Here is a 142,604-nt window from a genome sequence, read left to right on the forward strand (position 1 = left end):
CTGTCACCAGGCTGGAGTGCAGTGGTGTGATCTTGACTCACTGCAACCTCCACCTCCCAGATTCAAGCAGTTCTCCCACCTCAGCCTCCTGAGTAGCTGGGACTACAGGCGCCCATCACCACGCTCGGCTAATTTTTGTATTTTTAATAAAGATGGAGTTTCACCATGTTGGCCAGGATGGTCTCGATCTCTTGACCTCATGATCCGCCCGCCTCAGCCTCCCAAAGTGCTGGGATTACAGGCGTGAGCCACCATGCCCAGTCTACTTTTGGTTATTTTTTTAAAAGAGGAAGCATTTAATCAGTTATTAAAAGCAGCCCAGAATTTCAGTCAGATGCTAAAGCAATCCTTCGCAGAAAAAAGAGAAATATCTGTCTTACACATTTGAGTGATTCAATTATATTTTTATACACTGTCTCTGGAATGCCACAGGAAGGTGCTAAAGATATCACTTTGATGATTTAATTTTGCTAAATACATTTAATAAACTAGATATATATATGCTGTTTGGCATTCTTTTGAATTGGTATATACATTTCTTGAATAAATACTGCATTATGTTTAAGGTTTTTTTGTTTTGGAGTGCAGTGGCCCGATCATGGCTCACTGTAGCCTTGAGCTCTCCGGGCTGAGGTGATCCTTCCACCTCAGCCTCCTGAGTAGCTGGGACTACAGACACGTGCCACCACACCTGGCTAATTTTTGTATTTTTTGTAGAGATATGGTTTCACCATGTTGCCCAGACTGGTCTCAACTCCTGGACTCAAGCGATCCTCCCAAAGGGCTAGGAGTACAGGTGTGAGCCACTGCGCCTGGCCATGTCTAAGTAGTTTGACATCTACTTCTGAATTGTACAGAGATTAAGTGTCAAAGGTGCAGCCAACATCCCTGGGCTTGGGTACCTCCTAAATAAGCCCATTCAGAATGGACAGGCTTTCCTAAATCTTAGGGTCTCCAGGTCATTTTGTAGCATTACAGTGGATTTGCTTTGTTTTCCCCTTTAAGATGTCTAAATTATTTTACTTAATTTTTGTGAAAGATTTTTGTCTTTAAAAAAGTTCTTAGGCCTGGCGTGGTGGCTCATGCCTGTAATCCCAGCTCTTTGGGAGGCTGAGGTGGGAGGATCACTTGAGGTCAGGAGTTTGTGACTAGCCTGATCAGCATAGTGAGACCCCTCGCTACAAAAAATAATGATAATAAAAGTTATTAAGTGTTCATTTGTCCCCTTTATCACAATACAGCAGACAGAAGTTATGTGGCAACCTTGTGAGATGCAGCTAAAACAAAAAAGGTGAAGCCAGTGTTGACAGAGTCTGGGATAGAGAGAATTCAGGGACAGTGATCTCACAGATCCCTATGCTCCTTTGAAACACCCACATTAGTGGTGTTGAGACGGCGCTTCCCAAATTTCCATCCAACTCATCTGCTTGTGTCGGGACATTTGTTAAAAATATTTATTCCTGGCTGGGAGTGGTGGCTCATGCCTGTAATCCCAACTACTCAGGACTCAAGAGGCTGAAGCAGGTGGATCACTTGAACCCAGGAGTTTGAGACCAGTCTGGGCGACGCCTGGGAGGGAGACCCGGGCGACGGAGGGAAACCTCGTCTCTACAAAAAAATACAAAAATTAGCTGGGTATGGTGGCGCGCGCATGAGTTCCCAGCTACTCAGGAGGTTGAAGTGGGAGGATTGCTTGAGCCCCAGAGGTCGAGGCTGCAATGAGCCGAGATCGAACCACTGCACTCCAGCCTGGGCGACATGTCGAGTGAGACCCTGTCTCAAAAAAATCCCCCAAAAACTGATTCCTGGGTCCTGTCCTAGCCTTACTGACTCAGGATCTCCTGAGGTGGTACCTGGAAATCCGTCTTTTTTTTTTTTTTTTTTTTTTTTTTTTGGTTGAGACAGAGTCTCGCACTGTCGCCCAGGCTGGAGTGCAGTGGCACGCTCACGGCTCACTGTAGCCTCCACCTCCTGGGTTCAAGCGATTCTCCTGCCTCAGTCTCCCGAGTAGCTGGAACTACAGAAAATCCACATTTTTTAAGTAAGCGCCGCAGACCGGTTGGGAACCACAGCTGGGATTTACACGCCTCTCGTTTATGCCAGCTTCACAGCCGCTCACTAGTGCTCGCCCTAGTGCTTGCCATCGCTGCCTCACCCAGGCTCCGCCCTCTGGCCTCATCCAGGATCCGCCCCCTGCCTCATCCAGGCTTCGCCCCCGTCAGTCTCCGGCAGCTTCTCGCGGCTTAGCAAGCCGCTTCCCGTGATGCCTCGCGCCTGGGTGTAGCGGTTGCCGGGCAACGCGCGGTCCCTGGCGCGGGCGTAGCTGGGACCCGCTGGAAGATGAGGCCGCGAGGCCTCCCGCCGCTCTTGGTGGTACTCCTGAGCTGCTGGGCCTCCGTGAGCGCCCAGACCGAGGCCACCCCGGCGGTGACGACAGAGGGCCTCAACTCCACCGAGGCAGCCCTGGCGACTTTCGGACCTTTCCCGTCGACCAGGCCCCCTGGTACTCCTAGAGCACCAGGGTCCTCCTCCGGCCCCAGGCCTACCCCAGTCACGGACGGTGGGTACTATGTGCCAGCTCCTGTGGTCCACAGGGATCCAACCTCAAGGGGGCAGCCCGGTTGAGGACGTAATAATGATAGCTAACGCTTATTGAGCACTTACTGTGTGCAGACACTAAGTGTTCCATAAACGTCCGTTCTTTAAACAATAACCCTGAGAGGTAGCTCTTACTATCACTGTCATGTAAATGAGAAAACCGGGTCTCAGAGAGTTTAAGTGGTACGGTATCAGACCTTTGAAAATACTTGAAGTGATCCCAGACAACAGTAATGCAAAGAGCAATAATGAATGAATCCTTGCAGCCCAAGACGAAATTAAGTCGAGACAATGGTGGAAATTGGTGCCTAGGCTGCATGGAACTTTCACTTAAAGAGAGGCCAAAGGTCTATCTTACTAAATGTGACTAGGTTAAGACGCTTGTCTGTTGACCTGAATTCTAAAAACCCAGGATTCCTCCTGTGTTGAATTGGAGGTGGGAAGCCATGGAGGGAGGGGTTATGCTCACTTCTTAGGAGTCATATTTAGGGATAATTAACATTTTTTTTTTCAGAAAATGATTGTCTAATTCTAGAATTACACATTTAGTGGAAATATTTTATAATCTAATTTGACGTTTGGCTGGCGCCGTGGCTCACGCCTGTAATCCCAGCACTTTGGGAGGCCAAGTCGGGTGGATTGCTTGAGGTAGGAGTTCAAGATCTGCCTGGTCAACATGGCGAAACCCAGTCTCTACTAAAAATAGAAAAATTAGCCGGGCATGGTGGTGCATGCCTGTAATCCCAGTTACTCGGGAGGCTGAGGCAGGAGAATAGCTTGAACCCAGGAGGCAGAGGTTGCCGTAATTACTACTGCACTCCAGACTGGGCGACAGAGCAAGACTGTCTCAAAAAAAAAAAAAAAAAAAAAAAATTGACGTGGATGACTTCAGAGAATGACTGTGACCCTCTAAGATTGAGTGCAAAACTTTGTGAATATGCCTTTTCCTGAGATGAGAGTTCATAGCAGCCGATTCTTAAAGTGGTTCATGATCTCAAAGTTTTTAAAATTTTCCAGTTGTGTGGATTGAGAGTAACCCCAATAGGTATGCAGTACTTTAAATCTTTTTTTCAGTCTTTTTTTTTTTTTTTTTTTTTTTTTTTGAGGCGAGGTCTCACTCTGTTACCTAGGCTGGAGTGCAGTGGCATGATTATATCTCACTTAAGTCTCAATCTACTGGGCTCAAGGGATCCTTTTGCCTCAGCCTTCAGAGTAGCTGGATCCACAGGTGTGCTCCCCCAGCTTGCTTTTTAATTTTTTTAATTTTTAGTAGAGATGAGATCTCGCTAAGTTGTTCAGGCTGATCTCAAACTCCTGGGCTCAAGTGATCCACCTTGGCCTTCCAAAGTGCTGGGATTACAGGTGTAAACAACTGTGCCTGGACTATCCCTTCTTAAGAAGATCTTTTCTCAGATTGATTAAGACTCAGTATTAGTAGGTAAAAAAGTCATCAGCTGGTATCTTGAACTCTAGAACTTAACTTCAGTTACTGAACCTTGATTTCTCCAAAAAGCTCTTTCTGAATTATGAGTAATCTGAAAGAAAAACTACAGAGAAATATATTTGCTATTTTAATATATAAACAGAGCTCTGTTTTATATTTAAATTGTTGATTTGATGAATTAGTAGGGAAGTTAAATCAGTGACAAACTGGGACAGAATGAAGCCAAGTATTCAATGTCTGAAACTCTAAGTAGTTTTTGGACTGGATTGTCTTTTATTCATGTAAGTACTCCATCTGTTAATGCATTTTCTCTCCAAAATAAAGCTATGCTTGAAACATCATTATTATAGCATGTGTTCAAGGCTGTTTTTCCATTATCGGGGATGAATTTGTACTTGTCCCCACATTTTATTTTTTTTTTGGATACAGGGTCTCACTCTGTCACTCAGGCTGGAGTGTAGTAGCATGATCACAGCTCACTGCAGCCTCGACCTCCTAGGCTCAGGTGATCTTCCCACCTCAGACTCCTGGGTAGCTGGAACTACAGGTGCATGCCACCACGCCTGGCTAATTTTTTGTAGAGATGGGGTTTTGCCATGTTGCTCAGGCTGGTCTCGAACTCCTGGCCTCAAGTGATTGCCCACCTAGGCCTCCCATAGTGCCTCCATACAGGCATGAGCCACCGCACTCTGCCTGTCGCCTGTCTTCACTTTTTTAAAGGACCTCTCTTAAGACTTGTGACAGTAATAACTCATTTGTTAACTGTTCACTTAGCACTGTGCTAAGCATTTCACCTATGATGTATCTCATTTAATCCTTACAACCTCATGAGGGTACTGTTATCCCCATTTTTCAGGTGGGTAAATTATTTGCCTAATTTTAGAACACACAACTTATAGATATTAGAGCAGGAGGCTGACTCTGAGTGGAGAACTGGATGGAACATTGCAGGTGGCTTGCAGGCAGTGTTGGTGGAGAAGAGTGATAACCCTTCATCTTGAATCTGGGCTCTGTTCATTAGTACCCTGCTCTACAAGCCAGGTGTGCAGATGCTATAGGAGGCAAGAGCAGCTGAGTGCTTCTTGGACCTGATGGGGCTCAACAGCTACTTGTTGGATGATTAAGTGCACTTGCATCCTGGGTAGAAACCTTTTTCCTAAGTGGAGTTATTAAACACTATTGCTTCGTCCTTAGTAGTCTTATAGCTACCTACAAGGGCTTTAAGTTTTGAAAACAAAGCAAGATTGTAATTTTAAACATACAGGGAACCTAAAGCACTTTTTATTTTTTACATTAGCATGCATAAGTTGTATCATTTTACTAAGCACATAGAAGAGTTCTCAATTAGAAGCACTCTAAACTTTAGGGGGAAAGCTTTTGTGTCTTAGACTAAGAAATTATCATGTATTAACAAAACCTTCCCCTTCACCTCACACATTTTTTTCCAGAGTGCATTATACCTTTTATGGGGTACTTTTTCTTTTCTTTTTTTTTTATCACCCAGGCTGGAGTGCAGTGGCGCAGTCTCAGCTCACTGCAACCTCCACCTCCCAGGTTCAAGCAATTCTCCTGTCTCAGCCTCCCAAGTAGTTGGGATTACAGCTGTGCGCCACCATGCCTAATTTTTTTGGTATTTTTAGTAGAGATGGAGTTTTACCATGTTGGCCAGGCTGGTCTCGAACTCCTAACCTCAGGGGATCCACCCTTTTCAGCCTTCCAGAATGCTAGGATTACAGGCGTGAGCTATGGGATATATTTTTCTTTTGTTTTCTTTTTTCTTTCTTTCTTTTTTTTTGGGGAGGGGATGGAGTCTTGCTCTGTCGCCCAGGCTGGAGTGCAGTGGCACGATCTCGGCTCACTGCAACCTCTGCCTCCTGAGTTCAGGTGATTCTTCTGCCTCAGCCTCCTGAGTAGCTGGGACTACAGGTGTATGCCACCATGCCTGGCTAATTTTTGTATTTTCAGTAGAGATGGGGTTTTACCATATTGGCCAGGCTGGTCTCAACCTCCTGAGGTTGAGACTATGTCTGGCTGCTCTGGGGTACATTTTTCTAAAGCTCCTTTTTATCGTGAAATAATTCATATGTACAAAAAAGAATGTTGGGTGGACACTAGCAGCATTTGCTTCAGATTCCTTTTTCGTTATTTTTGTTTTTTGGCTTGAGTTTCTTTTCTTTTTTTTTTTTTTAAGATGGAGTCTCACTCTGTCATCCAGGCTGGAGTGCAGTGGTGTGATCTCAGTTTACTGTAACCTCTGCCTTTTGGGTTCAAGTGATTCTCCTGCCTCAGCCTCCCTGAGTAGCTGGGATTACAGGTGCCCACCACCATGCCTGGCTAATTTTTGTATTTTTAAGACAGACAGGGTTTAACCATGTTGGCCAGGGTAGTCTCAAACTCCTGACCTCAAGTGATCTGCCCGCCTCCCAGAGTGCTGGAATTACAGGTGTAAGCCACCATGCCTGGCCTTGAAATCTTCTTTTGAAAAAGAAAACATTACAGATATGATTGAAGGTTGATCTTACTTCTTCCCTTCCAGCAATAATTGCAACCATAAATTCATTCTCTATTTTTTTAAAAGGGTTTTCTCTTCCTTATTTGACAGAATAAAATAGAGAATTGAAAATCCAGATAATCATTTTTGTTACAAAGCGGCAAAGAAAAATCATCCTTATTAATAATTAAAAGTTGGCCAGGAGCGGTGGCTCACGCCTGTAATCCCAGCACTTTGGGCAGCTGAGGCCAGTGGATCACTTGAGGTCAGGAGTTCGAGACCAGCCTGGCCAACATGGTGAAACCCCATCTCTACTAAAAATACAAAAAAAAAAAAAAAAAAAGCCGGGCATGGTAGTGCATGCCTGTAATCCCAGCTACTCAGGAGGCTGAGGCAGGAGAATAGCTTGAACCCAGGAGGCGGAGGTTGTAGTGAGCCAAGACTGCACCATTGCACTCCAGCCTGGGCAACAAGAGCTGAAACTCCTTTAAAAATAAAATAAAATAAAAGTTGTGACGTGGGGGAGATTCCTACCCTGCCCTCAAACCTTATTGTCTAAATCACCAAAGACATTCTGAGCACCTGAGCCGTTATGATTCTTGGCCAAGAATCTGTGAATATGAGTTCAGCTTTAAAGCAGCAGGTTATACATGAAGAGAGGGGCAAGGTTGAAAAACCTCTTTCCTGAAGGTTTAAGTGGGCCCTTCCTCTGACTGGTAATCTCCAGAGAAGGGGCTTAAGCACTTTGGAGTTTTAAACTGGTGGTTCTATGGTCAGGCAAATGGTTTAGGCGTGCTGGTTCTTAAACTTGTCTAATTATAAGTATCACCTGGAAAGTTTCTGAAAGCTGCAAATGCCTGGGTTTCGTATTCAGCTTATCAAATCAGCATCTCTGTAGGCAAAGCACTAACAGAACTTTCCAAGCGAGTCAGATCATTAGCAACTTTGGGGAAACCTCTAATTGTGGAATGCTCAAACTGACTCATTTCCACTTCACAAATTTCCCCCAAAATGCAATAGGAAAAATAAAATGGACCCTTTGTATGAAATTGACTTATGGTACACTGTGGTGGCAGGGGGCAGTCACCACCTGCTGATGGTGATGCTCTGGATCCTACCCCTCTTTTTTGTGCAGTTGCTGCTCTGTGTGTCTGTGACTTGTCCCCAGCACAGTGTGACGTCAACTGCTGCTGTGATCCTGACTGCAGCTCTGTGGATTTCAGTGTCTTTTCTGCCTGCTCAGTTCCAGTTGTCACGTAAGTTTACGTATGACACATGCAATTTTGATAAAATTTGACCAGGATAATACAATTTGGGGAAAGGGAAAACTTTCCCAGGCTTAAAAACCCAAACCTGATTTCCGGTGTTTTGCATCGTTCTGAAGCCATACTATCCAAACAAATATGTAAAAAAGTAGCTGTCCCTGGCCAGGTGCGGTGGCTCACACTGTAATCCCAGCACTTTTGGGAGGCTGAGGTGGGTGGATCACCAGATCAGGAGATTGAGACCATTCTGGCTATCACAGTGAAACCCCGTCTCTACTAAAAATCCAAACAAATTAGCCAGGCGTGGTGGCGGGCACCTGTCCCAGCTACTGGGGAGGCTGAGGCAGGAGAATGGTGTGAACCCGGGAGGCGGAGCTTGCAGTGAGCGGAGATCTCGCCACTGCACTCCAGCCTGGGCGACAGAGTGAGACTCGTCTCAAAAAAAAAAAGTAGCTGTCCCTTATCTGCATTCAACCAGGTGACTGTGCGGGCAAAAGAGAAGAGAGAATGTACATTAAAAGAATGTAATGAAACCTCTTTGTTTAGAGATTGAATCACATTTCAATTTGAGTTGTAAACAGACAGTGGTCACATTTTTTGTATCAGTGAATTAGTATAGCCTAGGGTGAAAAGTGCAGTTTAATTTCACAGCTTTTGTTGTGGACATAGTACTTGTAACAAAAAATTAGATAAGAAATCTTTTGTACTTTTCTGATATGTAAATCTACCAGGAATTCTCACAGTTCGCATTGTATAGAACAATGAAAAATGACATTCCCAGCTGATTATAAGGTAAAGAAATAATCTGTTCTGAATGATCTCTTATAATTGAGATTTCAAGCCTTTTTTTTTTTTTTTTAATGAGGTGGAGTCTCGCTCTGTCGCCCAGAGTGGAGTGCAGTGGTGCGATAGTGGCTCACTGCAACCTCTGCCTCCTGGCTTCAAGCAGTTCTCCTTTCTCAGCCTCCCGAGCAGCTGGGACCATAGGTGCACGCCACAATACCTGGCATATTTTTAGTGGAGCCGGGGTTTCACCATATTGGTCAGTCTGGTCTCGAACTGCTGACCTCAGGTGATCCGCCCGCCTTGGCCTCCCAAAGTGCTGGGATTTCAGACGTAAGCCAACGCACCTAGCTTCAAGGCTTTTTGAAAAACTAGCAACACTTAGAAGAGGCTCATTAATTCAGGATGGGACCAACTTAGTATTCAGAGATAGCTAATTTAAATTTAGCCTTATAGCAAGTTTTAGCAATTGATATTTGATAGGTGAACCTTTTAAGAGGTACATTGGGTTTTTCCTGTGGGAAACTATTTTATTGACTAATGGGATTTTGAGCCTATTTCTAGTATTGTAAAAATGCTCAGAGAACAGGGCAATGTAGTCAGATTAATTTTCTGGCTACCTGGCCTGTAGCATGTTTCAGTATTTGTTGAAAATCATTCTGTTTTCCTCCCTTAGTAAATACAGGATCCTGAAAGTGAGATTTTTGCTCCAACTTGGGGCTATTTTTTTTTTTTTTTTTTGAGACAAGCTGCTTTGTTGCCCAGGCTGGAGGGCAGGGGCTCCATCTTGGCTCACTGCAACCTCCACCTCCCGGGTTCAAGCAATTTTCCTGCCTCAGCCTCCTGAGGAGCTGGGACTACAGGCGTGTGCCACCACGCCCAGCTAATTTTTTGTATTTTTAGTTGAGACAGGATTTCACCGTGTTAGGATGTTCTCGAACTCCTGACCTCGTGATCCGCCCACCTCGGCCTCCCAAAGTGCTGGGATTACAGGTGTGAGCCACCGCGCCCCGCCTGGAGGATCTCTTTACTTCTGAACCATTAGTGCCTAGTAGAGCTCCTGCCACGTAGTGGGCCCTCATTAAGAATGAGTTGAATTGGCTGGGCACGGTGTTTCATGCCTGTAATCCCAGCTCTTTGGGAGACGGAGGTGTGTGGATCACTTGAGGTCAGGAGTTCGAGACCAGCCTGGCCAAGGCGGTGAAACCCCGTCTTTACTAAAAATACAAAAATTAGCTGGGTGTGGTGATGGGTGCCTGTAATCCCAGCTACTCAGAGGCTGAGGTGGGAGAATCGCTTGAACCTGGGAGGCAGAGGTTGCAGGAGCCAAGATTGCGCCATTGCACTCTAGCCTGGGCAACAAAAACGAAACTCTGTCAAAATAATAATAATAATAATAATAATAATAATAATAATGAGTTGAATGGATGAATGAATTTCTCCTCTCCATCTCTAACTGATTTCCTAGTGTCCCTTTTTGACTTCCTCTACCATTAGTCTTTTAGGCAGACACCAGGCCAGAAACCTGGAGGCTCCCCTGACCCCTGCCTCTTCCTTTCACTTTTCATGTCTCAGCAGTCTTTTCTTTCTCCCAACCTTTCTTGAGCACCTCCTGATGCCAGCACCAGGGACGTAAAGATGAGTTAGGCACTCTCCTGCCTTCAAAGAACTTACCATTGAGTAAGGGAGATAGAAGAGTGGATGGCAGTTTCTACATCAAGCACGATGAGAAGGCAGAGGAATGGCATCTAACTCAGCCTCACTAAGAAATGCTCCCCAGAAGACAGGAGCTGAGCTGGGTCCTGAAGGACACGTGGAAGATGGTCAGCATGGACCGAGGAGAAGGGCATTCCAGGCAGAGGGAGCTGCATGGGCAGAGATGGGGGATGCAGGATGGCCTGCTTAACTGCAGGTAACTCAGTGTGGCCAGAGAGGGGTGGGGTGAGAGGAGTACAGCAAAGAGATCAGGGGTCAGGTCCCCAGGGGCCTTGTGTGTATGCTGAGGGGTTTGGACTCTGTCCTGAAGTCCACAGGGCCTGGGTTGTTAAGAGGATCAGATTCACATCTTCTGTAATTCTGCAGCAGCATGTGCAGTGGATCACAAGGCCAAGCCTGATGGCAGAGAACCAAGTAAAAAGCTATAGCAGATGTGGATTAACGGTTTCCCTCCCCACCTTCCCCAAAAGCTGTGACAGTGGGGCTAGAGAGAAGTATCTAGATCTGATGATGATACTGAAATACTGCGCAGGACTGGGGAGGTGGTTGACTGGAGGGGAGTAAGGAGTCCCATTCTGTGGAGCCTTCCATCACTCTAGCCCTTATGGTCGTCCATCCCTGCTCCTACTTTATGAGCTCACACCTCATCCTGTCAGGCGCTCACTAAAAGACCTTCAGAAGTTATCATTATCTATAGGCTTCTTAACCTGGATTCAGATTGATTCCCACCTTCTTTCAGAGCCTGTTGCCTGCTACCAGCCATCTTGAATCCACTCCAGTCCAACCTCGGTACTCAGAGTTTCCCAAAGACCATGAGTCATTACCCAGCCTTGGCCATTGCTGTTCTTGCACTTGGATTTGCTTCCCATTCCTACTGTCTGTCTGATTTCTACTTATCCTTTAAGGCCCAGTAAAAACTGAATGATAATATCCAGTCTTGGCAAGAGTACAGGGAAATAGGCACTCTTACTACAGTGTTCGTGAGAATGTATATTGTGCACTTCTAGAGGGCAATCTGGGAGTGTGTCTCAGAAGCCTTAAATAATGTTACCTGCCTTTTGGCTTAGCAGTTCCACTTCAGGAAACATATCCTAAGGAAACACCTGGAGATACTCATAAAGATATATGTATAAGGATGTCATTATAGCATTACATATAATTGGGGAAAATTAGAAACCTAAACCAACAGTAGAGAATTGGTTGAACAAATTGGGGTATTAATAGGCTGGTATACAATGAAGCCACTTAGTATAATATTGCAAGTGCATATTAGGCATTATATATTAAGTGAGAAAAGCCTTAAAACAGTATGTAGAATATGGTCCCATTTTTGTTATGACTTTGTCTCTATACCATTATCTATCTGTCCAGCTAACTATTTTTTTTTTTTTTTGTAGAGACAAGGTCTCACTTTGTTGCCCAGGCTGGTCTTGAGCTCCTGGCTTCAAGTGATCCTCCTGCCGTGGCCTTCTCAAAGTACTGGCATGGTAGGCGTAAGTCACTGTGCCCAGCCTCTATATTTTTTTGAGACAGGTCTTGCTCTGTCACCCAGGCTGGAGTGCAGTGACACGATCATAGTTCACTGTAACCTTCCTCCTGGGCTCAAGTCCTCCTACCTCAGGCTCCCAAGTAGTTAGAACTATGGGCATCTGCCAGCATGCTGGGCTAATTTTTTCTTTGATTTTGTAGAGATAGGGGTCTGTGTTGCCCAGGCTGGTCTTGAATTCCTGGCCTCAAGTGATCCTCCTCAGCCTCCCAAAATGCTGGGATTAGAGGCATGAGCCATGGTGCTTGGCCTGTACCATATCCATATCTATAGCAAATTGATTGGGGTTTGTCAAATCTGGGATTGGTTGAAGACTTACAACTTCCTTTTTTTTTTTTTTTTTTTTTTTTGAGACAGAGTCTCACTGTGTCGCCCAGGCTGGAGTGTAGTGGCATGATCTTGGCTCACTGCAACCTCCCAGGCTCAAGCAATACTCCTGCCTCAGTCTCTGCATGCCACCACGCCTGGCTAATTTTTGTATTTTTAGTAGAGGCAGGGTTTCGCCATGTTGGCCAGGCCAGACCTGAGGTGATCCGCTGGCCTCAGCCTCCCAAAGTTCCGGGATTATAGGCATGATCCACTGTGCCTGGCCCTGTACCATAACTTGTAAGCATTAAACCTTCCAGATGACTGATCTCAGGTGGTCCACCCGCCTCGGCCTCCCAAAGTGCTGGGATTACAGGCATGAGCCACACTGTGCCTGCCCCTGTACCATAACTTCTAAGCATTAAACCTTCCAGATGACTCCACATTTTCTTATTCTCACAGTCCTTTGAAGACAGCTTTATTCTAAAGACAAGGAATTTGGATCTGTTCTGGGTACTTTTAAACAATCTGAAGGTCTGCAAAATTTTATCTAATTGATGCTATCAGAGTTTATAAGGTTCATTGACATAAAAATTATACCCTGATCTACATTTCTTGACAAGATTTCCTTAAAAGCTATTCTACTTGTCTCAATTTTTTTTTTTTTTTTCTGTTAGAGGAAAAAGTTTTAAATGCCAAACTTTTTTTTTTTTTTTAAAAGAGATCAGGGTCTCAGTGTGTTGCCAGACTGGCCTCGAACTCCTGACCTCAAGTGATCCTCCCATCTTAACCTCCTGAGTAGTTGGTAATATAGGTGCATGCTACTGTGCTTGGCCCAAATGCAAAATTTTTTTTTTTTTTTTGAGATGGAGTCTTGCTCTGTCACCCAGGCTAGAGTACAGTGGCACGATCTTGGCTCACTGCAAGCTCCACCTCCCGGATTCATGCCATTCTCCTGCCTCAGCCTCCTGAGTAGCTGGGACTACAGGCGCCCACCACCATGCCCAGCTAATGTTTTGTATTTTTAATGGAGACGGGGTTTCACTGTGTTTGCCAGGCTGGTCTCGATCCCTTGACCTCGTGATCCACCTGCCTCGGCCTCCCAAAGTGCTGGGATTACAGATGTGAGCCACCGTGCCCGGCCAATGCAAAATATTTTAACACAGAATAAACTAAATAAAAATGGATTCAGCCGGGTGTGGTGACTAATCCCTGTAATCCCAGCACTTCGGGAGGCCGAGGCAGGTGGATCATCTGAGGTAAGGAGTTTGAGACCAGCCTGGCCAACATGGTGAAACCCTGTCTCTAATGAAAATACAAAAATCAGCCAGGCGTGGTAGTGCACACCTGTAGTCCCAACTACTTGGGAGGCTGAGGCAGGAGAATCACTTGAACCTGGGATGCAGAGTTTGCAGTGAGCTGAGATCATGCCACTGCACTCCAGCCTGGGAGAGTGAGACTACATCTCAAAAAAAAGATCCAATTTTTTTTTTTTTTTGAGATGAAGTATCACTGTGTTGCCAGGCCGGAGTGCAGTGGCGTGATCTCGGCTCACTGCAACCTCCGCCCTTTTGGTTCAAACGATGTTCGTGCCTCAGCCTCCGTAGTAGCTGGGATTACAGGCACACGCCACCATGCCTGGCTAATTTTTGTATTTTTAGTAGAGATGGGGTTTTACCATCTTGGTCAGGCTTGTCTCAATCTCCTGATCTTGTGATCCGCCCACCTCGGCCCCCCAAAGTGCTGGGATTACAGGTGTGAGCCACCGTGCCCTGCCGGATTCAATTCTAATGTCATGCTTTCATAAATATCCTCCACATAACTGTTAACATAGTATAGTACAAGCATCTGACAGTTTTTAAATAATCTTGCTGAGATTGTGTGCTTATGTCTTGTAACTTCGTATTATTATTTTTTTAATTTTCAGGGGTGACAGCCAGTTTTGTAGTCAAAAAGCAGTCATGTATTCATTGAATTTTACAGCAAACCCACCTCAAAGAGTATTTAAACTTGTTGAACAGATTAGTCCATCTATTTTCTGCATTCATATTACAAACTGTAAGTATTTGACATTGATATGTTTTGTGAAACTCTGGAAATTTTTTCTCAAAGTTATGGAAAAATGTCAGATTTATTGTATGATTATGATTATTATTTTTTTGAGACAAAGTCTTGCTCTGTCATCTAGGCTAGAGTGCAGTAGCACAATCTCAGCTCACTGCAACCTCTACCTCCCAGATTCAAGTGATTCTCCTGCCTCAGCCTACTGAGTAGCTGGGATTACAGGTGCCTGCCACCACGCCTGGCTAATTTTTGTGGTTTCTTTTGTTTGTTTGTTTGTTTTGAGACGGAGTTTCACTCTTGTTGCCCAGGCTGGAGTGCAATGGCTCGATCTCAGCTCACCACAACCCCAGCCTCTTGGGTTCAAGCAAGTCTCTTGCCTCAGCCTCCCAAGTAGCTGGGATTACAGGCATGGACCACCATGCCCAGCCAGTTTTGTATTTTTAGTAGAGTTGGAGTTTCTCCATGTTGGTCAGGCTGGTCTCGAACTCCCGACCTCAGGTGATCTGCCCGCCTCGGCCTCCCAAAGTGCTGGGATTACAGGCGTGAACCACCGCATCCAGCCCCCTTTTTTTTTTTCTTTTTTTTTTTTTTTGAGACAGAGTCTTACTCTGTCACTCAGGCTGGAATGCAGTGGCACGATCTCAGCTCACTGCAACCTCTGCCTCCCGGGTTCAAGTGATTCTCCTGCCTCAGCCTCCCGAGTAGCTGAGATTACAGGCACCTGCCACCACACCCAGCTAATTTTTTATTTTCACTAGAGATAGGGTTTCACCATGTTGGCCAGGCTAGTCTCAAACTCCTGTCGTTAAATGATTCTCCTGCCTCAACCTCTCAAAATGCTGAGATTACAGGTGTGAACTGCCTCGTCCAACCCTCAGTTAGATTTAAAGCAATTATTCTATGTTTTGCTATATGTATAGTGTATCTCTTTAGAGACCATTTCACAGGTAATAGGAAGTAACTTTATAGACCTGTGGGCATGCACATTTTCTTTAAAAGTAATTATGTTTGTGTAGTTGTCTTTTGAAACCTTATACTTATCTCAAAGGTGTTTATAATATGCAGACATACATAGGAATCTAGGTTTCTATATATACATGTTTTTTTTTTTTTTTTGAGACGGAGTCTTGCTCTGTTGCCCAGGCTGGACTGCAGTGGCCGGATCTCAGCTCACTGCAAGCTCCGCCTCCCGGGTTTACGCCATTCTCCTGCCTCAGCCTCCCGAGCAGCTGGGACTACAGGCGCCCGCCACCTCGCCCGGCTAGATTTTTGTATTTTTTAGTAGAGACGGGGTTTCACCGTGTTAGCCAGGATGGTCTCAATCTCGTGACCTCGTGATCCGCCCGTCTCGGCCTCCCAAAGTGCTGGGATTACAGGCTTGAGCCACCGCGCCCGGCCTACATGTGTTTTTTTAACTTTATTTCCTCCTGGTTTAATGGTTGAAAATCAGGCTCAGCTTTGAACATTACCTGTGGTTTCTATTTCCTTTTTTTCTTTTATTTTTACTAAGAATATTTGCATGAAAACAGGATCTTTATTTTTATCTGAGCATTTAGCTCAAATATATTTCTAGATCCAAAGTACAAGTGCATGTAAAATGTTATCAGGATATCAAAGATCAGAGACACATTTATGCTTTTATTTGTCAATTAAACTCTGTCATATTTTCAGAATATCTTTACAGATTTTGGTTTTATTCTCTTGTGATTGAACAGACAGATGCTCTGTGTGGTTTGTAGTCTGAAGTGATAACTGGCCAGTGACTCAGGTTCTCTGTTGTAACACCAGCCCAGTGAACATGCCAGCCTGCTCCCTTCTCTCTCTTCTGTACACAGCACATTTTTCTCCAGGACTTTCACAGTGGCTGTGTGAGAGTAGAAATCGGATTCTTTCATTCCCACAGGCATCCGGAGAGAGCTTCTCCTTACAGGTTGATACAGCAGACTCATCAGTCCATGGGCTAGAGAAATAGACAGATTATTATCGGCTTCTGTTGTGCTGTTCACTTGTAGATGCTATCAACTATTACTTCCCCATTATTAGAAGAAGCAGGCTGAGTCTGGAGGTCCTGTTTATTGAATAAGCTTTAAAAATTCCTGGGAGAAGTGAATATGGAAAAAGACACTTTTTTTTTTTTTTTGAGATGGAGTCCTGCTCTGTCGCCCAGGCTGGAGTACAGTGGCGCCATCTCAGCTCACTGCAACCTCTGCCTCCTGGGTTTCAGTGATTCTCCTGCCTCAGCCTCCTGAGTAGCTGGGATTACAGTTGTGCACCACCATGCCTGGCTAATCTTTGTATTTTTAGTAGAGACAAGGTTTCACCATTTGGCCAGGCTGGTCTCAAAACTCCTGACCTCAGGCGATCCGCCCACCTTGGCCTCCCAAAGTGCTGAGATTACAGGTGTGAGCCAATGTGCCCAGCCAAGACACTATTTGTTTTTTACATCAGCCTTAATGCTATTAAAAACTGTTTCCAAAACCTTTATATATATCATACATACTATACATATATTTTATACCGATTTAAAATACTGTTTTTTTTTTTAAAAAAAAACAGATAAGCCTGCATTATCCTTTATTAATCCAGAAGTACCTGATGAAAATAATTTTGATACATTGATGAAAACATCTGATGGTTTTACATTGAATGCTGAATCAGATATTTCCTTCACAACCAAACTGGATATTCCTACTACTGCTAAATATAAGGTGAGCCTGAACTTGATTGATTCTTTTCATCCCATCACAAATGTCTTGTCCTTGTAAGTTAATTTTCAGGTTACCAGCAAAACTGTCTTCGCTGAGACAGAGTTGATATTACAGACTAAATAACTTAATGTTCATGCCTACAAATCAAAGATCATGAAAATTAAAACTGAATATTTGAAGATGGATTAAAGACTTAAATGTAAGACCTAAAACCATACAAACCCTAGAAGAAAACCCAGGCAATACCATTCAGGACATAGGCATGGGCAAAGACTTCATGAGTAAAACAACCAAAAGCAATGGCAACAAAAGCCAAAATTGACAAATGGGATCTAATTAAACTAAAGAGCTTCTGCACAGCAAAAGAAACTATCATCAGAGTGAACAGGTGACCTACAGAATGGGAAAAAATTTTTGCAGTCTACCCATATGACAAAGGGCTAATATCCAGAATCTACAAGGAACTTAAATAAATTTACAAGGAAAAAACAACCCAATCAAAAAGTGGGTGAAGGATATGAACAGACACTTTTCAAAAGAAGACATTTATGCGGCCAACAAACCTATGAAAAAAAGCTCATCACTGGTCATTAGAGAAATGCAAATCAAAACCACAATGAGATACCATCTCACGCCAGTTAGAATGACGATTGTTAAAAAGTCGGGAAACAATAGGTGCTGGAGAGGATGTGGAGAAATAGGAACACTTTTACAGTTGGTGGGAGTGTAAATTAGTTCAACCATTGTGGAAGACAGTGTGGCGATTCCTCAAGGATCTCAAACCAGAAATACCATTTGACCAAGCAATTCCATTACTGAGTATGTACTGAAAGGATTAAAAATCATTCTGTAAAGACACATGCCCTTGTATGTTTATTGCAGCACTATTCACAATAGCAAAGACTTGGAACCAACCCAAATGCCCATCAATGATAGACTGGATGTAGAAAATGTGGCACATATACAACATGTAATACTAAACAGCCATAAAAAAGGATGAGTTCATGTCCTTTGCAGGGACATGGATGAAGCTGGAAACCATCATTCTCAGCAGACTAACACAGGAACAGAAAACAAAACACCGCATGTTCTCACTCATAAGTGGGAGTTGAACAATGAGAACACATGGACACAGGGAGGGGAACATCACACACCGGGGTCTGTTGGGGGGTGGGGGGCTTGGGGAGGGGATAGCATTAGGAGAAATACCTAATGTAGATGATGGGTTGATGGGTGCAGCAAACCACCATGGCATGTGTATATCTATGTAACAAACCTGCACGTTCTGCACATGTATCCCAGAACTTAAAGTATAATAATAAAAATAAAACAAAACTGAGTATTTGAATTCTGAATAGAGGATTTAAGGTTGTTTATTCTATGATAAACTTGTATTTTGTCTCTTCAGAGTTCTTTGTTCTCCTCAACCTTAAAAGATGTAGCAAAATGCTTGAGGCACGTTGCTGAGACCATGGAGTAGATTAGTTGGATACCTGGTCATCTTCTCAAAATTGTATTTAGTTTTACGGATTTTGGAAGATGTGTGCTGTTTTATGTCTATTCAGTAGTACATCTTTAAATGCAACACATATTAACTTTGAATGAACCTTAACTTTTTTGGAACCTTAACTTTTTTTAAAAGGAAAGTATGAAAAAAGTCGGGAAACAATAGGTGCTGGAGAGGATGTGGAGAAATAGTTCTAAAAGTTCAAAGTATAGAGGCATATAAGTAAAAGTTGAAAGATCCCTGTATCCATTAAAATTCATACTGCAAATCACTTTGAAAAGATTGGTGTGTATTCTTGCTGATTTTTAAATATGTCTATTATAATGTATATATGGTGTTGTACAGAAGTGGGATTTATAGCTATCCATGTTGTTCTAGAAAATTCCTTTTTCAGTGGTAAGTCATGTGCATCTTCCCATGTCAATATAAAATTTACCATTGAGCATTTTTCATGTTCTGGCACTGTGAAGAGCTTTTCAGGCATTACTTCATGCACCCCTCTGGGAAGGATACACCATTGTCTCCATTTACCTGATGAGAAAAACTTAGGCACGGGAAAGTAACTTGTCAGAACTAGTGATAGAGCTGCTGCTGCGGCCTTTTTTTTTTTTTTTTTTTTGAGACAGAGTCTTGCTCTGTTGCCCAGGCTGGAGTGCAGTGGTGTGATCTCGGCTCACTGCAACCTCCGCCTCTCAGGTTCAAGCGATTCTCCCACCTCAGCCTCCCAAGTAGCTGGGATTGCAGGCACCCACCATCATGATCAGCTAATTTTTGTATTTTTGTAGAGACAGGGTTTCACCATGTTGGCCAGGCTGGTCTTCAGCTAACTTTTGTGTTTTTGTAGAGACGGGGTTTCACCATGTTGGCCAGGCTGGTCTTGAACTCCTGACCTCAGGTGATCTGCTCACCTCGGCCTCCCAAAGTGCTGGGATTACACGCGTGAGCCACCGCACCCAGCCAAGAGCTGCAGTTTACAAAATATTCTTGGCGCGGTGGCTCACGCCTATAATCCCAGCACTTTGGGAGGCTGAGGCGGGCAAATCACTTGAGGTCAGGAGTTCCACACCAGCCTGGATGATATAGTGAAACCCCATGTCTACTAAAATACAAAAATTAGCAGAGCATGGTGGCGTGTTCCTGTAGTTCCAGCGACTTGGAAGGCTGAGGCATGAGGATCACTTGAACCCAGGAAGCGGAGGTTGCAGTGAGCTGAGATCATGCCACTGCACTCCAGCCTGGGCAACAGAGCGAGACTCTATCTCAGGGAAAACAAAAACAAAAATATTCTTTTCTGTGTATGTATCTGAGCTGTTCCACTCTTAACAGTTTCCCATTTTTGCTTTTATCCACAATGAACATTCTCATATATACATACATTTTTGTACACTTCACTGATTAAATCCTTAGGATACATTCCTATAAATGAGTTAGTTTGGTAAAATGAATGGAAAATTTAAATATTGATACCAGATTGCTCTCCAGAAAAACTGCAGTGCTTTACACTCCCAGCTCCAGTGAGTGGAAGGACTTGTTTCCCATACTCCTGCTGGCACTGAAGCATTTGGATAAACTTGCAAGTTCGAGAAAATTGGCTATAAACCTAATAGCTATTAATCTGAGTTTTGAAGATTGGGAAATAATTTTGTGGGGTTTGGTTTTGGGAAAGAAGGCATTCTTTATAAAATTTATTCATAAAAAATTGATTTTTATTTTAATGTATACTGTATATGTTATTTAAATAATTAATGCTAGTGAAAAATAATTCTCTCACCCCTGTGTCCAGCCACCTAGTTCCTGTCTGCAGAGGCAAACTGTTATGTCAGTGTCTCGTGTACCCTTCCAGAGGAATTCCATGACTAAGAAGCCTACAAATACAGTAACATGCACACACACAAACACACATCCTTTAAAAAATGGCGACACAACTAAATGTGAGCTTCTTGAGGGCAAGGACCACATCTGTTTTTTGCTCATCACTGTGTCCCTGATGCCTGCAGTGCTGCTTGGCATGTTGTAGGTGCCCAGTAAAGTGTTGAATGAATACCTTAATTACACCATAATTACTGTTGGTTGTTGTGTTTGCAGTATGGGGTTCCTCTGCAGACTTCAGATTCGTTTCTGAGATTTCCTTCATCCCTGACATCATCTCTGTGCACTGATAATAACCCTGCAGGTAAGAAAGTGGCCATTCTTCTTTCCTTAGACATTTGCTGTTATTATTAGGTTAGTGGAAAAGTAGTTGTGGTTTTTGCCATTAAAAGTAATGACCAAAATCGCAATTATTTTTGCACCAACTTAATACCTTACATTTGTAGTAGTCATAATTAAACAGGCCTTGTGACTAGAAACAGAATCTTTGGGTTAAAGAGGCCTCAAAGGTCATGTAGTTCAATTTCCCACTCAGGGCCAGTCTTTTCTACCACGTGCAGCCACTGCTTGAGCACTTGTAGTGATGGGGAACTGACTACCTGAAAACAGCTCACTCAATTGTTTACTTCCAGTTATTGGAAAGTTCTAAAGCATATCAACAGCTAACAATTATTAAGCACTTATTTGTGCTGGGTATTATGTTAAGTGCTTGCATGTGTTTTCCCTTTAATTCTCTCTGTAATCCCTTGAGGTTAGTATCTCTGGTTTTGTTTGTTTGTTTATTTTTCTTTTTTTTTTTTTTTTTGAGACAGTCTCGCTCTCGCCCAGGCTGGAGTGCAGTGACACCATCTCGGTTCACTGCAAACTCCGCCTCCCGGGTTCATGCCATTCTCCTGCCTCAGCCTCCCGAGTACCTGGGACTACAGGTGCCCGCCACCACGCCCGGCTAATTTTTTGTATTTTTGGTAGAGACAGGGTTTCACCATGTTAGCCGGGATGGTCTCGATCTCCTGACCTTGTGATCTGCCCACCTCAGCCTCCCAAAGTGCTGGGATTACAGGTGTGAGCCACCGCACCCGGCCAGTATCTCCCTTTTTTAGAGCAGGAAACGGAGATGTGCAGTTTCTTATTCAGGCTCACTCAGGTGGTGGTAGAGCAGGGATGCAGTTGGCCTGCAGCCTGTGCTCCCCTATGCTCCTCTCCATTCAGGGGCCTCCAGGAGTTTGCAGAGTGGCCCCCTAGGCAGTGGAAGGCAGCAGGCTTGGCTCTGCCATCCCCAAGGGACCTCACAATGAAAAAGCTAAGTAATGGACGATAGGAAAATGTATTCTTCTGAAAAGACAATCTTGTACACACCAAGAACAGTGTAAATTAAAACCAAACCAAAGGCTGGGTGCAGCTGTTAATGCCTCTAATCGCAGCACTTTGGGAGGCTGAGGTGGGCAGATTGCTTGAGATTAGAAGTTTGAGCCTGGGCAACATAGCGAAACCCTGTCTTTATAAAAATTACAAAAATCAGGCCAGACATAGTGATGCACATCTGTAGTTCCAGCTACTCAGGAGGCTGAGGTAGGAAGATTGCTTGAGCTAGGGAGGTGGAGGTTGCAGTGAGCTGAAATTGCACCACTGCACTCCATCCTGGGTGACAGAACGAGACCCTGACTCAAAGAAAAAGAAAAAGAAAACAAAATTAAAAACAACTCCCCCACTGCGACAAAACCTAAAAACCAAACTGAGATACCATTTTCCCCTGTCAGATTGGCAAAACTCAAAAAAACTGAAGCTGTGGGGAAATAGGCACTCACCTACATAGCTGATAAGACTAAATTGGTACAACCTTGGTGAAGGGCAACTTAGCAATTTGTATCCAGATTACCAATAAATGTGCTCTTCAACCCAGCTCTTCTACTTCCAGGAGTTGATCCTACAGAAATGCTGGCCAACATGCAAAATAATAGATTGCAGCATTGTTGGTGATAGCAAAGATGGAGACAACTTAAATGTTCATTAATAGGGAACTGGTACAATAATTATGCCACATCTATAATATAATACTAATTATCTCCAAGAAAGGAAGAGCTGCTTCATGTAAAGACAGGCCAATCTCTAAGATATATTGTTCAGTGAACAAAATGAGGGGCAGAATAGTGTATATATTGTACATTTGTTTCCAAAAGGGGAAAGAATAATAACTATATATATATGTTTTTTACACACATATTTGCTTTTTTTCCATAGAATATTTCTCGAAAGATACACAAGAAGCCTCTTGCCAGTTGCCTCTGGAGAAGGGGACTGGTGGTAGGTGGGGGGCAAGAGAGGAATGGGAAGGGGCTTTACTTATTATCTTTTTGTGCTTTTTGAATTTTGAATACAATCTCATGAATGTATTACCTATTTGAAAAATAATTTAAAACCCTGTTTAAAATATCGTAGGCCAGGCGCACTGGTTCACACCTATAATCCCAGCACTCTGGGAGGCTGAGGCGAGAGGATCACTTGAGGTCAGGAGTTTGAGACTAGCCTGGGCCACATGGTGAAACCCTGTCTCTACTAAAAAAATAAAAAAATAAAAATTGTATATCTGTGTTGTAACTTATTTTACAGTTTTACCTAGATTGCAATTTTTTAGTTGCCATTGGGAAATTGAAAAATTTCTTCTCTTTTGTATTTTTTTCCCTTGGGAATGTTAATGATTTCCAGCGTTTCTAGTGAACCAGGCTGTTAGGTGCACCAGAAAAATAAATTTAGAACAGTGTGAAGAAATTGAAGCCCTCAGCATGGCTTTTTACAGCAGCCCGGAAATTCTGAGGGTAAGAATTGTTTTGAAGTGGAACTTACTCATTAGGTATGTTTCTGTTCTTTCTGCCCTTTTAAAATATGACAAGTATAGAATAATTTCAGTACATGATTGACACTCAAGTTTAAATTTCTCCAGTACTTTTGTATCAGTGATTATTGAAATAATCCTTTAAATAATTTATTTTTATATAATTAGCTCATATTTTGCTTTTGTTGATTTTTTTCTTTCATTCATTTTGATGGTAACCAATACCTGTCTCCTGAATAAAAACAAATCTTTACTAATAACTAAAAACTTTAGAAGTCATAAAAACATCTTCATGTCTGTGACAGAAATAATCTTTTTTTTTTTTTTTTTTTGAGACGGAGTCTCGCTCTGTCGCCCAGGCTGGAGTGCAGTGGCCAGATCTCAGCTCACCGCAAGCTCTGCCTCCCGGGTTCACGCCATTCTCCTGCCTCAACCTCCCAAGTAGCTGGGACTACAGGCGCCCGCCACCTCGCCCGGCTAGTTTTTTTGTATTTCTTAGTAGAGATGGGGTTTCACTGTGTTAGCCAGGATGGTCTCGATCTCCTGACCTCGTGATCCACCCATCTCGGCCTCCCAAAGTGCTGGGATTACAGGCTTGAGCCATCGCGCCCGGCCCCAGAAATAATCTTATTAGCCCCAAAAAGGGCTCTCTCTCAGAAACAGGCCAGAAAATAAGAGGAAATCCACTTTTTGGTTGGCAGATGACACAGGCAGTCAGGAAAGAACAGGAAATGGGAGAAGAGGGCACGGTGGTGAAAGGGCCCCTTCCCTCTGGTTGCAGTGTCTGAACCCTAAACTGAAGAAATGAGTGAGGCCACTGGCCCACATGACAGATGAGATGGAGGGTGGCAAGGCAAGAAGACTTTTTCAATGATTAAAAAACCATATGATAGGCTGAGGCAGGAAGATCACTTGAGGCTAAGAGTTCAAGAACCAGCCTGGGCAACATAGTGAGACCCTGCCTTACAAAGAATAAAAAAACTAGTGTGGCATGGTTGTGCACACCTGTCGTCCCAGCTACTCAAGAGGCTAAGACGGGAGGATCACTGGAGCCCAAGAGGCTGAGGTTGCAGTGAGCTAAGGTTGCAGTGAGCTATGATCACACTCCAGCCTGGGTGACAGAGTGAGACCTGGTCTCTAACAAAACAAAATAACCCCCCCGCCAGAAACATATGATTATTGTCAAAGGGGTCCCTTCTCAATTTCCTTTTTATGAGGGGTACAGGGGTAGGGTGGTTCATGGCACCGTTATTTGTCTGGACTTCAGTTTTTAGGATCAAGCTTAACCTTTCCCTCTCCTCTCATTTTCTCTCTCCCTCTCTTGTGTAAGTCAGCCATCCAGGCTTGTGAATTCTTCTAGTTAGCTTGAGCTCACAGTTGTCTTGAAGTAATTCCTTGGGCATCCAGGTATAGTTCTCTTTCAGCACAGTCTCTCCAAACAGGTGTATTTGTCTCCCTCCCCACATTTCCCAGTGGGCCTTTCAGAAACAGAGCTGGGGCTCTACTGGGGAGGCAAGGGCTTGTCATTGAGGAGGCTTGGGCCAGAGGCAGGAAGACCAGTTAGGATGTGGAAATCGCCTTGGCAAGGAATGGTGGCCTTCCAGCAAGGACAGGTGCAGTGAGAGTGACCAGGAGTGCAAGAACTGTGCTTCTCACAGTGCTTACGGCCGTGAGACCATGTGGAAATACACAATAATGACCCTGGAGCATGGAACCTTCCTGAGACTAGCTCAGTGTGCTTCCACCTGGAGGAAATGAAGATAGAAGGAAAATGCAACGTGACCTCTTTGATTAGGACGTAGATTCAAACAGATGGATATGGGAAGTTTTGATCAAGGAAATTCTGTTTTCTTCTTTGTGAAACCTTTAATAAGATGAATATACTCTTCAACTCAAGATCTGAAAAAGCAATGAAAATGCTTCTTTTTGTTGTGCTTAACACAATTTTTTGTGGTTTCTTTTTATCTAGGCACCTGATTCAAGAACAAAGGTAAGAGTATTTTTTTTTTTGTAAGGGAAAGTAGAATAGTTTATAATACTCTGTCTTATTTCTGAGCCCTTTTAAAGGAATACAGTTACAGTTAGAAGGGGACCTTGTTGTCAATAGCAAATACATTTGCCAAAAAGCAAGCAGAAGAGCAATAGGGAAACTCCTTAGCGGGAGTAACACTTCTGGGCTTTCCAGCTGCCTCCGTTGTTGTGGTTTTGTACTCTTCTACGGTTCAGTGACACCACTGTCGTGACCAGCAGTGGGTGTGATTGACAGATTCTGGACATTCAGGCTGTCCCTTGTTCTCTTCTTGGTCTCTTGTTGAGAAAGCTGTCCAGCTCCCAGGATGCTGCCTGTCCAGGACAGAAGCTGTAAGCACTTTGGCCAGTAGGTGTCCACACCATGTGGGAGGCGTGCCCCACAGTGTACCTTCAGGGCTTTATTTGAGGGTGGGTTCTTTTCAAAACCTTATCGCCCCAGCCCAGGGTTCTGCTTGGTTGTGGTCAGGATGCCAGGGTCTCTTCATGGCTATGTCAAAGGAATGTGGATCCCTCACCCCTTATTCTAGGGTCTGTAGCCTAGGCCTGCCTGTGAACACAGTCCCCATGGAGGCCTGAGTTGGTGGCTTTGTCCTAGTTTCCCAGCCTATGGAACTGGCCAGCCTAGGTTCAAACCTCAGCTTTGCCATTATTTTCTTGTCTTAGTAACACTGAGTTCTCCCTTTGTTGAGTGGATGGTAAGTATCTGTGCAGAGGCGTGATGCAGGGTCAAGTGGGAGAAGCACATGAGGTGCTGGTGTGGCATCTGTGCATGGGACGCACTTGGGATGGGGATGCGCTGGCTGTGATTGACTTCACTGATGCTCTGCACACAAACGTGTTTGAAGGAGATGTTTGAAAGGAAATAGCCACGTGACTTTGGGTCTCACACAATGGTGTGTGGGGCTGGATCCCGTCTTCTGTGAAGGATGGAAAGACCTATTATGAGGAATGATGGATGTTACTGGATGTTACTTGTGTTTTCAAACTTGTTTTAGTTATAGATATCCTTTCTTAAATGCAGTCTGAAGCGGAACCCTCCCTAGAGTATAACACAGACTGAATGTGGAGCTGTGCTGGTTGGAGCAGGGATGGGGCCTGAAGCCCTCCACCTGCCCAGTCTCCTTCTCTTTCCTCTTTGGTCCCAGTAAAGAACGCTAGGGCTCGCAGGAATGCAGTGTGAAAGTCATGCAATGGGCTAGCTCTCACCTCCCTCCAATCCCTAGAGAGTGCTTGGATTCTACCACTTAAAACTGGAACTGTCTGTGGGGGCAGCAGCCCTATCAGCCTTGTTCATGATATATCGGTATTTCTAATGCAGCGTCCGGTATGTTCTGGGCACTCAGTGAGTTATGTTTTTAGTGATTAATGACTAGGAAGGAGGTGGGTCCAGTAAGTGTGGAAAGACCTATTATGAGGAATGTGATGGATGTTACTGGGAGGCTTGGAGCAGATGCCAGGCACCATTCTAAGTGCTGTACGTGTCCACCATCTTTGAATCCTCTTGGCTGTCCTAGGAGGTAGGTTCAGTTACTGTCACTCTCTGGCAGATGAGTTACAGGGAGATGAATGAGCTTGCCCACGGCTGCACAGCTGGGAAGTGGCAGAGCTGGGACAGGAATCTAGGCGGTCTGGCCCCAGGGACCTTATACTTTACCACCACACTGGGCCAGCTCTCTCTGTGAGCCCACATGACAGGCTACACACACCCAGTGGACTGGGACTTCCAGCTTAGGTCTGTGTGACACCAAAGGTTGTGCTCTAAAGGACGAGCATGTAAACTAATAGCAGGAATTTGTTTAAAATTTTCTTAAGCAGATTTTAAGGTTAGAGGATCAGGAGTATAGAAATTGGGTCTAATCTCCTCACTAAGTGAAGACTGTTATGATTGCCTGGAATCATTGACAGTATCTGTGAAGCCATCAGTAAATGATTCCAGGGTAGCCCTGTAGTTTCATTGAGTATGCTGGAGTTCTTTACCAGTGTGTGGTTTGGGAATGGTATGTGGTGAAAGAGGAATCAAGGAAATCAGCACGGCCCTACCGTTTCCTTCTCGTGACTGTTGAGTGAGCTGCTGAGATGAGGGCAGCTACTGCCATTGACACCAGGACTCTCCAAAGCTCATTGATATTGAATCCTTTGGTTTTTGCCAATTCCACGGACACACCATGGAAGTGGCTTCAGCAGAGGCTGGTATGGCAGGCTATGCTCTTTCTTGGAACCCGGTGTCATTGCTGAATCAGGGGCCACTGTGCTCAGAGTAAGGAACCCAGGTTGTCCTTATGTTAAACAAGAGCTAATTGAATCGCAGCCTAGGATCCCCTCCATGCTGAAACTCTTTGGTGCGGTGTGTTATGCAGAGGGCTTCGCAGTGACTGGCGTTGCACTTCTGCCATTCTCGTCACATGACAGCTCACAACCTTGTTACTGAGTCATGTCACTTTCTTCTGTGAGAGGTTTTGACTCGCAGGTCTTCTTGGTCATGGGGGCAGACACATAAGGACTGCTTATTTATCTCTAAAATGACTGCTTAAATACTTGGTCATTTTGAATTATAAACAGCATGGTGCATGATTAAGTTCAAAGTGGTATAAACAACTATTAATAGATACATGAGGCTCCTTCCTCAACAGTGGTTTCCAAGAATTGAAGTTTAGAGCAAATGACAGATTCATCCTATAGTGTGAGGAGGCCCAGCTACCTTTAGAGGATGGGTTGATGCCTTGCTAGTCTGCTGGCGGTGGCCATGAATGCAAAATGTCCTTTAATAGCACTGGGATAAGCAGGGCTTCCTGGTGTTGCTGAAAACGTTTGTCTGTGTCTGTTTTCTATTGCTCATAATCCTACCACCCAGAGAAACCACTGTGTGTGTGTGTGTGTTTATGTATGTGTGCACTTGCATTTGTGTAGAAGTTGTGTATAAATTGGGTCAAATGAATATTCGGGGGTGTGTGGGGGCTTAAGCATATGTATCCTGGGACTGTGTGTGAATGTGCATGTGTGGGTATGGAGTGTGTAGGAGTTGTGTTTTGGAGGTGAGGATATATATGTGCGCTTGACAGTGTGATGGAGTTTTGTGTGTATGTATTTGAGATATAATTCACATACCATAAAACTCACCATTTTAAAGTATACAATTCTGTGGCTTTTAGTATAGTCACAGGTTGTGCAACCATTACCACTAATTCCAGAACATTTCCATCACCCCAAAAAGGAGCCCTGTGTTAGCAGTCACTCCTCATTCTTCTCCAGCTCTGTCCCCCAGCCCCTGGCAACCACTGATCTAGTTTTCATCTCTATGGGTTTGCCAATTGGACATTCCGTATAAATGGAATTAGAAGTGTGGCCTTTCGTGTCTGGCTTTTATGACTTAGCATGTTTTCAAGATTCATCTGTACTGTGGCATGTATTAGTACTATTTTTAAGGATAAGTCATATTCCTTTGTAAGGCTAGACTTTGTATTTATCCATTTATCAGTTGATGGACATTTCGGTGGTTTTTGGTTTTAGCTATTATGATAGTGCAGCTGTGAACATTTGTGTACAAGTTTTTGTGTAAACTTTGTTATTAGAGGTAACTACTTTTAAAGTTTTGGTTATATCTTCAAGTATTTTCTTTGTGAATGTATATATGTTTATTACTTTTGCAAATGTGGATCATAGTATACACATGTTGTGTAGCATGCTTCCCCCTACTTGGCCATATATCAGGGGAGGTTTCTTTCCAGTTGGTTGTTATTTTAGCCCATCCTCCCTGGGTAGAGCATCTTCAACACTCCTGGTCTTCACTCTGCAGGTCCCTATCACTGTTCAGTCAGTCCTCATTCAGTCTCTAAATAAAACGCTCACCCGACGGGAAGACACTGATGTGCTACAGCCGGCTCTCGTCAATGCTGGACACTTTCACCTTTGCATGAATGTTGTTCTTGAGGTAGGTGCCGAATTTGGCTTTGAGAGCTTGTCTGTGGCAGACTTAAGCCTCCTGTCGCGCTGGGGTAACTGGATGCCGTCCGAGGACACTCTGTCCTAGCCTGTGGTGTGGCTTTACCTGGCTTGGCTGCCTGCTTGCCTTTCTGCTGTCTCATCAAAGGACACCTCTTGTCTCCACAAACCTAGTGACTTGCCGGAATACATCAAAATATTTTTGTTGTTGCTGTTTTTGTTTTAACATGTTTCCTCTGCAGAGATAGGCTTATTACATTCTGCTTGGACCAGCTTATGTGGAACTTCTGTAATTGGGCAGAGTGGCTCAGATGACCTTGTCTGCTAGGGGTGGTGCTGAGGGAACACCTCTCGTAATCCAACTGGACAGCAGAGCAAGGCTTTAACACATGGAGAAATGGGGAAAGATTTGCTATCTGTGGGTATTTTCAGTTATTCATACAGCTTCTGAAATGTAATGGAACAGGTATATTAGGAGTATCATTTTTTTTTAGGTAAAATACAGCCTCACATACACAGATAGAGGTGAAGTCACCAAAGCTGATCTGTCATTCCTTCTGGGGACAGTTAGCAGTGTAGTGGTCCCACTGCAGCAAAAGTTTGAAATTCATTTTCTTCAGGTAAGGTTGATCAATTTGGCATAAGTATTTAATTGCCAAGTTAAAAAGAAATAATGACTTCTTAGTGGATAAAACTGAATTTCTAAGTATTACATCCAAGCCTTTGTAGTGAACAGAGGGCTTTGTGTAGCCTGTGGCATCTGTAATGAAACCAAGCATTCTCCTTGTATTTTTTTTCCTTTTGGGAAAAGATTCCCTTCCACGTTAGCTTGTTCTTTTACAGTATGATGTACTCCTACACCTGGCAGATGTATTTATAGTTCTGAGTAGGGAGGGAGAAATTATTTTGTTGGTTGTTAATTCCAGATTTTATTATGAAAGAAGCATTTTTCTCCCTGCCATTTCCTTATTAAAATGAGAATTATTTGGGGGCATTTCTACACTGTCTTTCAGGAAAATACCAAGCCAGTCCCTCTCAGTGGAAACCCTGGTTATGTCGTGGGGCTCCCGTTAGCTGCTGGATTCCAGCCTCATAAGGGATATCCTTTTTGGTTCTGTAGAGGGTGGATTTATTCCTGTCTCCGTGTGCGTGGGCTGCACTGCTTTTTATCACCGAGGCTCCCCTGGGCTGCTTGTGGGAAGAAGAGAGCAGTCCAGGCCGAGCTTCCTGCAGGTGGCTCTGGTGGGCGGCCAGTCTGGCTACACAGCAGGTGGGCTGGGGGGAGACTGGCAGTTGGGGGTGAGACAGCACATCCTGGGAAAATGTCAGGTTTTTTTTTTAAAAATCTCCTTTTTTTTTTTCCCAGCCTGCCATTAAGCCACAAAATATGTCAGTGTTTTACAACGAAAATCTTAAGAGAGAAAAGTTGACATTTAAACGTTTTTAATTTCACATTTAAACAATTTTGAAGGGCCAGTTTCTGATAATTTTTCTTCTGAGAATCCACTTACTAAGGAAAATAGAACTACTTTTTTGCCCACTCCTGGGAAATAGCTGTTAAAATCACAGAGGCCCAGAAAAAGTGTATTTGGGTCTCCCTCATGTCACACAGTGACACTGTCTTCTTACCTGAGAATCAGGCTGCTCTACCACTAGGCAGTTGTGTCCCTTAACTGTCTGTGAATGTCTGGGATTATTCAGACCACGAACAGATACAGACAGTTTACTATTCTTCATAGCACAGCTGAGCAAGACTGCTTAGCACTGGAGGGGGTCCGGACCCCAGTATTATTTGGTTACACTATGCAATCTGGCTGTAAACTAAGGTAAAAGAGTCACTTGTTTCTATTTGAACTTGTGTTGATCAGAAAACAAAGCATTCTCACTTTTCCCCATTTTAATCAAATCTCTGCATCAGCTGATGAGCTCATATGAAAGCCACATACAGTATATCATCATGCATGAATAGTAGCAAAACTGTTACAATCATTTTTGTTATTAAATGTGGCAAAGCAAAAATTTCAAGGCTTTGTGTGTTTCTTTTTTTAAGAGATGGGGTCTCGCTCTGTCTCCTAGGCTGGAGTACAGTGGCGCCATTATAGCTCACTGCAGCCCTGACCTCCTGGGCTCAAGGGATCCCACCTCAGTCTCCCAAGTAGTTGGGACTACAGGCACGCACCACCACACCTGGCTTTTTTTTTTTTTTTTTTTTTTGAGACAGAGTCTCGCTCTGTCACCCAGTGGTGCAATCTCAACTCACTGCAACCTCTGCCTCCAGGTTCAAGCAATTCTCCTGCCTCAGCCTCCTGAGTAGCTGGGACTACAGGTACGTGCCAACATGCCCAGCTAAATTTTGTATTTTTAGTAGAGACAGGGTTTCACCATGTTGGCCAGGCTGGTCTAGAACTCCTGACCTCAGGTGATCTGCCTGCCTTGGCCTCCCAAAGTGCTGGGATTACAGGTCTGAGCCACTGTGCCTGGCCTGTATGTTTCATTTTTAAGGTTGTTTAGAATTTGAGTTCACAGTAAAAATATTTCCCCTGAAAATATTTCCTATGTTTCTGCATTTTAATATACACAGCACATCAAAACCAGGGAGAGGAAATCTGAATATAATCTGCTTACATCTTACCAAATATGTACATAATGTAAAATATCAAACAGCGCTGCATGGCTTGTTATAAAAACAGTTCTTACCCTCATTTGCCCCACCTTGGAGGCAACCACTTTCAAATCTTGTTGCTGTTTTTTTCAAAATCTACCCCCAAATCTTGAAATATCCTGCATATAATGCTACTTCTTGATATTTTGGTTTTATGAATTTTTTATTGAGTTTCCATTAAGGAAGACAAAGGTTGGCTCTTTCCCCTTCATCCCCTACCTCATGACCCACACACTTCCCACATCTTCCCAGGGTCATTGGATCATTATTTTGTTTAGACCAATATTTACCATTTACTTATTATTTTTTGAGACAGGGTCTCACCCTGTTGCCCAGGCTGGAGTGCAGTGGCGTGATCAGGGTCACTGCAGCCTCGGCCTGCAGGCTCAAGCTATCCTCCTGCCTCAGCCTCCTAATAGCTGGGCCCACATGCGAGTGCCATCACACCTGGCTAATTTTTAAAATTTTAGTAGAGACGGCGTCTCCCTATGTTTCCCGGGCTGGTCTCGAACTCCTGGGCTCAAGTGCTCTTCTTGCTTCAGCCTCCCAATATGTTGGGATTACAGATGTGAGCCACTACATCCAGCCACCATTTACATTATTATTATTATTATTATTATTATTATTTTTTTTTTGAGGCGGAGTCTTGCTGTGTCTCCCAGGCTGGAGTGCAGTGCAGTGGCCGGATCTCAGCTCACTGCAAGCTCCGCCTCCCGGGTTCACGCCATTCTCCTGCCTCAGCCTCCCGAGTAGCTGGGACTACAGGCGCCCGCCACCTCGCCCGACTAATTTTTTGTATTTTTAGTAGAGACGGGGTTTCACCGTGTTAGCCAGGATAGTCTCGATCTCCTGACCTCGTGATCCACCCGTCTCGGCCTCCCAAAGTGCTGGGATTACAGGCTCGAGCCACCGTGCCCGGCCCACCATTTACATTATTAATTCTGATCCATTTAGACCAGCATTTCTCAAAGGGAGAGGGTTCCATGGAATACATTTCCACAAGACATCAGTAGGGGTAGGTCTACGGTCCAATACGTTTGGGAAACACCAAATTAAAGTTAAAACGATGGTTCCTTCCTATATTACTCATCAGAACCTTTAATAGACACATGTGCCTCAGGAGGGACATGGGGACATGGAGGTTCAATGCTTCCCCAACTTTGGCCATGAAACCCTTCTTGTACAGAGCTTCAGTGGAACACATTTTGGGAAACATTGTTTTAGACTCATCATCTCGCAGGTCAAGATATTGCAAAGTTAGAGACGCTTTAGCTTCTGTCAGATAATCCCCCATTTGGAGAGTGAGGAGATAATGAAACTGGGAAGGAATGAAACTGCTGGTGGGGCTGGGAGCGGTGGCTCACACCTGTAATCCCAGCACTTCGGGATGCCAATGTGGGCAGACCACCTGTGGTCAGGAGTTCGAGACCAGCTTGGCCAACATGGTGAAACCCCGTCTCTACTAAAAATACAAAAAAATTAGCCGGACATGGTGGTGGGCGCCTGTAGTCCCAGCTACTCAGGAGGCTGAGGCAGGAGAATCACTTGAACCCGGGAGGTGGAGGTCGCAGTGAGCTGAGATTGCCTCACTGTACTCCAGCCTGGGTGACAGAGCAAATTCCATCTCAAACAAAACAAAACAAAAAACAAAAATCGAAAATCAAAAAACAAAAAACTGCTGGTGGGCTGGGTGTGGTGGCTCACTCCTGTAGTCCCAGCACTCTGGGAGGATCGCATGAACCCAGGAGTTTGAGGCTGCAGTGAGCTATGATGGCGCCACTGCACTCCAGCTTGGGCATCAGAGTGAGACCTTGTCATAAATAAATAAATAAATAAACAAAGGGAAGGAAAGGAATAAGAAAATAAAGAAAAACTGCTGGTGGATGAACAACAGCCTCATTCAGTTGACTTCTTTTTCCTTCACCAAGACTGATTGGAGCTCTCCCGTGTCGGCTTGTAGCCCAGAAGGTGAAGAACCTGCTGTGGGGCCAGGGCTTCCCAGATTATGTGGCCCCTTTTGGAAATTCGCAGGCCCAGGATGTGCTGGACTGGGTGCCCATCCACTTCATCACCCAGTCATTCAACAGGAAGGTAAAGGGGAGAAGGTGCAGGTTCCATGCTAGCAGTCTCTCTCTTCCAGGTGGTGTGATGAAGGCAGCCGGGGAAGCCAGCTGTTAAGGAGGCAGGATGGTTCTGAGTGGGAGCATGTGCTGAATCTTGGATACTGATTTTTGCCCCTTGTTAGCAATGTTGTCTCTGGCTGGCAGTTTTATGGCTTTGAGCCTCTGTTTTCATCTGTGAAATGGGAACGCTAGTCATAGTGGGTGAGTGGCCTCATGGGGCACTGAGAGGGTTAAGTGAGGTAACATTTATGTGGCCCTGGGCATGGTGCCTAGTGGTCCATAAATGGGAACCACTGTGATCCTCATCCTGTTGCTACCATCATTGTGATTGTTGGTGTCCCTTGAGCCCTCTCCAGGCATCTCATGACACGATAGACGAATGTTGAGTCCTGTATCAAAGACTGAGACTTCCTTCCATGCACGTGGCTATCCCACCCATTGTCCTCTGGTCTACCCAGGCAGCCTACACCTCAGAGTTTTCACTGCCACAGTTCCTCACAGAGTTGAATGGAAGTTGACAATCCTACAGATAGGTTCCTGGTCACATGTGATGCTTCTGCCCACCTTTTTCTTTTGTCTTAGCAGTCAGTGTGTGGGCCAGCCCTGGCCCGGAGGCGTGCTCTCCATCTTAGCCTGTAATTGCCCAGCTTGTTCTTGTCACGCTTTCTTCAGACCTCTCATTATCTGCTCCGAGTATTTCTAGCATGGGCATAGCAGGGATGAGGACTGCTCGCTTTTCTGATCCGCCCTCCCACCGAGGCCAGCAGAGACCCAGGATTACTCCATTCCACTGCGAAGTCTTGGCTCAACTCTCCCGCCAGAACCAGGCACATTGCTTCTGGCTTCTTGGCCATGGCTGAAGACATGCAGTTATTACTCCTCAGAAGGGAAGATACGGGTCGGGAGGAGAGGCAGCAGTGCGCACACAGCATTGTCAGGGTCTGTGCTGATCCTGAATGCTCAGAGGGCCTGCAGCAGTGGGTTTTGTACCAACTCTGCCGGCAACCCAGGTAGAGGCAGGCACGAGCACCTGCTAAACTCAGTTTCCACCAGCTGCATGCTGCATTGTCTCCTAAGAACTGGATATTCGAGAGGATTGTTCAGCCTGCACGGTTTTTAAAGGCAGTTCCAAGCTAAGGAATTCCATCAATGCTTTTTTTGCAGCCACCAAATTTAGCAGGCCTGTGAGGTTTTCATGTCCTGAAGAGATGTATTTTAAAGCTTTTTTTTTTTTTAATGAAAACATGTCATACATACACAAAAGTAGAATAGTACCATGGAGTCCCCACGTACCCAGCCTGCAGCTTCAACAGTTACCACATTTGCCAACTGGAGAGACTGCAAAGGCAGGAAAAAGTCCTGGAAGTCCCACGGCCCCTTTTTCCCTTGGGTCAGAGGCCTTAGAGTTGGCTCCCAAAGCAGCCAACCAAATGGGCAGCTCAGCTCCTTCATGGCACCAGCAGCGTTCCTGGTGCAGATGAAGAGTTGATGTCTTTGACAACATACTGACACTGCCTGGTTACCCAAATGTCACATCTTAAGTGCCAGTTGATGAAATTAGATAAATGAGAAGGCACTTAAATTTCCCCTCAGAGCATTTTAACATGATATGCAATCAGGTTTTATTTGTCTGCTAATAATTATTTCTTCCCCTCCATCCCTCCCACCAGTTTCTTTCCTGAAGTCTGTGAGGCAGGTGTAAACAGGTAGATGAAGTTAGAGCAGTTATGGCCCTAAAGGGTCCACAGTTGAATATCGGCACTACCGCAGTTTCAGGTGATGTCGACTTTTTTAGAAATAGAAGGGGATGGAAAAATTATGCTTCAGTTGTTAAAAATATTTTTGGGGCATTGAGTTACTTTAAAATACGTACTTTCTCTAAGCTGTTTTTATCTGAACTACTAGAGTCTATTCATTTTCTTGTTCAGAACATTTTGTAATATATGAAACCTTTTCTAATTAACACTCTGAACTGCAGATTAAGTCTGACTTGTGGTTGTGTAAGATTCCAATGGATTAACAGCATTCTGTTTTGCAGGATTCCTGCCAGCTCCCAGGGGCTTTGGTTATAGAAGTGAAGTGGACCAAATACGGATCCCTACTGAATCCACAGGCCAAAATAGTCAATGTAACTGCAAATCTAATTTCATCCTCCTTTCCTGAGGTAGGTCTAACCTAGTTTAAAGGCATATGTTAAGACAGAAGTCTAGACACAACTCAAGTGTGGTAGGTGACAGGTATTACTTTGTGTAAAAGATTATAATTTAAACCATGGGGGTTCATAAAATACTTCAGCATTCTTTTACTTAGAAGGAAACACTGATGATGGTACTATTTATATTAGCATTCTGGTTTCGATTGGATCTTTAAAATTCTCATGAAAATTATGACTGATATTCATGTGTTAATCAGACACCCTGGTAAAATTGTTTCCCTCATCCAAGTTAATGGCTGATTAGTGCTCCAGGATCTATCAGATTCATGAACTGACAGTGGTTGAGTGAGGAAGAGAATGAAAAGTGTCTCATTGTTGTCATTCTGGGAGCACACTGGAGGGTGGGCCTTGCTCTCTCTGTTTATTACAGGTCAGCTCAGGAAATGAAAGGACGATTCTTATTTCTACTGCGGTTACTTTTGTGGATGTCTCTGCACCTGCAGAGGCAGGCTTCAGAGCTCCGCCAGCCATCAATGCCAGGCTGCCCTTTAACTTCTTCTTCCCGTTTGTTTGACGTAAGTCATCACTTGAGGAAACTACGCCCCTCCTCTGAGGTCATCCCCTGTGGAAAGTGCATGTGGGGCTAGAAGTCCCTAGAGGACACTGCATTTTATACTTTTTGAGGGTCTTGCTTTGTCACTGAGGCTGGAGTGCAGTAGTGTGATCATGGCTCACTGCGGCCTTGACCTTCTGGGCTTGAGTGATCCTCCCACCTCAGCCTCCTAATAGCTGGGACTACAGGTACACACCACAACACCTGGCTAATTTTAATATATTTTGTAGAGATGGGGTCTTGCTGTGTTGACCAGGCTGGTCTCAAACTCCTGGGCTCAGGTGCTCCTCCTGCCTCAGCCTCTGAAAGTGCTGAGATTACAGGTGTGAGCCACCATGCCTGGCCTTATTATACTTCTAACCTTTGAGGTTGCCTCCAAACCAGCACACTGCCCTTCTCCACTCCCTTCCCACCTTTTTTCCTTTTGGAAATGTTATTCTGTCTGACTTTTGAATGGGGAATACACTTAACACATAGGTCATAGATAGAACCCAAAAAGTCTTTGGAGAGATGGTAAAGAAAATGAACAGGCCTTGAAGCAGCAGAGGCATGGGGGATTTGGCCAGTCCATTCATCCCCTGCTTTGAGTTATTTTAAAAATATTCAGTTCAGGTTTTTTCCTTTTTAGGTCTGGTTGCAGTGAGTACAAAAAATAGCAATATATTAGATAAAATCGTGCGAGAAGAGTACACAGCCTTGCAAGGGATCTTCCCCTAAGTACCATGTTAATTATAGTGGAGTCTTGGGTCTTATTGCCATTTCTGCACCAGGCACTATAGCTAGCTTGCTCTCTGACTGGCAGGCTGGTATGGGTGCCACAGAGGAAAGAATACAGTAGGAGGATCCAGGGGAAAGAGAGAGTTTATTTTATACAGTAATTGTACAGTAATTGAGGAAAAATATCAGGTGGCAGAACGCAATGGAGCCACCTAGAAAGCTGGCTGATGCAGCTGGGGCACACAAAGGAGGGGCCTGGGTACCCCTTTTGGGGAAACTGAGACAAGGGAAGCTATTTAGAACAGCTTGAAAATAAGAGACTTTTCTAGAATGGGGTGGCAGCTAAAGTAGCTTCTTTTTCTTTCTTTCAGAATGCTCACATGAAAGGATACATCAATTCCTTAATATACATGTGAAATTTGAAAACTGTACATTCGATGCGACTAAATTTTATATACAACTAGAAATTGTCCAGCTTTGTTGCTCATTTTCAAGCAAGGCTAAAGTGTTCAACATGAGAAAATGTGATACCTTTGACACAGTGTGGGGTGGGAATGGATGGGCAGCTCTTGGTGGTACTGGACCTTCCACAAGGCTGTGTCCACCCAGAATCCATGCTGGCAGGAGGGAGGCAGAGGCATCAAACCAAACCTCTCACCAGGTGGCCCAGGAGGGGCAGCTGTTCCTCACATGACAGCACAGGCCCATGAGGCAGTGTCTTCTCTGCGGGGAGCTGGTCTGGGTCTAGTTCACTTCACCAAGAAGTCCATGCTGTCGCAATAGCTTGTTAAGTCTTTCAATTTCTTGTTCCTATTGCAAAAGCAGACAAACACTGGAATTTACTTTGAGCCTCGCCAGGGATGTGACAATCATTCAGTAAGCCCCAGGCACAGAGCCACAGAGATGAATGAAAGCTACACTCTGTGGCATTCAGTCTGCTGAGGAGACTGCTACAATTATAGGCTCCACTGAGCAGCAGTGACAGCAGTGAGAAGACAAAGGTGGGGGACCTGGCAGAGCCCCAGGGTGTGGGAGTGGGCACAGCTTCAGGGAGGATATGATGCCTGGGCTGGATCTGAAAGGACAAGGCAGGCTCAGCCCAGGGAAGGGCGCTCTAGGTGCATGAGCAGCGCTGTGCTGCAGGCGGCTGCTGCAGCAGAGGCCAGCTTCTCAGACGTCTTTTTGTTGTTGTTGTTGAGACAGAGTTTTGCTCTTGTTCAGGCTGGAGTGCAATGGCGCAATCTTGGCTCACTGCAACCTCTGCCTCCCAGGTTCAAGCAATTCTGCTGCCTCAGCCTCCTGAGTAGCTAGGATTACAGGCATGCGCCACCACGCCCGGCTAATTTTGTATTTTTAGTAGAGACAGGGTTTCTCCATGTTGGTCAGGCTGGTCTCGAACTCCGGACCTCAGGTGATCCACCTGCCTCAGCCTCCCAAAGTGCTGGGATTCCAAGCATGAGCCACCATGCCTGGTCCCCAGATGTGTCTTACCTTCTCAGAGCAGCTGAACTCAAGGTGTTGAATCTTGGCGGCCAATTGTACATTCATCTGTTTTAACCTTAAGAGTTGCCGTTCTGAACGTGTCTTAACTGAGATGATAATCCCTGAAATAAAATTGGGGGTCTCAGTGATACTGGTTTCTAACTTAACCACTGAGGAAAAAAATCTGTATTCTTACACCCGTATAGTGTTGGGAGGAGTGGTGACAGACACACGAGACAGTCATCACTTTAGGGCATCAGAGCTGGGAAGTCAGGGTTTCATGCCTGAGCTACTTAGTCCCCAGTTATGCAATATCTCTCTATAGCTGTTATGGCTGAGAAATCCTTAAAAATAATTGCTGACAAGATGAACATTAGGCTTCTTAACCTAGAACCTGTTCACAATCATATGGGTGCATAGCAGCAGTGTGCACAGATACCACGAAAGCACAGGCTGGGAAATGCCCCCTTTCTCCATAACAGGCATCTTCCGTAGGAACTCAAAGGCTTTTTTTCTTTCCTTTGACAGAGGCCAGTTTTTTTTTTTTGTTGTTGTTGTTTTGAGATGGGGTCTTGCTCTGTCACCCAGGCTGGAGTGTGGTGGCACAATCTTGGCTTACTGCAGTCTCCAAATCCTGGGCTCAAGCGATCCTCCCACCTCCGCCCCCCCCAGTGGCTGGGACTACATGTGTGCACCACCACACCCAACTGATGTTTCTATTTTTTTTTTTTTTTTGTAGAGACAGGGTTTCACCTTTGTTGCCCAGGCTGGTCTTGAACTCCTGGGCTCAAGTTATCCTCCTGCCTCAGCCTCCCAAATTGCTGGGATTACAGGCATGACCACTGTACCCAACCGTTTCATTTTATTTGCTTGACATAAACCTGCTCATAACCAGCTCCTAAAAGGGCTGAAGAGGAAGAAGGGAGGAGAGGGAGGTGAGGGGTCAGTGGGGAGGCCTCCGTAATGGGAGCCACTGTGAGCTCAGGCGCCCAGAGTGACTGTGCTGCCAGGCCTCGGATGTATGCCTGAGCCCCCACTCTCCATCCACAGCCTGGGAGTGCACGAGACGTACCGTTGATGATCCGGGCCACCCGCCACAGCCGAAGCAGAATCAGCAGGCCCAGAGCCTCAAACTCGTGCTCCTGGAACAGGAGGACAACGTCGAGGACGAATGAGACCACCACCACGACGGCATCCAGGATCTCAAACTTGTGGTGAAAGAACTCCAGGCGGAAGACAAATAATTTAAAGGTAATCTCCATCATAAAAAGGGCCAAGATGGTGATGCTCATGTAGTGGAATATCTGAAGGGGACAAGGAACCACAGTCAGGGGAGATCGGGCCTCTGGGAGGTCAAGCTGCCTTCGCATGCACCTGCCTGGTCACCAGCAAGATAATTCATCTGTTGGACAAATCCAGATGCCCGGTGCTGGATACACGGCTGTGAACACCACAGATGAGGCACCTGCTGTCTAAAGGGCAATTAGGCAATGTCGGAATTAAAGCGTCCTCCAGACCCTTTGGACCAGCAATTCCGTGGCTAAGAACTTATCCTACAGCTGAACTCCCGTGTGCACAGGGACTAAGGATATTTACTGCAGCACTGTTTGCAGAGCAAATATTTTCTGCATTGTTTGTAAGACAACGGAAATGTCCGTTAGACAGAAATGTCCATTAGAAGGTACTCTTAAAATGAATGGTGGCACCTCCATATGGGGCCCTAAGGACACAATTGTTAAAAAGATTAAGCTGGGTGTGGTGGCTCGAGCCTATAGTCCCAGTTACTCAGGAGGCTAGGTGGGGCCTCCTGCCCAGAGCCCAGTTTGAGGCCAGCCTGGGCAACATAGCAAGACCCCATCTCTAAAATAACTGAGTGAATGAATGAATGAATGAATGAATGAATGGAGGCAGATCCATATGTTCCAATTAGGAGTGATCACCAAGGTAAGTGAAAAGGGTTCCGAGATCTTGATCTAGTCCTGGCTGGGCACAGTGGCTCATGCCTGTAATCCCAGCACTTTGGGAGGCTGAGGCAGGTAGATCACTTGAGGTCAGGAGTTTGAGACCATCTTGGCTAACATGGTGAAAACCTGTCTCTACTAAAAAAAATACAAAAAGTGAGCCAGGTGTGTTGGTGCACGCCTGTAGTCCCAGCTACTTGGGAGGCTGAGGCAGGAGAATTGCTTGAACCCAGAGGACAGGTTGCAGTGAGCCGAGATTGCACCACTGCACTCCAGCCTGGGTGACAAGTCAGACTCTGTCTCAAAAAATAAAAATAGGCCGGGCGCGGTGGCTCAAGCCTGTAATCCCAGCACTTTGGGAGGCCGAGACAGGTGGATCACAAGGTCAGGAGATCGAGACCATCCTGGGTGAAACCCTGTCTCTACTAAAAAAATACAAAAAACTAGGCGGGCATGGTGGCGGGCACCTGTAGTCCCAGCTACTTGGGAGGCTGAGGCAGGAGAATGGCGTAAACCTGGGAGGTGGAGCTTGCAGTGAGCTGAGATCAGGCCACTGCACTTCAGCCTGGGCGACAGAGTGAGACTCCATCTCAAAAACATAAAAATAAAAATAAAAATATAAAATAACCAGTCCTCACACCAAGATAACCATTTCCAGATCTGGGGCAGGGAAGGTACAATGTGGGCAAGGATGTCTTGTGCCAGAAAGCAAGGAAGTCTTCAAAGACATCACAGAGTCATGTCAACAGGACCCAGCAGTCAGCTTGAAGAGGTTCACAGTGACAACATTTGGGGCAATCTGAACATTGAAAAGAATGACTAAGATTGATTGTAACACAGTGAATAAAAAAAAATTCACAGTGCAGCACATACACCCATGCAAACGCACACACATGGGAAAACAGGGAAGTGCCTTTTTATAGAAGAGTACCGACTACTAAATGTAGAAGGAAAGACAGAATTAGAAAATCACCATTCTGCATCCCCTAGTGTAGTCACTGACTCAGGCAAGGATCACCAACAGATGCCAACTGGGGAAGAGGATATTTGCATGCTACCAAAGGAGTACCGGACAGATCATTTACCACTGCAACAGGAAAAATGCCCCTGGCCAGTGGAGCCATCCAGCATTTACTACCTAAATCAAGTGACCCAACTGAGTGGGACCCCTGGCGTGTGCCTCCTGAAAATGCCACCTCCAGCCGGGCGCGGTGGCTCAAGCCTGTAATCCCAGCACTTTGGGAGGCCGAGACGGGTGGATCATGAGGTCAGGAGATCGAGACCATCCTGGCTAACACGGTGAAACCCCGTCTCTACTAAAAAATACAAAAAACTAGCCGGCCGAGGTGGCGGGCACCTGTAGTCCCAGCTACTCGCAAGGCTGAGGCAGGAGAATGGCGTGAACCCGGGAGGCGGAGCTTGCAGTGAGCTGAGATCCGGCCACTGCACTCCAGCCTGGGTGACAGAGCGAGACTCCGTCTCAAAAAAAAAAAAAAAAAAAAAAAAAAAAAAAGAAAATGCCACCTCCAGAACATCGCCCGCCAATGAGGACTCCCTGCTGATCAAGCCCTGGACCTAACCGTGGTGTGCAGGAAATAAGGCAGGAGACCTCAAACTCATCAGACAAATCCAGAACATGGGACATTCTATTGGCTGGGCTCTTCCAAGAGTCATGGTCATGAAGGAAAAAGAAAAGCAGGAGGATTTATCTAGATTAAGAAAGCCCAGGGAGGCTGCGTGTGGTGGCTCACACCTGTAATCCCAGCATTTTGGGAGGCCAAGACAGGATTGCTTGAGCCTGGGAGTTCAAGACCAGCCTGGGCAACACAGGGAAACTCTTTCTCTATAAAAAAGTTTAAAAATTAGCTAGGTGTGGTGGTGTATGGCTGTGGTTCTAGTTACTCAGGAGGCTGAGGCGGGAGGAAGGCTTGAGCCCATGAGGTCAAGGCTGCAGTGAGCTGTTAGTGCTACTGCACTCCAGGCTGGGTGACAGAGCAAGACTCTGTCTCAAGGAAAAAAAAAAAAAAAAAAAATTCCAAGGAGACACAACCAAATAGAATATTGGAATTCCCTATCCTAGTTTGAAAAAAAGTGCCATTAAAGACATTCTTGGGCTGGGCATGGTGGCTCGTGCCTGTAATCCCAGCACTTTGGGAGGCTGAGGTGGGCAGATCACTTGAGGTCAGGAGTTTGATACCAGCCTGGCCAACATGGTGAAGTCTCGTCTCTACTAAAAATACAAAAATTAGCTGGGTGTGGTGGCGAGCACCTGTAATCCCAGTTACTCTGGATCCTGAGGCAGGAGAATCGCTTGAACTCAGGAGGCGGACGTTGCAGTGTGATGAGATCGTGCCACTGCACTCCAGCCTGGGCGATAGAGACTCTGTCCCCCAAAAATAAAAAGAGACATTTGGGATGAGTGAGTGAATAAAAGTGGTTGTTAGGTGGGACTATTGATCTTATTTTAGGTCTGATGATGCTCTCATGGCTCCACGGGAGAAAAACCTTATTAGGCATGTTGAAGTATTTAGGAGTGAAGGTTTGTGACGTCAAATGGTCAGATGGAAATGTGTGTGCATCTGTGGGGATATATAGTGACAAAGCAAACAGCAAAATGTGTCTTTGCCATTTTTCATAATAAAAAGTTGAGAGAAAAAAGACAATATGGCAGGTATGTTAATGGATTCTATTAAAAATAGAGGAAGAGAGCCAAGTGCAGTGTCGCACGCCTGTAATCCCAGCACTTTGGGAGGCAGAGGTGGGTGGATCGCTTGAGCCCAGGGGTTCAAGACCTCAGTCTCTGAGAAACATGAAAGCAATTATTTAGGAGAAATTAGATGGACAGGGAAGATTCTCCTTTCATGCCGGCATAGGAGATGTCACTGGGCTGCCTCTGGGAAAGGTACCAGGAAGAAGGAGGTTTAACATTTCCTTCTGCCTTTTTCACTACTTGCAAAGACATATATTTGCATATCAATTCCATTTTGTTTTTCCAAAAAAGGGCATGGCGGGGGTTGGGGACGGGAAATGCTTTTTTTTTTCTGGAGACAGAGTTTTGCTCTTGTTGCCCGGGCTGAAGTGCAGAGGCGCTATCTCGGCTCACTGCAACCTCCGCCTCTGGGGTTCAAATGATTCTCCTGCCTTGGCCTCCTGAGTAGCTGGGATTACAGGCCTGCGCCACCACGTCCAGCTAATTTTTTGTATTTTCAGTAGAGACGGGGTTTTATTATGTTGGCCAGGCTGGTCTTGAACTCCTGACCTCAGGTGATCCACCCACGACCTCAGGTGATCCACCCACCTTGTCCTCCCAAAGTGCAGAGATTACAGGTGTGAGCCACTGCGCCCAGCCAGGGATGATTTTAACTCTCCTGATCTCCTCCCTTGGCACCGAGACAGGGTGTGTCCACCACCCTTTGCCTGAACGTCTGGGATGGGCTCAGTAACTGAATCAGTGAATAAACAGCACATCCCCTGACGGCCCAGCATGGGGACCATGCAGACCATCAACAGAAGACAGGAGAAATGCCCCTCCTGAGCCAGAGATGGCAGAGTGGATCCACCCCACATGCTCACTAGCCTAGCATCACCCAGGATTCCAGCCATCATGTGAAACAAGGTTTCCTGCTTGTAGTAAATGCTAATCCATAATCTGGAAAGGAAGATGAAAACACCTATTAAACTACCACAGACCTTGCTACTCCAAGTGGGGTGTCAGCTGCTCCACTCCGCACCCCTACTGTGCGGATAACACAAGCAAAACATACCAGTAAGACCCCAGAAGAGCTGTCAACCCCTACCATGGCAGCATAGTTTTTCTTGTCGGGCTGGATGATCCTCAGGTCCAGGATGAGCTCAGCAAGCACCAGGAGGGTGTCCAGAACCACCAAGCAGATGATGATGACCTGCGGGCCGAGGGAAGGCACCAGAGACCATGAGACCCATATGGAGGCCCTCCCTCTTCCCATGATTAAGAGCTGGCTTGGAAGCACGTGGGTGAAACCACTGGGCAAAGCCATTAAGGGTGGGAGGCTATTGCTATAGTTCGCCAGAGGCCCCACCGGGATGGTGGCTGCGCAGGGCCAGCTCCTCTCTGATAGAAGCCACCAGCCTCCTTCCCACCACCCTCCTGGCCTGCTCTGCCTCTAGGTGGTACCCACCTTCCCTGCCCTCCCAGAACATGTCTGGCTCATTTTCTGACCCTTCGTCACTGTTTCTCAAATACCACCTCTCAAACCAAACTGCCCATACCTAGATGGCAACAAATAATCAGTTTGTGTGTGTGTGTGTGTATATATATATATATATATATATATATATATATATATATTTTTTTTTTTTTTTTTTTTTTTTTTTTTTTTGAGACAGTCTCGTTTTGTCGCCCAGGCTGGAGTACCATGGCATCATCTCGGCTCACTGCAACCCCCACCTCCTGAGTTCAAGCAATTCTCCTGCCTCAGCCTCCCGAGTATCTGGGATAACAGGCACACACCACCATGCCTGGCTAATTTTTGTATTTTTAGTAGAGATGGTGTTTCACCATGTTGGCCAGGCTGGTCTCAAGCTCCTAACCCCAAGTGATCCACCCACCTTGGCCTCCCAAAGTGCTGGGATTACAGGCGTGAGCCACCGCGCCCAGGCAAGTTTGTATTTTTCTATTCCTGGGGCCTGCTGTTGCTGGGGTGCTCACAGAACAGATGCTCAATAAATAACTCAACACAGCCCTGCCTCAGCAGTCTGAGTCCTGGAAGGGACCTTGGGGACTGCCGCCTGCAGGCTCCTCAGCTATAGGGATGGCTGCTGTGCTTACAAACCAGCTTCTGCCTGGAGATGTGAGGTGCCTGCCCCAGCTCACGTGTGCCCACAGTGGGTGAAGAGGGTGAAGGGGAGAGGAGTCCCGGTGTCCTGGAGAATTGAGGAGAGCTGCTATGGGAAACAACCTCGTGGGCTTTGTGATGGGCTGACAGAGGACAGGTGGGCAACAGTGTGGAGTGGGTGGGTGGTCTCACTGATGGCAGCTGTGGGAAGCAGCTGGTAGTGATGGCAGTCATGGTGACAGCTGGTGATGTTGGCGAGGGCACTGATGGCAGGGTGAAGGTGACAGCGTTGGGGATACCATAATGGCAGTGGAAATGTAGCAGTGGGAGGAGCCCCACAGGACTTTGAGTGACCCTTCTGTTCCCTAGGAAATTCTGGACCATCGCCATCCCCTGCCATTCGCACTCTCAGATCAGTTGATTCTGGCCTCTGAAAATTAATCTGCCACTATCTTGGCAATTTCTGCAGTTTCAGTTTAAAATTAAACAAGTTCAGGCCTCTGCAAGAACAGACTATTAATTCTTTGATCCTTTCAACCTGTAGGTAATTATTTCAGTAATTAAAGTATTCTATGATATGGTTTGTTGTGAAAATTGCATGGCAAATTGCCTTATAATGAAGTTTTCACACATTCCAAATTCAGCAAGCTTAATAAAGGTGCAAGCCTCTAGTGGGGTTTTTGTTGTTGTTTTTCCTTGGTTTTATTTTGGAACTAAAGGGATCTGAGAGCTCATATGAGGTAAAACCAAGCCACAGAGCTACAAGGAACAGACCTAATATTCAGCCATGAAAAGGATGAGGTTCTGACCCACACTACTATGAAATCGTCATACTAAGTGAAAGAAGGCAGACAGAAAAGATCACACATTATATGATCCCATCTATACGAAATGTCCAGAAATGGCAAATCCAGAGACAGAATGCAGGTTCACAGTTGCCTGGGGCTGGGGGAGGGGGAATGGGGAGTGACTGCTAATGGGTACCAGGTTTCCATTTGAAAATGCTCTGGGGTCAGGCACGGTGGCTCATGCCTGTAATCCCAGCACTTTGGGAGGCCGAGGCGGGCAGATCACCTGAGGTCAGGAGTTCGAGACCAGCCTGGCTAACATAGTGAAACCTTGTTTCTACTAAAAGTACAGAAAATTAGCTGGGCATGGTGGCATGTGCCTATAATCCCAGCCACTTGGGAGGCTGAGGTAGGAGAATGCTTGAACCCGGGAGGCGGAGGTTGCAGTGAGCCGAGATCACATCATTGCAGTCCAGCTTGGGCAACAAGAGCAAAACTCCGTCTCAAAAAGAAAAAAGAAAAAAAAGAAAATGCTCTGGAAGTAGATAGTGGTGACTTGTACAACACTGTGAATGTATTAAATAAATGCCACAGAATCATTTACTTAAAAATGATTGTTACGTGAATCTCACCTCAATTTAAAAAACAATGCAAAAGAAAAATGAGAGACAGACCAACCCAAGGTCACAAAACTACGATGCCTGGATAATAACCCTGGCCTCTATGAAAATTCATCCCCGGGGCCCTGAATCTGCCAGTTCACAGGGAGTGTTGCTTCTGAGGGGAACCAGGTCACAAGGAAAACTGCTGAGAATTCAGAGAAGCTGCTTCATTCCAAATCCTCACCCTGGCAAAGACTGCAGAGTCCGCGCTGTGGGGCGGCCAGTCCTGGGCTCAGCTCCCAGCTCCCCCATCTGCCTGGACCTTGGGCACATCTCTCATCGCTGGAACCTTCACTGTCCTCACGGGGAAAATGGAGTGGGCCACATTTTCTACCCCAGAGCAACAATGGGAGCATGATGTGAGTGAAGTATGAAGAGCGCTTAGCACAGGGCTGGCCTGCGGTACATGGGAATAAAAAAGCTCCCTGACTCCTGGGACCACCTTCCCTTGGCTCAACTCTGTCCTGTCATTCATGGCTTCCTTGGGCCCTGAATCACCCCCTGTATTCTCTCCCTTGGTGGTGCCATCCCATGTAAGAAGGGACCGCAGTTAACAATATATCAAGCACCTTGGCCATCTCAAACCACTCAAGAAAGGGATCCCAGGAGCTTCCTGGATGCCGATGCTACCTGCAGAAACCACAACCTCTGAGCCTCCCCACCTACTCCAGTGTGGCCTCACTGCTGCCACTGAGTCCCTCTACAAATCTGATCCCCCACCCACACACTTAGAGCTTTCAAAGTTACCCCACAACCCGTGGATGACCTTCCCTGGCCTCTTCTCTTGCCAATTGCCTGCTGGCAGCACCCACACCCAATCCACGTGCACCCTTCTCAATTCCTCCAATGCTGCAAGTCCTTGGCAAAGGAAGCCCCTCTACCTGGAAGCCTCCCACGCCATCCATCCACGGGGTTCACTCCTGCTCAGCATGCAGGTGTCACCTCCTCCAACTCCAGTCCCTGATCAGTCCCCCACCCCCAGGACCTCTCAAAGCCTCCCTCCTCCCTGAGGAGGGCTTCTCTCCATCTGTAACCAATGTGTGTCTCAGTGACGGCTCCCATCATTCCTGCCTCTCTGCAGCCTGCCAAATCCTCAATGAGGGCAAAGATGTGTCTGCCACATTTGTCACTGTACACAGCAGGTGCTCAATAAGTGACTGTTGGGTAGGTGAATAAACACCTCCACTCACTTTATGACAGGCATTTGTCTTTTTCCCCAGCAGGAGTGTCTCTGGGGGTCCCAGCTCAGGGGCCAGTCCCCAGCCCTAAGCCCAGGGAGGAGGGGAACATCCTGAGGGGGCGGCCCAGGGCTCCCCTTGCAGCTGCAAGGAAGCTGGTTCCTTCCTTCTGCTCCTGAAATTGAGGGTTTGGGATTTCAACCCCCAACAACTTAATAGCATGTTTCCTTTCCCATCACAGCCACAGAGGAGCTGGGCCGCCAGGCGCTCTGGCATGTCAGCTCTCTTGCTTCGCTGCTTTCAGCCACACAAGAGTGGGGGAAAAAAAAGACCAAAATAATTTTTTTTAATCTTTTACCCTGGAATAAAGTCAGTGATAGAAGATGCAAGGGCTGCATTTCTCTGCTTCCAGAAGAGGGACAGGCTCTAAGGAGGGACAGGTCTATTTTGTTTGGGGACACCTGCAGTAGCATCCTCCAAATGCCCACCTTTGAGAACTGTGTGCTTCCCTGTGGTCCCCAGGCCTGTGCCCTCCCAGGACTTGAATGGACTTCTAGGAACCCAGACATAGGCTCTGCCATGTTGGGGTTGGGGATGGGGTCTAGAGAGAGCTGACCAGACTCCACTTGCATTTGTCCTTCAAAATCAGAAATGTCTTTCTAGACCATGTATGGTGGCTCACACCTGTAATCACAGCACTTTGGGAGGCCAAGATGGGAGGATCACTTGAGACCAGGAATTCGAGACCAGCCTGGGCAACAGAGCAAGATCCTATCTCTTAAAAAAAAAATAATAAAAGCCCTTCTAAATGGCAGGACATGGCCAGGCAGAGTGGCTCATGCCTGTAATCCCAGCACTTTGGGAGGCTGAGATGGGTGGATCACTTGAGGTCAGGAGTTTGAGACCAGCCTGCCCAATATGGTGAAACCCATTCTCTACCAAAAATACAAAAATTAGCCAGGTGTGGTGGTGGGTGCCTGTAATCCCAGCTACTTGGGAGGCTGAGGCAGGAGGATAGCTTGAACCCAGGAAGCAGAGGTTGCAGTGAGCTGAGATCATGCCACTGCACTCCAGCCTGGGTGACAGAGCAAGACTCTGTCTCAAACCAATCAATCAATCAGTCAATGGCAGGACAGTTGGCCGGGCACGGTGGCTAAGACCTGTAATCCTGGCACTTTGGGAGGCTGAGGTGGGTGAATCACCTGAGGTCAGGGGTTCAAGACCAGCCTGACCAACATAGTGAAACCCTGTCTCTACTAAAAATGCAAAATTAGCCAGGTGTGGTGGCAGGCGCCTGTAATCCCAGCTACTTGGGAGGCTGAGGCAGGAGAATTGCTTGAACTCCATAGAAAGTTCAGTTCCCTTCGCTCGTCTGTGAGGACCACCCCAGCTCTGCTTTCTCCCTGCAACCACACCTGGAGGCTATCAGCAGTGGGCTAAGGCCAGGACAGCCAGGTATTTTGGGCATCACTCCACAAGAGAGACTGAGGCCCCCAGCAGGATGGGTCTCCATGAGGCAGGGGAGCCTCTGGCACTGAGTGTTCGCAGAGTGAACGGATGAGTGTTCTTTCTGTCTCTGTTATTTACCCTTTATTTACTTTGTGTGTGGTAAAATTTGCATAACGTAAAATATACCATTTTAAAGTTGGCATAAAATTTAGTGGCATTAAGTCCATTCACGAGGTTGTGTAACCATCACCACTATAATTCCAGAACATTTTCATCTCCTCAAATGGAAACACTCCCACCTGTGGCAGCCGTCAATCTGCTTCCTGTCTCTATGGATTTGCCTGTCCTTAGATGTTTTGTATCAATGGAATCTTACACTCTGGCCTTTTGTGTCTGGCTTCTTTTCCTCAGCACCATGTTTTCAAGGTTCATTCACATTGTGGCATGGATCAGCACCTTCTTTGCTTTTGATGTTGGAATCATATTCCACTGTACGGATAGAACACATTCGATTTCACACTCATCCATTGGTGGACCCTTTCCTTTTGGATCATGACTCTTTTCTCCCTGACAACTTGAGATCTGCCTGCCACATGCCCAGTGCAGTACAGGGTCCCCGGCACGTGGTAGGTGCTGGGCAAACACTCATAGAATGAATGAGGCAGTGGCCAAATGGGCTCAGCCTGGCCGCCTGCCTCACATTCCCTGATGGCTCTCCTGCCAGCTCTGGGCATCCCGGCCTCCTGTCCCACTTACCTGAAACCTGTGGGAGCTGAACAGTTTCCTCAACGTGCCCCTGAAGTCAAGGGGGGCCCTGGGCGCGGGGCCAGGGGCAGGGGCAGCGTCAGGGCCTGCAACTCTGCCTTCCTCGCCCGAGGCTGGTGTGGGTGGCGGCTGTTCCTCCTCCTCCTCGTCCTCTTCATTCTCCCATTTCTTGTAGTTGATGTTCCAGGCATGGTAGTCGTCCCCTACGACCGTGAAGTGCTTTAAGAACTTGCTCATCCTCTCAGCGGGAGCCACCTTGGCCCTGCGGGTGACTGCCTAGAGGGCGGGGACAGAGAGCAAGAGCTTCAGGCAGGTGGCTCTGGGGCCCTCTGGGCCACTCAGAGCCCACATGGCCCAGGCCGGGCCAGGCCACTGCAGGTGAAGATGGTCCCGGGTGCTCAGAAACCCCTGCGAGCAGAGACCATGAGGTCACGGTGGTTTCTCGTGCTTTTATTTTTGGAATCCAGGGTCTCGGTGTCTATGAGGCAACAGGAAACTCCTGCCCCCAGCAGGCCTGTCGCTGTGGTCTGGTTGGTGGTAACCAACGGAATCAGTACTGCAGCCTGGTCCCAAAACACCCGCTACAGGCCCACGTGTGAATACCGGAAGGGCCGCCCCAAGGTTCAGAGACATCACAACCTGGAAACTGGAGGGGCCAGTGGGCAGGGCGTGGGGAGGGGAAGCCAAAAGTAAAAGTACCCAGAGTTTCACAGAGAAGTCATGAGATCCCCACCCATCACGCCACACATCATGACAGGCGCGTGGCAGATGGACATTTTCCAAGTTCAGCCAGCGTTATTCACACAGACAGTTATTTAAAGCAAAAGCAAATATCCCTGTGCCCTTTCTCCACTTTACCCACTTGCCCTACCAGGTATCAAATTTTACGTAAAGTTAAATAATTGAAATGTATAGGTATGAGTGCAAGAGCAGGCTACATGACTACTCATTGGGACTACTCCTACCTCATTGGGAAGAGAGAGCCCAATGTCCCTGAGGGAGCCTAGAGGAGATGGGGTGGCAGTCCAGACTCATGAGAAAGAAAGGCTGGAGAGGCTGGGACACCTGGCTTTCTCAATAGGAAAAAAAATCCATTCCCCACCTTGCCCCCGACACAGAATACATCTGAGATGCACTTTCATCAATGTGTAAAATGTATTTAAAAAGAAACAACTTAAAAAGTCTTAGGCCAGTAACTTCATGAGCTTAGGATAGGGAAGATTGCTTAAATAACACAAAACACCACAAAAAGTTTTTTTTTAAAAACACTATTTTTTTTTTTTTTTTTGAAACACCGCTGGGTGCGGTGGCTCATGCCTGTAATCCCAGCACTCATCCCATGGGCTAAGGCAAGTGGATTGCCTGAGGTCAGGAGTTTGAGACCAGCCCGGCCAACACGGCGAGACCCTATCTCTACAAAAAATACAAAAATTAGCTGGGTATGGTGGCACATGCCTGTAATCCCAGCTACTCAGAAGGCTGAGGCCCCAGAATCGCTTGAAGCTGGGAGGCAGAGGTTGCAGTGAGCTGAGATCATGCCACTGCACTCCAGCCTGGGCGACAGGTTGAGACCTATCTCAAAACACAAACGAACAACACAAAAGCAAACACAAAATCCATAGATTTGACCGCATCAAAACTATAAACTTTACTATGACACACACACACACACACACACACACACACACACACACACACACACACATACACACACAACCTATGAGGTTAAAAGACATACCTCAGACTGGGACACCACAGACTGGGATAAATATTTGCCATGTATTTGATAGACAAAGACTTAGTAACCAGAATATATAAAGAAATCTTATAAACCAAAAAGATAAAGAAGAACTCCATGGGAAACTGGGCAGTGGACGTTAACAGGCAGGTCATGTAAGAGAAAACTCAAATAGCCAAGATGCTTATCTCCAATAATACTCAGAAAAACGCAGAGTGAAGTAACAACAGCACATCTTTTCACTCCTCAGGTTGGCAAGAGTCTTAAAATCTATATCAAATATTGGTGAGGGCGTGAAGCAATGGCGTCTCTTGACTACTGAAGTTCTATAGGCACCAGCACCATCGTTTTGAGGAGAAATTTGGCATGATCTTGTCAAGCTGAAATTGTGCGTATCTTTCTGAATGATCTAGTGATTCTATCCCTACATAGGGTCCAAAGAGAAACTTGGGCACATGTGCGCAAATTGGTGACATGTTCAAAAACGTTTATTGCACATATTCACCTAGTTGGGCAGGTGTGGTAGCTCACACCTGTAATCCCCACACTTTGGAAGGCTGAGGTGGGAGGACTGCTTGAGCCCAGGAGCTGAGACCAGCCTGGGCAATATGGCAAGACCCTGTCTCTAGAAAAATAATAAAAAAAAATTATCCAGGCAGGTAGCACACCTGTAGTCCCAGTTACTTGGGAGGCTGAGGCAGGAGGATTACTTGAGCTTGGGAGGACGAGGCTGCAGTAAGCCATGTTCTCCAGCCTGGGCAACAGAGCAAGACTCTGTCTCAAAAAAGAAAAAGAAAATTCACCTAAATGTGGGAGATAGAGGAATGAATATTCTCTGTTCATGTGATGGGACACTATACAGCAGTTAAAATGAATTAACTGCATCTCAGTATGTCACTGGTGATGCCCATGTGTACCCACTCGGCAGCACTGAACACGGTAGACCAATCACTTCTTTCTTCAAACACTTCCTTCAGTGGCTTCTAGGATGCCACAGTCTCCTGGTTTTCCTCCTACCTCAGTGGTTGTTTCCTGCTAGTTTCTTTTGGTCAGTGGATACTTTAGAGGAAGACCTTACATTTAATTTTCTTTTCTTTTCTTTTTTTAAAGAGGATCTCACTCTATCACCCAGGTTAGATGCAGGGGTGCAATCATAGCTCACTGCAGTCTTGAATTCCTGGGCTCAAGCAATTCTCCTGCCTCAACCTCCCAGGTAGTTCAGACTATGGCACACTATACTGTATCTGGCTAATTAAAACAATTTTTTTTTTAGAGATGGGGTCTTGCTATGTTGCCCAGGCTGGTCTTAAATTCCTGGGCTAAAGCAACCTTCCAGCCTCAGCTTCTTGAGTAGTTGGGATTACAGGTACATGCCACTGTGCCTGGCTTACATTTAAGTATCAAGTACAACTGTATACCCAGCACCTAGAACAATGCCTCGCACTTAGCAGACACTCAATAATATTGAAATGTTTGTTAAGCAACAATGAATCTAGCAATGTGGATAGCTCCTAAAAAATGTTGATTATAAAAGAAAGATATGGAAGAATAAGAACAATGTCATAACACTTAAGCAAAAATGTTAAATATATGGAAAATATTATATACTGTTTTAGAATGTATAAAAGCATGAGTGTAAACATACACAAGAATGAGATTTCTGCTTCTGGCCTTATTACACTATAGAGTCACTAAACAGATTATCCCTCCTGCCATAACCAATTATAAAACTGGATAAAATATGTGAAATTTACTGTGATCCCTTAGAGAAGAAAAATGAATGAGGCACACCCCACAATCACCCTGCCTTTGTGCCTGGAGGTACTTTCTGGACTGTGAAGGCAAAGACTAGAGTTCAAAGCTATTGAGGCTCCCTCCCTCGGGAATCTGCATGGCAATGTACCAGAAATAGGAAAGCTATGCAAAGGAGGAGATCCAAAAATATGGACTTTGGCTGAGTCCTAAACATCGTGTATATGGACCAAGATTTCATGAGGCAGGGAAAAATATAACTTTCAGGAAAAAAAAACCCAAAAAACCTTGGGGTGCTGTGAGCTGAACAACTACCAGAGATTACATAGGACTGGGTTGGGAGATATGTGAGTTCCCAACAGCCAGAGTAGAGAGACCTTATTGAACACCCTAAGCATTCAGCAGAAATCCCAGAAAAATCATGGCCTTATAAGTAGACCTAATCTAGCTTTATAGGAAGGGCCACATTACACTCATCCCAACAAAGCTTAAAAATAAGCCTTGAAATGAACAAGCTGATACCCAGGTAAATTAACTGCCTGTTGGAACAAAACTCAATACTCTATTAGGAAGACAACAACATAAACTCAACCTCATAGATGCATACTGTCTGGCATACAATAAAAATTACTAGACAGATAAAGCTGAAAAATGTGGCCCACAACTAATAGAAAAATCAGCTAATAGAAGACTCAGAATAGTTGGGCGCGGTGGCTCACGCCTGTAATCCCAGCACTTTGGGAGGCTGAGGTGGGCAGATCACCTAAGGTCGGGAGTTCGAGACCAACCTGACCAACATGGAGAAACCTCATCTCTACCAAAAATACAAAATTAGCTGGGCATGGTGGCACATGTCTCTAATCCCAGCTACTCGGGAGGCTGTGGCAAGAGAATTGCTTGAACCCAGGAAGCAGAGGTTGCGGTAAGCCGAGATTGCGCCATTGCACTCCAGCCTGGGCAACAAGAGTGAAACTCCATCTCAAAAAAAAAAAAAAAAAAAAAGACTAAAAGTGGATAGAAATGATAGAACTGGCCAACAAAGACTTGAAAACAGATATTACAAAAATATATTCAAGAATTTCAAAGAAAACATAAACTTAATGAGGGAACAAATAAAAATCTTAATAGAGAAATGGAATCTACAAAAAAGATCCAGATGGCTGAGCATGGTGGCTCACTCCTGTAATCCCAGCAGTTTGGGAGGCCGAGGTGGGCGGATCACCTGAGGTCAGGAGTTTGAGACCAGCCTGACCAACATGGAGAAACCCCATCTCTACTAAAAATACAAAATTAACCAGGCATCGTGGCACATGCCTGTAATCCCAGCTACTCAGGAGGCTGAGGCAGGAGAATCGCTTGAACCCGAGAGAAGGAGGTTGCGGTGAGCAGAGATTGCACCATTGCACGCCAGCCTAGGCAACAAAAGTGAAACTCCATCCCACAAAAAAAGAAGGGGGAAAAAAAAACCCAACCCTGATCCAGATGGATATTTTAGAACTGAAAAGTATATATATGAAATGAAAAATCAATGGATGGGCTTAACGACTTATAACATATTACCAAAGAAAAGATCAACGAACTTAAAGACATGGCAATAGAAAACATCAACTGGAAACACAGGGAGAAAAAAAAGCTGAAAGGAAAAATAAACAGAGCCCCAGGGACCATATCTACTAGTTTAACATATGTGTACCTGTAGTTCATGGCCCTCCAGGAATCGGCATCTCTCCTTCCCCACAGCTTCCTCGCCACACTCCAGCAACTCTTCTACCCCTCTGATGCTCCACACTGAACCATCATGCAGGCTGTTCCCTCAACCTGGAATGCTCTTCTCCCCACTCCGAGCTTCGCTTACTCTTACTTCTGCTTGAAACTTCAGCTAAAATGTTAGTTCCTCAGAAAGACCCTCCCTGACCCTAAAATCTAAATCAGTTCCCCTTCCATTTATAACTTCTCTTCCCACTTTTCCTTTGAGAGCCCTTATGCTAGTTTCTAACTAGAAACTGTTTTGTGCAGTCATATATTTATTCCTTCTCCCTCCTCACTAGCATTTACCCTCCATGAAGTCAGGGTCTGTGTCCCCCAATTCTTGTGTGACATATGACCTTGAGCAGAAGCCCATCATGCACCTGTTGGCTGAGGGCACTGATACCTCATCTCCCACGCTGGGCTCATCTCAGCCAGACCAAATGTCTCTGAACTCCCAGGGCTGGCCACGGCCAGGGCCAGGGTATACTTAAGCTCTCCAGGCAGCCACCGGCCATAACTCCTTCTTTTTTTTTTTTTTTTTTTTTTTGAGATGAAGTCTTGTTCTCATCCCCCAGGCTGGAGTGCAGTAGCACGATCTCAGCTCACTGCAACCTCCGCCTCCCAGGTTCAAGCGATTCTCCTGCCTCAGCCTCCCAAGTAGCTGGGATTACAGGTGCCTGCCACCATGCCTAGCTAATTTTTGTAATTTTAGTAGAGATGGGGTTTCACCATGTTGGCCAAGCTGGTCTCGAACTCCTGGCCTCAGGTGATCCACCCGCCTCGGCCTCCCAAAGTGCTGGGATTACAGGTGTGAGCCACCGTGCCTGGCCATAATTCCCTTTTTTGAGACAAGGTCTCACTCTGTCACCCAGGCTGGAGTGTAGTGTGCAATCACGGTTCACCACAGCCTTGACCTCCCGGGATCAAGCGATCCTCCCACAAAAGCCTCTGAGTAGCTGGAACTACAGGCACATACCATCACACTTGGCTAATTTTTTATTTTTTGGTTTTTTTTGTAGAGGCAGGGTTTTGCTATGTTGCCCAGGCTGGTCTCAAACTCCTGGGCTCAAGTGATCCACCCGCCTCGGCCTCCCAAAGCACTGGGATTACAGGCATGGGCCACCGCGCCTGACTCCATACTTTCCTTTGGAAACACCTTACCTGGCAGACAAGAGCAGCCTGTCCTATTTCTCAGTAGGGTGGGAACCTCAAGGTACTTTGCAAAAACCGCATTTATATTTTACAGAAGAGGAAATTTTTCTTTCTGAAACCTTGCAACCAGTGAAGAAGCAACTTTTAGTAATTTGGGATGAAAATATCTAGGGCACTCAGCAGAGCAGAAAACATTTCTGGTTTTCAGTCAAGAGTCTGTCATTCCAGAAGCAGAAAAGTTCCAGAAAAGGGCAAAGATAGGGCTAATCAAGAGAATGTGGTGGGCCTCAGCAGCTTCACCATGCACCCCGGACTCCTGGCATTCATGGACAGACTGATCCAGTGTGGCGCACAGAGCACCTACCTTGGTGCCTGGCTCGGAGCAGCCCCCAGCTCTGGAAGTGCCAGCTATGATTATCCCTTAACAACAAAAATTCGCCTGGGCGCGGTGGCTCACACCTGCAATTCCAGCACTTTGGGAGGCCGAGATGGGCGGATCACTTGAGGTCAAAAGTTTGAGACCAGCCTGACCAATGTGGCAAAACCCCATCTCTATTAAAAACACAAAAAACAGCCAGGCGTGGTGGTGGGCGCCTGTAATCCCAGCTACTTGGGAGACTGAGGCACGAGAATTACTTGAATCCAGGAGGCAGAGGTTGCAGTGAGCCAAGATCACGCCACTGCACCCCAGCCTGGACGACAGAGTGAGACTGTCTCAAAAAAAGAAAACAAAAAATCCTCAAACTCCTCTCCTCCAGCTTCATCACATCCTTGGATATTTCACTTCTCTGCCCACTGCCTGCCTCTGCATCCCTCAGGCGTTAAGTTACATGAGCGGATACAGCCGCTTTGTGGCTTAAGTGACACTGAGCTATGTTTCTGTCACTTATAACCCCAAAAGTCTACAGGTGGAGTTGCTGATGTGGGACACCCTCACAGCTCCATCTCCTGTGCAAGACTCCTTGCTGTCCCCACTGTACTCTGATGCTCCTCTGAGGTCACCTTTCCATATCAAAGCCTGTGACCGTGACTCCAGCCTGCCTGACTGTCCCATACTCTTTGACGCTGTTGAATCTGCTCTGCTTGGCAGTCTCGCCCCCTGCTTCTCCTCCTATCTCTGGCTGCCCTCCTCAGCCTCCTGTACCATGTCCCTGCCCCGCACCAGGAGTCCTGGTGACCTCAGTCCTGACCCTGTCCTCGGGCCGGTGACTCTCTCTCTTTGGGGGTCTTAGCACACCTGTGTTTTCGATGCAGTTCACATTCAAATCAAAGACTCCAATCTGATGTTCAAGATCCTGCTGGGTCATTGGTTTGCTGTGACCCACTTGAACTGATTTCTTACCTTTCTCTCCCAGTCCACTCCTCCTTCCACATCCCCTAGGGCATGCTGTCACTTCCACCTGTCTGCCCAGGCCAAGAACAGAAAATCGTCCTTGGCTCCTCCCTCTCCCTCACACCCTATCGGTTTCACTTCCTGAACCCGGCTGGCACTCCATCGTCCCCTCTCCCTCCCCAGAGCCTGCCCTGACCCTCCCTCCACCTCCCTGTGGCCAGGGTCCTCCTTCTCCAATGCCAACCTGACTGTGTCCTTGCTGTGCAGCAATCCCCACGCCCACAACTGCCTTTGGGATCAAGTCCCAGCTCTCTTGGCTTCCCCAGACCCTGGTCTCCCTGCCAGCCTTATTCCTTCCTAGCACCCTGCCTCTGCCACCCTCCAGCCACATGGAACTTGTAGTTCTAGAGCGGACCATGCTGTCTTGCTTCCAGGACTCCGCATGGCCTGTCCCCATCCCATCTATCTTCCAGGTCTTATACCTAGATTTTACCTTCCCTGGGAGGCCTTCCTTAATTTTCCCTCATCCCGGTTAGGGTGTACGTCACACCATCTTCACAACTACTGGGACACTGTCCCCACCACACTGGGCTGCGAACGCTGGGAGGGCAGAGACTCTTCCTCAGTCACAGGGAGAGGCTCAAGAAATGGTTAAGAGGCTGGACATGGTGGCGCATGCCTGTAATCCTAGCACTTTGGGAGGCCGAGGCGGGCAGATCACCTGATGTCAGGAGCTGGAGACCAGCCTGACCAACAGGGTGAAACCCCATCTCTACTAAAAATACAAAAATTAGCCGGGCGTGGTGGCGCATGCCTTTAGTCCCAGCTACTTGGGAGGCTGAGGCTGCAGTGAGCCAAGATCGCGCCACTGCACTCCAGTGGGTGACAGAGCGAGACTCCATCTCAAAAAAAAAAAAAAAGAAGAAAGAAATGGTTAATAAATGAATGAATGAACAAAATCTTAGGCACTGCTCCTTCAGGGTAAACATATTGCTGACCTCTCTTACAGGTATTAGACCAGAAAAACTACCACCAGGGAGAGAAGGGGAAAGTGAAGAAGACAGACCTAGAAGTGAAGGAGAGAAAAGCATTTTGTGGATGCCTATTTTTACAGGCTCGGAAGCTGCCATCTGTGGGAGGGGGAAAGTCCCTCATTCATTATTATCCAACAATTGGAGAAAAAGGTACTTTTTAAGAAAGTCAGCCAACTCCCAATTCCCATGGCCTGATGTCCCTTCAGTTTCTATTTCCCTGTTCCCTCCCAGAGCTATTTTTGGGGACTTGATTTGCATATTAACTACCACCCTCACCCCAAAACTCCAACACACAATGGCAGCAACGTGTATTAGTATGGTTGCTTATTTTATCACATCTCATATCATCTCCGCATGCTGCTAACTTCCTTCCACGCACTATTTCATTTCAACTCCTAACAACCCTGAGGTTGAGGCCATCCTCTAGGGTCCTGGTGATGGGGGGCCTTGTCCAAGCTCACACACCGTGGGGAACTGGAAAAGCAGGATCTGCCCCTGGGCTCCATGACTTGGAGACTATGTTCTAGAAAACACAGCTGACAGAAAGCCAGGCAGCCAGTGACCGGAGAGCCACCTGCTCAGAGGGTAGAGTAGGTGGAATCGTGCACACCCCCCCAACAATTCCTGTCCCCCTGGGACCTTAGAATGTGACCTTATTTGGAATGTAGGTCTTTGCAGATGTAACTAAAGATGTTAAGATGAAATCATACTGGATTTAGGGTAGGCCCTAAATCCGGTGACTGGTGTCCTTATAAAAAGAGAAAAGGGGCTAGGCACGTTAGCTCACACCTGTAATCCCAGCACTTTGGGAGGCCGAGGTGGGTGGACCACTTGAGGTCACAAGTTCAAGACCAGCATGGCTAACATGGCGAAACCCCGTCTCTACTAAAAGTACAAAAATTGGCCGGGCGCGGTAGCTCACGCCTGTAATCCCAGCACTTTGGGAGGCCAGGGTGGGCAGATCGCCTGAGGTCAGGAGTTCGAGACCAGCCTGGCCAACACAGTGAAAACCTGTCTCTACTAAAAATACAAAAATTAGCTGGGCGTGGTGGTGGGCACCTGTAATCCTAGCTACTCAGGAGGCTGAAGCAGGAGAATCGCTTGAACTCAAGAGGCTGCAGTGAGCCGAGATCATGCCACTGCACTCCAGCCGGGGCATTAGAGCAAGACTCTGTGTCAAAAATAATCATAATAATAAAATAATAAATAATAATTAAAAATAAATAAAATAATTAACCAGGCGTGGTGGCAGGCGCCTGTAATCCTAGCTACTAAGGAGGTTGCAGCGAGCCGAGATCATGCTATTGCATTCCAGCCTGGGAGACTGAATGAGACTTGGTCTCCAAAAAAAAAAAAAAAAAAAAGAGAGAAAAGGACACGTAGAGGGTAAGGTCACGTGAAGTCACAGAGGTCAGAGTGATATGCCTACAAGCCAAAGACTGCCAGCAACACCAGAGGCTGGGACGGAGGCCTGGGACAGATCTTCCCATCCCAAAGCCTCCAGGAGCCAGTCCTGCCAACGCCTTGAGTTTGGGCTTCTGGTTTTTGGAACTGGTGAGAATGAGTTCCTGTTGTTGAAGCCCCCAGTTTGTAGCAGTTTGTTACAGTAGTCACAGGAAACCAGGACAGAGGACGTGTGCCCGAGTTAGCCAGGGTAGTCTGTAGACCAAGTACTGTTTTTCCCTTTATGTTTCTGGGCCACACGTTTGTCCTGGACTCCAAGAAGAAAGCCGTCTTCAGGGCCCAAAACCACTTGGAGAAAGCCTGATTCTGCAGCCAACAACAGCGACAGCTGCTCCTTTTACTCAGAGCTCACTGATCACACCACCTGCTGTTGCTTGATACTTTTAACGTGCCTAAGCACTAGGCAGGGCGGGTAGGTGCAGTCTCTCCATTTTGCAGAAGGGGAAACTGAGGCCTGGGGAGGCAAGACCGCTTGCCTGAAGTCACACCGTGCCACACATTGTGGCAGGGTGACAGAAGCAGAGGGAAGTGGACACTCCTGTATGCCAGCTGTTGGGCATGTAAATGGGTATACCCTTCCTAGGAGGGTAACAGGGCAGTTCCTTTCATCTTTTGAAAAAAATATTTGAGTCTCTCTGATGTGTCAGCCTTGGGGACAAAGGAGGGGATTGGCCCTAAACAAATTTATATCAAAATTTTATTTCCTTTTTATTGAGATGGGATCTCATTTTGTTGTTCAGGCTGGAGTGCAGCCTCAAACTCCTGGGCTCAAGCAATCCTCCCGCCTCAGCCTCCCAAGTAGCTAGGACTACAGGTGCGTGCCACCATGGCTACCTTATTTTCTATCAACATTTAAAATGCCCTTATCGCCTGACTTGACAGGAGACCCCACGTGCACACGGGTGCTCGCTCCAGTCCTGCTTCAATAGCCCAAAACTAGAAACCACCTCAAAGTCTGTTGCCCAGGACGCCATGGAAGACCCACACCACAGAGCACCTCGCCACCGTGTGGCCGGCCTGCAGACCTCATGCACCGACAGGGAAAGGGGTCCTCAATCTACATTTATGGGAAAACTGACAAAATCAGCCCCAACTCCCAGGAGGAGAGAGGGACTGGGTTGGAGGGTGAAACTTTGCATTTTTTTCTAATAGGTTTGGCTGATACCAAACCTATTAGATATGATTTGGTTTGGCTGTGTCCCCTCCCAAATCTCAACTTGAATGATATCTCCCAGAATTCCCATGAGTTGTGGGAGGGACCCAGGGGGAGGTAATTGAATCACAGGGGCCAATCTTTCCCATGTGATTCTCGTGATAGTGAACCAGTTTCACAAGATCTGATGGGTTTATCAGGGGTTTCTGCTTTTGCTTCTAATTTTCTCTTGCTGCCACCACGTAAGAAGTGCCTTTCACCTCTGCCATGATTCTGAGGCCTCCCCAGCCATGTGGAACTGTAAGTCCAATTAAACCTCTTTCTTCCTAGTCTCAGGTATGTCTTTATCAGCGTTGTGAAAACTAATACAGTAAATTGGTACCAGTAGAGTGGGACATTGCTGAAAAGATATCCGAAAATGTGGAACCAACTTTGGAACTGGGTATCAGGCAGAGGTTGGAATAGTTTGGAGGGCTCAGAAGACGACAGGAAAATGTGGGAAAGTGTGGAACTTCCTGGAGACTCGTAAATGACTTTGCCCAAAACGCTGATAGTGATCTGGACAATAAGGTCCAGGCTGAGGTGGTCTCAGATGGAGATGAGGAACTTTTTGGCAACTGGAGTAAAGGTGACTTTTGGTATGTTTTAGCAAAGAGCTGGCAGCATTTTGCCCCTGCCATAGAGATTTGTGGAGCTTTGAACTTGAGAAAGATGATTTCGGGTATCTGGCAGAAGAAATTTCTAAGCAGCAAAGCATTCAATGCCTGCTATTAAAGGCATTCAGTTGCATAAGGGAAGCAAAGCATAAAAGTTTGGAAAATTTGCAGCCTGATGATGTGATAGAAAAGAAAAACCCATTTTCTGAGGAGAAATTCAAGCCAGCTACAGAAATTTGCATAAGTAGCAGGGAGCCTAATGTTAACCACCAGGACCTTGGGAAAAAGTCTCCAGGCCATGTCAGAGACCTTCACAGTGGCCCCTCCCATCACAGGCCCGGAGGCCCAGGAGAAAAAATGGTTTCATGGGCCTAGGGACTTGGTGCCCTGTGTCCAGCTGCTCCAGCTATAGCTGAAAGGGGTCAACGTACAGCTCAGGCTGTGGCTTCAGAGGGTGGAAGCCCCAAGCTTTGGCAGCTTCCACATGGTGGTGAGCCTGCAGATGCACAGAAGTCAAGAATTGAGGTTTGGGAACCTCCGCCTAGATTTCAGAAGATGTTTGGAAATGCCTGGATGCCCAGCCAAAAATTTACTGCAGGGGCAGGGCCCTCATGGAGAGCCTCTGCTAGGGCAGCGCGGAAGGGAAATGTGGGGTGGGAGCACCTTCTGGGGCATCACCTAGTAGAGTTGTGAGAGAAGAGGGCCATAGTCCTCCAGACCCCAGAATTGTAGATCCACCAATAGCTTGCACCATATAGCTGGAAAAGTCGCAGACACTCAACCTCAGCCCATGAAAGCAGCCAGAAGGTGGGTTATAACCTGCAAAACCACAGGGGCGGGGCTGCCCAAGACTATGGGAACCTACCTCTTGCATCGGCCTGACCTGGATGTGAGACATGGAGTCAAAGGAGATCATTTTGAAGTCTTAGAATTTGACTGCCCTGCTGGATTTCAAACTTGCATGGACCTTGTACCTCCTTTGTTTTGGCCAATTTCTCCCATTAGGAACAGCTGTATTTACTCAATTCCTGTACCCCCATTGCATCTAGGAAGTAACTAGCTTGCTTTTGATTTTTACAGGCTCATAGGCAAAAGGACTTGCCTTGTCTCAGATGAGACTTTGGACTGTGGACTTTTGGGTTAATGCTGAGATGAGTTAAGACTTTGGGGGACTGTTAGGAAGGCGTGATTGGTTTCAAAATGTGAGGACATGAGATTTGGAGGGGTCAGGGGCAGAATGATGTAGTTTGGCTATGTCCCCACCCAAATCTCAACTTGAATTGTATCTTCCAGAATTCCCATGTGTTGTGGGAGGGACCCAGGGGGAGGTAATAGAATCATGGGGGCCAATCTTTTCCACGCTATTCTTTTGATAGAGAATAAGTCTCACAAGATCTGATGGGTTTATCAGGGTTTCTGCTTTTGCTTCTCTCTCATCATTGCTGCCACCATGTAAGTGCCTTTTGTCTCCCGCCATGATTCTGAGACCTTGCCAGCCATGTGGAACTATAAGTCCAATTAAACCTCTTTTTCTTTCCAGTCTCAGGTATGTTTTTATCAGCAGCATGAAAACAAATACAACGTTTATCCCTAAGAAACTGCCATTTTTGGAGTGAGATCCAGCCTGCGGGGAGTTAAGTGGTGAATGAAGTATTTAGTGGGGGTGGGAAGAGAAGGAACCAATATACTCATAACTGGAATCCCTGAATAAGGAAATTAGATTAATAGGCTAGAACAAAGATATAATTCAAGAAAACTTTTCTGATATAAAAGAGGACTTAAAAATGCCATCGTTGTAGATAAAAACTAGAAGAAATGGACAATTTCATATGATTCAACCTAATATATACCTGTTTGCTGTTTTATTATGCTATACATATGTTCATGTAGAGTTGTTAAAAAACAAACACAAGGCTGGGTGCAGTAGCTCATACCTGTAATCCCAGCACTTTGGGAGGCCAAGGCTGGTGGATCAACTGAGGTCAGGAGTTCAGGCCCAGCCTGGCCAACATGGGGAAACCCCATCTCTACTAAAAATACAAAAATTAGCCAGGCGTGGTGGCACGTGCCTGTAGTCCCAGCTACTTGGGAGTCTGAGGCAGGGGAATCACTCAAACCCGGGAGGCAGAGGTTGCAGTGAGCCAAGATTGTGCCACTGCACTCCAGCCTGGGTGACAGGGCAAGACTCCACCTCAAAATAAACAAAAAAACATAAAATCATGAGTAAGTGATGAAGCCCGCACAGGAACTCAAGTCCACCAGCTTTGTTCTTTCCTCTGCCAATACGGAGAAAAAAATGGCAGAAAAGTAGATTTTTTTTTTTTTTTAAGTAACAAAAATGATATTTTAAGAGATGGAACTGGGAGTGGTGACTCATGCCTGTAATCCCAGCACTTTGGGAGGCTGAGGCAGGTGGCTGGCTTGAGCCCAGGAGTTCAAGACCAGCCTGGCCAACATGGTGAAACTCTATCTCTACTAAAAATACAAAAATTAGGTGGGGGTGGGGGTGGTGCATGCCTATAATCCCAGCTACTTGGGAGGCTGAGGCATGAGAATCGCTTGAACCTGGGAGATGGAGGTTGCAGTGAGCCAAGATCAAGCCATTGCACTCCAGCCAGGACAATAGAGCAAGATTCTGTCTCAATAATAATAATAATAAAATAAGAGATGGGATCAAGGTTCTGAGATACAGTCTTACCTCCCTTAGCAGAGGAGCAAACTGAGGCCTGCAACACGGTAACCACCACCTGTCAGTGGACAGTCCATAGACTTGCAGCCAGGTGTGCTGCTTCCTGGTCCAGGGTCTTAACGCCACCCAGGCAGGGCCAGGGCAGTTGTCCCCTGTCCTAGCTTCACTCACCCTCCTCTATAGCCCTATCCAGCACTACGCCTGGTGCATTTCGGCAACTAAGTGACCCCTGATCTGCCACCTACTTCCCCCACCCTCTGCCACTGCCCTGGCCAACTCCCCACCTCACTTGGAGGCTGTCGCAGCTCCTCTCTGCTCTCTCCTTCCCTGCTGCATTCTCTATCAGCTGCAGGAGAGCATCCCTCCAAGCATGACTACATCACTCCCCATGCAGAAAAGGGCCAGCCCAGCAGGCCTGAGGCTGCCTTCCTCAGACAGGCCTGCCTAGCCTCCACTGGCATCTGGGAACGTGGACTTCTGGAAAATTCCCACCATTCCCTGATAAGAGCAGCTCACTGTGCCTAGACTGCTTGTGGAAACAGCATGGTTTATGCTGAACTCCTACTTTCCTTTGGAGAGTCTGGAACTTTTCTAAGTGCCAGGCAGAGGGTGCCTCTGTGCCCAGCTCCAGTGAAAACTCTGGGCATTGGGTCTCTAATGAACTGCTCTGCTAGCAAACACTTCACACATCTTGTCACGACTCCCTGCTGGAGGAATTGTGACCCCTAGGACCTCTGCCTCCAACCCAGGAGAGGGCTCTGGAAGCTTGCGCCAGGTTTCTTCTGAACTTCACCCCACGTGCCTTTTCCCTTTACTGATTTTAATTTCAATCCTTTCATGGTAATTAATCTGCACCAGGAGCGCATCTGCATGCGAGTCCCACAGGTCCTCCTAGTGAGTCACTGATGCTGGGCACAGGGTCTCGGGGACCCTGACACACTCCCTTATTTAAAACTTTTGGCTGGGAGCAGTCACTCACACCTGTAATCCTTGCACTTTGGGAGGCAGAGGAGGGAGGATCCATGAGTTCAGGAGTTCAAGACCAGTCTGGGCAACAGAGTGAGACCCCCGTCTCTACAAAAAAATCTAAAAGTTAACTAGGTGTGGTGGTGCTCGCCTGCAGTCCCAGTTACTTGGGAGACTAAGAGAGGGGGATCACTTGAGCCCAGAATGTCGAGGCTGCAGTGAGCTATGATCGCGTCACTGCACTCCAGCCTGGGTGATAGAGCGAGACCTTGTCTCTTTAAAAAAAAAAAAAAAAAAAAAGAGACACCAATGCCTTCCAGAAGTTCACTCCTGTTTGCACGCTGTAGCCTCTATCTGCCCAGCTGACCTTCCCTCTCACCTCTCTCCCCACTCTGGCCACACTGTCTCCTTTGAGCCTTTCATACTTGGCTGGTTTCTCCAACCACAGGGCCTTTGCACACGTGACTTCTTTTGCGTAGAATGTGCAACCCCCTCTCACCCTGTCCTCTATCTTCTTTGTCCCAGCTCTCAGGAGCCAGCCAGGCCTTTCCCATCACACTCTCATGTGGCCCAACTGTTCACAGCATGACCTCTGTGCCTGGCAGACCGCAGGCTCCTGCTAAACATACCTCCTGGATGGTGGAAGCTGGAATGAAACCCCTGAACAAATCTCTTCTCTGTGGGGAGGCCAGAGGACTCCAAGCAGCAGGCTCAGCTGCCCCAGCACTTCTCCCCTCCTGCCCCAGGGGATCTGTGTTCTGAGGAAGGCCTATTTTTAAAATCAGGGAAGTCTTTAAATAAGTGTAGAAACTTTTCCTTCTCTAGGGTGGGGAGGAAGTCTGAGGTTCATGAAAACAGCCACCGTGACAGCTGATCAGCTCTGGCAGGACGGGCTGCTTACAGGCTGAGGGGTTTAGCTGGTGGCCCAGGTCCTCCTAAAGCCATGGTCCCCAGCTCTCTCCTTTTTCTATAGGGTTAGGAACCCTCCTGTCTTGATAGGTGAGCCGCTCAGCCTGGTGAGATGATGGCAGGGCTGCATGCAGACTAATGGGACATATTTACAGGAGTGGGAACTGTAATCATTGCAACTATCCCTAGAATACCTGCTGTTTAATATTTTCTGAGCTCTGTGCAAAGACCTTCATTAACATACTGTAACAAGCCCATGGGGCAGGGACTGCAATGTCTCTGTTTATGGATGAGGAGACTGAGAACAGAGAGGCCAGTGACTTGCCCCAGGTCACACAGCCAGTGAGAAGCAAGGCTAGGATTCCAACCCAGGCTGCCCAGCCCAGCGCCCCCTCCTCCTGCAGGACCCCTCATGAACACTGCCCAGCCCTGCACCTTCCTCACAGCCGGCGAAGCCCCGTGCTGGGAAGGGAGTTTGGAGCAGTGTTTCTCAATAAGAAATCACGTTTCATACCCTGCCTCTCAGTACACACTGACTTGTGTACACACATTCTATAACTAGCCCTAAAGTTACTATGTGAGGAGATCTTATTTTCCATTTTATTCTATTTACTTTTCTTTTCTTTTTTTGAGACAAGGTCTCACTCTGCCACCCAGGCTTGAGGGCAGTGGCATGATTAGGACTCACTGCAGCCTCAACCACCTGGGCTGAAGAGATCCTCCCACCTCAGCCCCAGAAGTAGCTGAAACTACAGACGTGCACCACCACACCTAGCTAATTTTTTGTATTTTTAGTAGAGATGGGGTTTCTCCATGTTACCCAGGCTGGTCTCAAACTCCTGACCTCAAGTGATCCACCTGCCTCGGCCTCCCAAAGTGCTGGGATTACAGGTGTGAGCCAATGCACCCGGCCCTATTTCATTCCTTAAAAGGTTGATTGTAGCCCACTCAATGGATTTCAGGACCCGCCAATGGGTTGAGTTTAAAGACAGTTCTAGGGGGACACACTCTGCCTATTTCCCTGGGAATAACTGAGAGGGGAGTCTGCTCCAAGCCTGTGACATCAGTCATGTCAACCAGGAGCAGGGACTGTGCAATTTGTTTTACGAAAGTGTAGAAAGAAAAAGGAAAAAGTTACCCAGGTAGAAATGTAGAGCTGCCACCCGTGTGACTAGGTTGCCTGAGCCAATGTCTAGTGATGCTTTGGCCATGGAAACCACAGGACACACAGCTCAGCTATTTCTCTTTCCTCCTTCTGCAGAGGGAGGGGCTACCCAGGCAAGGCTGCATGTTGGAATCACCCGGCAGCTTTAAGGCACCCCAAAACCTGAGTCCTGGGCTCAGAGCTTCCAATTCAACCCATCTGGGTGTGGTCTGGGTACTGGCGTGGTCGATGTGCAGCCGAAGTGAGTAAGGAACCCCAGATGCACCGGGCGTTTCTGCATGCCTCACACGAAATGAGCCCAGCAGTTGCAGGGATTTCTACACACACCTGGCTCTTAAGTTCCCCAGAGGTGGCTGCTGAGTGCAGTCACCTGTGCTGAGGAACAAGGTCAGCTGATGGCTGAAAAGCGGTTCATCCTCATGACAGAGCCAGCAGCTCCCATGTCTTAAATGCAGGCTGGAGCCAGGCACCCAGCTAAGTGCTTTCCACATGCAATCTTGTTTAACCCTCACCTCAACTCTGTGAGGTAGTGTGATCATTCCCATTTTACAAAAGAGGAAAACTGAGGCTCTGGGAGATGGAAGCAGGCAGAGAGGGGCTCTGAGGAGGGCTGGTGAGCCTATCTCAGCAGAACTGCAAGCCAGGTCTGCACTATGGCTACAAAACCCCACCAGTCTCTCTCCCAACACAGCTGTTCTCTCAGAAACTAGGAGAGCTAACACTCAAAAAATTCTAAAAGCAATCTCATTAAGACAACTTTTTTCCAAAACACAATTAATTCCATAAGGGCAGATCATGAAAAGGAACATGTTCTTCAAACCAGTAAGAGGCTTATTTGCCACAAGTGGTCCTGGCCCTTTCCCCAGCCCCCCAACAACGCCCTCCTGACAACGCCCTCCCAGGCTAGCCTCTGTGTGACCACAAACAGGCTCCAGGCTCCAGGCTGCAGGCCCTGGGAGTTCCCTAAGGTGTGTCCCTGGTCCTGTATTTCAATCTCTACTTCCCTTGCTGTCCCTATACCCTGGTATGGGCTTCTGACAAGGCCCTCACCCCACCAACTCGTTCCTGCAACCCCCAGCCTCATTTGGAACGCCCAGACTCAAATGCATACCCCCAGTTTGACCTGCTACCTTTTACCCCATGAACAGATCTTTAGCCTTGATCTATTTCTTTTAGTATTACTATTGTGAAAAGAGGAAAAGAAAGGGAAATAAATTCATAACAATCCCAGCACACCAAACTTATGTGTCATCTACCTGTCTACCTCTTTCTCTCCCACCTGTCTATATCTTTTACAATTATAATCAAAGACAGTGGCCCAGGTGCGGTGGCTCATGCCTGTAATTCTAGCACTTCGGGAGGCTGAGGCAGGTGGATTACTTCAGGCCAGGAGTTCGAGACTAGCCTGGCCAACATGGAGAAACCCTGTCTCTACCAAAAATACAAAAAAATTAGCTGGGGATGGTGGTGCACGCCTGTAATTCCAGCTACTAGGGTGGCTGAGGCCCAAGAACCATTTGAACCCAGGAGGCAGAGGTTGCAGTGAGCCAAGATCATGCCACTGCACTCCAGCCTGGAAGACAGAACCAGGCCCTATCTCAAAAAACAAAACAAAAAAAGACAGCAGACAATTTCCTATCTTATTTTTTACCACTATATGCATCAGATTCACACCTGTTCAGAGACCAGGAAACTTACCAAGGAGCCAAATGGTCTTCATTATTGCATTTTGCATGTTTTTTAACCATTTTGGATGGTTTTTAATCCAATCCTAAGACCACGTTTTCTCACATTTTAACGTCTCTGAAATCCAGCTGGGCCTGACAATTGACCGGTTTCAGGCTTGTGTTACTTTTAATCACAGTAAATGGCAGCACATGCTTGTTTCACTTTTTTTCTTCATAGTACATAAAATAAGGTGCATCTACAGTGTTGTCTCATGTGCTAAGAACATGGTGCCATAAATTGTACTTTTTATTTTTTCTGGGTTCTTTTCCCATAAGTGAGATGACCAGGCTTGAATATGGGAATTTTCAAGATTCTTGATATACATGGTCAAATTTTGTGTCTAGAACAGTGGCATGGGTTAACCCAGTTCCCCGTGCTATGTATGAGTGAGCTGGTTTCATCACAGTCTAATCGGCATTAAGCATTTCTGAATGTTCTTTTTGGTTTGCCTAATTTAATAGGGAACTACAAATGAAGGAAAAGCATGAACAGTTCCCACTTAACCTTTCTTCCATGCTGACTCTCTTATGGATACCTGGAGCTCCAGGGGCTCCTAACTCTTACAGTTACCGGGGTCATCAATTTGATGAAACACACAATCACCATCATCACCATCCTGTGGTCATTCTGACCCTCACATTTGCTTCTCAGACTCTGCCCCACTCACCCCTGCTGCTGCCCTGAGCTTCCTGCTCTGCCCTTGCCAGCTTGGCCTGGCCAGGCTCCCAGAACCTCAAGATGAACAGCTGATGTGAAAGTCAACACTTCCTTTCTACCTCACCCCCAATCTTCACAACCAATGCCCCCCAAATCCAACAAACCTGCGCCTCAGATATCAAAAACAGTCTATTTCCTACTCGAGATGGCCACAAGATACAGGAGGAAAGCATTTCCTCTGGAGTCAGGCCAGGTTGAAATCTCAATTTCTGTTTTTTTTGGAGATGGAGTTTTGCTCTTGTCACCCAGGATGGAGTGCAATGGCGCGATCTTGGCTCACTGCAGCCTCCACCTCCCAGGTTCAAGCGATTCTCCTGCCTCAGCCCCCTAAGCAGCTGGGATTAGAGGTGTGCGTCATGATGCCTGGCTAATTTTTGTATTATCAGTAGAGATGGGGTTTCACCATGTTGGCCAGGCTGGTCTCAAATTCCTGACCTCAGGTGATCCACCTGCCTTGGCCTCCCAAAGTGCTGGAATTACAGGCATGAGCCACCGCGCCTCTGCCTCCTAAGCTCAAGCGATTCTCCTGCCTCAGCCTCTCCAGTAGCTGGGATTACAGGTGCATGCCACCATGCCTGGCTAATTTTTGTATTTTTGTAGAGATGGGGTTTTGCCATGTTGACCAGGCTCATCTTGAACTCCTGACCTCAAGTGATTTGCCCACCTTGGCCTCCCACAGTGCTGGGATTACAGACATGAGCCACCACGCCTGGTGTGAAATCCCATTTCTGCCACTTTCTAGCTGTGTGATCTTGGAGAAGTGACTTTACTTTGCTGTGCCCAAGCCCTGTCATGGGCTCAGTACTTGCCTAACATTCTGAGACCATTGTATTATCAAATCTTCCCGACAATCCTTCAAGGGCAGGGCTGGTAAATAATCTTTTCACTATTTTCCAGATAAGGAAACTGAGGCTTAGGGAATTGAAGGGCACAGTTATTTTGTGCCTAAGGACACATAGTTATTAACATGCACAGTTCGAGACCAGCCTGACCCACATGGAGAAACCCCATCTCTACGAAAAATACAAAGTTAGCCAGGTGTGGTGGTGCATGCCTGTAATCCCAGCAACTCGGGAGGCTGAGGCAGGAGAATCACTTGAACCTGGGGGACAGAGGTTGCGGTGAGCTGAGATCACACCATTGCACTCCAGCCTGGGCAACAAGGGTGAAACTCCATCTCAAAAAAAAAAACCAAAAAAAACCCAAAAAACAAAAAACGCACATAGTTATTAACATGTAGGACTGGGATTCAAATGGTCTGATGTGGAATATCAGGCTACTTGGAGGTTTTGTGAAGTCCTTTTATAGCTTTTGATCATTGTGATTTTAAATATTTCAGTATAGTGGAAGCATCTAAATAGGTGGTTCTCCCTCTCCTGTTTGAAACACCAAACAGAATTATCCTCTCAAGGTTAGGATATCCTCTAATGCTGCAAGACCACAGAATTCATTTACCTTCTCGTCCCAGGTGGCCATGTCCCTGTTGCCTCTGGATCTGAAAAATAAGAAGACATTTGTCCAGATCTATCATCCTGCTGCCATCTACCTTGGTATTTGCTCTGCAATTCTTTCTGACAAATTAGTTTTAAGTTAGTTTAGTTTTAACTGTGCCTGAAATTAGTGTAAAGTACAAAGTGTATGTAGGAGGGCATACATCCTGGATATAGAGCCAAATGAGCTGAAACAGGGACTTTGAGTCCTGTGTACAAACACTTATTTGTACACAAAAGTTCATAGCTTTCCACAGCATTATTCTCAAAAGCCAAAAGGTAGAAACAACCCACTTGTCCATCAACGGATGAATGGATCAACAAAATGGGTCTATCCACACAATGGAACTTTATTCAGCCCTACAAAGAAATGAAGGGGGCCAGGTGTGGTGGCTCACACTTGTAATCCCAGCACTTTGGGAGGCCGAGGTGGGTGGATCACCTGAGGTCAGGAGTTTGAGACCAGCCTGGCCAACATGGTGAAACCTCAATTGTACTAAAAATACAAAAATTAGCTGGGCATGGTGGTGGGGACCTGTAATCCCAGCTACTTGGGAGGCTGAGGCAGGAGAATCACTTGAACCTAGGAGGTAGAGGTTGCAGTGAGCTGAGATCATGCCACTGCACTCCAGCCTGGGTGACAGAACAAGACTCCATTTAAAAAAAAAAAAAAAGAGAGAGCCAGAGAAAGTACTGATACATATTACAATGTAGATGAAACTCAAAGATACCATGCTAAGTGAAAAAAGCCAGACATAAAATGTCACATATTGTATGATTCCATTGATATGAAATGTCCAGAACAGGATATGAAATGTCCAGAACAGAACAAGCAGATTGGTAGTTGCCAGGGGCTGGAAGAAGGGAAGAATGGGGAGTGACTGCTTAATGGCTTAGGGGGCTCCCTTTTGGGGTGACAAAAATGTTCCATGCAGCTAACAAGGTATTTTTAAAAAAGAAAAATGATTTAATTTTAATACAAAGAAAAACAATGAAAATATTCTGATAGAGGGTGAAGGCTGCACACTGTGAAACGTACTAAATGCCACTGAATTATTCACTTCAAAATGGTTAACTTTACATCATGTGAATTTCACTCCAATTAAAAAAAGACAGACATTACAGTGTTGGGGTTGCTCTGAAAAGCAGTAAAACCTTCTGAACATCCACCACCAGCTACATCAGTGAATGCACCTCTGAGCAGCAGGAGCTGCTAGTGCTGTTTGAGTATTCACATAAGGACGTGGAAAGACGCCAGCCACAGAGCAAGCAGAGGAGTCACATTACGGCAGAGTCTACAGGATGACCCCATCTAACTCAAAAGAAATACAGATGCTTTTTTTTTTTGGTCTGTAAGGATCACTCTTCGCAGTGGTTATTTTTGGAAGAAAAGGGTGTAGGGCTTTTCTCTGCTTCTGGGAGGCGTGAACTTTTACAATGAGTAGGTGTTGCTTTAAAACATTATTTTTAACATAGGTGATCTATGCATGTAGTAAAAAATTTAAATTATATAAAAAGATATTCTATGACGAGTCAATCTCCCCTCTACCCATTCTCCTTCCCAGAAGCGGTTGCTCTGACCGGTTTCCTACGTCGCCTTCTGGAGTATTCTATGCCCTCATAAGCACATGAGTATACACTCTCCCCCAACCTTCTATTTTTTTTTCGTAAACAAATGTGAACCCACATACTGCTCTGAACCTTATTTCCCTTTAGGGTGTGGTAGGCAAAATAATGCTCCCCCTCAAAGATGCACATGCCCTAATCTCTGAACTTGTATATTACTTTACATAGCAAAAAGAATTTTGCAGATATGATTAAGTTGCAGCTCTCAAGATGGCGGGAATGATTCTGGATTATCCTAGTGGACCCAATGTCATCAGAGGAGTCTTTGATAAGTGGAGGCAGGAGAAAGAAGAGATTGTGAGGACAGAAGCAGAGGCTGGAGTCAGAAAGATCTGAAGATTCAATGCTTTAAAAGATGGAGGATGGGGCCTCAATCCAAGGCATGTGGGCCCTTCTAGAAGTTGGGAAGGCAAGCAAACAGATTCTCCCCCAGAGCCTGCAGCAGCAACACAGCCATGCCCATACCTTGACTTGAGCCCACTGAGACGGATTGCGGACTTTTGACCTCCAGAACTGCAGCATAATAAATGTGTTATCTTAAGCTACCAAGCTTGTGGCCATTTGTTACAGCAGCCACAGAAGACTAACACAGTATCTCAGAGGTGGTTCTATACCAGTGCATCCTGCATGAAGTGCACGCCTTGCCATGGCTGCACAGGAGCCCCCTGCAGGAATGTGTTTAATCTCACTAGTGATGGACACCTACGGTTGTTTCCAATCTCCTCCCACCTCAGTGCTTCAATGAATAACCCTGCAAGGTTATTCGTTGCACCCTTTGTTTTTTTGTTTTTTTTTTGTTTTTTGTTGTTGTTGTTTTGCTTTTTTGGAGTTGGGGTCTCACTCTGTCACCCTGGCTAGAATGCAGTGGTGCGATCAGTGCTCACTGCAGCCTCAAACTCCTGGACCCAAGGGATCCTCCCACCTTAGCCTCCTGAGTAACTGGGACTATAGGCACACACTACCAGGTCCAGCTAATTTTTGTAGACAGGGTGGGTCTCACTATGTTGTCCAGGCTGGCCTCAAACTCCTGAGTTCAAGCGATCCTCCTGCCTCAGCCTCCCATGGTGTTGGGATTATAGGCGTGAGCCATTGCACCTTCTCTCTCTATGTAACTTCTATACATTTTTTTTTTTCCTCTGAGACGGCATCTCGTTCTGTTGCCTAGGCTGGAATGCAGTGGTATGATCTCGGCTCACTGCAACCTCTGTCTCCCAGGTTCAAGTGAATCTCTTGCTTCAGTCTCCTGAGTAGCTGGGATTATAGGTGCCCACCACCATGCTCAGCTAAATTTTGTTTTGTATTTTTAGTAGAGACAGGGTTTTGCCATTGTTAGCCAGGCTGGTCTCAAATTCCTGACCTCAAGCGATCCATTGCCTCAGCCTCCTAAAGTGCTGGAATTACAGGCATTAGCCACCGTGCCTGGCCTAATTCTAAAAAATTATTTTGAAATAAACTTTCAAGAAAACTTTAAAAAGGTTCTTTCTCTCCCCACAGTTACATGCTGAGGGTGCAAGGGACTCTTAGAGTTTCTCGCTGGTTGACTGGGCAGCTTCTGGACCTAGCAGAGCTCAGCTTTGTATGTCCCCATACCAGCCCCCTGGGATCCTCAACCTGCTCTCACGAGAGGGGCTCAAGTGGAACCATCACCACAAGAGGAGGTGAAGGGAAGAATTAAGGTACCCCGGAGATTTCCTTCCTTTGCAAGACAGGAACTAGAACTAGCACACATGCAGAGAAACACTCAGCTTCAGCAATTCAAGCAACAGAAAATGTAAAACTACCATGCCCTTCTCCATTAAACTAGCCAAAACAAATAAAAAGGGTAAAACCCAATGCTTGCAGAGCTGCAGGGAAATGTGCACGCATTCCTGGAGATGATTTTTCTAAATAGATACCCGGTCACAAGAGGTAAGTGCCTTCAAAATGATCCCATCCTTGACTTGCACGCCTCAGTTAGGAAACTGTATCTCCAAGAAGTCATTTGATAGCCAAAAACATGCACAATATGGACAATGATATTTATAGCTAAGTTGAATAGTACGGTTAAAACCTGGAAGTGGCCCTCAACCCTCAAGCCCTACTTTAGGGAAAAGCTGAGGAAGGCAGTGGGCTCTTGGGAGGAATGATAATTCTGAGGTCTATGTAGAAACAGGAGAAAAAAATGCTGTCAAGCAATGAGAAGAAAAATAGGCTGATGGCTGACACATTGCATGCAACTGTACAAAAGTATCTGCGTCTTTCCTAGGTGCCAGGCACTGATTTCCCAGGTTCTGGGAAATCCAAGGTGAAGAGGCAAGGGCAAGGGCAAGGTCAGGATGCTGGTAGACTGACATGTTACCTGGGAGACAAACAAAGAAGCAAGGAAATATACAAGACAGACCACATCCCCAGCTAAGCACTGGAAAGCCAACCAGCCACAGTAAGGGGCCAGGGAGCAGGCGGGGTCTCCTTAGGTGGGGTGGTCGGGGACAACGTGACATTTAAGGTGTCCCCTGAATTACAAGGGAGTATGTCACAGATTGCAGAGAAGAGCATTCCTGGGAAAAGGAAGAGCATGTGCACTGTGTACAACCCCTGAGAGAGTGGAGAACTTAGGAGGAGGAGGCTGGGGACAGCAGTGTACAGGACAGTGGCCGGAGAGAAGAATCGAGAATAATCACATAGAGCCTTATCATGGAGAGGGCTTGGCAGGCGATGCTAGGGATTTGGATAGGAGTGAGGGGTCAAGCGTGATGAGGAGGCAAGAGATGCTGGCAGCCTGGACTCAGGGTGGAAGTAGGGGATGGAGGAGTGGCCGGATTCAGGATATACTTTGGGTTAGAACTTGTCGCTGGCCTAGACTGTGGGGAAGGGAGGAGGAGGAGGGTGGTGGATGACAGCTCCCAGGGCCCAAGCCCCAGTGACTAGCAAAGGATCAAGTTTGGGGACAAGAACACTCTGGCTTCCTCCTTCTTGCTAAACCAGTGGCGGGGAGGGCTGGGGGCCACGGAGCAGCTCTGGACCTTGTGCAAACCTCAGCCCAGAGATTTTCAAAACCCTGCCCTTATCAGCCTTTCTCTCTGGGGAGTCAGAGCCAGAGAAGTTGCCGCCCCCTCGCCTTGGTCTTACCCAAGCAGCTCCTAGTTGTTGGTGGGGCTGTCCGGAAATCCTGCAGATCTCAGATAGCCCTGAACAACCTGAAGTTAAAGGCACCCAGGACAGAGAATTACCCTCAGAGGGGCGCGACGGAGGGTGGAGCAGGCACTGGAACCATGAACTTTTGGTAGTAACCTGGTGCCAGGGGGCTAAGCCTGTACACCAAACATCTTATGTCATCTTCTCGGCAATCCTGAGAGGTAGGTACATGCTTAACCTCATGGCACAGATGCGGAAACTGAGGCACAGACAGGCTAAGTCACGTAGCTGAGCCTGCAAGATCCCCCACACCTAGCACTGGTGAGAGTGGTGGGGGCAATGTTCCTGGAGGAAGTTGCAGTGAGGAACCGCTCTCCCCTCTCTGTCTTGGTGTTTCCCTTGGCCCCAACCATGCTCGTTCCTCAGCATCTCTGTCTCCAACAGGTCGGTGTTTTTAAACTGTTTCCAGGGAAGGGTTTGCTGCCCCGGGGCTCCTCCTTCAGGGATGCCTGGGTCTGCTCACTGCAGCCTTCTCCCGGGACACCCAGCACTGCCTGTACCCCTACTTCTCTCCCACAATCTCCCAGGAGGGCAGCGGGGCAGGGACGATGCATCCGAGGACTTAGGGGACACAGACCTGGTTGTGAGTTCTGGCTCTGCCTCCTTTGGCTGTGTGACCCAAGGCAAGGGGCTTGGCCTCTCTGCGTCTTGGCTCCTTCACCTGTTAAGAGACGACGATGGTCACCTGCGGCTGCTGCACGGAGTGTGAAGAACTGAAGGCACCTGGCCCAGGGCGGCGCGCACCACCAATTTTCCGAGATGGGCGGGGGGGGGGGGTCACTGGGGCCGGCGTCTCCCGCGTCCCCCTCCCCTGGACTCCAGTGCTCGCCGAGGGAACCACTGCCCGGCTGCGCCGCCCCCGCTGGGACACGCCAGAGCCGAGGGCAACCGAGGGTTGGGGTCCTGCTGGGGCTCAGCGGCGAGGCCTGGACAGCGGGGATGCGAGGGGGTCCCCTCTTCTCAAAGGGATCGGGCACTGGGGGTCTTGGAGAAAGGACTGCACGCCAAGCGGGGTACGCCCCCCGCCCGGCCCGAGAACTTACCCGGCGCCCCACCCGCCCGCGGTCACCGCTGCGACTGGGAGCCTCGGAGCAGGTCTGGCCCGGCCCGCCCCGCCCCGTACCAGGCCCCGCCCCGGCCCGGGCCGTCTCCGCCCCCACTGCCCGCAGCCCCCCAACCGTCGGCGGGCGTCTAGGCCTCTCCCCGGGTCTCAGCCCCCTTGTCCCTGCCTGTGGTCAGTCCACCCGTTCGTCCCTACCTCCCTCACCCCGACTGCCTCCCGCCCCGCAGGCTGGGCCTGTCCTGGGCCTCCCGCAGTTACAAAGGTCCCGCCCGTGGGAGCGAATCGCGGATCACGAGAATCCTGCCCCGGACCAGCCTAAGGAAAGGGTGGGCGGAGGGAACTACTTCCTTCCTCCTCAGGCTGGAGCGGGGCGAATTCATCCCGCCAACCCCTCTCGGGGGGCTTCTGCTCCATTCCACCGTCTCCGGGCCGTCCCTGCCTCCGGATGTCCTGATTCCTTGGGCTCGTCCCCTGCACAGTTTCTGCATGCAGGGGTGGAGGCTGGGCAGCATGCTGTAAGGAGTGAGCAACCTCGCAGCCCTCAGGACTCCTCTTGGTCGGGGGCGCTGAGGCTGCTCATGGGATGGTACTGGCAAGAGCGAACCTTCCTGCGGGCAGCCCCTGCCTGTCCTGGGCTGCCTTGCTCCTGGCTAACTCTGGCGCAGGCCCAGCTCTGAAGTCCCTCCCCTGTGGGCCCTCCCAGTACCCTGTTCACACAGTGGAATCAGTTCTGTTAGCTTCTGTCTTTCCCCAGAGACCATTTGTCCCAAACATCCTGCAGAGCCCTCTTCTGCACCCCTCTCCCTTCCGGTTGGGTCGGGGCTGTGGGGAGAGGCTCACCTCCTTGGGGTTGTGTTAGTTTCCTCATGCGGCTGTAACAGATCACCACAAACCTAGTGGCTTAACACAAAAGTGTTATCTTACAGCCCTGGAGGCCAGAAGTCTCAGATGGGTCCTACAGGGCCAGAATCAAGGTGTGGATGGGGCTGTGCCTTCTGGAGGCGCCAGGGTAGTGTGTTCCTTGCCCTTCCCGGCTGGAGAGGTGCCTGTGATCCTTGGCTGCCTCAATCCACCTCTGCCTCCACGGTTACAGCGCCTTCTCCTTTCTGAGGAGCCCTGTGATTATATGGGATCCACCTGGATCATCCAGGCTAATCTCTCCAGCTCAGGATCCTTCTGGTAGTCACATGTGCAAATTCCCCTTTGCCACTTAAGGCAACATACAGGTTTTAGGGGGTTAGGATGTGGATATCTTGGTAGGGGGGTGCATTCTTCTGCCTCCCATAGGGGTATTGTTTCCACGGCTTCAACTGACTCGGCTTTCCTCAATTCTGCTGGGCTTTCTTTTCTTTTTTTTTTTGAGACGGAGTCTCACTGTGTCGCCCAGCCTGGAGTGCAGTGATGGGATCTTGGCTCACTGCAACTTCCGCCTCCCAGGTTCAAGCAGTTCTCCTGCCTCAAGCCTCCTGAGTAGCTGTGATTACAGGCCAGCATCACCATGCCCGACTAATTTTTGTATTTTTAGTAGAGATGGGGTTTCACTATGTGGGTCAGACTGGTCTTGAACTCCTGACCTCAAGTGATCTGCCTGCCTTGGCTTCCTAAGGTGCTGGGATTACAGGCATGAGCCACTGCACCTGACAACATTCTCATTCTGTGACCCAGGCTGGAGTGCAATGGCATGATCTTGGCTCACTGCAACCTCTGCCTCCTGAGTTCAAGCAATTCTCCTGCCTCAGCCTCCCGAGTAGCTGAGATTACAGGTGCCCACCACCATGCCTGGCTAATTTTTGTATTTTTAGTAGAGATGGGGTTTCTCCATGTTGGTCAGTCTGGTCTTGAACTTCTGACCTCAAGTGATCCGCCTGCCTCGGCCTCCCAAAGTGCTGGGATTACAGGCATGAGAAAGCCGGCCTGCAGCAGGCTTTCTTAAAAATATTTTGGTCGGATCTCCTGACTTCTCAGTCATGTATGATTACAACAGTCCTATGCTAGTTCCTAAGGCATAGTCTGGTCCATTTTCAACTTCAACTTCCTTATATTTTATTAAAAATTCTCCTCCTCCTCCAGGGCCAGCTACACAGACTAGAGAGGATGTGGGGACTGCTCCCGACAGCCCCTCCTCTGTGTTCACTCCCCTCTGGTTGAGGAAGGGAAAAGGGAACAAGTACCCCGTCCCCTAGTTGCACACCTGGAAGTTGCAGTCCTCTGTCTTTACATCTGGTCTTGCCTGTAGTTAGACCCTTAGTGTAGACAGGTGGTGACCTCAGCAGACCCTGCTAAGGCAAGGCAAGGCTCAACCCCTGGCCTGGCTCAATCCTCTGGCTGCCTTCCCCCATCCCTTCCCCTACAGAGGCATCTCTCAGTCTTCTCCCCGGGTACTTGCCTCTGCTCCGCATTGCAGTGGCCCTGGGAAAGTCTGCAGCTCCCAGCCTTACTGATGGCCTGGAACCTGGGGCCACCAGCAGGGACCTATGTCCGTACTTTTTGGGAACCGGGATCCCAAAGGAGCACTTCAGCAAGTCTGGAGAATTTGGTGATGTTCTCAGCATTGTTGTGTTCACTGAAATCCTGCTACTGCTCAGACATTTCAGTGGACAGGAAAAGATCTCAAATGTGTTACATTGTTATCCCCAGGCACAGGATTTGGATTGGGGTGCCCTCCACCATTGCTACTATTCAACATTTCATTAATGATCTCAGTCAATGCAACAAGACAAGAAAAAAGAAATACAAACATTGAAAAGAGAAAGACTATCATTTGCAATCGATGTGATTGTCTACCTAGAAAATCCAAAAGACCTAACAGACTAACACATGACCACTTACTGTGTGGTAGGCACTTTCAAGCTACCAAGTGTAAGGTGAAGGAACAGCCTTTGTTCTTAGTGAGCTCCCATTTTAGTTGGGAAAGTGAGGCCAACAATACTTAGGGCAGAAGTCCGGGCACGGTGGCTCACACCTGTCGTCTGAGCACTTTGGGAAGCTAAGGTGGGAGGATTGCTTGAGCCCAGGAGTTCAAGATGAGCCTTGGTGACAGAACAAGACCCCATTTCTAAAAAAAAAAGTTTTAAAAAATTAACTGGGCATGGTGGTGTCCCTGTAGTCCCAGCTACTCAAGAGGCTGAGGTGGGAGAATCCCTTGAGCCCAGGAGTTCGAGGCTGCAGTGAGCTATGGTTGCACCACAGCACTCCAGCCTTGGTGACAGAGCAAGACCCTGTCTCTAAAAGAAAAAAAAAAAAAACTTAGGGAAGAGTAACCCAAGGTCCACAGAAAGAATCCAGGAGGTCTATGAACTTGGGTGGGAAAAAAATTGGTTTTATTTTCATTAACCTCTAACTGAAATGTATTATTACTTTGTTTGTTTAGAGACAGGGTCTCACTTTGTTGCTCAGGCTGGAATGCAGTGGCTCGAGCACAACTCACTGCAGCCTCAAACTCCCAGGCTCAAGTGATACCCCTGCCTCAGGCTCCCAAGTAGCTGGGACTACAGGCACATGCTACTGTACCCAGCTAATTTATTATTTATTTATTTTTATTTTTTGTAGAGATGGGACCTTGCTTTGTTTCCCAGGCTGTTCTCAAACTCCTGGCTTCAAGCAATCCTCCCGCCTCAGCATCCCCACATTTTTTTTTTAATTGAGATAATAGATGTGAGCCACTGGCCTTTAACTGAAATTTAATATTTCCTTCAATTATGAATGTATGTAACAAATTGCAGTTGCATTAAAAATATCACTAACTGGCCGGGCATGGTGGCTCACGCCTGTAATCCCAGCACTTTGGGAGGCTGAGGTGGGTGGATCACCTGAGGTCAGGAGTTTTGAGACCAGCCTGGCCAACATGGTGAAACCCCGTCTCTACTAAAAAAATACAAAATTAACTGGGTATGGTGGTGCGTGCCTGGAATCCCAGCTACTTGGGAGGCTGAGGCAGGAGAATAGCTTGAACTTAGGAGGTGGAGGTTGCAGTGAACTGAGATCACGCCACTGCACTCCAGCCTGGGCAACAAGAGCAAAACTCCATCTCAAAAAAAAAAACACACAAAAAACAACAACAAAAAAAACCCCACTAACTTTGTCATCAGTCGAAATCACAGATGTTTTTAAACCACAGTATAGTTATTGCAGATATCTCAAAATATAACTTATATGTATCATTACTTCAAAATTATAGTAGTTACTGAGCCAGCTGTTCTTATAGTTTCATGTGTACTATAGGAGCCTCATCTATTTATTACAAGTGAAAAAAAATTCAAAACTTCAATGCAAGATAGCTGGCGTCATTTGTAATACAATGCATTCGTTCTGTTTTATGCATTGAAAAACATGACTCTCAGAAGAGGTCCGGAAGCTTCCCCAGATGTCAAAGGCCCCAGATTACAAAAAGATTAGGAACTGCGTTAGATGAAGGACTTGTTCTGGTTTGGTCAGAACTTACACAGTTTTCTTACACAAGGCAGTCCTCTTACACAAGCCCCACCCCCGGTCCCTGCCCCACCCCCGCTCCTCCGCATTTCTTACCAAGCGGTGAGCCCAGCTTGCTTGAGTTTTCTGGGTGTCCTGCCTTTTGATGTTCATGGAGCATGTACTTACTTACTTATTTAGGGATGGGATCTTGCTCTGTCGCCCAGGCTGGAGTGCCGTGTGGCAATCACTGTCCACTGCAGCCTTGACCACCTGGACTCAAAGTATCCTCCCATCTTAGCCTCCTGGGTACCTGGGACCACAGGCATGCATAACCATGCCTGGCTAATTTTTATTTTTTTGTGGAGACAGGGTCTTGCTATGTTGCCTAGGCTAGTCTCAAGCTCCTAGGCTCAAGGGGTCCTCCCGCCTCAGTCTCTCAAAGTGCTGGGATTCTAGGCATGAGCCACCGCACCCGGCCACATGGAGCATTTTGAGGAAGATCTGAGTACAGCCCTAGGGGACTGGGCCTTCCCTGGGCTCCAGGACAGCTGGGGCTGGGCCAGGGCAGTGGCCAGCTCTGGCTTTGCCCAGCAGGAAGAGAGAGGGCTGCCTCTGCTGGTTTTGGTTCCTCCAAGGCAGTTTTCAACGGCTGCAGTTGGCCACTTCGTTTCCTAGAGCAAAAGCCCTGTCCTGGCTCTGGTAGAGTGTGAGAAAACGGACAGAGGGAGAGCAAAGTAGATGAGTTCTCAGTCAGGGACAGGGTGGGGGTTCTGTTGGGATTTCTCAGAGTGACATCTGTTGTTTAGGCCCAGAGGCGCCTTTCCCAGCAGATATGATTTATCTACAGCAGTGACGGCCACATGACGGGATCTGCACAAGGCCTGGGCAACGATGCCTGACGACGTAGCTATGGGAAAAGGGCATGGTCACCTCCGACTCTCTTCTCTGGCACTTGACTCAGCCTTCTGCCTCATAGTTCAGAGTCACACAGAGGAGTAGGAAGAACACAGGAGTTGCATCAAAGAGGCCTGTGTGTAAATCCTGCCTCCATTCTTTCTCTTGCCCACTGGGTGATCTGTCATCAATTCAGCAAAGAGTTTCTGAGTGCCAACAATGTGCTAGGCAGAGAATACAGAGTGGAGTAAGACAGGCAGGTCCTGCCTGCCCTCATTAAACTTAGTCTATGTAGGGAGGCACACAAATACTAAACAACAAATTAAAAAGCAATAAGTATTGAAAAGGGGCTGGGTGCGGGGGCTCACGCCTGCAATCCCAGCACCTTGGGAGGATGAAGCAGGCAGATCACTTGAGGCCAGGAGTTCAAAACCAGCCTGGGCAACATAGTGAGACCCTGTCTCTAAAATATATGTGTGTGTATATATATATTTCTATAATTATAATTGTGTAATTACATATATTTTATTTTTTGTGTGTGTATACACACACACACACACACACACACACACACACACAAAACCTAGCCAGGTATGGTGGTGCATGCCTGTAGTCCTAGCTACTCAGGAGGCTGAGGCCAGAGGATTGCTTGAGTCTGGGAGGTCAAGGCTGCAGTGAGATGTGATCACGCCACTGCACTCCAGCCTGGGTGACAGAGTGAGACCCTGTCTTGAAAAAAATTAAGTATTGCAAAGGAATGAGCTGGGGGTTGTGGTGGAGGTAACAAAAGGTGGAGACTGAGATGAGGAGCCACTGAGGCAGGATGGCAGGGAAGGGGTCTCTGAGGAGGTGATATTTAAACGGACACTGAAAGTTGAAGGAGAATCAGCTATGAAGACAGAGGGAAAATCTTTTCAGAAGAGGGAACAGCATGTGCGAAGGGCCTGAGGTGGGAAGAGCTTGGCCTGATGAGGCCAAAAGGAGGCCAGGATTATGGATACACAGAGGAGAGGGAAGAGAGTCATGAGAAGTAAGGCTGGGGAGGAGGCCAGAGGCCCACAGAAGGGGCTGGAGTCCATACAGAGCACAGGAAGCCATGGGAGTTCTAAGCAGGGGAGGGACCGTTTGATTTTTTTTTTTTTTTTTTTTTTTTTAGCTGGAGTTTTACTCCTGTAGCCCAGGCTGGAGTGCAATGGCGCCATCTCGGCTCACTGCAACCTCTGCCTCCCAGGTTCAAGCAATTCTCCTGCCTCAGCCTCCTGAGTAGCTGGGATTACAAGGGCCCGCCACCATGCTCAGCTAATTTTTGTATTTTTTTAGTTGAGATGAGGTTTTGCCATGTTGCCCAGGGCAGGTCTCAAACTCCTGACCTCAGGTGATCTACCCACCTCAGCCTCTCAAAGTGCTGGGATTATAGGCATGAGCCACTGTACCCGGCTGGGACCATTTGATTTTTTTACAAAAAATATGGTAAAATACACATAACATAAATGTTCTCATGTTAACCATGATCAAGTATACAGCTGATGGCATTTAGTACATTCACAATGTTGTGCAACCTGCAGTACTATCTAGTTCCAGAACATTTTCATTATCTCAGAAGGAAACACTGTCAAAATCCCCATCCATGGTGGCATGCACCTGGAATCCCAATCACTTTGGAGGCTGAGGCAGGAGGATTGCTTGAGCCCAGAAGGTCGAGACCAGCCTGGGCAACATAGAAAGACCCCATCTTTAAGAAAAAAAAAAAAGGAAACTCTGTACCCGTGAAGCAATTACTCCCATTCCCGTCTTCCTCCAGCCCTAAGAACCTGCTAGTCTACTTTCTATCTTTATGGATTTGCCTGCTTTAAGTGGAATATCATCATATATGGTCTTTTGCGTCTGGTGTCATTCATTTAGCACAATGTTTTCAAGCATCATCCGTGTTGTAGCATGGTCCTTCATTCCTTTTATGGCCAAAGAATATTCCACTATATGGGTATACCACATGTTGCTTATCCTTCCATCCACTGATGTGGTTTGATTAAAAAAGATAACTCTGGTTGTTGGGTGGGGATTAGATTATAGGGAAGATAAAAATTGAAGTGTAGAGAGATAAGGATGGCTTGGACAAGTCTTTTGAGAGTAGGGAAGGAAAAAGGGGCATGATTCCAGATCCATGTGGGAGACAGAATGGACAGGTGGGAACTGTGGGTGGCCTGGACATCGAGGGGAGAGGAAGGGCAGAGTAGCAGGGTGAACCATGGTGCCCTCTATCGAGCAGAGAAGCCTGCGAGGGGGCCAGGTGGAGGATGTCCCTGTTTTTGATAATGTTTCGTTTGAATTGTCGAAGTGGAGGTGTCACCTGGGCAGTAGGATCTGAGTCAGGAATTTGGCAAAGAGACTTGGGCGTCATCAGTGCACAGCTGGAATTGACAACAAGGCCTGGGCTGGGATCCCCTTCCAGAGTGTTGACAAAGGGGTTCAGGACCAAGCTAGGGCCTGGGCAGGTGAGGAAGAGGCTGCAGAGGGAGACAGAAAGAGTAGCCAAGAGGTAGAAGGAAAAACCAAGGGCGTATGGGATCCTGGAAACCAAGAGAAGAGTGTTTTGAGGAAGAGGAAGGAATAAGTGGTGTCAGATGGAAACTGATAGGGTGAACAGCGCAGAGAGGGAGGGAGTGGAGAGGAGATATGAAAGCACTTGAAGGGAGCGAGAAAGGGGAGGACGGGGGGGGGGCCACACTGGAGTCCCCCCAAGACTAGCACAGCGCCTGGAATGCAAGAACACCCATTGATTCAGTTCTTACTATATACCAGGCACTGTGCTAAGCATCTTTTTTTTTTTTTTTTTTTTTTTTTTTTTTTTTTTTTTTTTGAGACGGAGTCTTGCTATGTCGCCCAGGCTGGAGTGTGGTGGCATGATCTCAGCTCACTGCAACCTCTGCCTCCCAGGTTCAAGCGATTCTCCTACCTCAGCCCTGCCTAATAGCTGGGATTACAGGTGCCCACCACCACACCTGGCTAATTTTTGTATTTTTAGTTCAGATGGGGTTTCACCATATTGGCTAGACTGGTCTCGAACTCCTGACCTCGTGATCTGCCCACCTTGGCCTACCAAAGTGCTGGGATTACAGGCATGAGACACCGCACCTGGCTGTTAAGCATCTTGTCTCCATTTCACAGCTAAGGCTGAGACTCAGAGAATTATTCACACGGCCACACAGCTGGTAAGAGGCAGAGCTAGAACATGAACCTGGCTCCCGATACAGGATTCTCAGTGGGCTCCTTCCCTGCCTGCAGAGAGAGAGAGTGGGTGCGGCTAGTGTTCATGGGCCAAGTTCTCCAGTCCTTTAGGATCTTTCTTGTCTGCTTTTTATTATTATTTTTTTGTTGAGACAGGGTCTCACTATGTTGCCCAGGCTGGTCTTGAACTCCTAGCTTCAAGCGATTCTCCTGCCTTGGCCTCCTAAAGTGTTGGGATTACAGGCGTGAGCCTCTATGCCCAACCTTTCCTGTCTGTTGAAGTGGGTGAGACTTAACATTGGGAAGATGGAGGCAGAAGACACTGGAAATATGTTCTAACTCACTTTAGTGAGCAGAACCTCACACTCAAGGGTTTAGCAGCATCCCCTTGTTCCACCTGCTGGTTGCTGGTGGAAAGTGCTCTCCACACCTTGGTTCCACCCTCCAGGCCAACTAGAGGCTCCCACAGCGGCTGCAGCACTGGAGGAGAGCCGACCTGGGAGGACTCCCAGCCGTCTCCACCACAGGAGTCTACATTGAACTCCCGCGCACCCCTTGCAGTTACCTATTGCAGCAGAGGTCATGTGATCATCAACTGCTCTGGCCAGGGGGACCCGAGTGCTGTCTGCAGGACTTCCAGGAGTTTCCTCCTCCTGCCTCTGCTTCCTCTGGACAAGGCCTGGTGCTTAGTCACTCCATCCACTGGCCCTGGGCAGCCCCCACCTCCTTCCTTCGGTTTTTGAGAGGAGAGGACCCATTTACCCTTTGTTGGGTCAGGGTGTCTGGTGCTTACTGTCAAGAACACACAGCCAGCCAGGAACGGTGGCTCACGCCTGTAATCCCAACAGTTTGGGAGGCCAAGGCAGGCAGATCATTTGAGGCCAAGAGTTCGAGACCAGCCTGGTCAACATGGCAAAACCCCATCTCTACTAAAAATACAAAAGTTAGCTGGGTGTGGTGGCGGGCATCTGTAATCCCAGCCAGTTGGGAGGCTGAGGCAGAAGAATCACATGAACCCGGGAGGCGGAGGTTGCAGTGGGCTGAGATTGCTCCACCGCACTCCAGCCTGAGCAACAGAGTGAGACTCCATCTCAAACCAAACAAACAAAACACAGCCCCTGGCCAGACTTGACCTTTGCTGGGCTTTGCTGAGTCTTCAGCCCAGGGCACATTTCATGTTCTCGGCACTCTCGCTGGGTCCCTGATGGAACTGCTCATCCAGGCATCCCCCTCTTCCTGCCAAAGGGTTGGCCTGGGATGGGAGTCAATGGGAGAGAGACAGAATCATGGTGAATGGCCACATGCACTCCTGTTGGGGTGGACTCCTGCAGCAGAGAAGCTCCTAGGCCCCCTACTCAAGCCAGGGTTTCCAGGCCTCCGTCGTTCTGTGGGGCCCCCTCTGCCTTCGCCGTCTCCGGTTTGCTGCAGTCAGCCTGAACTGGTTTTGTCGTTTGCAGAATAGGAGCCCAGGCCAGGAACTGAGGGAGAGACAGAGAAGATGAGGTCCTTGCTGGTAAGGGACACACTCGAAGTGCGGGAGGCAGAACCGAGAACAGCCAGATCGAATGTGATGCTGAAGAGTGAAATGGCCAGTGATGATAATAACGGGGAGATAATAACAGCACCGCCGCCCCTACCCTCCCGGCCGTGTGCCACGCGCTGCGCCAGGCACGTGACACACATCTCCTCTTCTAGTCTTCACAATAGCCATGAGGTAGGCCCTCTGACGAGTTAGAATTAGGTTCTGCGCGGTAGAAAGTCCAAAATATCAGTGATTTAAACAAGCCAGCGCTATTTCTCATGCCACAGGCTGGAGGCAGGAAGTCCAGGGCTGTGAGGTGCCTCTGTTCCACAAGGTGACAGGGACTCCCTGCTCTGCCAGGCCTAAGCGCCTTCTTCCTCATGGCCCAAGAGGGCAGCATCTGCATTTCAGGCAGGAGGACCCAGGATGGGGCGAACAAGATTGGGACCACAGTCACGTGCCGGTCGCCTCTCTGAGGAATTGCCCAAAGTGGCCACATGCTCCCAGCCCATGGGCAGCACTTAGTCTCATGAACAAGGGAGACAGGCAGTGTGGCCTTTATTTAGGGCACCACATGCTAAGCTAAAAAGTCTGTGATTGTTGAAGAAGTGGAGAAGAGGTCTTTGGGAACCTGCCGGTTATGGTACAGATAAGAAAAACAAGGCTCAGAGAAGTGAAGCTGTTTGTCCTCGTCGCCCAGCCATGAAGGGGCAGGACAGGACTTAAACTCCAATGGGACTTAAACTCCAACTCACAGAGAGGACAGCAAAATCACAGGGAGCCAGAGGAGGCCTTTGGGGCAGTGGTGTTTAAGCTGGGTCTCCTGGTCTAGGAAAAGGGTAGAAAGGACGTCGTAACAGCCAAGTTCTAGAAGAGTGAGTATCTTTTGAAGAAAACCGCTTTTCTTGGGGTGGCATTTCTGGGCCACTGCTTGACTATCTCCAGCAGTGGGGAGTTCACTTCCTATGAGGCAACTCATTGTGCTTGGGAATATTTCGATCTCTCTCTTTGTTTTGTTTGACAGGGTCTCACTCTGTTGCCCAGGCTGGAGTGCAGTGATGCAATCATGGCTCACTGCAGCCTTGACCTCCTGGGCTCAAGTGATCGTCCTGCCTCAGTCTCCCAAAGTGCTAGGATTACAGGCGTGAGCCACCACACCTGGCCTACTTGGAGATAGTTATAATTGGAGTTTTCCCTTAGAGAGTGTGACTGCTGTCTTCTGTTTTTCCCTGTTAGGCATTTCTTTCCCTTCTTCTGGTACCATCGACTGTCCCATAATTTCATTTCGGGTGATTTGAGAGGCTGACCTAACCAGGCCAGTGGGGCTCAAGAGTGGAACTCCAGCTGGAACTCTTGTGGAGAAGTCTCAGCTGCAACTACTATTTGCAAAGATGGATGGGCCCAGCCCCGTGGGGCATTGCATGGGGAAGGCCTGCCTGGAAGTTAGACCAACACAGAGCAGAGAGCAGGGCCACAGGATGGAGAAACAGAGGCTGCATCTGGTCTCACTGAGGCCTTGTATCCAGCTGTGCCCAGAGCTACCCTGGACCTGTTAGTTGTACAAACCAACAGATTCCCTCTGCGCTACGGCCAGTTCGTTTCTGTCACTTTCACCTGAAGGGCACTGACTAATGGAGGTAGAGCTCTCAGGTCTGTTTTTATCACCATCTAGGGGGAGCTGGGGAACACCTATGTGTTTTATAAAAGTACTATGGCCTAGAGCAGTGTTTTTCCAAGTGCAGGCCACAAAAAAATACCAGCATCACTCTGATACTAAACTTGATGGAAATGCACATTCCTGGGCCCCAACTTCCAAACCAGTGGCTGAATTAGGTGACCTGGAATCCGATCTAGCTCAGAGCCTGACACCAACTTGGATATTAAAACAGGTCCCTGGGCTGGGCGAGGCAGCTTATGCCTGTAATCCCAGTACTTTGGGGGACTGAGGTGGGCAGATTATCTGGGGTCAGGAGTTCAAGACCAGCCTGGTCAACATGGTGAAACCCCGTCTCTACTAAAAATACAAAAAGTAGCTGGGCATGGTGGCGCACGCTTGTAGCCCCAGTTACTGGGGAGGCTGAGGCAGAAGAATCACTTGAACCTGGGAGGCGAGGGTTGCAGTGAGCTGAGATCATGCCATTGCACTCCAGCCTGGGCGACAGAATGAGACTCTGTCTCAAAAAAACAAATAAAAACCAACAAAAACAAACAAAAAAACACAGGTCCCTGTAGCTTTTCTTTTTACTTTTTTTTTTGAGATGGAGTTTCACTCTTGTTGCCCAGGCTGAAGTGCAATGGCACGATCTTGGCTCACTGCAACCTCTGCCTCCTGGGTTCAAGTGATTCTCTTGCCTCAACCTCCCCAGTAGCTGGGACTACAAGTGACTAAAACTTGGTCTAACATATCACAGGCACACATATATGCTTGCAAATACAAAGTAATGATCTAGAAGAAGACAGAAGAAACGAAGACTGAGGAAGTCTTGGCATCAAAATGGCCCTGGTTTCTGGTTCTAGTTTCCAGGTAAACACTATCAGCTGTGCTGGCATCAAATAGGCCCCATGTCTGATCACATGAGTTTTTCCCCCCCGACACGGTTTTTTTCCTATTGTACTTTTGGCTTCATGCTTCTCTATTTTCAACAAAGGGAAGTAGAACCTTATTTCAATAAGCTTTTTGAAAAATTAGAATCAGGGGCTGAGTTGAAAGAATAGAACGAAATAGAGCTCTACAATGTATTAATATGGGAAATCTACAAGATACAGTAAGTAATGAAAACAATGATTCGATGTCATTTGTTAGGAAGATAGGTACTCATACACGCTGGTACAAAAAACAAACAGGGACAGTTTTCTCTGGGGAGGGATCGGGGCAAAGGGACAATTTAATTTCGCATTTTTTTGTTTTAAAAGACTGTTTTCAGCCTGGGCAACATGGAGAGACCTCACCTCAGGCTCGGGAGGCTGAGGTGGGGGGATTGCTTGAGCCTGGGAGGTTGAGGCTGCAGTGAGTCGTGATTGCACCACTGCACTCCAGCCTGCCCAACATACCAAGACACTGTCTCAAAAAAAAAAAAAAAAAAAAAAAAAAAGTTTAGTTTTATGTTCACGGCAAAATTAAAAGGAAGGTACAGAGATTTCTCATATACCCTTTCCTCCCACTCCATGCTTAGGAGTATTTGGATCTTTAAAAAGTGATTTACAGCTGGGCACAGTGGCTCACGCCTGTAATCCCAACACTTTGGGAGGCCAAGGCTGGCGGATCACGAGGTCAGGAGACCGAGACCATCCTGGCTAACATGGTGAAACCCTGTCTCTACTAAAAATACAAAAAATTAGCTAGGCATGGTGGCGGGCACCTGCCATCCCAGCTGCTCGGTAGGCTGAGGCAGGAAAATGGCCTGAACCCGGGAGGTGGAGTTTGCAGTGAGCCGAGATGGTGCCACTGCACTCCAGCCTGGGCGACAGAACCAGACTCTGTCTCAAAAAAAAAAAAAAAAAAAAAAAAAAAAAGATTTACATGCTATCACATTTATTAAAAAATTAAAAATGTTAAAATATGCTAAAAGAAAAGAATCTGGGAGGCTGAGGTGGGAGGGTGGGAGGATCGCTTGATGTCAAGGCTACCGTGAGCTGTGAGTACACCACGGCATTCCAGCCTGGAAGACAGGGTGAGACTCCGTTTTCAAAAAGAACCAGTAATTGATTTGTTGACTGTATGAAATTACTTTTCCTGGCTGGGCACGGTGGCTCACGCCTGTAATCCCAGCATTTTGGGAGGCCGAGGCAGGCGGATCATGAGGTCAGGAGATCAAGACCATTCTGGCTAACACAGTGAAACCCCGTCTCTACCAAAAACACAAAAAATTAGCTGGGCGTGGTGGCGGGCACCTGTAGTCCCAGCTACTCGGGAGGCTGAAGCAGGAGAATGGTGTGAACTTGGGAGGCGGGGCTTGCAGTGAGTCGAGATCGCACCACTGCACTCCAGACTGGACAACAGTGAGACTCCGCCTCAAAAAAAAAAAAAAAAAAAAAAAAAAAATTTACTTTTCCTTCAGTTTCCTGGTTGGCTCTGTGTTAATTGTGGAAAGCTTGTGGATTTTTGTGGAACAGAGTTTCCTAACAGTGCTTTTAGCAAACTATCAACTACATGATGGTAGGCGGATGGAGTTCTTGTTTTGTTTTTTGTTACTGTGTTTTACACCTTTCATCAATGCTACCCGGATTTGGTGGCAGGAAATAGTCAAACAATAAAAATAATACCTAATATTTGCTGCCTATTATGTGTCTGGGTACTTTCCATGTATTAATTTATTTAGTCTCAGAGCAACCATTGATATAGATGCTGCTATCCCTGTTTTTTTATTATTATTATACTTTAAGTTATAGGTACATGTGCACAATGTGCAGGTTTGTTACATAGGTATATACATGTGCCATGCTGGCTTGCTGCACCCATCAATTCGTCATTTACATTAGGTATTTCTCCTAATGCTATCCCTCCCCCAGCCCCCACCTGCTGAGAGGCCCCTGTGTGTGATGTTCCCTGCCCTGTGTCCATGTGTTCTCATTGTTCAACTCCCACTTATGAGTGAAAACATGCGGTGTTTGGTTTTCTGTCCTTGTGATAGTTTGCTGAGAATGATAGTTTCCAGATTCATCCATGTCCCTGCAAAGAACATGAACTCATCCTTTTTTATGGCTGCATAGTATTCTATGGTGTATATGTGCCACATTTTCTTAATCCAGTCTATCATTGATGGACATTTGGTTGGTTCCAAGTCTTTGCTATTGTGAATAGTGCCACAATAAACGTACGTGTACATGTGTCTTTATAGTAGAATGATTTATAATCCTTTGGGTATATACCTAGTAATGGGATTGCTGGGTCAAATGGTATTTCTAGTTCTAGATACTTGAGGAATCGCCACATTGTCTTCCACAATGGTTGAACTAATTTACACTCCCACCAACAGTGTAAAAGCATTCCTATTTCTCCACATCCTCTCCAGCATCTATTGTTTCTTTCTTTTTTTTTTTTTGAGACGGAGTCTTGCTCTGTCGCCCAGGCTGGAGTGCAGTGGCCGGATCTCAGCTCACTGCAAGCTCCGCCTCCCGGGTTTACGCCATTCTCCTGCCTCAGTCTCCCAAGTAGCTGGGACTACAGGCACCCGCCACCACGCCCGGCTAGTTTTTTGTATTTTTTAGTAGAGATGGGGTTTCACCGTGTTAGCCAGGATGGTTTCGATCTCCTGACCTCATGATCCACCCGTCTCGGCCTCCCAAAGTGCTGGGATTACAGGCTTGAGCCACCGCGCCCGGCCTATTGTTTCTTGACTGTTTAATGATTGCCATTCTAACTGGTGTGAGATGGTATCTCATTGTGGTTTTGATTTGCATTTCTGATGACCAGTGACGATTAGCATTTTTTCATGTGTCTGTTGGCTGCACAAATGTCTTCTTTTGAGACGTGTCTGTTCATATCCTTTGCCCACTTTTTGATAGGGTTGTTTTGTTCTTGCAAATTTGTTTAAGTTCTTTGTAGATTCTGGATGTTAGCCCTTTGTCAGACGGGTAGATTGCAAAAATTTTCTCCCATTCTGTACCTTGCCTGTTCACACTGATATTTTATTTTGCTGTGCAGATCTTTAGTTTAATTAGATCCCATTTGTCTATTTTGGCTTTTGTTGTCATTGCTTTTGGTGTTTTAGTCATGAAGTCTTTGCCCATGCCTATGTCCTGAATGGTATTGCCTAGGTTTTCTTCTAGGGTTTTTATGGTTTTAGGTCTTACATTTAAGTCTTTAATCCATCTTGAGTTAATTTTTGTATAAGATGTAAGGAAGGGATCCAGTTTCAGCTTTCTGCATATGGCTAGTCAGTTTTCCCAGCACCATGTATTAAATAGGGAATCCCTTCCCCATTTCTTGTTTTTGTCAGGTTTGTCAAAGATCAGATGGTTGTAGATGTGTGGTATTATTTCTGAGGCCTCTGTTCTGTTCCATTGGTCTATATATCTGTTTTGGTACCAGTACCATGCTGTTTTGGTTACTATAGCCTTGTAGTATAGCTTGAAGTCAGGTGCTGCTATCCCTGTTTTAACCAAGGGAAGCACTGAGGCACAGGGAGGTTAAGGATTTGTCCAAGGTCACACACAACAAGAATGCAAGAGTCAGGATTCCCACCTGGGCCACTGGCTGCAAACCCCAGGCTTTAACCACTGCCTGCAAAGCCCAGGCTTTAACCACTGCCCAGCATGACCTCTCAAGAGAAGCAACAGCTTTCAGAAGTTGCCCCTGTGGGCTTCTGTAGACTGAGGTGCCAGTGTAACTAGCTACATGAATCCACCAACTCACTATAGAAAGGAGTACCCTGCTTCTGTAAGAGCTAGGTTGAGCCTCATAGTTTGCAGAAAACCTTATTATAGTTTTGAGTTAGTTTCCTACTTCTTTATAACAACTGACTTTTAAAGCAATAGAAAGCTTAAATGGAATCTCACCCATCTATCTATATTGTTTAGAAACTATTAGCAACTCAGAAAGTTCTCTCATGGCTGGAAGATATATGTGTCTCCAATGTTTATTCATCAAAACAAACACATGCACAATGAAAATATTACAGTTATTACCAATGGGATCTCATTACTCTTGGAAAAACAACTTTCTGCTGAGAATTCACAACTAGGACCTGCAGGTTTGTGGCCTAATTTCATGAGACTTATATGATCTGAAAAATGTCAAGTGGGTCTGGGCGCGGTGGCTCACGCCTGTAATCCCAGCACTTTGGGAGGCTCAGGTGGGCAGATTACTTTAGGTCAGGAGCTCGAGAACAGCCTGGCCAACATGGTGAAACCCTGCCTCTACTAAAAATAGAAAAATTAGCCGGGCGTGGTGGCAGACGCCTGTAAATCCAGTTACTTCGGAGGCTGAGACAGGAGAATCGCTTGAATCTAGGGTGGAGGTTGCAGTGAGCTGAGATCACACCACTGCACTCCAGCTTGGGTGACAGAGCGAGAGTCCATCTCAAAAAAAAAAAAAAAAGAAATATGTCAAGTGAGGATTTAAACAGTCTAGGTTGATACTGCCCCAGTCTACCAGCAGAGGCAAACTCTAATCTTCTCTGGAGGAGCTCAACTTCAATTCAGGCCGCAGAGAATCCCATGGATAAAGATGTGAAGAAAATGGGCAACTCTGTCAAAAAATCACAACACACACAGAGAAACAACTATGAGGAATAATAGAAACAACAGATGATAGAAACATTCAGAAGAATGGCAAAACCCCCCACAAAAACCGACAAATGATAGATACAAACCCACAAAGACTTCAGATATTGGAATAATCAGATAGAACATGAAATAATCATTTATTTTATTTTATTTTTTTGAGACAGTCTCTCTCTGTTGCCCAGGCTGGAGTGCAGTGTCACGATCTCGGCTGACTACAACCTTCACCTTCCGGGTTCAAGCAATTCTCTGCCTCAGCCTCCCGACTAGCTGGGATTACAGGTACATGCCACCATGCCTGGCTAATTTTTTGTATTTTTAGTAGAGACGGGGTTTCACCATTTTGGCCAGGCTGGTCTTGAACACCTGATCTCGTAATCCACCTGCCTCGAGCTCCCAAAGTGCTGAGATTACAGGCGTGAGCCATGGTGCTTGGCCAAAAAGCGACAGACCAGAAGGCCATGGGGTCTTGAGTCTCACTCTGTTGTCCAGGCTGGAGTACAGTGAGTGGCGTGATCTCGGCTCACTACAACCTTCACCTCCCAGGTTCAAGCAATTTTCCTGCCTCAGCCTCCCCAGTAGCTGGAATTACAGGCGCCTGGCTAACTTTTGTATTTTTAATAGAGATGGGGTTTCACTATGTTGGCTAGGCTGGTCTCGAACTCCTGACCTCAAGTGATCCACCAGACTCAGCCTCCCAAAGTTCTGGGATTACAGGCGTGAGCTACCGTGCCTGGCCACATTTTAAAAGTTTTACAAAGATTAGCAAGGTATAATAGACAACAAAAAATGACCAAGTGGATTGTGAAAAACAAAAAACTCCAAAAAAAAAAAAAAAAAAAAAAAAAAAAGGGAAAACAAAAAACCCAATAGAACTTGAGATAAAAGTGTAGTAATTAAAATTTTAAAACTCGGTGGATGGATTAAACACAGCTGAAGAAAAAAAATAGTAAACTGGAAGATAGAGCTGAGGACATTATCAAGAATGCAAACCATAGGGAAAGAGATGGAAAAAAACAAGATGTTAAAGTGAAATGAAAGACAGAATGAGGTCTAACACATATCTCATTATATTTCCCAAAGAGAATAGGATAAAGAGCAAAGATAACTTCTAATATTAATAATGCAAATTAAGGCCAGGTGTGGTGGCTCAGGCCTGTAATCCCAGCACTTTGGGAGACTGAGGTGGGCAGATCACCTGAGGTCAGGAGTTTGAGCCCAGCCTGGCCAACATGGTGAAACCCCGTCTCTATTAAAAATTTCAAAAATTTTTTTGTTTTGAAAAACAAAAATTAGGCTGGGCGCAGTGGCTCACGCCTGTAATCCTAGCACTTTGGAAGGCCGAGGTGGGCGGATCACGAGGTCAGGAAATTGAGACCATCCTGGCTAATACGGTGAAACCCCGTCTCTACTAAAAATACAAAAAAAAAAAAAAAAATTAGCCGGGTGTGGTGGCGGGCACCTGTAGTCCCAGCTACTTGGGAGGCTGAGGCAGGAGAACGGCATGAACACAGGTGGCAGAGCTTGCAATGAGCCGAGATTGTGCCACCGCACTCCAGCCTGGGTGACCGAACGAAACTCCATCTCAAAAAAAAAAAAAAAAAAAAAAAAAAAAAAAAAAAAAAAAAAAAAATTAGCCGGCACATGCCTGTAATCCCAGCTACCTGTGAGGCTGAGGCTGGAGAATTGCTTGAATCCAGGAGGTGGAGGTTGCAGTGAGCTGAGATTGCACCACTGCACTCCAGCCTGGGCAACAGAGAGTCCACCTCCATCAATCAATCAATCAATAAAAGAAAAAGAAAAATACAAAAATTAGCCGGGCATGATGGCACGCATCTGTAGTCCTGTAGTCCCAACTACTTGGGAGGCTGAGGTAGGTGGATTGCTCAGCTCAGCGTCACTGCAGTCCAGGAATCTGAGACTGCAGTGAGCAAAAAATCAGCAAGAAAGGAGGGGGGACCCTATCTCTTACCTGCAAAAGCCATAAAATGGGAATTTAGCAAGATAACATGGATACATTTCTTTATTAAAAAAATGCAGGCCGGGCGCGGTGGCTCACGCCTGTAATCCCAGCACTTTGGGAGGCCGAGGCGGGCGGATCACAAGGTCAGGAGATCGAGACCACGGTGAAACCCCGTCTCTACTAAAAATACAAAAAAATTAGCCGGGCGCGGTGGCGGGCGCCTGTAGTCCCAGCTACTTGGGAGGCTGAGGCAGGAGAATGGCGTAAACCCAGGAGGCGGAGCTTGCAGTGAGCCGAGATCGCGCCACTGCACTCCAGCCTGGGCGACAGAGCGAGACTCCGTCTCAAAAAAAAAACAAAAAAAACAAAATAAAAAAATGCTTGCTGGGCGATTACATGCCAGTAATCCCAGCACTTTGGGAGGCTAAGGTGGGCAGATCACTTGAGCTCAGGAATTCAAGACCAGCCTGGGCAACAAGGCAAGACCCTGACTCTCTAAAAAATAAATAAAAAGTTTTAGGCTGGGCATGGTGGCTCACATCTGTAATCCCAGCACTTTAGGAGGCTGAGGTAGGGGGATCATTTGAGGCCAGGAGTTTGAGACCAGTCTGGCCAACATGGTGAAACCCCATCTCTACTAAAAATACAAAAATTAGCCAGGCATGGTGGCATGTGCCTATAATCCCAGCTGCTCAGGAGGCTGAGGCAGGAGAATCGCTTGAACCCCGGAGGCGGAGGTTGCAGTGAGTGATGGCGCCACTGCATTCCAGCCTGGGCGATAGAGTGAGACTCTGTCTCAAAATAAAATAAATAAATAAATAAATAAAAAATTTTAAATGCTGAAGGAAACCATTTACAGAAATACATATATTTCTCTTTCTATGAAGCTCAAAAATTGCCAGACACTGTAGTTTGCACCTATAATCCCAGCTACTTGGGAGCCCAAGGCAGGAAGATCTCTTGAGGCTGGGAGTTCCAGACCAGCCTAAGCAATATAGCATGACCCTGTTTCTACAAAAATAAATAAATTGGCAAAATTTAACAGGGATACACACACAATGAAGAAAAGTAAGGAAGTGATTACTTTCAAATTCAAGATCATGGTTAACTCTGGAGAAGTGGGTAAGTATGTAACTGGGGAGGTAAGCACACAGGCTCTTAAGCTATTGTAATATTCTACCTCTTAATCCAGGTGATAGGTATGTGGGTGTTTTATGTATTCTTTTGTATTAAGACATTTCATTTAAAAAATACACTAGCCAGGCACGGTGGCTCACGCCTGTAATCCTAGCACTTTGGGAGGCCAAGGCAGGCAGATCACCTGAGGCTGGGAGTTCGAGACCAGCCTGACCGACATGGAGAAATCCCGTCTCTACTAAAAATACAAAATTAGCTGGGCGTGGTGGTGCATGCCTGTGGTCCCAGCTACTCAGGAGGCTGAGGCAGGAGAATCGCTTGAACCTAGGGGACGGAGGTTGCAGTGAGCCGAGATCATGCCATTGCACTCCAGCCTGGGCAACAAGAATGAAACTCTGTCTCAAACAACAACAACAAAACAACAACAACAACAAACCATTAAAAATACAGTCACATGCCACCTAACGAGTTTTCAGTCAATGATGGACCACGTATGTGATGGTGGTCCCATAAGACTATAATACCATATTTTTACTGTACCTTTTCTATATATTTATATGTTTAGATACAGAAATACTTACCATTGTGTTATAATTGCCTACAGGGTCCAGTGCAGGTTTGTAGCCTGGGAGCAATAGGCTCTACCGTATAGCTTATGTCATCTAGGTTTGTGTGGGGACACTATGATGATTTGCACAGTGATGAAATTGCCTAATGACACACTTCTCAGAATGTATTCCCATCATTAAGTGAAAATGGGACCGTATATACTATATAAAATAGTTAATATATAAAATGACAATATACCTCATAGATACACACCACATTGAAAAACAGATACACAGGCTGGGCGTGGTGGTTCACGCATGTAATCTCAGCACTGTGGGAGGCCAAGGCGGGTGGATGGCTTGAGGTCAGGAGTTTGAGACTAGCCTGGCCAACACGGTGAAAACCTGTCTCAACTAAAAATACAAAAATTAGCCACACGTGGTGGTGGGTGCCTGTAATTCCAGGTACTTGGGAGGCTGAGGCAGGACAGTCACTTGAATCCGGGAGGTGGAGGTTGCAGTGAGCCGAGTTAGCGCTAGTGCACTCCGGCCTGGGCGACAGAGAGACTCTGTCTCAAACAAACGAACAAACAAACAAAAAGAAAGAAAAAAGAAAAGAAAAACAGACACACAGAGAAAACAAAACAAAACAAAAAAACCGTGGCACTGAAATCTACTTGATGAAAAACCCTGGTCTCCTAAAGGATGCTTTGTTCAAATCTGCAAAATGCTTTTCTGATCTCCTGTGCCTGTTACTGCAGTGCAAAGAAATGAAAACCAGGCCAGGTGTGGTGGCTCATGCCTATAATCCCAGCACTTTGGGAGGCTGAGGCAGGCAGATCACCTAAGGTCGGGAGTTCCAGACCAGCCTTGCCAACATGGTGAAACCCCGTCTCTACTACAAAAATACAAAGTTAGCTGGGCGTGGTGGCATATGCCTGTAATCCCAGCTACTCAGGAGGCTGAAGCAAGAGAATCGCTTGAACTTGGAAGGTGGAGGTTGTGGTGAGCCGAGATTGTGCCATTGCACTCCAGCCTGGGCAACAAGAACAAAACTCCATCTAAAAAGAAAAAAAAGAAAAGAAAACCAGCTAAATAACTTGGAAAATAGTGGTTACATGTTGACTTTCTTTTTTTCTGGAGATGTAGTCTCACTCTGTCGCCCAGGCTGGTAAGCAGTGGCACAATCTTGGCTCACTGCAACCTCCACCTCCCGGGTTCGAGCAATTCTCCTGCCTCAGCCTCCTGAGTAGCTGGGACTACAGGCGCACGCTACCAAGCCCTGCTAATTTTTTTGTATTTTAGTAGAGATGGGTTTCACCGTGTTGCCCAGGCTGGTTTCGAACTCCTGACCTCAGGCAAGCCCACCTCGGCCTCACAAAGTGCTGGGATTACAGGCATGAGCCACCGTGCCCGGCCACATGTTGACTTTCTACTCAGAGAATACTTGGATTGAACCTCTTAGCTATTTGGATCTCAGACAAGGCATCACAAAGTCAGGGAAGGCTCTACCTCGTAAGTTGTACTGACATCTTACCAGTGCTGGTCTACAAACACAGGCCTGTATGTAGCAGCCAATGTTTCTCCTAGACTGTGGTTTCCATCTTTGGAGGTGGAAGCCGTTGGGGGACAAGCAGTCCCCAGCTCCTGCTTTTAACAGAGCTGTTCTGATTTTATTCATTTTACATGAGGCCTCCGATATGACTTTGTTTGATGGGTTCCACCTGTCAAAAAAGTTCAAACAGCATTGTCTTAGAGGAATTCTAGTTTTCTGGAGTTGAAAATGCAGACCACTTTCTCAAAACTTTCATTCTTGTGCCAGGCACACTGGCTCACACTTTGGGAGGCCGAGGCAGGCGTATCACCTGAGGTCCAGGGGTTCGAGACCAGCCTGGCCAACATGATGAAATCCTGTTTCTACTAAAAATACAAAAATTAGCTGGGCGTGGTGGTGGGCACCTATAGTTCCAGCTACTCTGGAGGCTGAGGCAGGAGAATCGCTTAAACTTGGGAGGTGGAGGTTGCAGTGAGCCAAGATTGTGCCACTGCACTCCAGCCTGGGTGCCAGAGCAAGACTCCAACTCAAAAACAAACAAACAAACAAAAAAACTTTCATTCTAGCAAGATTATATTGACCTCAGCAAGATATGGCTTCTAAAAATAAACATATAAAAACACAGCATTCATGGTGACCAAAATGTGCACCCAATGAGTAATTTGCACTGCAGCAAATCTTAAGATTGCCTGCTTGCTCTCCTCTCCTCAGTCCACCCTCCTAAGTAATACTCAATGGCCCTAGAACAGTGAGAGGAACATGGGGCAGATCTGAAACCAATCTAAGCCAAGCTGGTGAGTAAAATCCAGCTAACCCTCTGATCCACGCTGAATCTGTGTCCTTCACTTACTCTGGACAGCCTCCTGAGTGGGGGACTATGTGAGTCTACATCTGTCCATTCCACTTCTCAATCTGAAGGGCAAGCACTAGAGAAGATATGTGGTGTTTGTGGGTCAGTAATCAAAACTTGGGAAGGCCTGGAATCCCAGCACTTTGGGAGACTGAGGCAGGCGAATCACTTGAGGTCAGGAGTTTGAGACCAGCCTGGCCAACACAGTGAAACCCCGTCTCTTCTAAAAATATAAAAATTAGCTGGGTGTGTAGCATGCACCTATAATCCCAGCTACTTGGGAGGCTAAGGCAGGAGAATGGCGTGAACCCAGGAGGCAGAGCTTGCAGTGAGCTGAGATTGTGCTACTGCACTCCAGCCTGGGCAACAGAGCAAGACTCTGTCTCAAAAAAAACAAAAACACAAAAACAAAAATTGGGAAGTGATTTCATTATGGTAACTAGCAGGTATGGAACTGGGCTCCTTAAGGGGTTCATGGAGCTGGTGAATGAGCAAAGCTCCATCAGATGGTAAACGAACTTCTGCCAACCTCAGCAAAAACACCCTTATCCCACCCGCTCCCTCTGCCACACCTACCTAACTTGCCATGGAAAGGTCAAGCAGCCAGTCTGTCCAAGAATATAATGACTAGTTTACTGTTCTCTTGTTCACCAGCCCTGAACAACTGGTGTTGGGCTGGTCCTCTTTGGGAGACATGGTATGTGATACTGTGCTAATTGGGTGGCTAGAAGAAAAAAGGAATATGCATTTTTAAGTGGCATTTTAGAATTGTTTCAAGAGTTGCACCAAATATGCATTTTGGCTGAATGAATATTAAAATCAGCATTTGGTGATCATAGCCAAATATTGCTATTGAGGAACTGGTTGGAACACAATAATGAATTTGAAATTCTATCAAAAATTATTTTTTGAGACAGGGTCTCACTCTGTCACCCAGGCTGGAGTGCAGTGACGCGATCTCAGGTCAGTGCAACCTCCGCCTCCCAGGTTCAAGCGATCCTCCCACCTTAGTCTCCCAAGTAGCTGGGACCACAGGTGTGCACCACCATGTCTGGCTAATTTTTTGTATTATTATATTAATAGAGACGGGGTGTCACCATGTTGCCCATACTGGAAAAAAATTTAATTGATACCATTTAATCATTACAATCATCAGAATTCTCCTAAATTTGACGCTGGGCTGGTATGCTACTTTTTTTTTTTTTTTTTTTTTTTGAGACGGAGTTTTGCTCTTGTTGCCCAGACTGTAGTGCAATGGTGCGATCTCAGCTCACCACAACCTCTGCCACCCGGGTTCAAGCAATTCTCCTGCCTCAGCCTCCTGAGTAGCTGGGATTACAAGCACCTGCCACCACCATGCCAGGCTAATTTTATATTTTTATTAGAGATGGAGGTTTCTCCATGTTGCCCAATCTGGTCTTGAACTCCTGACCTCAGGTGATCTGCCTGCCTTGGCCTCCCAAAGTTTTGGGATTACAGGTGTGAGCCACCGTGCCCAGCCGATATGCTACCTTCTTAGCACCACCCATTGCTTTATTGCTCCTGAAGTATCTGCACGTTTGTAATACTAAATAGATGCTCACTTTTATCTGAGGTTGGTGGAAGGGCAAGTTGCTTTCTGGCTGGTCCTACCACCAAATTGGTTGTTCCATGCCAATAGCAAGGTAAGGACTTATGTCTTCCTTCTCAATTCCTAGACTTTGGGCAGTGCCTCACGATGCCTTCTGAGATGCACTTACAAGACTTGCCATACTGATTTATTCCCAATATTTTGCCTGCCTTATATTTTAAAATTCTTACAAACTTTTGTTAGTTCAAGAGTATAAAGTTCTTGAACTTATGCAACATTCTATTTCCCTATTTTATTACTGCAAACTTTCCAAGTTTTAATTTTTTTTTTGAGAGTCTTGCTCTGTTGCCCAGTCTGGAGTACAGTGGCACAATCTTGTCTCACTGCAACCTCCGCCTCCCGGGTTCAAGCAATTCTCCTGCCTCAACCTCCCGAGTAGCTGGGATTACAGGCATGTGCCACCACACCCAGCTGATTTTTGTATTTTCAGTAGAGATGGGGTTTCACCATGTTGGCCAGGCTGGTCTCAAACTCGTGACCTCAAGTGATCCAACCTCGGCCTCCCAATCACACTAGGATTACAGGCATGAGACACTGCACCCAGCCTAGTTTTAACTTTTTGATTACAAAATTGTTTACATGATTAACTGAGGTGCTTTAATCCTCTAACATATTTATCTTTCAAATAACTGACAAAATTTCTACATAATTCTCACAACTAAAATATTTACCTGTGTTTGAAATTATTGGGATACTTGTAATACATCTGGATGTCAAGCCCATTGGAGCTACAGCAGCTGCTGCGCTGATCAGGTAAGACGGCAGTCATCTCCGTGATCACACAACTATGAACCATGCGCTAATTCAGGGATGCACTAATGCACGTACTCATTCTATTTGAGTCGTAGGCTGAAGGTGTTGATAGTCCATCATTTCCACTCTTCTGAAGCTCATACATCAGCAAGCATGAATGAAAATGACTTCTGCCTGTGCCTGGATCAAGATTTCCTAATAAACGTTCCTGTGTGTTGCCATTGGTTTAAATCTTAGGACTATTCATCGGTCTTATATGAGGGCTGTTTCTGGAACGCTTGTAAGGCAAGTTGTAGATGTTTTGGTGGGCTAATCCAATCCCATCGGTAAGTATTCTAGTTATCCCTATTCTGTGGGTGAGAGAAGGAAACCAAAGCCTGGGGCAGAGGGTGCCATGTTCTTCTAGTGTAGGCTGATGTATACATCTGATTTGCAGGACTGAAAAAGTTCTTATTCATCAAAACCACCCCTGCAGATTCAAGTTAGCCGGTACATGAGGTTGAGTTTTGGGTCTTTTCCTCAAGATAGGAAAATGGAGACATGGCACTTCAAACCTATACTAACCCACTTCCTGGAAGCTTTCTTTAATGTTCTACAGACCCAAACATAAGGAAGACATTCCTTCTTTGTTCTGATGCGGATCCTCAGCTTTGTCCCCTCTACTACTAATTCCAGGCGATACTTGGATTACGTGGCCCTTGTCTCCGTGTCTCAATTCACATGGCAAGTCTGCAAACTGCCAAATAAACCTAAGGTCTTTCATGCAGCACTTCCCTGCAAGGTTCCCTTGTGTTTTCTGGCATCATGATGCCTTAACTTCATAGCTTTTATCTTCACTTCCCAGCAAACTGAATTCCCTTGCAAACTCTCATCACAGTCCCACATTGAGAAACGTGACTGATATTCCTTTCCATCAGTTTAAATTCTGTGCCTTCTTCATGGCTCAGCACTCAGTAATTTTTTCCTAGTCCCTGTGCTCCATATCCCATTTATGCATGTTACTTGATAACTCTGGCCTTAAATCAAGGTACTTCAAGAACAAGGGTTGTATGTGAGCATCTGTGCCGTCCACTGCAGCTAGACGTGGGCAGGCCTAATTTGTGTACCAAATCAGCGATTTCAATGGGAGGGTATTACATAGATGACTGAGCGACTAAGGATGCCTATCACCTGCCTTTCTGTATGCTGTCATCTTGTGATCAGGAATACTTGACAAAAATAAAACAACCATTTACTAGAATAGTATTCACACTAATAATGACAACTTCCTCTTTCCTAGTTCTTTCTTTTGCATATGCTGGAAACATCTATGATGCTATTCCCTTACGCAGTAAATGCTCAGACATACTTAGCTATCCATGGCTTGGTATCAGGTCATAAGAGGGCCGCAAAGCAAAGGCAGGTGACACTTCAAACTCAGCCAACCAAGATGTGCAAAGACACGAAAGAACTGGGATCGATAAGGCAACAAAAAGCAAACATTTAAGCAAATACCACCGAGTTGAGCATTCTAAAGACACCACACAATTTCACTCAACATTCACAAATGTGAGACAGCTACTGCTATGGACGTTTCATAGCTAGGAACAGTGGCTCAGCATTCAGGTCACTCACTCAAATTAGGTAGGAGGGGCCAGAACTTGGGTTATCACACACACCTCAAGTTCTACTGTCACACAGATTTCAAATTGAGTCTCTCCTAAGGATCTCAGGTCCAAAGACTAATCTTGTCTTCTACTTGACCAATCAATGTTCCTTAAGAAAATTTTGAGCCAGATACCACACTCCAATAATGATATAATCCAAGTACAGCAGCTCAATTTTACAACTTCATAGCATTTTGAAATCCTAGTGTCAATTCATTAACGTTCAGGATATAAAGATGGGCAGAATTTGCCTTTGACACAATTATTGTTCATTTTTTTCTCCTATGGTCAAAGAAGTCTGGGAGAGTATTACATAAAAGTGAAACAGCACAAGTTTGGATATTGTCAATGTGGAGCAGGAAGGTCATGAGGTCCCCCTTCCCGCTTTGATGGGAGCAGGGCAGGGTGCAGATGCCTCAGGACCGGAGCCTGTTAGCAGAGGGGGGTCCACGGCCCTGTGCTCTTCTGTGTCCTTCAAACAGTTCCTCACTAGGTCCTCTGCCAATGCCCTCAGGGAGACCACTTTGTAACAGAAAAAAAAAGCTTTCCAAATGACATGCTCTTCACTCATTTTTAGCGTACCTCTGAGAAATTAAGATATATACTTATGACAAAATATGACGTGATACTGTGTTCCATATAAACCAGGGAAGGGGGAAGAGATCAAAGAACTGTGCATGAAAATATAGGTGGCTGACTCAGAATAATGAAGTGAGCTGCTTTCAATTTCGCCACTAGGTTCAAGTGAACCAGACAGTAAGAAAACTATGGACACAGACAGATTAATCCCCATCTCCCCAAACGGTAGAGGAGGAGGATCATTCCACCTCATCACTCTGTTACATGAATAGCTGTCTCCAGGTTACAACTCGAAGAGTATTAGTATCTGTATTATAATCCATCTTTGGAAAACAGACTATATGAAAGAAGACAAAACCAAAATGCAACCATGTGGTTTCCAGAGCAATTTATTCAGGAAAATCTATTCAATATGCCATCAACAGTTCTCCTGTGTGTATTGTGCTGATAAATAGACACTGAGAGGATTTAACAAGTTCATCATTTAATAAGTCTGAATTCATTTTCACCACATGGTATTGTACACGGTCATCTGCTGAAACAGATTTCTTTTTTAACAGATCTTAGTTTAAAAAAAGTCATAGATACTGTGAGTTCTGTATAAACTGGTGGACAGTAAGTTAGTTCCTTTGTTTTAACTTATAAGCCTCAACTTCACCGCAGAATAAAGAATGTAGGCCAAAGAAAGCATAATCGGTCACTCGTATAGAACAGTATTGTTTCTATAATTTGAAGCTTTCTGAATGGACGGGTTCAGGCCTGATGCAACTGTAAAAAGATTACTTAATGAATAGACTATATGGAAATTGTACAAAATGTTATTACCTTTAATCATTAGTAGCTTAAACAGCACTATATCACTAATTGCTATTCAAAATCAAAAACCTGTTTTTGAATCCCCGAGAAGGCAGCATGTGTACACAACCATACCACCTTGTACTTAGGGGTGTGCCAAAACGTAATTCAACAGAAACTTTGGCTTTAGGAAAGAGTCACAAATATTTAAAAGAATGGCTTTAATCGTCATTTTAAGTATACGGTAGGGGAAAAGTGTGCTTTAATTAAATATACATCATACCAGTGATGCTGGCAAGGTTGAAAGTTACTCCTAATGTTGATAGCTATAAAAACTAGTTTGTACATAACAAGACAATGAGAGGAAAAAGCAATCCCTTTGAAACAAAATTATCAAATAAAAAATGTTCACAGTGGTTTGTATCAACAGTATGCATTTTATGACAAGAACATGTACAGACTTGGAGCACCCTAGGGCTCTTTATGTCCTAAAGAAAACGAGCATTTACATGATTATGGGTTGTACTGAATTTAAAAAGATCAACTGTACACTTACTCCTTAGACAGGATAAACTGTCCTGGGGTGTACAGCTTTAACACCATCATTAAAATTGTTTGCAAAAGGAAGAGAGAATTAAAAAACAAAACACTTTTCTTTTTGGAGTGAAGAGTCTCTCATTTGCTGTTATAACCAGCAAATGCCATTCACTAAATCAAAAACGGAAGGAAGGGCCCCCACAAACACAGATCTATCTGAGCAAGCTGACCAGTACACATTACAGTCTTAAAAATGAAGGTTATATACTCTATGTTACAAGTCCCAACTAGGCAGTGTCAAAATGACATCTATTTCTTTGCTTGCTTTGTGATCATACCCCTTGGAGGCGTTACAGGTCTCGTGGCATTTGGCTTCTTTTTCTCTGCAGGCTTTAAAATCTGGAGAGATTCAAAAGACAGTTCATTTAGGAAATATACTCAACCCCAAATCTTAAAGAGTCCTTACATTTCATTCAGATCTTTTGTTCAGATGGCGTTTACAACGCCCCAACAACTGTAAAAGCCTCCCTAGCATATTAACACAAGCTAAGTTGACATGTAAACATTTAGTAATTAAGGCTATGATGAAGAGATAAAAATCTATGATCTGGACAAATTATTTTGTCTCTGAGTACTGGTAATATCTTTAGCTATTCCTTCTGTATAGGGGAGAAAGTTCTTTACAAAAGTGTTTCTCCAAACTGCAGGGGATTCTTGCACAATCTTTGGAATTTTGAAAGCTGCAAGTTCTCTGACAATTGGTAAAAAACAACAACAACAACAACAAAAAAAACTTGCAAATGAGAAAAAGGCTGAGGCAGATTCTAAATAATGCTTTTGTGCCAACTGAAGGCCAAATGATGTCGTGGTACATTAGCAGAAGTTTTGTGGAAATTAGACTAGAGGGCAGAACTAAGTAAACACATAGCACGAGGCACTCAGTACTTTTCACATGCAAGTGGTGATTTAATTTTAGCTGAACATTACATTGTCATTATGGTTTTAGATCTACAGTAAAACAGCCATAAAAGCATAAGGAGCCAATATGCAATGCAAAAAAATCATAATTAAACACTGGGAAAAGGTGCCATAATTAATTTTTTCTTTTACAAGGGATCTACACATTATTCAACTATAACACACACTGGTTAAGGGAAAATAGAAACAGCCTACTTAGCATAAATGAACACTAGGCAAAAAGTGGCAATTATATTTTTCAACCAGCAAAGTGCAAACATAGTAAAAGGAAATAATGTTGAAAGCATGCTCTACCTGAAAAGAACACATTAGTGTTTCATCCACACTCATCATGGCACCTGCATTGTCAAACTCTCCACAATAATTGGGCGCAGAAAACAGAGTGACCAACTGCCTCTTTGCAAAAAATTCATATCCATCTTCAACCACCTTCGAGAGAAAATTTTTTCAGTATAAATAGGTGCAAATATTAGGTAAGTAAAACCACGTTTCAGTTTCCCATTGAGCCTGATATCTTGTGTTCCAGAAACACTTTGTATAAATAAGCAATACCTACCCACCAAAATCAACAAGGAGAATCTGTGCTCACACACATGCTCTTAAGTGTACATGTAAAATTCAAAATCAATACCTGATGGGCTCTACATATAAGATCCAAATCATGCTTATGGAGAAATTTTGCAACCACTTCTGCACCAAATGTGAAGGACACTCCTCTGTCATTTTCACCCCAGCCTAAGACATCTTTATCGGGGTCAGACCACAAAAGATCACAAAGAAGACCTTGATCTGGTACATCAGTTGGTCGCATAATTCGCCGAATCTGCTCCATAGATTGAAGATCTGGTGATAAACCTATTCAATGAGGAAAAGAAAAACGAAGAAAGCAAAACTTTTAAAAGGATATTACCCCTTCAAAAGTTCCATTTGTCTACAGAGAAATTCAATAATCCTGACACAAAAACTGAAATCGGATTATATTTTATTTACTTTTGGTTAAAAGAAAAAAAACACACACACACACAGAAAAAGGACAACTGGATACACACTAGAATTATATGCAGTAATGCATGGGGTGCTGCAGGTTTAAACAGTACATGGAGGCAGTTATATTATACAGAACACTGTAAAACAAAATCCAGTGATTTAAAAAACTCTTCTATGGGCTTCCCCAGTTGATGACAATAATGAGCAATGTTACGATTGATGGCTTATAATGACTGAGCTGAGAAGATAAGGATGCTCAGTGAGAGGTAGTTCTCTAGGAAATCTGCACTATTCATAGACCATTAAAATCTACAAGAGCTCATTGTATCGAGTTACAATATGGGATGCATATTATAAGAGTTAAAAACCATGTATCCAACTCTACCAAAACCTGTGTAAGTATAGAAGCACAGAGATAAAAGACATTATGTTGGCTTTTTGATGGCTGATTAATTTCACACCATACATGAAAAGAAATTCTCTTTGCAATTACTATTTTAATTACATTATAGAAAGCACAACCACTGAGCAAAGAAAAATAGCTTATAAAATATGTATGTATATATTTTTAGAGATAGGGTCTTCCTCTGTTGCCTAGGCTGGAGTGCAGTGGTGCGATCATAGCTCACTGCAGCCTTAAACCCCTGGGCTCAAGTGATCCTCCCGCCTCAGCCTCCCAAATAGCTATGGCTACAGGTGTGCACCATTACACCTGGCTAATTTTTAACACTTTTTCTAATGACAGGGGTCTCGATATGTTACAGGCTGTTCTCATATTCATGGCATCAAGCAATCCTTCCACCTTGGCCTCTCAAAAGTGCTGGAATTACAGATGCGAATTACTATGCCTGGACAAAATAACTTTTAAAATCCAAGTCAGAGAAAGTTCTGAGAGGATAAAAAACAAACAAGGGAAAATCTATTCACATCTTCAGTGTTCTAGAGGATCCCTGGCACAGCAAATTACATATTGTTCATTTTATAGTTAAAAATACTTTTCCGAGCCGGGCACGGTGGCTCACGCCTGTAATCCCAGCACTTTGGAAGTCCAAGGCAGGAGGATTGTTTGAGCCCAGGAATTTGTGACCAGCCTGGGCAACATGGTGAGAACTCATCCTTACAAAAAATAAAATAAAAATAAACATTTTCTGCTCTATTTTCAATCCTAATTTACAGAGTCTAGAATTCCCTGTAATAAATCAGTTCCTTAAGATTTTTATCCAAGTAATCCTGGCTGTATCGGAGTGACAGTGCAATGCAACACATCAACAAAGGAGAGTGTTCTGTCAGAGGAAGTCATCCCAATGGTAACTCACAAATGTTAAAGTGTTCATCCTTTGGAAGGGATCAAAACCTATTTGGAACAAAAATCAGCCCAACTACCTCCATGACAGCAGAATATCTTCTCATCCACGATGGCTGCTATCGGTAAACAGTTAAAACAGTCTGTGAAAGTTTTCCATAGTTTAATGTTGTATCTTCTTTTACCTGTGATTAAAAAGAGAGTATTACTGTTCCGTAGGCTCATTCTCTCAGGATTAACTTCCCCCAAAGCAAGATTCTGGGTGCTTTTTAAGCAAACGAAACTATGTTTTTATTAAGAATCTTAATAAAACTGTCTTATTTTAACACTCTTTTAAAATAAGAGCTGGGCGTGGTGGGTCAGACCTGTAACCCCAGCACTTCGGGAGGCTGAGGTAGGAGGATCGCTTGAGCCCAGGAGTTCAAGAACAGCTTGGGCAACATAGTGACAACCCATCTCTTTAAAGAAAGACTCTCCTGGAGGGAAGGGGTTTAGGAGAGACACATCTGATCTAAAAGCAATGACTTACATTTTCACATGAAATCTTTTTAAATTCCACAGAAGTATGAAACCAGAATTCCAGATTTGATAATGATTAAGGATTGCCATCAAATCCCAGGAATTATCTGGTAGCATCAATTCTGTCTGAAATCCAGTATGCTTTGTTCAATCTCACCGCAGCTAGTTCCCTAATTCTTAAGGCGATTACGAACTTACACCATGTGGCATTACGACCTTCCTTCTGAGGAATCCTGAGTTAGCACCCATCCCCCATGTACTCCCCTCAACAACCTACAGATACCAGAGGATCCCCAGGCCTCAGTGCTCTAGCAGGAGGCACAATGATCACACGGCAGTGGTGCCTCTCACAGGCACTACAGGGCATTTGTTTCCAACACTGCACAGACTCCACATGCTCCCACAGGCCTGATGTCACAGGGTGGTCACGTTCTCTCACCAGCACAGGCATCCACACATTCTGGAGTCAGAGTGCAGTTCTGACAGAAATATGCCACTATGCACTGTTTCTACAGGAAACTGATGTTCTGAGTTTAAAACCTACTCACATACCTTGCAAGAACAAATTTCTCTGGATTGGTTGAGGACTGTCCAATTGTCCAGATGCCTTTGTTTCCTGTACCTTACTAAGCACAATCTTTAAAAACCAACAGTTTGGCCAGGCGGGGTAGCTCACATCTGTAATCCCAGCTCTTTGGGAGGTCAAGGCGGGCAGATCATCTGAGGTTGGGAGTTTGAGACCAGCCTGACCAAGATGGAGAAATCCCTTCTTTACTAAAAATACAAAAATTAGCTGGGTGTGGTGGTGCATGCCTGTAATCCCAACTACTTGGGAGGCTGAGGCAGGAGAATCGCTTGAACCCAGGAGGCGGAGATTGTGGTGAGCCTTGATTGTGCCATTGCACTCCGGCCTGGGCAACAAGAGCGAAACTCCATCTCAAAAAACAAACCAAACCAAACCAAACCAAACCAAACCAAGAGTTTGTCCTTAGTCTCTTCCCGGGGACTACAGGGACATCGAAAGGTTTAAACCTGTACCTCTCCTTTGAGAGTTAGGGCCAGCCCAAACAACTGACCTGAACCACACTTCCCACCCTGTAATGCAAATCAAGCAGTCTAGGGAGTTTAGCACAGGGCTTGAAATGTAATGTAAATTCAACAAATGTTTGCCTTCTCTCTGCAGAGAAGAGTGTTATCTTTTCTCCTAGTAATTTCTGGTTTCTCAATGACTGGGTCTAACTCTGTGGGTCACCCTGTTGCGCATTTCTTTAGAGGCTACTAACTCCTTCACTGGAGGGGTTCTGAAAGTTCAACAAACTCCTCCCGCCAGGCTGAGGAGGCTGAGGCAGGAAAACTGCTTGAACCTGGGAGGCAGAGGTTGCAGTAAGCCAAGATCGCACCATTGCACTCCAGCCTGGGCAACAAGAGTGAATGAAACTCCATCTAAAAAAAAAAAAAAAAAAAAAAAACCAACAAACTCCTCCTTACGAAAGGCTGATGGGCAATCTGCAAAAACACCACCTCCCATGTCCAACAGCAATACTACTACTAACCACCACCACCACCACAAGATGAGTATCCTTAATCCAAGATGCTCCAAAATTTGAAACTTTTTGAGCACTCACATGATGCTCAAAGGAAATGCTCACTGGAGCATTCCGGATTTCAGATTTTTGGATTAGGGATGTTTAACCAGTAATTATAACACAAATATTCCAAAATTAAAACAAAACAAAACAAAACAAAACACAAAACTCTGAAACCTGCAACACTTCTAGTCCCAAGCATTCCAGGTAAGGAATACTTAACCTGTATTATAAGAACAGGGCTGCTGCCTTAGCCCCCCAGTGATAGTGACTTCCTCTTTCCCCAAGGTCAGCTTCACTTCTGGATATTTTTTTTTTTTGAGGTGGGGTCTCACTCCGTCACCCAGGTGGAGTAAAGCAATGTGATCTCGGCTCACTGCAACCACAGCCTCCCGAGTTCCAGGGATTCTTCTGCCTCAATCTCCTGAGTAGCTGGGACTACAGGTGTGCACCACCACACCTAATTTTTGTATTTTTAGTAGAGATGGGTTTTCACCATGTTGGTCAGACTGGTCTTGAACTCCTGACCTCAAGTGATCCACCCACCTTGGCCTCCCAAAGTACTGGGATTACAGGCATGAGCTACCATGCCCGGCCTTTGATTCTTTAGTTATGCCACAAACTCCAGTTTCTTCTCTTGCCGATTTCTGCTGGCCTCTCCATGAAAAATCAGTTTGCTTCCTCCTTTTGCCTCTCAGCACTTGAAGCGTGGGGCTGTCTCTTTCTCTTCTCTCTTCATATCCTCCCTAAGGCCACCTCAAACCACTAGGAACATCTGGGTCCTAAAAGGTTTAACCAGGGAAATCGTCTAGCTTCCAAATCCTAAGATTCTGAGCCATAACCTGTAATGCAGTTTCCCATTACTGTACATCAGACAGCTCCGATAGCAGAAATGGATCAACAAACACTCCTGTTTTACCCAACAACATATACCTCAGCCTTTTCATCACATTTGCAAAATTTAAACAAACAAACAAAAAAGAAATGGTAGTATAAAGTACTTATGTACCTGGAAAACAGGCAGTGGTTTTAAAATTGTCCCATGAAAATCAACATTTGAATACAACTTTTCATTTTAATAAAATTAATATATATAATATATATACTAAATGTCTGCAAGCCTTCAACCAGAAGCCACCTATGTCAAGGGCACTTTTATGCCCACAAGTAGACTGGATGGCAAATTGTATCTGCCTGATGGGAGAGAGGATGCTTGATCTATAAACTGTGTTGATGATCAAACAGGAGTCGAAACTGATACCAACCGACACTGATCTTCTAAGTCATTTTAAAGGCCTCTGCATTGAGTAGAAACTGAAACTGATGCAGCTAGTATCATTACGTTAGGATAGAAGTCACAACAATGAGGTCAAATGGATTTGAATTCATCAGTGCAAACATGAAAAGTATTTACTGGGCTAACAGTTATGTAAAAGGAACCCTTTCTTAACTCAAGAGTAACACTTGGAATAAGTATCCAAAACACAATGTTGCCTGGGTGTGGTGGCCCATGCCTGTAATGCCAGCACTTAGGGAGGCTGAGGTGAAAGGATTGCTTGAGCCCAGAAATTACAGGTTGTAGTAAGCTATGATCCTACCTCTGCACTCCAGCTTAAGGCTCTGTCTCAAAAACAAAAAACAACAACAAAAAAAACCCACCACATCTGCCTTGTATTTCACTACCTAAGGAGTAGTAACTGGCTTACTGGTACTTCTTTGACACAGAATCCCTGTTAATATCGAATATCTTTCCTGTACAGGTTCAATGGTATCAGTCAGTCCAGAACCCACAGAATTTTTGTCCCTGATCATTCCTGCCACCTCATCTTACCAGCTGGATCTCAAGGACACAGACCAAGCAAACATCCAGTAGTGGGAAAGGGTGGTAGTAGAAGGGCTCAGTCTGTGAATATAATCTTTCTAGGATGCACTTCTAACAAATGTGCTAGCTCACTGCATCTATGTGAACTGAGATGGAAAAACACACATCTGGAGACTCTAAGTTAGGATGTGGTCTAGGGGAGGGCCACAGGGACAACACTTTGCTGATCTCCCTATAATCATATTAGCAAATGCCAACTACCTGAAGTTCCTTAACCACCCCACCCCTTCACTCCAAACCTGAAACCCCTCCTGGCAGAAATAAGCACAAAAGGAAGGTGAAGGTAAAGATTCAAAACCTTTTCTGACGTAAAACCCTTTATCAAACTGATTATTTTCAAAGTTTTTTTTTTTTGATACGGAGTCTCACTCTGCCACCCAGGCTGGAGTACAGTGGTGTGATCTCGACTCACTGAACCCGACTCCCGGGTTCAAGCGATTCTCCTGCCTCAGTCTCCCAAGTAGCTGGGACTACAGGCATCTGACACCACGCCTGGCTAATTTTTGTATTTTTAGTAGAGACAGGGTTTCGTCATGTTGGCCAGGATGGTCTCGATCTCTTGACCTCATGATCCACCTGCCGTGGCCTCCCAAAGTGTTGGGATTACAGGCGTGAGCCACTGCGCCCAGCCTATTTGCAAAGCTTTAAGAACTGTGTTTTGTCAATAGTCAAATCAAAGTGCACCTTTAAATAAACAATCCAAAATGAGTCACAAAATGCGTAAAATACTGTAAAAATAATCTTTGTTCAGCACATTTTAGTTTTAGGAAAGTTATTGCCATTCTTCCTGGGTGCGGTTATGCCAGAGGAGAAAAACCATAATAATTTCAAAAACTAATTATTTACACATTGCCAAGATTCCATTTGCATGCAATGTTCTCTAGCAGACAAAAAGTAGATTAGTGGTTGCCTGGGGGCTACGGTGAGATGGTCGCGTTAACTATAAATTTACTACAAATCACTGAATTGTATACTTTCAACAGATTAATTTTATGGAATGAAATTACATAATAAAGTTGCTTAAAACTATTTAGAATGGTTCTCAGATTTCTACCAAGAATTAAGTTATCTGTGAATACAACAATTTACATCTTAAAGAAACCACTACCATGATCATTATTTCCTAATCTGATCATCACATCATAAAAGAATCCAAGACCTTATTTTATTATAGCGGCAGTGTTCTTTTTCTACCCAAGAGAGAAAAAACTGGCTGGGCGCCATGGCTCACACGAGTAATCCCAGGACTTTTGAGTGGCCTAGGTGGGCAGATTCCTTGAGTCCACGAGTTTCAGATCAGCTTGGGCAACAAGGTGAAACCCCATCTCTTCAAAAAAATACATGAATTAGCTGAGCGTGGTGATGCATGTCTGCAGTCCTAGCTACCTGGGAGGCTGAGGCAGGAGGATCGCTTGAGCCTGGGAGGCAGAGGTTACAATGAGGTTAAGATGGTGCTACTGCACTCCAGCCTGGGCTGTTAACAGAGTGAGACTCTGTTCCCCCACCTCCCCTAAAAAGCTAAGTTAAAAACAAGTTGATGAAATAGAAAACATGAGAGATGATACCACTGCATCTAAACTCTCACAATTCCTAACAGAAGTACGTGATAATTGTTTATGATAAATATCTTAATTTCAATAACTTCCTGAGATATAGAAAAGTACTTACATTCATCATAAAATCCATAAATTCTGTTGATGCTGGCACATTCATGGTTCCCTCTGAGAAGAAAAAAATTCTCAGGATATTTGATTTTGTAGGCCAGTAAGAGGCAGATCGTCTCCAATGACTGCTTTCCCCTGTCCACATAGTCCCCAAGAAACAGGTAGTTGCTTTCTGGCGGGAAACCACCGTACTCAAAAAGTCGCAGCAAATCATAGTATTGCCCATGGATGTCACCTAGAAGCAAGAATTTTGTTACACAGTGTTCCCATACTTACAGCTCAATCCACTAACAAAGCTTTAGAAAGAAATTCTTTAAAAATTCATTGTACAATGGCATTGACCTCTAGTAATGAGAGTTTAATTGGACAGCCAACACTAAGTAATTTCCAAACTGGCATCATATTTAGTTCAATTGAACTTAATAAAATTTTTAAGTATATGTGTATGTCCAGAACCTCACACAAAATTCAACTAATTAAGAATTTATTCTGTGGAAAGGGTTATTATGTCCAGGCATGCCTTCTTGCCAAGTAACATGGTATTCCTTTCAGGATGACTGATCAATATCAGATCCCTGATAGCTCAGTCTCTAGGTACTGTGTCAGCAGAACTGCTGCACTTTTAGCGAGCCTTGGCCCAGTCTGAGCAAAGCACATACACACATACACACGACCCCCACCCCCCACCCATCAATGCATTTAGCTTTCAATTTCTCCCTGCTAGATAATGCCAAAGAACATTTTACTTTTAAAAACATGAACACAGGCCGGGCGCGGTGGCTCAAGCCCGTAATCCCAGCACTTTGGGAGGCCGAGACGGGCGGATCACGAGGTCAGGAGATTGAGACCATCTACACGGTGAAACCCCATCTCTACTAAAAAAATACAAAAAAATGGACGGGCGCGGTGGCTCAAGCCTATAATCCCAGCACTTTGGGAGGCCGAGACAGGCGGATCACGAGGTCAGGAGATCGAGACCATCCTGGTTAATACGGTGAAACCCCGTCTCTACTAAAAAGTACAAAAAACTAGCCGGGCGAGGTGGCGGGCGCCTGTAGTCCCAGCTACTTGGGAGGCTGAGGCAGGAGAATGGCGTGAACCCGGGAGGTGGAGCTTGCAGTGAGCTGAGATCTGGCCACTGCACTCCAGCCTGGGCGACAGAGCAAGACTCCGTCTCAAAAAAAAAAAAAAAAGAATACAAAGTTTTATCAATGCAAATATGCTATAAGAATATATTACGCAAATGAAAACAGTTTAGTTTTACATTGAGTTAAAACACAAATTATCTGCTTCCATTATGCAGAAAACAGAACCACAAAATCAACATCAAGGAAGTTCTACTTTTAGTTATAAACAGTGTTGCTTTAAACTTAAAACATATTCCTATACATCTATGTAGTTCAGACCTTTCCTTGGCTCTCCATTCTTAGTTTCATTTTTTCTTCTGCAATGTTTATTCCTTCAGCAAAATATTTTTTTAAAAAATCTGAAGTATCTCTAAGTAAACTAAGTCCATTAGAGGTATTTATTCTAAAGCTACTATTTAACTTAATTTTTAGTAGTTCCAAGCTATTCACAAACAGGAGAATGATTCTGCTAGCTAATACAAGGTCATCAACATATTCTTGACTCAGTTAATCAATCACGTAACCAAAGATAACTTGTGTGCCCCAAACTTACCACATATTTTGAGTGGTGCTTCAAGTTCTAGTAGGATAGGCTGACTGAGAAAGATTTCACGAGATTTTAAACACAGTCCTCTGATTTCATTCTCCTGGAGCTGGACGTTCTTACCAGGCTTGGACCCTCTCACTGCAGAGGAGAAAAACCACAATTAGTCTAATGAAGCCAAAATACAAAATACAATACAAGATTTAGATAAATGGGCAAAAACATGGTTTAACTAGCTTTCTCTGAGTGGCTTCATTTTCAGGACACTTATAATAAACATGGTTTTATTTATTTTTATTATTATTATTTTTTGAGACGGAGTCTCGCTCTGTCGCCCAGGCTGGAGTGCAGTGGCTGGATCTCAGCTCACTGCAAGCTCCGCCTCCCAGGTTTACGCCATTCTCCTGCCTCAGCCTCCCAAGTAGCTGGGACTACAGGCGCCCGCCACCTCGCCCGGCTAGTTTTTTGTATTTTTAGTAGAGATGGGGTTTCACCGTGTTAGCCAGGATGGTCTCTATCTCCTGACCTCGTGATCCGCCTGTCTCGGCCTCCCAAAGTGCTGGGATTACAGGCTTGAGCCACCGCGCCCGGCCTAAACATGGTTTTAATGTCTAATTAGAATCTTAAAATATTAGACAAGATTTAATTGTATCTTCGATATCAAGTAAGACTTCTTTTTTTTTTTTTTTTTTGAGACGGAGTCTCACTCTGTCGCCCAGGCTGGAGTGCAGTGGCCGGATCTCAGCTCACTGCAAGCTCCGCCTCCCGGGTTCACGCCATTCTCCTGCCTCAGCCTCCCCAGTAGCTGGGACTACAGGCGCCCGCCACCTCGCCCGGCTAGTTTTTTGTATTTCTTAGTAGAGACGGGGTTTCATCGTGTCAGCCAGGATGGTCTCGATCTCCTGACCTCGTGATCCGCCCGCCTCGGCCTCCCAAAGTGCTGGGATTACAGGCTTGAGCCACCGCGCCCGGCCAAGACTTCTTTTATAGTATTCCAAAAAAAGGGGCCATCCTGTCTCTGCGAATGCTATTAGAAACAGGACTGGAGGCCGGGCACAGTGGCTCACACCTGTAATCCCAGCACATTGGGAGGCCGAGGCGGGCGGATAATGAGGTCAAGAGATCGAGACCATACTGGCCAACACGGCGTGCACCTGTAATCCCAGCTACTCGGGAGGCTGAGGCAGGAGAATTGCTTCAACTGGGAGGCGGAGGTTGCAGTGAGCCAAGATTGCGCCACTGCACTCCAGTCTGGTGACACAGAGAGACTCTGTCTCAAAAAAAAAAAAAAAAAAAAAAAAAAAAAAAAAAAAAAAAAGAAAAGAAACAGGATTGGAAATCCTCAGAACCTTCCCCATCAGTGTTTTTCAGAGGACCATGGGACCATGGGTATTTCCTCCTGAGAATCTCTGATTTAATTTACCTATGAAAAAATGTTTGTGTTGTTTTCATTTCATTACGAAAATGTTGGCTGGGCGCGGTGATTCATGCCTGTAATCCCAGCCCTTTGGGAGCCTGAGGCGGGTGGATCGCCTGAGGTTGGAGTTCGAGACCAGCTTGGCTAGCATGGTGAAACCCCGTCTCTACTAAAAAATACAAAAATTGGCCGGGCGCGGTGGCTCAAGCCTGTAATCCCAGCACTTTGGGAGGCCGAGACGGGCAGATCACGAGGTCAGGAGATCGAGACCATCCTGGCTAACCTGGTGAAACCCCGTCTCTACTAAAAAATACAAAAAACTAGCCGGGCGAGGTGGCGGGCGCCTGTAGTCCCAGCTACTTGGGAGGCTGAGGCAGGAGAATGGCGTAAACCTGGGAGGCGGAGCTTGCAGTGAGCTGAGATCCGGCCACTGCACTCCAGCCTGGGTGACAGAGCGAGACTCTGTCTCAAAAAAAAAAAAACAAAAAAAAACCACAAAAATTAGTCGGGAGTGGTGGCACATGCGTGTAATTCCAGCTACTCGGGAAGCTGAGGCAGGAGAATCGCTTGAACCAGGGAGGCAGAGGTTGCGGTGAGCGGAGATTGCGCCATTGCACTCCAGCCTGGGCAACAGAGCAAGACTCCATCTCAAAAAAAAAAAGAAAATGTTGGTTCGTTGTACTTATTTTGCCATGCAATTTCTGGGCCTGCATTTGTGTTTATGCTCACGTCTGTAGCAAAGGATGTCAGTCATGTGCTATACTGTAAGAAAGCACGTTTCCTAATAATTTGAACAGATAAGGTAATAATGGGAGAAAGAAATCACTGCACAGCATGGGGCATCCACACCACCAGAGCACTTAGGGTTCTTCTACCAAAGTACAAACTTTGCAACAGAGCTCACTTGTCAGCAGGTAGGTAGTTGTGGGAAAGAAATTTTCTGTTTTTGTTCCAGTCATAACAGATTGGACAGTCATTAGATACAGATAAAGTAGCACTAAACTGCTAAATGTACCTTAATTTTACAGTTATAAAGTTCACTTTTGGACCCCAAAATATGTAACTAAGTCTCATTCTGATAAAAATGTTATACAACAAGAAGCAATAAAAGCATAGTAATGATAGTCTTCGAGGAAAGATATGAAACAGATGCATATTTAATAAAACAGCAACTGAGCAACAAATAATGTTTTTTCCATAAGTGATTTTCTTTTTCTCTCTAGACATACATAACAGAGTTAGGACTCAAGAAATACTCCCTGTGAAAGATGGGATCCCTGCTTCATTGGCCAGAAAATGCCAATCATTAGTGATTTCACCACAAGTTAACCAAAAACTTGGGCACAATGCCCAGCAGGAAGCTTTATTTTTGGCTAGGAAAGAAATCCTAGAAGCTTCCGGTTTCAACGTGAATTTTTTTCAGCAGAGTCCCACACTTATGAATGAATAGCTGACTTTAAGTCTTCCAGGAGAATATTTCTGTGATAATTGGCTCATACCATATAATGGCAGGCTTTGTTTTATGAATGCTATTGTATTTAGTCAATGCCATCAGATGAAATCAATGTTGCTAACAATTTTTTTTGGCTTTGGAAGCTCTCCACTGTCACCTTTGAACATAACTCCTTTATTCTGTTTCTCTGTTTGTCCTCTGGGTGGGGACATTCAGAGATCAGTAAAAAGCAAAAGGACTACTACCAACAATTTAAAAATTCTTCCTCTTTTTGGAAGAAGCCTGGTACCCAGGCTGGAGTGCATGATCCTAGCTCACTGCAGCCTCAACCTTCCAAGATCAAGTGATCCTCTTGCTTTGGCTCCCCCAAAGTGCTGGGATTACAGGCATGAGCCACTGTACCTGGACTTAAAAATTACTCTTCATATTAAGATTAGATGCAGCTTTTTCAGAACAAAGATTCATATTTAAAGAATGGTGCTTATGAAAAACATCAACAAACATGGTCTGAAAGCTTCTTAAATTCCCTACAATTAGCGGAAGGAAAAAAGTTATATAAAGATAGAAACTGCCAAAACCGTCTTCCATCAGTTATTATACAGCTGCTCAGCCTTTAGACACCACAGACACCACACTTCACCCTGGAGAAAAGCTTCTCTCATCCATCTCCTCTCCCCTCACAAGCTTGCTGCATGCTTTTTGAAAGGCTCTCTCAACATCAGGTCACTACCCAACACCCCCACCTCCACCATGCTCTTATTTGTTTTATACTTGCCAGTTTGCTTCTGCCGGCTTATCTGGCCCCACTGGTAGAATGCAAACCCACTGTAGTAAAACCCACAGCAATAGCCCTGCTCTGTAGCGTACACAAGCCATAGCCAGCAAGCAGTAGGTGCTCAAAATCTGTTGCATGACTGAAATCTGGATAAATCTTTAAGTAGTGTTGACTGGTGGCACTAGAATTAAACACACATTCCAGACTATATATTTATTTATTTAGAGACGGAGTTTCACTCTTGTTGCCCAGGCTGGAGTGCAATGGCATGACCTCGGTTCACCACAACCTCCACCTCCCAGGTTCAAGCAATTATCCTGCCTCAGCTTCCCAAGTAGCTGGGATTACAAACATGTGTCACCATGTCCAGCTAATTTTGTATTTTTAGTAGAGACGGAAGGTTTTCTCCATATTGGTCAGGCTGGTCTCGAAATCCCGACCTCAGGTGATCCGCCTGCCTCGGCGCCCAAAGTACTGGGATTACAAGTGGGAGCCACTGTGCCCAGCCCAGACTATATACTTTTGATGAGCAAAAAGCATGTTTCTGTGCTATAAAATTACAAAACAATAGTGCCTTTTGCTTACCAGGCTTTATTGGAGTATTTTTCAAAGTATGAAAATCTAGAATTACTCTTAATTTTCACGTTGAATTGTCTAACAGAGATTTCAAATGCGGCTTATGGGGCTTGGCAGTCCAAGTGAACATTGGAGAGTTCTTAAGAGTTGTCATATCAGGTTGGACGTGGTGGCTAGTTACTGTGGAGGCTGAGGCAGAAGAATTGCTTTAACCTGGGAGGCGGAGGTTGCAGTGAGCTGAGATCGTGCCACTGCACTCCAGCCTGGACATCAGAGTGAGACTCCATCTCAAAAAAAAAAAAAAAAAAAAAAAAAAAAAAAAAAGTTGCCATATCAGCCAAAAGCATACAAATTCACTTCACTATGTTTTTCTTTCTTTCTTTTTTTTTTTTTTGAGATGAAGTCTCACTCTGTTGCCAGGCTAGAGTGCAGTGGTGCGTGATTGTGGCTCACTGCAACCTCCACCTCCTGGGTTCAAGTGATTCTCCTGCCTCAGTCCCCCAAGTAGCTGGGATTACAGGTGTGCGCCACCGCGCCCAGCCCACTTCACTATTTTCAATGTCCATCAAACAGTTATTTACTCACTGTAGTTAACATTTACCAAGCACTTATCCACTAGGCACTGTACCAAGGGCTTTATATTGCCATTCAATCCTGTCAACAATCCTAGGAAATCAGGCACTGTCATCTCCCATTTTACAATGACTTGGTCCAAAGTCACAGAGCTTAAGGACACGAGGACGCAATGCTAGATCTATTGGTGCATCCACCATACCACCCTCCCAATTAAGAATCTGTTCTACATTGAACTTCAAAACCAAAGGAGAAGGCCGGGCGCGGTGGCTCATGCCTGTAATCCCAACACTTTGGGAGGCTGAGGAGGGTGGATGACCTGAGGTTAGGAGTTCAAGACCAGCGTGGCCAACATGGTGAACTCTCATCTCTACTAAAAATACAAAAATTAGCTGGGCATGGTGGCACACGCCTGTAATCCCAGCTACACAGGAGGTTGAGGCACGAGAATCACTTGAACCCGGGAGGTGGAGGTTGCAGTGAGCCGAGATTGTGCCACTGCACTCCATCCTGGGCAACAAGAAAGAAACTCTGTTTCGGTCGGGCGTGGTGGCTCACGCCAGTAATCCCAGCACTTTAGGAGGCCAAGGCAGGCAGATCACCTGAGGTCAGGAGTTCGAGACCAGCCTGGCCAACATGGTAAATCCTGTCTGCACTAAAAATACAAAAATCAGCTGGGCGTGGTGGCAGGCACCTGTAATCCCAGCTACTTGGGAGGCTGAGGCAGAAGAATCACTTGAACTTGTACCCAGGAGGCGGAGGCTGCAGTGAGCCCAGATGGCACCATCAACTCCAGCCTGGGGGACAAGAATGAGACATCATCTCAAAAAAAAAAAAAAAAAAAAAAAAAAAAAAAAAATTCCGTCTCAAAACAACAATAAAAAAGCAACACCAAATTCGACCTAAGGATGTGACTCTTCAGTAGAAGTATCAATATTTCTTTATCTGGCTAGAAAGGGAGATTCAGGAAAATGTATTATTACTGTTAAAAGCGAAGGTTGCTCTGTAGAAATGTATCTGATCTATTTTTCTGGCAAATCACTGGCATGAGCATATTATAAAAACTTCCACACATTTTTATTGAAAACAAACTGGTAAAAATTTGAATTATAAAAGAACAGCAGCCAGGTGCAGTGACTCGGGCCTATAATCCCAGCACTGTGGGAGGCCGAGGTGGGAGGATCACTTGAGCTCAGGAGTTGGAGACTAGCCTGGACAACATGGTGAAATCCAGTCTCTACCGAAAATACAAAATATAGCTGGACATGGTGGCATGCACCTATAGTCCCAGCTACCCGGGAGGCTAGGATGGGAGGATCACTTGAGCCTGGGAGGTAGAGGCCGCACTGAGTTGAGACCACACCACTGCACTCCAGCCTGGGCCACAGAGTGAGACCCTGTCTCAAAAAAATAAATAAAATAGCATTGGTGATTATTTACAACACCAGCTCTTTCTCATAAGCAATACCAACTTTTGAAAGTTAGTTGCTGGCAACAAGCAAAGCAAAGATGGAAACTATGGAAGGAAATTTAAGACAAGTTTGAGATTATTTATGAGGAATAAAAAAGTATTTTCCTTGCCACAGAAATGCCCCTTAATTGTTTAAAGAAAAACATATTAAAGAAATAGCACACACTAAAAAAGCCCTAGCTGAATTCTAATGAAGTTTCAGAACCCAAGAAAGGCACGAGTGGTATAAAAATAAGTCAACGAAGATTTTGCTGTTTTAAAATAATCCTGTTAAAAAGTAGGTGATAATTTTAACAATATGCCACATCATATTCATTTCAGTGAATCAATAGCCTCATGATATTTGACAGATTTAGGAAAATAAGACTCAAATCAAAACAGAAAGTAAATATTTCCAACATTAAGCATTCCCATAAAGAACTGAGTTCTTTCCTGCAAAAAGTATATCAAGAATCCTTTGGGCCGGGCATGGTGTCTAATGCCTGTAATCCCAGCACTTTGGGAGGCCGAGGTGGGTGGATCAGCTGAGGTCAGGAGTTCGAGACCAGCCTGGCCAACATGGTAAAACCCCATCTTTACTAAAAATACAAAAATTAGCAGGGCATGGTGGCACGTGCCTGTAGTCCCAGCTACTCAACAACTGAGGTTGAAGCAGAAGAATCGCTTGAACTCGGGTGGCGGAGGCTGCAGTTAGCCAAGATCCTGCCACTGTACTTCAGCCTGGGTGACAAAAGTTCAAAAAAAAAAAAAAAAAAAAAGAATCCTTTAGTTTCTCTGCAAAGTCACCAGCAGGAAGACTTCCATGTTCTGATTATCGCAATTGTTTCCACACCCTGCCCTCTCCCCATCCTGACTTTCCTAACTGATGGGGTTATACTTCGGGCATTGAAAAGTGACACTAAGGCAGGGAGCTGTGGCTCACGCCTGTAATCCCAACACTTTGGGAGGCTGAGGCCTCCCTTGTGGCCAGGAGTTCAAGAACAGCCTAGGCAACGCCCGTCTTTAAGAAAAAAAGAAAAAGAAAAAAAAATTAGCCAGGTGTGGTGGTGTGTGCCTGCAGATTCAGCTAGCCAGGAGGATGAGAACGAAGAATCGCTTGAACCCAGGAGTTCAGGTCTCCAGCCTGGGGACAGAGTGAGACCCAGTAAAAAATAAATAAAAGTGACACCATTTTTTTCAAGACAGATAGGATGTAGCTGCAAAACACTGTTCACTGTTCTCAATAAAGCATCTTGAGTTTTCTACACCTAGAGTAAAGCCAATCCATTAAAAACTTCAATTTTCCACAGTCTAAGAACACATTTTGGTAATACACCACCGAGTAGACTCTACATCTGACCCTACATTTTGAGTTTTCATTTGCTGTAAGCTTTACTGTCGGTGACAACCACTCCCTTCTAGAAGAGGGATGACAGTAAACCCCAGTGAAGTGGGGAAGCTGGAGAGTTCAGACAAATCACCAAGATCCATAAATAAATCATCTGTTTTTGATGCTTTGGATACAGAGGTATGACCTTAAAATGTAAACTCAAACTCTGTCCTGGAATTCCATAAGCTCCATGGAAATGAAATCTTTCCTTCTTGGTCTTGAATGACTTTCCAGTTCTTTATCTACAAAGCGACTGACACCCAGAATATTAACTCCTTCATATTTCAATCTCTAAGGTCAACTAATGGCCTCGATTGTAAATTAAGTTAAATGGTGAAGTCCACATAATACCAATAATTTCCCTGCTTCACAATCAGAGATCCTCACCTAGTCAAGTGGGCTGACTGGTACTGTGATTCTGCACAACAGGTTACAGGTTATAATAGGACTGTGCTTTCAAAGACATCAAATCACCTCACTAATTTCCACAGCTGACCACTGCTGGGCCACAACTTCATGTCCATTTGCCCAGTTCTGAGGAGGAATGCCCAGGGCTCTGCTCCTGCGTGTCACATCCCCCCCCCAAGCACAACAATGTCACACACAATTCTGTCAGTAATCACTGCTGCCTCCTGCTACTGACAGGCAAGAGGGCACTGCGGGCACAAGGAGAGTAATCCTTTTTCAATGCTGTGATTTAACAAAGAACTCCTGCAAGCTGCAGATCATCTGTCTCCAACAAAGCTTTCCTGCCTTGCCTAGGAGAGGAAATGGGCATACAACCAACATGCTGATGGGAAGGAAGGGCAAGGGCTAACACCAGAGTTCTTATCAATGAGGGAATTAGAAATTGGTAACTTGGATGTGAGTGTAAAAATTACCTTTTCCGTAAACAAATAATTACAGGCTGGGCACCATGGCTCATGCCTGTAATCCCAGCACTTCGGGAGTCTGAGGTGGGCAGATCACTTGAGGTCACAAGTTCGAGACCAGCCTGGTCAACACGGAGAAACCTCGTCTCTACTAAAAATACAAAAACTTAGCTGCACGTGGTGGTGTGTGCCTGTTAATCCCAGCTACTTGGGAGGCTGAGGTACGAGAATCGCTTGAACCTAGGAGGTGGAGGTTGCAGTGAGCCGGGATTCCACTCCAGCCTGGGTGACAGAGTGAGACTGTCTCCAAAATAAAATAAAAAATTAAATAATTACAGATGTTCATTAGGAAAGATTACTTTTGTTTTTTTGGTTAGCATATTAAGAAAGCTTCCCCTTTTTAAACCATTATGTTTGTCCTTTATTATCTTTAGGACCAGGGACGGCTAACCATCAGAATATGAACATTTTATACTGCACCAAAAAGTTGAACACATGGGTTATTTAAACAATCTTAGAGTTTCAGAATATCTGAACACTCCCTACCTTCAGAACAACCCTTATATATCAGAGGATTAAATGTGTAAGCACTTTCTGTGAGCCAGGGCAGAGGTCGTATTTAAACCAATAAAACAAGTCAGGCAATTCTGCAGAACCTGACATGGTCTTGCAGTTTGACAATGGCCTTCTTCAAAGCAAAGATGCTTCTTGCAAACCAAGATGTGAAGTATTACAACCACCTGCTGTGCAAGAAAAATGCTAGCCTCCATGGCTCCTTGAAGGAGGTCATTTACAAAGTAAAACTGCCCCAAATCCCACTTTTCTTCAATACATCAGACCAAATCAACAGCTGGCTTATTTTCTCTCAAAATGCCGTTTTACTGTCCGTTACACTAAGGAGTTAACAACCTTAAGGTTTTATCATCAGCAAGGCAGAGTTTGGATAAAAGCATCCATGGTGGGTTGCAGAGGTGATGCCATTACTTACAGAAACATTCAGGAGTTCAGAAAAGAAAAGAACTGCAAAGTTAGTGACTAAGATCTAAACCAACATGCTGTTTTTCTTAAGACTTCACTTTTCAGTTAGCTTTTTAGTACTATTACTGAGCTACTTCTCAACTAGCTTATACTGCTCTCAAGCTTAAAAGATCAATTCTGAACACGTGAAAAAGTCTACCAAGGTCACAAAAGTCGTATTGCCTCTACTTTCAGATATACTTACATCTTAAAGCATTTAAGGGGAAAAAAAAAAAGGTTTTGGGGGCATTACGAAAAGCACAAAATTCAGGCCGGGCATGGTGGCTCATGACTATAACCCCAGAACCCAGGGAGGCCGAGGTGGGAGGATTGCTTGAAACCAGGAGTTTGAGAACAGCCTGGGCAACACAGTGAGACTCTCATTTCTATTTTAAATTATTACATTTAATTTTTTTAAAATAAAAAACTTGTAAAGCACAGAATTTATTACCAACATCATTTAACTTAGATATCTACATATCCTCAATGGATCATCTTCAAATGTTTCTCTGCCAATTTAACACCCACGAGAAAAAAGGAAATTTAAGTATACTTTGCAGTTAGCCTATTCCCAAGGCATTAAAATGCACTGCTTTATTAATTTCAGCAAAAAAAGAAATATAAGAAAACCTGGTTTTCAAGTGCCATATAACAAGAGGAACTATTAAGAAACAATGATCTCATTTTAGATGTATCATTATTTACTAGGCAAACTACTTATTAGGATTGTAATGATTAAAATTAACAAAAGCTATTTATGAATACAGAGGCAGTTATGGGCAAACCAGAACTTAAATTAGCAAGCCTTAGATGATCTTAAAATTCTAATTTAATTAGATTTAAAATTCTAATGTTTCTAATCCATGCAAATTCCAACTTTTCCTGTTTCCTCAGAGAAATAAAGCCACACATATCCCTGCAGAGATAAGCAGAATTTTAAAATTTAGAAAGAAAATATTTAACAAAAAATTCTTTTCTTACAGCAAACTATTTTAATCAGTTTCTGACCAACTGCTGCCTCAAATAAAGAACTATATTAACTAGCATGAAAAAATATGGTTCTTATATAAATACCTGACATTAAAGGAATGACAAGGTTTTCACCTACAACACAAGGTTTTCACCTGCAATAACATTTCAAGAGCATTTCAGGGGTCCTTAATGACATTTAGTGTTTTTTTTAAAGACAGCATAAAAGGAAAGAATGCACAGATTAAGAAAAGGACGAGATATTTTCAGAGTTTCATTTTAATAACTTACTTTAAAAGATCTGCAAATTCTAACACTAGAGCTGTCATGCCCTCGACTCCACCACTCACAGCATTTATAGTCCAGTAATATTTTAGGACTATATAAAGGCAAAAAGCAGTTAAAACTGCCAAGTTCCCATTATGAAGTGTCCAAGTTAAGGGGTATGACTGAATTCTTACAAAGTCTTGGATAAGATGTTAGCATCTGTTGACATGCCCTTGAATCTGAAAGCAGCTCATTTCAGCTTCCGTCTTTAAAAGCTGAACCTCGCCCCTCTCCCACATCAACATGAATCAATTGCCAGGCACCTCACCAGTCTTAGATGAGCCGAAATTTAAACCTTTCTATTAACCTTTACTAAACCACTGGCCCCCTTCCTTCAGTGTTGTCTGTAGCGAGTTTTACTAGCTCCTGGCTATCTGGGTTTGAAACCCAATTCACTAACTGTGTGACCTTGGTTAAGTGACTTCATCTCAGTTTCTTCTGTAAAATAACAAAAACAACAAAAAAAAAATGCAAATATCTTGCAATGGGTGGGAGAATATGAAATCTGTGTTAAGTGCTCAAAGAATGCTTGACACACAGTAAGCCCTTTAGAAGCGCCAGTTATGATTATTACAGTAATAATTTCATGGACGCAAAGTGCTCAAGACAGAGCCTGGCACATTGGAAAGATAACGATACCGTCAGCCTTGCTGACTTCCTGTTCAGATGCACGTTCAGGAAAAGAGCGCGGAGACCTCTCCAAGATTAGAATAACTTAAAACGATTTGGAGGGCAGGCGAAGACAGGTTCTCACACCTCTTGAGACATGAACGCTTGTTACCAAGTAACAAGAAATGGGCCCCCCAAGACCCCAGAACCACGAAAAATAAAAGCAAGCAGGAAAAGAGCCCCCAAACCCGGTGGAACTCACGCCCTCATCAAACTGCCTTCCGTGAGGACGAGCACCGAAAAGTCCATCTCGCACAGTACGGCGCACGCCGTCCAGGAGGCTGGACTGGGGCCCCCAGCCCAACAATCGCTCCAAAGACCCGTCTGGTGTGCGGGGGCAAACGGGTAGAGGCGGGAAACATGGGGGTGGGGAGCGGAGTTTTCAAATTCCACGGCCGGGAGAAAGCCTGCATCCTCGTGCAATGAATGAGTGGAGCCTGGAGGGTCCGCGGCTGGCGACAAGTTGGGGATCCCGGGCTGGCCTCCCTCCAGCTGCAGCCCCCGGCCCGTGGGCCAACTCGAGAAGCTCACTTCCCACGGTGCTGCAAGCCCAACCGGCCTCCCAACTCCCCTCCCTCGAGCCCCCGGGGCCGCCTGCCGCCCTCGGGCCCGCCTCCCCCTTCAGCCGCCCGCCGCCCCCCTTACCTTCCAGCAGCCGTTGGATGATGCTGTCGATGTTGAGTTTGTCTAAATCCGCCATCGCCTTCCCACCGCCGACCCTCCCGCAGCGGCGCCGCCGCCGGCTCGCGCCCGGGACTCACACCTCCTTTCCCACGCCACGAGCAGAGGCGGTGGTGGCGGCGGTGGCAGCAGCCGCGGCGGGTCCCCCCCCTGCCGCCCCGCTCCCTGCTTCCTCCTTCTCTCCCCACTGGAACCACGAGAAGAACAAAATGGCCGCCGACTCCTTAGACAGCCTCGGGCGGCGCACGGATGCGCGCGGGGAGTGCAGCGGCCCGGCCGGGACTTCTTTATGGGCCATAGGGCGCGCGGGAGGGGGCGGGGCCCGGGCGCGGGAGGGGGCGGGGCCAGGGCGCGGGGCGGGGCGGAGATGGTTGAGCGCAACTGCGTCCACGCGCGGGATCCTTCCGCCAAACGGGCCGAATAAATAGGCCCGCCCCCGACAGCGGGCCCGAGAGTGAGTTGCAAAGTTGCATGCGGGAGTTGGGGCTGGGGGAGGAAATGCAGCTGTGCATACTGCCGGTTGCGGCCATCGCCGGATCTTGTACGTTGAGGCTAGACGTTTGCAGACCTGGCCATGTGGGAACTCACCGAGGGATTTCGGGGGTCCTGGAATTTACCCTTTAAGATAAATCTGGGGTGAGGATGGAAAAGGAGAATAATAAATAAAAGAAGGTTGACTTATTTTGGATTAAGATATACTGGAACTTGGGAGAAGAGAAAGGTTTATTTGGTAACTAAAAAGAAAAAACCCTCTTCGAGATAAGTCAAAATGTAAGTTACTCTTTGTGAGTGGTGGGTGTATGGGTATTTGTATATATATATTTTTGTGCACTTCTGTAACTTTACTTTGGAGGTAAAAAATCCGTCCATAAAGAAAATTTCATCATTTCTCTCCCTTGGATTTCTCTTTCCTGAACTCGGAAAGTTATATAATCATCGGGACGGTTATCCCGATTCTAGCCAGGGCGAAGTTGAACGAGCGCGTGCAGCAGTTGAAAGGGGAATTTGCAGATTTCACGCGTGCAGGCCAGGGGCGGGAAGAGAAGAGGCAAGCTGTGCGGGCGGTCCTGGGTTCTGCAGATACCCGAAGAAACTTTGGCCCATTCCTCTCTGGCTTCCCAGCCTCCCCGAGTGCACGCCTATCCAAGGGGTCCCCAAACTGTGCCACCTCCAGGGGCTGCGCATCGACTTTGGCCGCGTTTAGAAGTACAGCCCACACTCAGCAAACAGATCGGCTCTCTTTCCTGACCTTTCCATGTATGTTGCTTCCTGCAGCGCTTTACATTTTGCAAAGCCCTGTCTCTCCGAGAAATTCATTTTGTTTCCCAATGAATGCAGGATGCACGAATCCCCATCTCAGTATGCCACGAGGTAATTGCACCACCCAGGCATCCTCTTCCAAAGCAATATCCTCAGGGTGAGGGCTCCATGTCCCCTCAGTTGGGCCCCCTCGCTACTGGTGCAGGGCCCTTGAGTTTAAGAACTCAGCCTCTCGATCCACTTTCCTCAGGCACCAACTCACTTTCCCCTGCTACAGCTCTGTCCACCAGAAGTCACATAAGTGCCATTTGTCAGGGCAAGGCAATGAGCCCAGCTGGTGACATTTGGAGTTGGTGCCCAGCGCTGCTGTGAACATCTGACTGTGGAGGTCAGGGTGGCTCTTGCTGGAGTCCACAGGACTTTGGGCTACTCCAGGGCAGGGCGCATCATCGGAATGGCATTTAGAGTAGAAATATGAAAGACAGCAATTCATTCAGCAGACAAATATTTATGGAGTACCCACTCCGTGCCAGGCATTGTTCTAGACAGGGAAGCAGGGGTGATCAAGACAGACAAGGCTTTTCTCTATGGAGAATCATTTAGTAAGTCAGACGGATGGTAAGCAAAGATGCAAATAAAAAATATCAGCTTCTGATAAGCGCAGTGGAGAAAAATAAACAAGGAAAAAAACCCAAATTCTACTGTGTTCATTTTCTTAGTATATGCCAAAAAATGATCTAATTGAATCCCCAAGACAATCCTAGGAATTATGTCCTATTCCTATCATCCCGATTTACAGATGAAGAAAGTGAGGCACAGAGAGGCTAGGGTGGTTGCTGAAGGTCACACAGCCAGGAAATTACAGAGCCAGGGATGGAACTCAGGACAGCCTGAAACTACAGCCCTCGTTCATATTCAGTAAAACCCATCAGTGAACCCCCACAGCATTCACATCCCTGGCACATACCAGGCACATATCAATGTGGAACCCAGTGGAATGATTGAAATGTGTCTCTGCCCACAATAAAGTGCCATAATTTTCCACAGCAAAATGGCAGGTGTGTTAACCTCTTGCAACATCATCAGGGCTGGAGGAGGACTTCAGACTGAGCTGGGACATGGGGAAAGCCTCTGTCCCCAGGCTGTTTTCTGCTGGGCAACTCCCCTCCAGAGTTCAGTTCTGCTGGCACATGCCTAAGTGATTAGCTGGCTCTGAGCCTGAGCATGGCATAGCTCACCAGGGTGGGCCTGCGCCGCTCCCAGGAACCAGCAAACAGCTCATGGAGGAAAGCACTGATTCCCTATTCACCTTTTCCTGCCATTATCAGCACCAGTAGCTTTCCAAAGATCAGTTGACATAAGCATCTTGTCAGAAAGGATACAGCGTAATAAATGGAATGTCCCTTCCCCTCTCTAGGCCTCAGTTTGCCTATCTGTAAAATGAGAAGAGTGGATTAAAGTGCACTTTTCAAACTGTCTTTCCTGGCTCCACAGAGCTTTCTTAGGGGGCTGCTGAAGATGATGGGGAGCTGATGATTAGAAGAGAGTGGCTGTGGCCAAAATATTGGAAACCCAATAGTGTCTCTGAGGATACTTAGACTTTGAGGGGGGATCCCAGTGCCTGAAGGGACCTGGCTGATAATACGAAAGAATTCAGCCTCTGGGTAGGGACTGGAGCAAACTGAGCCCACGTTTCATCCAAGGGGGCGGCCACTTCTCAGCTCCAGTCCCCTGGGGCCACTTGTGGCCACATCCTCTGAGTTTTTGGTAAAACTTGAACATATGGATTTTTGTGTGAAATGTTCCAATTTTAAAAAGTCGGTCATGAACTCAAAATCTTCTAAAACAGTGTGAGGCAGACAAAGTATATCTGTGGGTTACATTTGGCCCTAGGCCAGCAATTTGGAACTCTGTTCTAGAAGGCTGGGGATGAACTTTATTCTCTCCTTCCTTGCAATTTAATGAGCATTAGGATTGTGGTTAGATGACTGAAAGAAGTGTTGGTGGCCAGGCGCAGTGGCTCACGCACTTTGGGAGGCCGAGGTGGGTGGATCATTTGAGGCCAGGAGTTTGAGACCAGCCTGGACAATATAATGAAACACCATCTCTACTAAAAATACAAAAATTAGCTGGTCATGCTGGTGGGCGCCTATAATCCCAGCTACTCCAGAGGCTGTGGCATGAGAATTGCTTAAGCCCGAGAGGTGGAGGTTGCAGTGAGCCGAGATTGTGCCACTGCACTGCAGCCTGGGCAAAACGGTGAAACTCCGTCTCAAAAAAAAAAAAAAAAAAAAGGGAAAGAAGTGTTGAGTGTTGGTGATGAGGTTTGCCTGCAAATCTAGACCTCCCTGGACATTCCGGGGGTTTTATACAAAGGAGGGAACCATGGGGAAAAAGTATGGGTGAATGCTCTTTGACAACATCCACAGTTCTATCTCGGCGTCCTGTGGTGTTACCAGCAGACACTGGTATTCTTTTGGGCAACGTTTGTCAAGGCCCTACTGGGTGTCAGGCACTGTGTGAGAAGCTGGGGACATAGCCGTGAATGAGCCAGGCTTACTCCCTGTCCTCATGGAGCTCTCAGTCTAGAGAAAGACACAGACGGGAACAGATAAACCATTTGGGGAGGATAATTTCAGAGAGTGGCGATTTTATGAGAATATTAGAAAGGGTCATGTGACCACACAGGCGGACTCTGAGGATTTGACATTTGAGTCAAGATGTGAAGGATGAAGAAGAGAAAGTCATGGGAAGGATGGCATAGGGGAAGAATATTCCTGACAGAAGGACCACCAAGTGAAAAGGCCCTGAGGCAGGAACAATCTTCCAGTGTTGGAGGAATGGGAAAAAAGCCAGAGTGGCTGGAGTGCAATGTGAAGGGTAGAAGAGTGTCCCAAGTGGGGGTTGGAAGGCCGGGCGCAGTGGCTCACGCATGTAATCCTAGCACTTTGGAAGGCCAAGGCAGGCAGATCACCGGAGGTCAGGAGTTTGAGACTAGCCTGGCCAACATGGTGAAACCCTGTCTCTACTAAAAATACGAAAATTAGCCGGGAGTGGTGTCAGGGGACTGTAATCTCAGCTACTTGGGAGGCTGAGGAAGGAGAATCGCTTGAACCCGGGAGGTGGAGACCACAGTGAGCTGAGATCGCACTATTGCACTCCAGCCTGGGTGACAGAGAGACTCTATCTCAAAAAAAAAAAAAAAAAAAAAAAGAAGAAGAAGAAGGTGGGGATTGGAGAAGTGGCTAGAGGCCAGATTGCTCAGAGTTTTTTGTTTGTTTGTTTGTTTTGTTTTGTTTTGTTTTCCGCTCTTGTTGCCCAGGCTGGAGTGCAATGGCACGATCTTGGCTCATTGTAACCTCCACCTCCCAGGTTCAAGTGATTCTCCTGCCTCAGCCTCCCAAGTAGCTGGGATTACAGTCACCTGCCACCACGCCCCGGCTAATTTTTGTATTTTTAGTAGAGACAGGGTTTCACCATGTTGGCCAGGCTAATCTCAAACTCCTGACCTCAGGTGATCTGCCCCCGTCGGCCTCCCAAAGTACTGGGATTACAGGCGTGAGCCACCACGTCCGGCTGACTCAGGGTCTTATAAACCACAAGAAGACATTTGGATTTTATTCTAAGCTTAACGGGAAGTCACTGCAGGATTTTAGGTAGAGGAGTAACATGATCTGATTTCACTTTTTTTTTTTTTTTTAGAGACAGGGTCTTGCCCTGTTGCTCAGGCTAGAGTATAGTGGTGACATCATGGCTCACTACAGCCTTGATCTCTAGGCTCAAGTGATCCTCTTGCCTCAGCCTTCCAGGTAACTGGGACTACAGGTGCACACCACCAGACCCAGCAAATTTTTAAATTGTTTGTGGAGACAGTGGTCTTGCTATGTTGCCCAGGCTGGTCTTGAGCTCCTGAGCTCAAGCAGTTTGCCTGCCTCCTCCTCCCAAAGTGCTGGGATTACAGGCATTAGCCACTGCGCCCAGCCTGATTTCATGGTGTGTGTGTTTTGTTTGTTTGTTTTTTTGTTTGTTTTAGATGGAGTCTCTCTCTGTCGCCCAGGCCGGAGTACAGTGGCATGATCTCAGCTCACTGCAACCTCTGCCTCCTGGATTCAAGCGATTCTCTTGCCTCAGCCTCCCTAGTAGCTGGCATTACAGGAATTCACCACCACACCCAGCTAATTTTTTGTATTTTAAGTAGAGACGAGGTTTCACCATGTTGGCCAGGATGGTCTTGAACTCCTGACCTCAAGTGATCCACCCGCCTCGGCCTCCCAAAGTGCTGGGATTACAGGCGTGAGCCACCAAAACCGGCCTCATGTTTTTTGTTTGTTTGTTTGTTTGTTTTGAGGCGGAGTCTCGCTCTGTCGCCCAGGCTGGAGTTCAGTGGTGCGATCTCGGCTCACTTGCAAGTTCCACCTCTTGGGCTCGTGCCATTCTCCTGCCTCAGCCTCCTGACCAGCTGGGAATACAGGCGCCCGCCACCATGCCCGGCTAATTTTTTTGTATTTTTTTTAGTAGAGACGGGTTTTCACCATGTTAGCCAGGATGGTCTTGAGCTCCTGACCTCGTGATCTACCCGCCTTGGCCTCCCAAAGTGCTGGGATTACAGGCGTGAGCCGTCGCACCTGGCCATTTTTTTTTTTAAATAAACTTTTTATTTTGGAATAGTTTTAGGTTTACTGAAATGTAGCAAAGGTAGTACAAAGAATTCCCATATGCCTTTAGGTTTCCCCTTAATGTTAACATCAACAGCCAAGGCATTGCTCATAATTATTTCCTAACACCTAAATCATAAAGAAATGGTGGATCAGGCTGGGTGTGGTGGTTCATGCCTGTAATCCCAGCACTTTGGGAAGCTGAGATGGGTGGATCGCTTGAACCCAGGAGTTTGAGCCTAGGCAACATGGCAATACCCCAGCTCTACAAAAAATACAAAAAATTAGCTGGACTTGGTGGTGTGCGCCTGTAAGTCCCAGCTACTCAGGAGGCCGAGGCAGAAGAATTGCTTGAGCCCTGGAGGTTGAGGCTGCAGTGAGCTGTGACTGCACCGTTGCATTCAAGCTGGAGCAACAGAGTGAGACCCTGTCTCCCACACAAAAAAGAAATGATGGATAATAAAATATCACATCTCATATAACCCAGTGAGTATCTTCTTCTAAATAAGGTCCGATTGTGTGTGTGTGTTTTAAGAGATGAGGGTTTTTGTTTTGTTTTGTTTTTGTTTTTGTTTTTGTTTTGCGACGGAGTTTCACTCTTATTGTCCAGGCTGGAGTACAATGGCGCGATCTCATCTCACTGCAACCTCCGCCTCCCGGATTCAAGTGATTCTCCTGCCTCGGCCTCCTGAGTAGCTGGGATTACAGGCATGCACCACCATGCTCAGCTAATTTTATATTTTTAGTAGAGATGGGGTTTCTCTATGTTGATCAGGCTGGTCTCGAACTCCTAACCTCAAGTGATCCACCCACCTTGGCTCCCAAAGTACTAGGATTATAGGTGTGAGCCACCGCACCCGGCCAAGATCAGATTTTACTGTGGTGCCCAGGCTGGACACGAACTCCTGGACAGTTACTTCCTACCCAAGTAACTGTGATTACACGTGCACACCTCCATGCTTAGCTCTGATTGCGTTTTGTTTGTTTGTTTGAGATGGAGTCTTACTCTGTCACCCAAGCTGGAGTGCAATGGCATGATCTCGGCTCACTGCAACCTCTGCCTCCCAGGTTCAAGCGATTCTCCCACCTTGGCCTCCTTAGTAGCTGGGATTACAGGCACCTGCCATCATACCTGGCTAATGTTGGCCTGGCTGGTCTTGAACTCCTGACCTCAGGTGATCCTCCCACCTTGGCCTCCCAAAGTGCTGGGATTACAGGCGTGAGCCACCACACCTGTGTTTCCGTGAGGAGAATGGACTGTAGTTGAGAAGGAGAGGAAGCTATGAGACGAGAGAGAAGGCTGTTGAAAAATGTGGCTTTAACCGGGAGCGGTGGCTCACACCCATAATCCCAGCACTTTGGGAGGCTAAGGCGGGCAGATCACTTGAGGTCAGGAGTTTGAGGCCAGCCTGGCCAACATGGCTAAACTCATCTCTATTAATAATACAAAAATTAACCAGGCGTGGTGGTGGGCGCCTGTAATCCCAGCTACTCCAGAGGCTGAGCAGGAGAATCCCTTGAACTCTGGAGACGGAGGTTGCAGTGAACCAAGATTTCACCACTGCACTCCATCCTGGGTGACAGAGTAAAATTGCGTATTAAAAAAAAAAAAAAAAAAAAGTGGCTTTACTGCTGAGTCTCAGTTTTCTCATCTGCAAAATGAGGACATTATTACCCATCTCAGAATGTGATTGTGAGAATGTATCTTCCAATGTACTTAGGGTGCTAATAGGAATAATGATGATAATAACAGTGATAATAGCTGGCATTTATTGAGTGTTTTCTGTGTGCCAGTCTCTATGCTCATGACCTTTCATGCACGCTCATTTTATTTTATTTTTGAAATGAAGTCTCACTCTGTCACCCAGGGTGGAATGCAGTGACATGATCTCCGCTCGCTGCAACCTCTGCCTCCTGGGTTCAAGCGATTCTCCTGCCTCACCCTCCAGAGTAGAGAGTAGCTGGGAGGACAGGCATGCACCATCACACCTGGCTAATATTTTTGTATTTTTTTTTTTTTTTTTTTTTTAGTAGAGATGGGGTTTTGGCATGTTGGCCAGGCTGGTCTTGAATTACTGACCTCAGGTGATCCACCTGCCTCGGCCTCCCAAAATTCTGGGATTACAGGCGTGAGCCACCATGCCTGCCCTGATTTTATTTATTTATTTATTTATTTTGTAGAGACAGTCTCACTATGTTGCCCAGGCTGATGTTGAACTCCTGGGCTCAAGCAATCCTCCCGTCTCAGCCTCCCAAAGTGCTGGGATTACAGGCGTGAGCCACTGCGCCCTTCCTGCATGCTCATTTTAATCTTCACACTATTTTAGGGGTTAGGTTTCGCCAGGGGAAATAATTTATAACCCAGCTAGGGAGGGCCGGAGCCAGGATTTGAACCCAGGGAATCTGACGTCACACTTCTTCCTCCAAACACAGAAGCTGTGTTCTTAGGGATCAGGGAGAGCAGATTCTTTGGGATGTTCCCAGGAGCCTTCTTGGAGGAGGGGGATTTAGATGGGTTGTTTAAAACCTCTTGCACTGGCCTTGGCCTTCACAGAGCCTTCATTGTCATTTGGTGTGTCTTTCTTTGAGAAGGCCCCAAATATACTTTTATCTGGACTTATCCAACAGAGAAACTAGGATGCTTATCGCTTTGCTAAATGTTTCTTAGCGTCACAAAATGACTCACTCTGTGGTCGGGAAAGCAACAAGCTGTCCCAGCATCTGGAGGATGGATCGCACTGCCATTTGGAACAAAGTCTGGCAAAGGAAGGCTTGCTTTAGAGCAGAGATTGTTGACCTGGGCACTATTGACATTTTGGGCTAGATCATTCTCTGTTGTGCGGGTTCTGTCCTGTGTACTACATGGTATTTAGCGGCATCCCTGATCTCTACCCACCGGATACAAGTAGCATGTCCTCTTCTCCAATCACGACAATACAAGATATCTTCTGGCCAGTGTGGTGGCTCACACCTGTAATTCCAGCACTTTGGGAGGCCAAGGTGAGAGGATTGCTTCAAGCCCAGGAGTTTGAGACTAGCCTGAGCAATGTAGTGAGACCCCATTCCTTAAAAAATATGTTTTGGCTGGGCACAGTGGCTCATGCCTGTAATTGCAACACTTTGCAGGTGGATCCTGCAAACCAAGACAGGTGGATCCCTGAGGTGAGGAGTTCGAAACCAGCCTGGCCAACATGGTGAAACCCCATCTGTACTAGAAATACAAAAATTAGCTGGGGTTGGGGGTGGACGCCTGTAGTCCCAGCTACTCGGAAGCCTGAGGCAGGAGAATCACTTGAACCCGAGAGGCGGAGGTTGCAGTGAACTGAGATAGCACCACTGCACTCCAGCCTGGGCAACAGAGTAAGACTCCATCCAAAAAAAAAGAAAAGAAAAAACATTGTAATGAACTATTTAGAACTTGGAGCAAAGTATAGCTTGGTAATGAAAAAAATGTAATGAACTATTTAAAGCTTAGAGTAAAGTACTTCCATATAGATACCCCTATTCACACTCCAGAGATTCCAAATGTTAACATTTGGCCATATTTAGTTTTTTTTTATTTCTTTTTTTTTTTAGGTAAGAAAGGAAATGAAGTATTATGGCTGACACTCTTTTTTTGTTTTTGGGATGGAGTCTTGCTCTGTCGCCCAGGCTGGAGTGCAATGGTGCGATCTTGGCTCACTGTAACCTCCACCTCCCAGGTTCAAATGATTCTCCTGCCTCAGCCGCCTAAGTAGTTGGGATTACAGGTGCCCACCACACCTGGATAATTTTTATATTTTTAGTAGAGACTGGGTTTTGCCATGTTTGTCAGGCTGGTCTTAAACTCCTAACCTCAAGTAATCTACCCACCTCGGCCTCCCACAGTGCTGGGATTACAGGCGTGAGCCACTGTGCACAGCCAACTCTCTTTGAATCCCTTCTCCATCCTATTCGCTTCCCCTTTCCTTCCCCGGAGGTAGCACCAGGCAGCCTAAGATTGTTGTGTAGGTGACTATGTTTTCACTAGGTTACAACATCTAATAAGCAAACTAACAGTCAACAAGGAAGAAAACCAACAGCCTTAACCCTCAGGGGCAGGTGGAATGAGTTTTCATGAAGCCAGATTTATTTTGTTTAAAAGACCAGCTTTGATTCTGAGAGCAGGACATTCTGACTTTATTTATATTAAAATGTCCTTCCAAGTAAGAAGGGTGGTAATAGTGAGAGATAGCTATTTTTTAAATGTCCCATTTGGCAAAAGAAAAAAATCCAATCATAGGATGACAGAGAAATAACTTGCAGCATGTTTAGGCAATGATGGAAAGGAAGGAAACCGAGCTATGTGTATCAATGTGGATCCATCTCAAAGCTAATATCATCAGAGCAAAAGCCAGCTGGGGGAAGAATTTGGGCTGGATGGTGCTACTTACATAAAAGTTTAAAATGGGAAAACAATATTACATATTTAGGGCAGGGTTTTTCAAACTTTTGGGGGGCCGCAATGTGCTTTAAGAAAGATATTTTAGGTGTGGCATGGTGACTTGTGCCTGTAACCCCAGCATTTTGGGAGGCCAAGGCGAGCAGATCATTTGAGGTCAGGAGTTTGATACCAGCCTGGCCAACATGGCGAAACCAGTCTCTATGAAAAATACAAAAAAATTAGCTGGCACATACCTGTAATCCCAGCTACTCAGGAGGCTGAGGCAGGAGAATCACTGGAACCTGGGAGACAGAGGTTGTGGTGAGCCAAGATCCCAGCCACTGCACTCCAGCGTGGGTGACAAAGCTAGACTCTGTCTCAAAAAAAAAAGAAAAAAAAAAAAACATTTTAGCCTGGGCATGGTGGCTTATGCTTGTAATCCCAGCACTTTGGGAGGCCGAGATGGGAGAATGGCTTGAGGCCAGGAGTTTGAGACCAGCCTGGTGACCATAGTGAGATCCCATATCTATTTAAAAAAAATAATAATATGAACCAGGCACGGTGGCTCACGCCTGTCATCCCAGCACATCGAGAGGCTGAAGTGGGCAGGTCACTTGAGGTCAGGAGTTTGAGACCAGCCTGGCCAACATGGTGAAACCCTGTCTCTGCTGAAAAGACAAAAATTAGCCAGGCATGGTGGGCGCCTGTAATCCCAGCTACTCAGGAGGCTGAGGCAGGAGAATCTAAAAAAACACACCTATTTGGAGCCTGGCAACATAGTGAAACCCTGACGCCACAAAAAAAAAAAAAAAAAAAAAAAAATTGGCTAAAAGTGGTGGCCCACACCTGTAGTCCTAAGTACTCAGGAGGCAGAGGCAGGAGGCCTTAAGCCCAGGATGTGGAGGCTGCAGTGAACTGTGATTGTGCCACTGCACTGCAGTGTGGGCAACTGAGACCCTGTCTCAAAAAAAAAAAAAAGAATATGTCCATCCTTTCACCTGTTGGCAGGCATTTGGGTTATTTCCAGTGTTTGTATTATCTATCATTTTAATGCCTGAGATAGTTTATCAAAAAATGAATACACAATTTGAGATGGTTTCCAAAGAGAAAAGAAACAAAAAAGCAAAGAGAAAAGAAAACACAAAAACAAACACACACAATAAATACATCCTGTTACAAACCCCTCCCCCCTACACACACACACACACACATTATTCTGGCAATTTTCCTGGTGTCCAATCCTCAAGTAAAGTCTTCCTTGCCAGCACTCTGGAAAACTACTGAATGCTGTCCACAGCGGAAGTTGATGATCGGCCACTGGGCAGGGAAACCAGTGGTCCCCAGAGACCATCTAGGTTTCTGTACTGACCTGGCCTTCTCTCCTAGGAAATATTGATCAAAATAAAGGGGCTATTGGCTCGACTTAGAAAGCTGTCTTTAGATTTCAGATTTGTGCAGCCTGGAACATCTAGCCATACAGTTCCCTTGCCGGGCATCTAAGCACCACATTGATGGTTTCTGGAATAAGTGCTTTCCACTATCCCTTCCATCTGCCCACACACTGGCCTGCACCCAACCCTGCAGGGAAGCTCCATCCAGATTTTAGAGCTCTCCAGAGCCAAGAACAGGCTTCCAGGGCCTGCTCAGGGCAAATTGTGTTTTCTGCTTATGCGTGTTCAAACTCCTCCTTCTCCTTCTCCTTCTCCTTCTTCCTCTTTTTAAAAGCAGGGTCTCTTTGTATTACCCAGGCTGTAGTGTAGTGGTATGATCTTGGTTCACTGCAGCCTCAACCTCCTGGGCTCAAACAATCCTCCTACCTCAGCCTCCTAAATAGCTGGGACCACAGGCATGTGACAATACACCCTGTAAGTTTCAAAAGTTTTTTTTGTAGAGAAGGGGTCTCACTCTGTTGCCCAGGCTGGTCTCGAACTCCTGGGCTCAGGTGATCTTCCTGCCTCAGCCTTCCAAACTGCTGGGATTACAGGCATGACCTCATGTTCTTATATTCTTATAGCCTTGAAATTAGAATAAAATCATGGTCTTAGAGCCAGCTGGGAAACTAAGGCTAACCCTAGTGAGGCCAGAGGCTGTGAGTGGGCCCAGAGCAGGCAGCTCTCATCTCTGGCTGCCCACTCTCTGGCTTAACCTCGGAAGACCATTCTCTACCACTTCCAAGTCTTGTTTGGCTGCATTTGGCTCGGCCAGGTTCTTGCCAGTTACATGGAATCAGACTACT

At 46.0% G+C, this 142,604-nt stretch overlaps 3 protein-coding genes and 2 long non-coding RNA genes across 31 annotated transcripts; 1 reads left to right on the top strand and 4 right to left on the bottom strand.

Moving 5' to 3' along the window:
* The first annotated feature begins 2,313 nt into the window (after window positions 1-2,313).
* On the top strand, window positions 2,314-60,259 carry TCTN1 (tectonic family member 1). Of its 16 annotated transcripts, none has more exons than XR_012420641.1 (17): window positions 2,314-2,560; window positions 7,669-7,789; window positions 14,077-14,207; window positions 16,770-16,921; window positions 20,514-20,601; window positions 23,001-23,110; window positions 25,097-25,117; window positions 28,952-29,086; window positions 29,592-29,717; window positions 30,111-30,196; window positions 30,783-30,923; window positions 33,688-33,850; window positions 35,921-36,046; window positions 36,468-36,612; window positions 39,900-40,100; window positions 52,455-52,592; window positions 59,200-60,259. XR_012420641.1 is itself a non-coding variant. In XM_065524809.2 (15 exons), the coding sequence occupies exons 1-14, from the start codon at window positions 2,341-2,343 to the stop codon at window positions 36,609-36,611; spliced, it is 1,764 nt and encodes a 587-aa protein (XP_065380881.1). In that variant the 5' UTR covers window positions 2,314-2,340; the 3' UTR covers window position 36,612; window positions 39,900-40,966. The 16 variants fall into 16 exon arrangements, 3 of the variants coding, with proteins under 3 accessions (XP_065380881.1, XP_005572312.1, XP_073863902.1); XR_012420642.1 differs by lacking the exons at window positions 52,455-52,592; window positions 59,200-60,259 and adding exons at window positions 38,193-38,368; window positions 45,176-46,295; XR_012420638.1 differs by lacking the exons at window positions 52,455-52,592; window positions 59,200-60,259 and adding an exon at window positions 45,176-46,295.
* Window positions 37,494-78,291, bottom strand: HVCN1 (hydrogen voltage gated channel 1). 12 transcript variants are annotated; one of them, XM_074007804.1, is made up of 8 exons: window positions 78,229-78,291; window positions 77,539-77,622; window positions 72,127-72,166; window positions 50,458-50,742; window positions 44,608-44,712; window positions 39,922-40,153; window positions 38,859-38,971; window positions 37,494-38,177 (listed from the first exon to the last, which is right to left on the bottom strand). In XM_074007804.1, the coding sequence occupies exons 3-8, from the start codon at window positions 72,145-72,147 to the stop codon at window positions 38,112-38,114; spliced, it is 822 nt and encodes a 273-aa protein (XP_073863905.1). In that variant the 5' UTR covers window positions 72,148-72,166; window positions 77,539-77,622; window positions 78,229-78,291; the 3' UTR covers window positions 37,494-38,111. The 12 variants fall into 12 exon arrangements, with proteins under 12 accessions (XP_073863905.1, XP_073863904.1, XP_005572307.1 ...); XM_074007803.1 differs by having other exon boundaries at window positions 78,220-78,291; XM_005572250.4 differs by lacking the exon at window positions 78,229-78,291 and adding an exon at window positions 78,005-78,040.
* LOC141408110 (uncharacterized) lies at window positions 41,084-43,666 on the bottom strand. The gene is made up of 2 exons (XR_012420652.1): window positions 42,335-43,666; window positions 41,084-42,006 (listed from the first exon to the last, which is right to left on the bottom strand). It is a non-coding gene; the product is annotated as an uncharacterized lncRNA (long non-coding RNA).
* A 22,327-nt stretch (window positions 78,292-100,618) lies between the features above and the next one.
* On the bottom strand, window positions 100,619-102,054 carry LOC141408111 (uncharacterized). The gene is made up of 2 exons (XR_012420653.1): window positions 101,929-102,054; window positions 100,619-100,671 (listed from the first exon to the last, which is right to left on the bottom strand). It is a non-coding gene; the product is annotated as an uncharacterized lncRNA (long non-coding RNA).
* Window positions 102,055-106,333: 4,279 nt separating this feature from the next.
* On the bottom strand, window positions 106,334-130,254 carry PPP1CC (protein phosphatase 1 catalytic subunit gamma). Its single transcript, XM_015430661.3, has 8 exons — window positions 130,016-130,254; window positions 117,892-118,023; window positions 116,216-116,446; window positions 110,641-110,745; window positions 108,902-109,125; window positions 108,565-108,699; window positions 107,631-107,691; window positions 106,334-106,728 (listed from the first exon to the last, which is right to left on the bottom strand). The coding sequence occupies exons 1-8, from the start codon at window positions 130,068-130,070 to the stop codon at window positions 106,658-106,660; spliced, it is 1,014 nt and encodes a 337-aa protein (XP_015286147.1). The 5' UTR covers window positions 130,071-130,254; the 3' UTR covers window positions 106,334-106,657.
* Between the last annotated feature and the right edge of the window lie 12,350 nt (window positions 130,255-142,604).

The sequence above is a fragment of the Macaca fascicularis genome, chromosome 11 (genome assembly GCF_037993035.2).
Source record: "Macaca fascicularis isolate 582-1 chromosome 11, T2T-MFA8v1.1".
Classification (NCBI taxonomy): Eukaryota; Metazoa; Chordata; class Mammalia; order Primates; family Cercopithecidae; genus Macaca; species Macaca fascicularis.

Excerpts from the sequence above, each read along its gene's own strand:
- TCTN1 (XM_065524809.2), top strand. The coding sequence starts at position 2,341 with ATGAGGCCGCGAGGCCTCCCGCCGCTCTTGGTGGTACTCCTGAGCTGC. Across the intron at positions 29,087-29,591 it reads GCATGAATGTTGTTCTTGAG|GTAAAATACAGCCTCACATA; the intron begins GTAGGTGCCGAA and ends ATTTTTTTTTAG. Across the intron at positions 33,851-35,920 it reads CCCAGTCATTCAACAGGAAG|GATTCCTGCCAGCTCCCAGG; the intron begins GTAAAGGGGAGA and ends TCTGTTTTGCAG.
- HVCN1 (XM_045365932.2), bottom strand. The coding sequence starts at position 72,147 with ATGGCCACCTGGGACGAGAAG. Across the intron at positions 50,743-72,126 it reads TGGCCACCTGGGACGAGAAG|GCAGTCACCCGCAGGGCCAA; the intron begins GTAAATGAATTC and ends CCCGCCCTCTAG. Across the intron at positions 44,713-50,457 it reads TCAGCTCCCACAGGTTTCAG|GTCATCATCATCTGCTTGGT; the intron begins GTAAGTGGGACA and ends CTCGGCCCGCAG.
- PPP1CC (XM_015430661.3), bottom strand. The coding sequence starts at position 130,070 with ATGGCGGATTTAGACAAACTCAACATCGACAGCATCATCCAACGGCTG. Across the intron at positions 108,700-108,901 it reads TTATATGTAGAGCCCATCAG|GTGGTTGAAGATGGATATGA; the intron begins GTATTGATTTTG and ends TTTCTCTCGAAG. Across the intron at positions 107,692-108,564 it reads CACTAATGTGTTCTTTTCAG|ATTTTAAAGCCTGCAGAGAA; the intron begins GTAGAGCATGCT and ends GAATCTCTCCAG.